Source organism: Brachionichthys hirsutus, unplaced genomic scaffold (assembly GCF_040956055.1).
Source record: "Brachionichthys hirsutus isolate HB-005 unplaced genomic scaffold, CSIRO-AGI_Bhir_v1 contig_410, whole genome shotgun sequence".
NCBI lineage: Eukaryota > Metazoa > Chordata > Actinopteri > Lophiiformes > Brachionichthyidae > Brachionichthys > Brachionichthys hirsutus.
Genome location: NW_027180489.1, coordinates 1 through 116343, shown reverse-complemented (window position 1 = coordinate 116343; position 116343 = coordinate 1). Strand labels below are relative to the sequence as shown.

Here is a 116343-nt window from a genome sequence, read left to right as displayed (position 1 = left end):
AGCTCTGTAATGTCTAAACAGACTGAAACACGGCTCTCTCCGTCTCCGGGATGTGACCCAGATCAGAGGGACGCAACTGAAGCAATGCATGCTCCAAAACTAAATCTATTAACTGCAAAGTCTTGAGCTCCACTTGGCTCCCACAGTCAGACTGAAGAGCCTTTTTATGATCTGTTTATGTTAGTCAAAGCAGCCATTTTCCAGCAACCCCCTCTTAACTTTGGTGTTCCGCAACCCCCCCTCCCATTAGATAGATCAGGAATCTCCGGATCCAGCAGTGTGGGAACGTAGAAATCAGTCAGGAGTGGCCGACTTTACACGGATATATGGGAGTACGTATACGCTCATGCAGTCAGACAAAGAATACTCGCCCCCATGTCGCCCTGCTCTGTCTTCACCTGCAGCAATAACTTTGTCACATCATAAAAAAAAAAAAACACTTGCTAAAATGAACACCATTTCCACATCCACCTTGGCCTAAGGTAGAGTGTGAGGAAAAACCTCAGCGCTTTTTGTTCGCATGGCGGCTCCAGCTTTCACCATGTCTCTCGCGCTTGGTTCTGGGGCCTGAACATCGAATCAAAAATCAGAAACAGCTTCTTTGTCCACGCTTTGCATGTATTTCTGCCACTGTGATTACACAATGCGCTTATTATTTGCATGCGCATTATGGATGGTGGAAAAATACTTTCATCTCGGGGCAGGGTTTCACAGTGGCGTTGCCCTTTCAGCCGTGGAGACGAGGGGGCTGCGTCTGAGAGAAGTCACACTCAATCTGGGCTGAGGGAAAGCAGCGGTGGCCGCAGGCACTCTGCGCTCGCAGGTTTGTTCCCAGACCTGCCACAGCTTTCCATTCATTTATTTCATGTTTCCCTTCTTGTTTTATTCCCCGCTCAAGGGTGGCCATGAGGCGAAAGGAGCTTTTGCTTACCAACCACAGCTTATTTTCATGTTATCGCTTCATTTTGATCTAATGGCACTTGCGTCTGCCTGATTAGTAGCATTTTGCCGCTCTTCAATCTTTTGGCACGCCCTTGCAGCAAATTGGTGTTATTTACATGGTAGCTGCGGAGGCCAAGGCTTAATTCAAAAGCTCAAGCTGCGTTTACGCCTGCAATTATGTGATTCATACCCCCACCTCTCTTGCCTTTTGCAATTTCTTACATTTTTCCACCTCAATTTCCAGTTACATCCTTAAACAGTAAAGGAGCTCAAATTAAGCAGCCGCAGTGGCAATCTGGTTCCTATTTTGAGACATAAAAGATTGAAAATGAAAAAGAAAAAGAACAGAGAGAGAAAGAGAGCGGGCTGCTGCCTGCCACCACTGAGATACTAACCATTTCCATGTGTGTGTCTCTTTGCTGAATCCCCCACCCGGCCTTCTCCTCTTTTTTTTTCGTGACTGCGCCCCGCTGCTTCTTCCTCTTGCTAAACAGACTATAAAAAGCATGCATGGTGGTGGGAGGGTCTTAACAAGGTGCAAGCACTCCAGGCAACCAACCGCTTGCAAGCCCTTCCTGAGCTCGCCGGCTCTTTGCGTGTCCTGATTGGCCGTGGCAGGCACACAGATGTTTCTTCTTTAATGATTTTTGTAACCATTAAGTTAATAGTTGTTTATGGCAGTGAAATGCAGGAATGTTGGAGGAGGTAGAGGAAGGGGGGGGTGATGGATTGGGAAGTAAGGGACTTCTAAGGAGGGGAGGGGGTGTGATTATGGGTTAAAAATGAGGAGGGGTAGGGCAGACTTTGGGCCAACTGTGGTGGAGACTGTGGGTTGACATTACAAGGGGGATGGAGACAGGGACTTTACATGTATTCAATCATTTAAAGACTCGTACGCACACTCACATGCAACCACATGAATGCGTGCACGGCCTTTGTCAACCATCAAAGTGAATGCAAAGACCCAGACAGGAAGACAGGGGTCGAGCAAGGGTTTCTGTCTGTCCCACTAAGACATTTCTAAATTTATAATCTGGTCATTTGCTCTGTCGTTTGATTCGGTGTTGGCGTTTCATGTGTTTTACTGGGTGTCACGAATGAAGCGCCCCAGGAGGAGTTTGTGCACCACAAGTGGTTAATATCGCTCCCACTCATTTCTGCTTGTCTCCAATAACTTAACCATCGTTACAAAGCTATCTCGTCAGCAGTGTTACTCACATGTTTCCTGGATCAACACACCAACAATAATTTTATTGATATGACGATGGGCTATGTGCCTGAGTCAAAAAAATATAAATAAAAATATAAAGCCAAAACCATTGTTTTTGCCTTATCTTAACCAAAGTGAGTCATGCAGATTTAATGTCATGATTGACTGCCAAAACAATTAATCTTCCCCAACCAGAATGAAGAGCTTTTGTTGCTTGAAACCTAACCACAGAGAAATTAATGACCCAGTGTGCAAAAACACCCGACCCAGAAGAGTGTATTTATAGCATTATTTGTTTGTTTGTGTTTTTAGTTTTTTTGTTTCTCTGTTTTTGTTCACTGTGTTTTCATAAAAATGTGTGCTGTCAAGAGATCACATTTTTTTAGATTAATTGATTATTATCTGTAATTATTATTACTTCAATCTCTTTTTTAATCTCACAAAAAAAATTCTGAGAAAAGCCCTCAACTAGATGTATTTTTATTTAAATGCATTACATTATTGTGGCAGATCAAAATATTGATTTAAAACAAAAAGTAGCTTCATAAAATAAAATAAAATAAAAATGACCAAACTTATTTTCAGGAAACGGAGGGTTGAGCATGTGGCAGGAAGAAGTGGCTTTTTTTGTAGTTGTTTTTTTCCAATCGCATGTAAACTTGTTGATTGATTGCAAGTATAGATTGAGTGGAAAAGTGGGGATCATGTCAAAGAGGAACCAATGAATTATTGAGTAGATTAAGATAAAGGGTGGACCCATTGTTTTGATTTTATTCTTATTTTTGGTTTATCTACTGTGTTTTGTTTTCTGATAACTGTAATTCAGATTGGGATTATTTCTCTAACCAACTGATGGACCCTGGGCAGAGGTACGAGTGCTACTTTATGTCCTCTAGTTAGTTTATATAGTTACATTATTGTTATATGGGGCTTTTTAACCTTTTTTTTTTGTCTTTTTAAGAATACAGTTAGGTTAATATCTATTATCAAAGATAATAGGTTAAAAACATTTTCATGTTACATAGATATATAGACATACCTCTAAATTGGAAAACATACAGCATATCCACAAACAATACAGATTATAATGCCAGTAATGTATTTTAGAGTTAAACATGCTCTGAAGAGGAACATTATACATTACAGCTTTATGTATAATTATCCGAAAGAGACTATAAAAACCTCTTGGAGCACAAAAAAAAAAGAACCACTCAGCTGCTGTGAGTATTTTTAGGGTTTCTGTTGTGTGTTTATGTGCAAATGTAGGTGTTTATGCTTTTGTATTATCAGTATACAACACACATGTCATGCGTTAGACATTATTTTCCTAGTGGTATTTGAGCTTTCCCTCAGACATCCCATTTCCTCTTCCAGTTTTCTTTTTTCCTGCATCCCAGTGGGCAAATGCATCCTTTTAAATCAAATCAGACATCTGCCCTTACTGCGGGAGCCTCCAACTAATAAACACAGGAGCCAGCATTCAATCCACAGCTTCATTAAGGGGCCTTCGCAGCACCAGCAGGGCCCCCACCGTTTGGTACAGGTACAATCCCAGTCAAGGCATGGCCTCCTGGGTCAGAATGAGTCCCAGGTGTCCTCTGAGGGATGGCAGTTGGGTCTGTGGCCGCTAACGAAGCTAACACAAACCTTCTGTCACAGCCGTATAAAATGTAGCTCCTTATTAGGAGGAGAAAAAGAAAGATGGGTTTGCTGTCGGGTTTAAGGGGGATGTATGACATGACATGATGTCGGGGGGTCTGCTGCTATATCCCTACATGTCGGCCATCGGTGTTTGTTGGGCTGATCTCCTCCACCGTGTGGTTCAACGAGACAAACTGCAGGGACATGTGTTTGTTTGCTACTTAAGGAGTGTTTGCTTTTGAATCAGGCTCCATTGAAGCAACATCTGTGCATGTCTACATTCAGCTCACGAGCTATTCTCGGCTCACACAAGTGAGCTGAGATTAGCTGCAGACCTCCAGTTTGGACTGAGACGCTCACAGACCACGATGTAATTATGACTTTGCTCCCCTGCTATTCTCATTCCAGACTAAAACAATTAACGTTTTGCTTTTTCTAGTCTAATACAACACTTTTTTCAAAATAACAGTGAAAGCTGACATCATCTGCAAATTCATTGTTTGATATCTGTACTCGATCAATTATGAAAAACAACAATGTACCGGTAATTGATATTTAATTATATTATTATCAAAGTAGTTGATGCCATTGCAACCTACAGAATGTCCTTATTGATTTTTAGCTCTTAGTTTTGGTTGAGCAATAAGCCACAGCCTGTTTCAGTTGACGCTCATCAACCTTATTGATGTCTTCAGAGGTCAAAATCAATATTCAAACCACCAGACTAGCTAGCTATTGATATTGTTTGTTGTCTGTTTGATTTTTGGATTTAGTCCAAAAAAACTACATTTCTCTTTTGACTCTTGACCTGAGAAAAGTCAGACCTTAAGTCGGCGTCACGTAGCCATAGGTAAAGACAACACAAACCATACTGTAACAGTGTTAAAGTTCTCTCAACACTTCCACACTCTCCCCGCACAACCTGAATATACTGTATTCAGCTTATACCACTGATTTACCGCTACACTTCACCTACGCGTCTCACCTCCTAAACAGCTGAGCGCTACATCGGCAGCCTAATCCCTGCTGCTAAACCTGATTCTATCTGCAAGTCGGCCGCATCCATCAGCAGGAAATTACCCCCAGCTTCCATGTAATGTGAAACAGCATTGCACACACACACGCACACGTTGTTAAAAATATACCCTGACGCCTGGGACCGGGGCGAGGATGAAGTCATCAACACACACGCAGGAGTTGTGATACGGATGCACACAAGTTTCCCACACTCACAGAATTTCACTAAGCCACACGCAGGCAGTGTTTCCACCACTAACTGGCTGCGGAGACAGCAGTGTTATGGCTTCATCAGGGGCGGACATGCAGCTGGGAATGTGCTGGAATACCTGGCAAGGCCAAGAGTCTGGGAATGGAATCCTGCATTGACAGGAAGGCATGGATAGGATGCTTTAGGTATGTGTGTGTGTGTGTGTGCGTGTGTGTGTGCGTGCGTGCGTGTGTGCGTGTGTGGTGAAAATGGAGGCTACGGTTGTCAACCCGCATTATCATTTACTGCTGAGGATTGTAGTCTGAGTCATAGGTGATGAGATAAAGGTAGACGACACAAGGCTGCAAAGAAGCTGATAAAGTAGGTCGTTTGATCTAATCAAGAATTAAATGAGACCTGATCTAAGTCCACCTCCGTTGGACAGATGGGGGGTGAAACTAATGCTGATAAGCTTCCATTAACGACGGAGTCACCGCAGGTGGAGGTCATTATTGTGTCGTCATTACATTTCATTTAGTCTCATTTGGTGACGGTGTTAATTATTCCAGGCCTGCGGCATCCGCATACTGTAGTTAGGACAAGGTTCAAGTTCAAACAACTTTATTTATCCCACCAGGGGCAATTAATTTTAAGCAGTTCGGACAGACAGACAGACTATACAAGATACAGAAAAAGTCAAATGCAGGGAGCCGAATTAAATCTATAGATGAAAGGGATACATGGGATAAAAAGCTTTAATAAATAACAAGTTAATGAACTTGGAAAGGATTTAAAGCATTAAAAGATCAGACAGGTATACATCTAAAAGGGCAATTAAAAAGGATCTATGTACCATTTAAGAGAGGGACTGCAGCAGGAATGACTGATTTAGAACAGTGGTTAGCTTCACATAGAAGTAAAACATAATGATGCCCTGAACTTCCTGTCTTGTGACCAAAACATAAAATGCATCGCTTCCTAAACACGGAGAGATTGTCTCCAGAAAAGTGTTTGCAAGTGTAAATGTCAGAACTTCGGGGGGTTTAAGATATGTGGCATGTATTCGTGCCAAAAAGGTAATTGGCAATTATTATAATTCTGAAAATGACTTCTCCATTAACTTATTTCATAATGCAAATATAGTAGATGGTCTTGATTTGGGATGTATCTCCCAATGTCAGAGAAATTGCCCAAAAGAACATTCCATTCCATGGTGAGATAGATGACCCACCCCCCCTACATGACTGTGTAATGTTCCATAAATATTGGTTATTAATCAACCGAGATACTGAGGAACACATTTTGAAGCTCCATTGACTGTAATGTTAACAAATATTTCAAAGTGATCCAGAATCCAGGACCTCTGCTTGATCGTCACCAAAATCAATCATCTGTTCCTGGTAGCATTCCCAGCATTTCCTGAAAATTGAATCAAGATCCGTCTGTAACCTTTTGAGTTACGTTGCTAACAGACGGTCAAACGACAGTGGAGGTGATTGGAAAGACATTGAATTGAATTTCCGGCATGAACAAAATCATTAAGATTCACGCTCTGAGGATATTAAATAGTACCTGAATATAAAAGGTTATTTTGCATATTTTAGTCTGAACTAAAGCAGACCATCTGGCAAACCACCAAAGGTAACCCTAAGACTCATGGCCAACAAAGATAAAAACACACGGATCTGTTGCCTGGAACTGGACAAACCATTTGTTTCCACGCACTGCAAATAGGACATTATAAAAAAACAGTGGCTAACAGCCAACTCCTCCAGCATTAGCTGATTAGGACAGGATGCAGCAGATAATAAAAGCAGTCGGTCATTTATAACAATCTGACAGAGATTACGCAGCAGGATGACGTCTTCAAGTCTGACAACCCTGAGTGGCAGTAGACCACAAAACGACTTCCCAGCTCCTGACTCGGTCTGACATTATCCAACAGGCACCAGCATCCCGAAGGCTCCCGGTGCAACGCCGACGCCATCCCGGAGCCAAAGCCTCGAGGAATAAGTCGCATGTCTTCTCTCCCCCAGAGCATTCCTTTAGGTGTTTAGACAACATAACCTCATTTTGTTTTGAAAATCTTAAACTATAGATCCTCATCCCATTTAGGCAAGCTGGAGCAAAAGTAAATATATACATGCATGGAACAGCAGTGTTTTATTAACGCCACAGATTTATGTGAAGCAGGTTTAGGCTGTTAGCCATCGTTTTAAAGCTCCGTACACTTCAAACGCGGGCGCGGAGAAGGAGCAGATGTTTCTGATGTATTAACACAACAAGGAAACTGCTAATGGCATCTCCACCGTTTGTTTTGGCTAATTACAAGGAAGCAAAGTCCTCTAAATTGACAACTGTGATAATTCAGAGAAGTAGAAGAACCGCTGGCCTGAAGGAGAAGCAGGTTTTTTTGGCTCGCAGCCCGGTGTTCCACAGCTTCACGTCAGAGTGGGCGGCACAGCCCCACACGGTCCTCCATACAGCGCTATTGTCTGTGGACAATACTCCCACAGGGCTCGCCACGGACACATAAAGTTAGACAAGACAAGCCCTGAGTTTGAAAAATGTGACCAGCTACCAGGAAAGGAGGGTCTGCGTAAAGAGGCGCTGTCATAGTTGCATTGTGGGAGGTGTGGTTTACGACTGCTGTGGATGTTTCCATCATAAACCAACCATAAGCCTGCAGACATGAAGATAGCGGAGAGATGGGCAGCCTTGCTGCACGGCACGCCGAGGAGCAGGTTTGTGAGGTTCGGTGCCTTGATCAAGGGCGCCTCGGCAGTGCTCAGCTGATGAACTTGCACCTCCCCAGCTAACAGTTCGCACTCCACACTTTGGAGTAGCTGGTCCCCTTCAAGGTTCTCCTCAGGACCGCTCAGTTTATCTGGTGAAAGTCCACGTTTACCGGAGCGAACCCACACAGGCACGGGGAGAACATGCAAACTCCACACGGAAAGGAATCAAACCCAGAACCTGACGTGGCAGTTAAATAATGAACCACTGGAATACTGTTTGAACAATTCTTCTTTATGGACTGAAAAACAATGTGATCGTATTTTAACACATAAGATACCGTCTGGTGATTTGAATTTATTTGCATTTTTATCAGAGACATCTGCATCTAATATAAACGACAAAACCCTTTAGAGTTCATTTAAAGTTCACAGAAAGCTTCCAGCCTTTGAAACAATCCACTATTCAGTGCTGATGATGGAGATGACCGTATTCATGACCATCTTTTCTTGACCACGATTTTCCCAAGGAGATGTTTCATTGCTTGGAGTATTTTTTTTTTTTTTGGAAGTGTCAAGGCGAGTTCTCCACAGCTCTTCTTCAACCAGCCACCAGCCAGCCGGTCAAAGTGGGAGTCCAATTAGAGCGGCATGCTAACCGTGGATTTAACTGCACTCACCGCTAAAGATCATTTGGTGGAAAAACCAATTCTGGCCCTCCTGGATGACAAGAGGGATGTTTTCCATTAATGGGAGGAGGAGGAGGGAATAACTCACTGACAGGCATTAAATGAACAAAAATACTTCACTGTGTGCGTGTGTGTGTGTGTGCGCGTGCACACATGTGCGTAAGAGTGTGCGTGCAAACGACATTAGGAAAGAACCTGTTTCGTGTTGCAGTAGCAAAGTGCTTTTGTTTAGCATTGTGTGTAATTGTGTTTGCAAACAAAAGTGTCTTTGCGGTATTCTTTTGTGTCTTACCTGTTTGACAAAGCTGAATCAGTAGATGGATATAGTGTTCAACCACTGTGCCCCACCCTGTGTGTGTGTGTGTGTGTGTGTGTGTGTGTGGCTGAAAGGAAGGGGAAGATTCGGTTGGAGGCCCAGGGGAGAAGGCGCGCAGCATCAAGGAGCATGGAGTGTAATTTTCATACCTGTCCGATTGGTAATGGTGCAGGGATTTTGTGGGGCCCCGATAAGACCGAAGGGATGAGACAAACCCGTTCTACTGACGAAAAAGTAAAGGAGGCACGTCAGTGTTGGTTTTCTGAGGAGCTACATTGAGCTCATGGACGCATTATTTTACCACTGCGCTAATGCTCCGATGCACCTAAAGGGTCGCCATGGAACGATTTACTCGTTTGCTATTATTTAAATCATAGCGGGCCGAACCTTTCATTCTGTGACAGAGCTAGTTGTGAGATGCTAAGGATTGATGCGGAAAATAAACTGTAAATAAATCAAAGTTTCTGCATTTGTCGCAGTGTGAAGAGTCTTGTGATCATGTCTGCGCCAAGCATTTCTATAAAACCACTTAAGCTGTTACGAATCGCCTTGGTGACAATAGGAAAACAGGCGTTCTCGTTTAGATACGACAACAATCCATTTGGTAGGAGAGGTGAGCAAAATGAGTTCATGCAGGCTCCGTGGACGAAGATGGATTCTCTGGCTGCTCTGTACGGCCTCTTTCTGTGTTTTTACTTTACATGCATACCTGTAATTTGCATACATATCATTTTGCAATCCAAAACCTTTAGCTTCTACACAACCCACACTCATATGAAATTGTGTTTATCGCTTACTTCTGGGCTCGTCAGCAGGAAAGACAGACAAAAACTCACAATTCAGGAGATGGAGCAGGAGCAGCAGCAGGAGCATGGCGAGGAGGAGCAGGGGAGTTAGCTTTCATCAACAAGACAAAGGAGCTGCCACTGACAAGTACTGCCCCCCCCCCCCCCCCCCCCCCCAAACAGCCACATTGGATGGTAGATGGAGTGCGAGGTAATGGTAGCATGTGAGAGTATGTGTGTGTATCTGCGCTTACATTCAGCATAAAAATATGCTGAATGTAATGTTAAAAACACAAAATCTACTGCCTCCTCACACACACAAACAGACACTCACACACCTAGTCACGCACACACACACACACACACACACCAAACAAAATTAGAGAGGTCTCCAGATGAGCGTTGAACAGAAGTCTCTTTTTCATGGAAGAGTGCAGGCAGACAGTCTAATTACACCCTGTACCACACAACACTGCTGCCTTACTGTAGTGCGTGTGTGTGTGTGTGTGTGTGTGTGTGTGTGTGTGTGTGTGTGTGTGTGTGTGTGTGTGTGTGTGTGTGTGTGTGGCTTTACATGTTTATGCATTGCTCACCATCCTATCAACCGCTGCCATCTCTGCCCTCTCTTCAAACCTTCATCCACATCTAGGAGGGAGGGAGACAGACGCTGCCATGTCTGGACGGCCTCAACATACATGCATGCCCTCCCCTTCACCAGTACACTCTTCTTCTGTCCCAAAATATTTCTGTTTATATTTCTATATTTGCATTTAAATACTTGACACATACACACAAACACTTTTGCAGCCAAGTGATATGAGAGTCAGCAGTGCTGAATCTGAAGGCATGGTTCTTTGAAATCGATGGATTGGGGGGTCGGGGTGAGGGAGTTTGAGTATCTCGAGTGGAGTGGAGAGAAAATGGATGTTCTTGTTCCGTAGGTTTCGTGTCACTAACATTTTTTAGTCCCCTTTAATTATCCTTAGAGCCAAGAAGAACTGCAGAATTGGGTGTCACCATAATTGTTGCGTAAAATGTCCTTCCTCATATTTATTTCTGCTATAAATAAAGTCAGGTGTTGAGTGATGTCTGTAGTAGCCAGTGGTGACTAATGTGCATTTTGATCTCTGGCATGCAAGTTAACTGTTAAACTAGTAGGCTCTGATCAGGAGCTCTGCAGGGAGCGACATTAAATATTCAAATATTCACTATCGCACGCAATGTCAAATATTAGCTGACTAAAAGACAAAAGGGCATTTTTAAATGATGACCTCAGTGGAACCCCCCCGCCCCCCCCCGTCCCCCCTCAGGCCCATTCCCTCTGTGCTGTGATGGCTCTCTGTGTTGAGAGAGCTTAGAGCTGTCTCTCAGGTATCCCTCAGCTAAGACTTTAATCTCAGCCAGAAACTAGAGCCACACACAGAACTAATGGGACATAATGGCTGACAAAAACACAGAACAACCTGCAGGGGCTCTCTGGCGTTTCACAATCTGCCAATTCCACTGTCCCAGCCTCGCTGGCCCTGGACCCGTTCTCTCTCTCTCTCTCCATTCTTCCCTTTCCCCCCTTTCCTTCAGCTTGGTAATATATTTCCAGTTTCTCTGATCTGATTCTCCGTGCCTCTGCCTCTGACTGGGCCGGTCTGTCAGCAGTAGTTGATTCCATGGTTGGCTGCATACTTGTGTCTGACTGAAGCTTTGTTATGGGACCTGCTGGACCCCCCCCCCCCCCCCCACACACACTTAACAGATTCCTCTCGTGTGTGTCGGAGGAGCCACTTAAGGTCCACGCATATATGTCTGTACGCGTCTGGATCATCAAGCCATACTGGTGTGTGCACGTAAATAATTTAGCCCACGGCGAATCTGCCTCTGATGTAATACAGCAGAGGGCCTTCTGACAACAACTCCCTTTGTCGGCCTTCCTCTTTACTCAAGAGCTTTTCTCCTTCAGTAACCTGAACAGTTTGTTATCCACAGCAGCTATTCAGCAGGACAATGCGGGTGTGGCGAGGGCTGTGCAAGTAGCAAGAAGAGAGGCGGGCGGGGGGGGGGCGGGGGGGCAGGTTCGCAAGGTGTGTTTGTTTGTTTCTGATGCTCAAAAAGGCTTGACTTCCCTTAGAATATATCACACTCAATTCGCAGTCACCCAGAGTCAGGTTTGTTTTCACGGTCAACAGGATTTGATTTAGGTGATCTCAGGTCTGTCTACTGAGATGCAGCCCCCCCCCCCCCCCCCCCCCCTCATCCCCCTCCCCCCGGGTATGAAGTAGATGAGTCAAATGACCTTGTTTGCTGCCTTTTTAAAGGCTTACGAGACATATTTTGGATTAGCCTTGTGATCAATGCTCCATTTTAGGTTTATTTGTCTTGCTTTTTTTATTATACCCACCAGGCAAAGGAAGGATCATGTGTTTGCTCATGTGTCTGCAGCTATTCCTGCATACGAGACGGACCAATCAATTAAAGTTAAACGTTCCTGCTACGTGAGTCCGCGATTATCGCAGACAACAACATGAGACGCCACATCTTGCGTCTGTTGTCAGTCGTCCGCTCCCTCTTCTGTCTTCTTTGCTCACTGTAATATTATCAGTGGTGGTGGTTAGATGACTAAGGTACTGGCTCCCTCGTCTAACCACAAAAGCTACCAGAAACTGCCACCCACCAGAATGATAGGATCCCGAAGCGCAATTAGAGTCGGGGCCGCGAGCAAAGGAGGAAACTCTAACCGCCATTGTGTTCACGGAGACGTCGATTTGCCGTAAACAATGTGAACGCTGCTTCCACAGACAAACAGGCGTCGGGCTGTCAGTCGGATGTGGTGTCGTCCAGACGCCTGCCGGTCTGCGCTGCCGGCGCGTCTTTCTGTTTGTGTTTCCACTGGGCTGACTGCACCTTTCTCCTGTTTTTTTTATCATTGAAGCTCACCTTCATCTAATTTGGCAACGCTCGCACCATGAGGTCAAAGGTCAGCCGGACAAGATTTATAGAGGAGACATTACTCCGCATGTCAGGTGCAAGCTGGTGCAGCAGCTGGATGAGCGTCAACTCTGACTGTTGTGTTTTCTTTTTATTATTATTTTTAATCATCACACTCCTAGGAACTCTGCATCTCTAGTTTTGGGTTATGAGCTTCCAGTCGTTGTTGTTGTTGTTGACAATGCATCCACATGTCAATATCACAGACGGGAGTCTTCATCTGAGTGTAATTTTGCCAAAACAGCTGAAACCAGCCAACACAACTTTGGCTAAACTCTGCAGTCACATGTGGCAATTATGCAATAATTATAAAATACTGTGTAACAGAACACGTGTTGAAAACAAGTCAATGGATCAGTGAACTGTTTCTGTCTCTGAAATACAGCAGCAGTTGTCTGCTAGAAGGAGCTTATAATTAAAACAAACCTAAATCTTTTTTTTTTTTTACTGCTTTTAAAGTGAACTTTATCTTTACATAGTACCAAAGGCTCAAATGAAATTTCCAGAACACAGAAATATGTTCTGGAAATGTGCAAAATTCAGAGTCACGCCTTGAGTTTAACAAAGTTAAGGCTAACAGTTAAACCCAGTTATATGTCTCTCTCTCTCTGGTATAAAAGCCCGAAGTTGTTTCAGAATACATTTGTCAGAACAATGGTGGGGAAAATTTATGCTTTTGACCATCTGAAAAACAAAATGCATTAGCATTCCTGTTGTGCATGTAAAGTAAATAAATATGACTTCCTTGTGCAACAATTTACCCATGCATTTTAGATTACATGCATTTCTGGACTCTGGAAGGAAGTTATCAGAGATTGATCTTGTGGCAGCATCTCCTCCATTTGTCAAAGTCTCCCCCCCACAGCTTGCTGGTGCATGCCCTCCCTGGGTCCTTCCCCCACAATTTAACTGCCAGATAAGTTCAATTAGTCACTGTCTTTCAGACAAAACCAAGCCTAAACAACACTGGACCCTCAGAGTTAAGTGGCCTTCCTGGTTTTCATCAAAGTCACTGAGAATCTCCCCTTTTTTCTCCTCCCCGTTGCAGAAATCTTGGGTAAGTCAGGGAAAGTTCTAGAGTTTCATAAATTATGTTTGCGCTCCTTGGTGAGGGGGTGGGAAGTGTGTGTGCCTGTGTCCATCCCCTTCGTGTACTTGGACTCATTAGGGGGCCGTATCAGTGTATAGTTTTCCCCCTTGAACAAAAAAATAAATAAAACACTCTCCTCTCGACCAATCACAACATGACCCAGGACAGAACTGGTTTTAATCAGTGTGTAAGTGTGTGTGTGTGTGTGTGTGTGTGTGTGTGTCTACAGGCTCTGCATTAGGAGAATTTATCATATCCTCGTGTGGGTGTTGTGTTCTCTTTTCCTTCCACTCATTCATTCAGCATACTTCGTTTTAATTGATGCAACATAGCCGTATCTGAGTCTATTTTTAGAACAGACGTGTGTAGACGGAGAGACAAAGTCTCCTCAGAAAGCTCAACATCCCTCCCTGACAGCTTTGGCTTGGCACAATATACCTTTTCATTTCAATCCAATATGGAGAAATCATTTGCGGGGAGAGTTGTTCTGCCGCCGCAGTCTGATGTGCCGCCTGTTTCGAGCTATTTCGGACTGTATACGTGGATGGAAGCAGACAAGCTCCCTCCCTGGCTCAGTGCTTCCAGCACCAGATTATCTGGATGTTTGGAGGAATCTTAGACGTCCCAAGGATGGATTCGCGTATATAGCATACCACAGCACTTCACCACAAAGACGCATGGCCGAGGGTAGTGTGTTAATGTTGTTTTAATATTTTGTAATTATCCCTGTGCTAGTTAGCATCTTATTTAGGCTAAGCATATTCCTTCAGAACAGTCCTGCTAACATGGTCTCATGTTCAATCATGGCCTCCCTCTTCCGTTTTCTTCTTCTCTACTTCTCCTCATTGAAGTTCTCTGTCCCCTCGTTCTATCTCTGTGTCACCCCAGTTCTTGCTCACTCCGTCACACTTACTCTCTGAACAGACTATAATCTTGGCCCCAGCTCCAGATATCCTACCCTTCAATCTTGCGCAACCATAATTATGGCCACACCAAGCACAGAGGCTTCTAAATCATTCAGAGATGGTTTGGCTTGCTGACTCCCCCCTCTCTTCTTCTCCTTTTTAAATAAAGTGGAAGCGAAGCTGCATTTTGGCTTACCGGTATTCTGAAGGCTAAATTATAACTGTGCAGACGTTCGCTGAGTCGTCTTTTGAAATTTTATCTTGCACTATTTCGGAGTGCATTATAAAAGAAGATGGAGGAGAATGTGGCATTCCACTGTCAAACTGACTTTTCCAAGCTCCAAGTCAATTTGTAATTTATTTAAAGCTTCTATACATGCTTGGAAAAAAATACTCTCTCGCGTTTAAACTTGGACTCTCAAGATCTGACTTTATGAAAATGAATCCTCATACGTCCCCTGACAAATGAGCTACTCCCCTCTATAAAATGTTTCCAGATATGGTGCCAGCTCATGAAATCCTTCAGCCCTCCAGTATGAAGCTGTTTTCGCTTCATATTCATTGCCATCCCAATCTTAAGCCTATAGTGCTGCAGCTCTTCGGCCTCGCAATTACGCCTGGCCTTGTAATGCCTCATCATCATCTGGATCCAAATGATGATTTGGTTCACAATGAAATATAAATGCTTGTTGATTGGCTCATTCATTATCAATCTCCCCCCCAAAAAAAGTAGAATCAAATCCAATCAAAAACGTTTTAATGGAAGGTTATTCAGTTTTGTGCTGTTTGTTTGCTTGTTGAGTAGAGCTCAGAAATCATAGTAATGAGTATGTGTCTCTTGACACAATAATAGCGTTTAAGAGAAGTGCTGAGCATTACAGAAACATAAAATCAAAAGTGACTAAGCGTTGGCCTGCTTCCATTTATCATTAGAGACGCTGTCCTGTCTCCCAGGAACAGACCAGGGCACTCAGTGGCATGCTTTTCCCTCTGACCTGATAACCTGCAGGGAGAACCACAGAGGAGGGAGGAAGGATGATAGAGGCAGCCAGATAGGAGCGGGGTTGTGTTACTGGAGGGATGAGAAGAATAAAAACATGAAAGAGAAGAAGGGAAGGCAAAGGTGGCAGTGGTGGGCGGGTGACATGAAACGAATCTTCCCTCTTTCATATCTAATGTCCATCAGTTTGTGATCCTCTGTTAAATGCATTTCATTTGAGTTTGTTTGTCCAGCATGAATCCCTGTGATGAGAGGAAAAACAATGTTCAAACGGCGCTAATGTGATTATGGCGAGATCAGAGCGCAGATCCCGTCACTCCCCTTGCTTCGAAAACAGTCGCACCACAAAATCTACAAGCAACATCTCACATATGACAGAAGAGTGGGTAGAAACCTAGAACATGCACGCAGGGAGCCAGCGAGCGCGTCACGGGGATAAAATAAATAAATAAAAGATTACACACTGCACTGGGTAAAGATTTTAAACTTGTGTCTGCAGCTGAAAGTTAATAAAAATCCATGTGACATTGAGTGGAATTTAGCTCCACCTTTAACGAACATGTTTTCCCATGATGATGATGAGTATATTTATTAGATAGAATGTTAGAGTACAAGTACAGTCACACAGTAGCATGTATTACAGTACAAATAAAGTCAAACATCCTGTCTAAGAGGAGCATTTCAAAAAAGCCCTTGCGGTCTTGTTTCCGTTGAAAGTCCTTCGTACATAAATCATCGACAATTAACAATACAAATGTAACAATACAAATAAAAATAAAACCAATATTCAATAATCAATTTCACTTCATCAATTTTCATTAATTTCACAAGCATCAAGAAAACACCAAACAGCATAATAGAATTCTTAAAACGATGCAAATAAAACCCAGGAGAGCAACAAAACGAGACAGAAAGCGGAGAAAACAAAATTAAGTAAAGATAATTGTTTATTACATCTGATGATTTGTCATCATTAGTGAGTCAACAAAATCTTCATCATTAAGACTCTTCATAGAGACTCAAGGTAATAAGAAACAGGAAGATAAATCTCCCCATGCAGTGCAGACACTGTTGATGGCGGTGGTGGTGACTGATGAATCTACTGAAACTAATGAGACAATGAAATTGATGACTCTCTGAAGACAGTGTGGTGATGAAGAGGTGGAGGGGAGTGTCTAACGGCAGTACCAATAACTAAAGGTAGAAATACTCACATTATTCATTTGTTTTTAAAAGTAGCGAAATGATCAATGGTTAGCAAAGACGGTGAGCGACTCGGATATTGGATAGATGGATATTGGATATTGTCACTGCTTCCTATCCACACAGTCTATCCTTCCATACTGTGTAATCATGCTTCTCATACTTGCCAGCCATGCATGCAGTGGATGTAATATATTTCTAATGTCGCCACGAATGTTTCATGATAGCACATTATTTAACAGCTGATCGTATATATATATGCCTCCTTCCTGCTTTACACCGCACACTCGGCCCACTGTCCCTGCACAATGACCCCCATTTACAGTGCCTCCCTGCTCAGTGAGCTTTGAGCGGAGGGGCATTAACGTCAAAACGACATCAAAGCTTCTGAGGGATCACTAAGGAGACTGGGGCTTTACGGTCTGACTCCAGCCGCCGGCGGCTCCTGCTTCGCTCCCTCACGCCCGTGTGCGTGTCAAACAGGCTCCGGGGGAGAGCCGAGCAGCGCGACACGAGGAAAGGATGGAGGTGGTTTGGAGTGATGGGAGGGGTGCTACATGGTCTTTATATTATATTACTGTTCATTCATGAGTTGGGAGGGAGGAATGTTGGCAAAAAAAACAGTTCGACTAGTTTCCATTCACACCCCACAGTCTCTCTGGAGGGGAGACAGGCTGTGGCCTCTGTTAGTGATTTAACAGGATACACGACCTTGAGGAAGCTGACGTTTGGAAATAATGCGAGGCAATATGTGAAAAATCATAGCATAACTCCGGCAGAGCAGCACTGTGGGTTGTGTAAACATGTACTGGTGTAATTTATCGACAGGCAGCTAATGGTTAAGGTCGTGTTGTAGGTGAGCACATGGTAGGACTGCAAGAGCTACATGTTCAATAGGTTGTAAATTTACTATTGCGTGAAACTTCATGCAATAACGCTGAACAGAAAAGACGTTTTAATTACAATGTACAATATAAACAGTTAGAAATGCTATAATTTGTATCCAAGCTGAAAAAATCGTACTTAACCCGGCGCAACCTGAGCCGCCTCCCAATCCAGTCACATCTGGATCTATTCACCAAAACATATTCAATGGCGTTACTGTTCACGTTGCGCACACGCACACACACACACATGCAAACAGGGCTTAATGAATGAACATGTATGAGTAAGGTTGTTTCTATCTCTTAGTGTATCTTCAGAGCTACAGGTGCTCTGGGGTCAAGGTTGAGGGGCAAATGCCATCTGGTTCGCTGAGGCTAGTGATGATAGAACAGCAGGTCTAGGTGTGTGTGTGTGTGTGTGGGGGGGGGGGGGGTGCATTAAAATAGTAACAGCTGAGTGTCTGTGTGACCCGTGCACCACCTGCTGCCAGCAGACACTTATCATCTCCCATCTGGTCCCTGGAGGACAGACAGAGGAGACACCTGACTCACCCAGACAGCTCTGCACTGGGAGCCTTTTTGCTTGAGCACAAAGACCAGAGAGGTGTGTGTGTGTGTGTGTGTGGTGGGGAGGTAGAGAGGACATTGTGGGACTGACTGGACACATGGAGCCAGTTTGCCTTGCTAAAAACTAGTGTCATGCCTGTAGCCTCTCTTCCTTGTCATTATCTATCTTAATTCCCGCTCTATGGCGCACTGGGACGCCTTTAATGATGGCAATGCAGAGAGGAGGTCTGGGTGCCATTGGAACAGGCCCCAAGGCCTGATATTAACTCACCCTCTGGGGGGGGGGGTGATGAGCACCCAATTTAGCTGGACTTTCAAATATAAAACATCAGAGGTAGAATAAGAAGTTCCACATGGTGTAAATATACAATTTAACAAGTAAACTATTGCCTCCATCTCCACCCGCCAGCCTGCAGATTCATTAGTGGTTGAGAATCATGTCTCTTCGCCTGGGGACTTGCATGCCACTCAGGGCTCTGAGGTTATGCAGTTAGATGCAGAGTGTGTGTGTGTGCAGTGTGAGGTTAAGCCTGAGTTAGTGCTGCGCACAGGGCTGATTCAAAGCTCTGCGGAACCCAGCGCCCTGCCAGGCGCTGCACTTTAATGTCAAGGGGGCAGGGGCGGAGCCTACAGTGCTCTGTGCAATTTTCAAGCATGATGGGACACGGAGAGAGGATAACATCTGGCACTGTTGGACGGGGGGGCGCAAGCTCCAGCCAGCCTCCCTCCCTCCTCTTCGCCTTCGTCTTCACAGGAGAGGCTTCCCTTTGATCTCCAGCTGGAGCTGTCTGCAGTGCCGCTACAGATCAATCACACCGACGCAAGGTTAGCTTAGCTGTCAGTGCTTTCATATTGTACTGCAGTCAGCCATGTTTTAGCCTAAACTGCATTTTAAAGAGTTGAACATAAGGTTTTCAGGCTAGAAGGAATAACAAATGGTCTGTTCTGCTACTTGTATGCCGCCCAGAATGCCGCCTGTGTTCTCCTACTGCAAGCGTACAGTCAGCAGTCATGCAATCTGTCTGCATCAATCGTTTTCCCACCGGGGGGGGGGGGCAGACTGACAGACTCCCAGGGACTGAGGACTGAAGGTTGTAGCTTAACTTGGAAGTGTCCTACACTGTAAGTTGCATTTCCTGCAAACAAACAATTTGTTTCCGAGGCTCTTCCCCTAATTAATGCAGGTCTAACAGCACAACACATGGTGTGGGGTGATTCACATTTGACTGACCTCCAATGTCCTCTGTTGAGCGGAGCTGTGAAATCAGACCAAAGACATAACCTATGAAGGACTGGACATGTGTTCAGCAGTACAGCGTGCCATCTCGTCCCGAGACCCTGTCTGTGACATCATATTCCTGACTCGCGGGCACAATGTCCTTTGTCTAATTAGGGATGTAGTGGAGTTAAGGTTATAGAAAACGGATGTGTCCTTTGAAAAGACGAAAAAAACAACAACAACAACAAAAAGAAGGGCTTAATTGGAAACTTAAGCAAAATAGTTTCATGGGCCTGTGTCCTCTTTGAAAATGTGGGGGGGGTGGAATTCAAATGAGACCAGCGCTTTATTGAATGAAAGTAAAGCGCCCAAACACCAGAGGGGGAAACTCTCTGTCTTCGATCTCTGGAGACGCCAGGAAGCTCTTCTCTCGTGTCACCGATGCCGTCTTCATGGAATACAATATAGATTTGGGGGGAAAATCCCACATTTTCAAGCGATGACTACTCATGTCTTCGTCCTTTGTTGTGAACAAATTCAATTGTAACCAATGACACAAAGAACCATCTTCCTTTTAGTCCTCTTGTGCCCGTTGGGTAGTGTTGGAAGACATTGCAAACAGATGTTCCTCAAAGATGTTTGAAGACACTTTGATCACATGGATCTCTCTAGTATATAAAAAATAATTGGATTATATATTTATTTTAAATAGATTCACTGGGAGCCTTCCAACGCATCTTTATATTTTTATTGGAGGAGAAGGAAATGGCATGTCTGTGAAATGCCAACAGCACACAGCATTTAGAAAAGCAGGTCATTTTTCTTCCGTTTTGGTTCAGTCTTCTTTCACGCAATGGATTTGTCATGAGATGCTGGATGGTTTGAATCTCTTTAAAACGCTGCTGTGTTGAAACCACCACAAACTGTCTCTTGTTTCTATTTCTTCTTTCTGTAACTGTGGCTTTTGGAGTTTCTCTGCTTTTCAACATGGAGCGAGAGGCACATTGAAAGAGCGTTTTCTCGCTATGACTCCTCACTCAGCAACACTCCGAAATCACATGCACAGGAAGTTGTGTCATTCTCCACTCCAGCAATAGAGATGTAAAATTCACTGAAGTGCTGAGTTAATTCTATTGTTTTTGCTTATTTCAAAAAGATCTACCTTTTCTGTATTCCCGAGAATTACCACACATTCCAGGACCACTTATATGGCTCCATGGTGTAACGGTTAGCACTCTGGACTTTGAATCCAGTGATCCGAGGTGGAACCCGTTTATTTGCGAAATTCTCTTGACATCAACAAAAATTCTATTCACGCAATGCAAACATTTATTCACAAAATGAAACGAAACTTCAGTGACGTCCGTGATTAAAACATTCCGGAACGGAACAACTGTTCGCAATGTTTGCTCCGAAGATAAATGTATTATGGAGGGAAGTCCAAGGCCAAAACAATTAAAGAAAGCCTGAACTACCTTTCTGTATTCCAAGAATTACCACACATTCCTGGACGACTGTTTGTGACAGCACTCGTATGGTTCCATGGTGTAATGGTTAGCACTCTGGGCTCTGAATCCAGTAATCCGAGTTCAAGTCTCGGTGGAACCTGTTTTTATTCTCAAAAGTCTCTTGACATCAACAAAAGGTCCATCATATTGAAACTTAAGTGGCGTCTGTGATCAAAAATACCAAAACTGAACAACTGAACAACTGTTGTCAATGTTTGCTCCAAAGATAAATGTGTTATTGAGGGAGGTCCAAGGCCAAAACAATTAAAGAAAGCCTGAACTACCTTTTTTATGTGCAATGTTAAATCAACCCTGAATATAAAGAAAGCAAACACAAATATATGCATAAAAAACTAACAACACATTTTGAAACAAAACAACATGAAATGGAGGTTGGGAGCAGTTTCTGCTACCCTTCATGCTAAGTGCTGACAATACAGTGGTTTCTACCTACAAAAGTTCTTGAAATTATTTGTCATTCACAAGGGGAATAGTATTCCAAGAATTACCAGACATTCCAGGATCACTGTTTGTGGCTGACAGTATATGGTTCCATGGTGTAATGGTTAGCACTCTGGGCTCTGAATCCAGTGAGTCTTGGTGGAACCTGTTTTTATTCTCAAAAGTCTCTTGACATCAACAAAAGGTCCATCATATTGAAACTTAAGTGGCGTCTGTGATCAAAAATACCAAAACTGAACAACTGAACAACTGTTGTCAATGTTTGCTCCAAAGATAAATGTGTTATTGAGGGAGGTCCAAGGCCAAAACAATTAAAGAAAGCCTGAACTACCTTTTTTATGTGCAATGTTAAATCAACCCTGAATATAAAGAAAGCAAACACAAATATATGCATAAAAAACTAACAACACATTTTGAAACAAAACAACATGAAATGGAGGTTGGGAGCAGTTTCTGCTACCCTTCATGCTAAGTGCTGACAATACAGTGGTTTCTACCTACAAAAGTTCTTGAAATTATTTGTCATTCACAAGGGAAATAGTATTCCAAGAATTACCAGACATTCCAGGATCACTGTTTGTGACAGAACTTGTATGGTTCCATGGTGTAATGGTCAGCACTCTGGACCCTGAATCCAGTAATCCGAGTTCGAGTCTCGGTGGAACCTGTTTTTATTCTCAAAAGTCTCTTGACATCAACAAAAGGTCCATCATATTGAAACTTAAGTGGCGTCTGTGATCAAAAATACCAAAACTGAACAACTGTTGTCAATGTTTGCTCCAGGGATAAATGTATTATTGAGGGAGGTCCAAGGCCAAAACAATTAAAGAAAGCCTGAACTACCTTTTTTATGTGCAATGTTAAATCAACCCTGAATATAAAGAAAGCAAACATATGCATAAAAAACTAACAACACATTTTGAAACAAAACAACATGAAATGGAGGTTGGGAGCAGTTTCTGCTACCCTTCATGCTAAGTGCTGACAATACAGTGGTTTCTACCTACAAAAGTTCTTGAAATTATTTGTCATTCACAAGGGAAATAGTATTCCAAGAATTACCACACATTCCAGGATCACTATTTGTGACTGGCAGTATATGGTTCCATGGTGTAATGGTCAGCACTCTGGACCCTGAATCCAGTAATCCGAGTTCGAGTCTCGGTGGAACCTGTTTTTATTCTCAAAAGTCTCTTGACATCAACAAAAGGTCCATCATATTGAAACTTAAGTGGCGTCTGTGATCAAAAATACCAAAACTGAACAACTGTTGTCAATGTTTGCTCCAGGGATAAATGTATTATTGAGGGAGGTCCAAGGCCAAAACAATTAAAGAAAGCCTGAACTACCTTTTTTATGTGCAATGTTAAATCAACCCTGAATATAAAGAAAGCAAACATATGCATAAAAAACTAACAACACATTTTGAAACAAAACAACATGAAATGGAGGTTGGGAGCAGTTTCTGCTACCCTTCATGCTAAGTGCTGACAATACAGTGGTTTCTACCTACAAAAGTTCTTGAAATTATTTGTCATTCACAAGGGAAATAGTATTCCAAGAATTACCACACATTCCAGGATCACTATTTGTGACTGGCAGTATATGGTTCCATGGTGTAATGGTCAGCACTCTGGACCCTGAATCCAGTAATCCGAGTTCGAGTCTCGGTGGAACCTGTTTTTATTCTCAAAAGTCTCTTGACATCAACAAAAGGTCCATCATATTGAAACTTAAGTGGCGTCTGTGATCAAAAATACCAAAACTGAACAACTGTTGTCAATGTTTGCTCCAGGGATAAATGTATTATTGAGGGAGGTCCAAGGCCAAAACAATTAAAGAAAGCCTGAACTACCTTTTTTATGTGCAATGTTGAATCAACCCTGAATATAAAGAAAGCAAACACAAACATATGCATAAAAAACTAACAACACATTTTGAAACAAAACAACATGAAATGGAGGTTGGGAGCAGTTTCTGCTACCCTTCATGCTAAGTGCTGACAATACAGTGGTTTCTACCTACAAAAGTTCTTGAAATTATTTGTCATTCACAAGGGAAATAGTATTCCAAGAATTACCACACGTTCCAGGATCACTGTTTGTGGCAGAAATTGTATGGTTCCATGGTGTAATGGTCAGCACTCTGGACTTTGAATCCAGTGATCCGAGTTCAAGTCTCGGTGGAACCTGCTTATTCTTAAAAGTCTCTTGACATCAACAAAAGTTCTATTGGACAAATGCAAACATTTATTCACAAAACGAAACTTCAGTGACGTCCGTGATTAAAAAATTCCAGGACCACTGTTTGTGACAGAAAGCGTATGGGTCCGTGGTGTAATGGTTAGCACTCTGGACTCTGAATCCAGTGATCCTGTTTATTCTCAGAAGTCTCTTGACATCAACAAAAGGTCCATCATATTGAAACTTAAGTGGCGTCTGTGATCAAAAATACCAAAACTGAACAAATGTTGTCAATGTTTGCTCCAGAGATAAATGTGTTATTGAGGGAGGTCCAAGGCCAAAACAATTAAAGAAAGCCTGAACTACCTTTTTTATGTGCAATGTTAAATCAACCCTGAATATAAAGAAAGCAAACACAAACATATGCATAAAAAACTAACAACACATTTTGAGACAAAACAACATGAAATGGAGGTTGGGAGCAGTTTCTGCTACCCTTCATGCTAAGTGCTGACAATACAGTGGTTTCTTCCTACAAAAGTTCTTGAAATTATTTGTCATTCACAAGGGAAATAGTATTCCAAGAATTACCACACATTCCAGGATCACTGTTTGTGACTGGCAGTATATGGTTCCATGGTGTAATGGTCAGCACTCTGGACTCTGAGTCCAGTAATCCGAGTTCGAGTCTCGGTGGAACCTGTTTTTATTCTCAAAAGTCTCTTGACATCAACAAAAGGTCCATCATATTGAAACTTAAGTGGCGTCTGTGATCAAAAATACCAAAACTGAACAACTGTTGTCAATGTTTGCTCCAAAGAAAAATGTGTTATTGAGGGAGGTCCAAGGCCAAAACAATTAAAGAAAGCCTGAACTACCTTTTTTATGTGCAATGTTAAATCAACCCTGAATATAAAGAAAGCAAACACAAACATATGCATAAAAAACTAACAACACATTTTGAAACAAAACAACATGAAATGGAGGTTGGGAGCAGTTTCTGCTACCCTTCATGCTAAGTGCTGACAATACAGTGGTTTCTACCTACAAAAGTTCTTGAAATTATTTTTCATTCACAAGGGAAATAGTATTCCAAGAATTACCTGACATTCCAGGATCACTGTTTGTGACAGAACTTATATGGTTCCATGGTGTAATGGTCAGCACTCTGGACCCTGAATCCAGTAATCCGAGTTCGAGTCTCGGTGGAACCTGTTTTTATTCTCAAAAGTCTCTTGACATCAACAAAAGGTCCATCATATTGAAACTTAAGTGGCGTCTGTGATCAAAAATACCAAAACTGAACAACTGTTGTCAATGTTTGCTCCAGAGATAAATGTATTATTGAGGGAGGTCCAAGGCCAAAACAATTAAAGAAAGCCTGAACTACCTTTTTTATGTGCAATGTTAAATCAACCCTGAATATAAAGAAAGCAAACATATGCATAAAAAACTAACAACACATTTTGAAACAAAACAACATGAAATGGAGGTTGGGAGCAGTTTCTGCTACCCTTCATGCTAAGTGCTGACAATACAGTGGTTTCTACCTACAAAAGTTCTTGAAATTATTTGTCATTCACAAGGGAAATAGTATTCCAAGAATTACCACACATTCCAGGATCACTGTTTGTGACAGAACTTATGTGGTTCCATGGTGTAATGGTCAGCACTCTGGACTTTGAATCCAGTGATCCGAGTTCAAGTCTCGGTGGAACCTGCTTATTCTTAAAAGTCTCTTGACATCAACAAAAGTTCTATTGGACAAATGCAAACATTTATTCACAAAACGAAACTTCAGTGACGTCCGTGATTAAAAAATTCCAGGACCACTGTTTGTGACAGAAAGCGTATGGGTCCATGGTGTAATGGTTAGCACTCTGGACTCTGAATCCAGTGATCCTGTTTATTCTCAGAAGTCTCTTGACATCAACAAAAGGTCCATCATATTGAAACTTAAGTGGCGTCTGTGATCAAAAATACCAAAACTGAACAAATGTTGTCAATGTTTGCTCCAGAGATAAATGTGTTATTGAGGGAGGTCCAAGGCCAAAACAATTAAAGAAAGCCTGAACTACCTTTTTTATGTGCAATGTTAAATCAACCCTGAATATAAAGAAAGCAAACACAAACATATGCATAAAAAACTAACAACACATTTTGAGACAAAACAACATGAAATGGAGGTTGGGAGCAGTTTCTGCTACCCTTCATGCTAAGTGCTGACAATACAGTGGTTTCTACCTACAAAAGTTCTTGAAATTATTTGTCATTCACAAGGGAAATAGTATTCCAAGAATTACCACACATTCCAGGATCACTGTTTGTGACTGGCAGTATATGGTTCCATGGTGTAATGGTCAGCACTCTGGACTCTGAATCCAGTAATCCGAGTTCGAGTCTCGGTGGAGCCTGTTTTTATTCTCAAAAGTCTCTTGACATCAACAAAAGGTCCATCATATTGAAACTTAAGTGGCGTCTGTGATCAAAAATACCAAAACTGAACAACTGAACAACTGTTGTCAATGTTTGCTCCAAAGAAAAATGTGTTATTGAGGGAGGTCCAAGGCCAAAACAATTAAAGAAAGCCTGAACTACCTTTTTTATGTGCAATGTTAAATCAACCCTGAATATAAAGAAAGCAAACACAAACATATGCATAAAAAACTAACAACACATTTTGAAACAAAACAACATGAAATGGAGGTTGGGAGCAGTTTCTGCTACCCTTCATGCTAAGTGCTGACAATACAGTGGTTTCTACCTACAAAAGTTCTTGAAATTATTTGTCATTCACAAGGGAAATAGTATTCCAAGAATTACCTGACATTCCAGGATCACTGTTTGTGACAGAACTTATATGGTTCCATGGTGTAATGGTCAGCACTCTGGACCCTGAATCCAGTAATCCGAGTTCGAGTCTCGGTGGAACCTGTTTTTATTCTCAAAAGTCTCTTGACATCAACAAAAGGTCCATCATATTGAAACTTAAGTGGCGTCTGTGATCAAAAATACCAAAACTGAACAACTGTTGTCAATGTTTGCTCCAGAGATAAATGTATTATTGAGGGAGGTCCAAGGCCAAAACAATTAAAGAAAGCCTGAACTACCTTTTTTATGTGCAATGTTAAATCAACCCTGAATATAAAGAAAGCAAACATATGCATAAAAAACTAACAACACATTTTGAAACAAAACAACATGAAATGGAGGTTGGGAGCAGTTTCTGCTACCCTTCATGCTAAGTGCTGACAATACAGTGGTTTCTACCTACAAAAGTTCTTGAAATTATTTGTCATTCACAAGGGAAATAGTATTCCAAGAATTACCACACATTCCAGGATCACTGTTTGTGACAGAACTTATGTGGTTCCATGGTGTAATGGTCAGCACTCTGGACTTTGAATCCAGTGATCCGAGTTCAAGTCTCGGTGGAACCTGCTTATTCTTAAAAGTCTCTTGACATCAACAAAAGTTCTATTGGACAAATGCAAACATTTATTCACAAAACGAAACTTCAGTGACGTCCGTGATTAAAAAATTCCAGGACCACTGTTTGTGACAGAAAGCGAATGTGTCCATGGTGTAATGGTTAGCACTCTGGACTCTGAATCCAGTGATCCTGTTTATTCTCAGAAGTCTCTTGACATCAACAAAAGGTCCATCATATTGAAACTTAAGTGGCGTCTGTGATCAAAAATACCAAAACTGAACAAATGTTGTCAATGTTTGCTCCAGAGATAAATGTGTTATTGAGGGAGGTCCAAGGCCAAAACAATTAAAGAAAGCCTGAACTACCTTTTTTATGTGCAATGTTAAATCAACCCTGAATATAAAGAAAGCAAACACAAACATATGCATAAAAAACTAACAACACATTTTGAGACAAAACAACATGAAATGGAGGTTGGGAGCAGTTTCTGCTACCCTTCATGCTAAGTGCTGACAATACAGTGGTTTCTACCTACAAAAGTTCTTGAAATTATTTGTCATTCACAAGGGAAATAGTATTCCAAGAATTACCACACATTCCAGGATCACTGTTTGTGACTGGCAGTATATGGTTCCATGGTGTAATGGTCAGCACTCTGGACTCTGAATCCAGTAATCCGAGTTCGAGTCTCGGTGGAGCCTGTTTTTATTCTCAAAAGTCTCTTGACATCAACAAAAGGTCCATCATATTGAAACTTAAGTGGCGTCTGTGATCAAAAATACCAAAACTGAACAACTGAACAACTGTTGTCAATGTTTGCTCCAAAGAAAAATGTGTTATTGAGGGAGGTCCAAGGCCAAAACAATTAAAGAAAGCCTGAACTACCTTTTTTATGTGCAATGTTAAATCAACCCTGAATATAAAGAAAGCAAACACAAACATATGCATAAAAAACTAACAACACATTTTGAAACAAAACAACATGAAATGGAGGTTGGGAGCAGTTTCTGCTACCCTTCATGCTAAGTGCTGACAATACAGTGGTTTCTACCTACAAAAGTTCTTGAAATTATTTGTCATTCACAAGGGAAATAGTATTCCAAGAATTACCTGACATTCCAGGATCACTGTTTGTGACAGAACTTGTATGGTTCCATGGTGTAATGGTCAGCACTCTGGACCCTGAATCCAGTAATCCGAGTTCGAGTCTCGGTGGAACCTGTTTTTATTCTCAAAAGTCTCTTGACATCAACAAAAGGTCCATCATATTGAAACTTAAGTGGCGTCTGTGATCAAAAATACCAAAACTGAACAACTGTTGTCAATGTTTGCTCCAGAGATAAATGTATTATTGAGGGAGGTCCAAGGCCAAAACAATTAAAGAAAGCCTGAACTACCTTTTTTATGTGCAATGTTAAATCAACCCTGAATATAAAGAAAGCAAACATATGCATAAAAAACTAACAACACATTTTGAAACAAAACAACATGAAATGGAGGTTGGGAGCAGTTTCTGCTACCCTTCATGCTAAGTGCTGACAATACAGTGGTTTCTACCTACAAAAGTTCTTGAAATTATTTGTCATTCACAAGGAAAATAGTATTCCAAGAATTACCACACATTCCAGGATCACTGTTTGTGACAGAACTTATATGGTTCCATGGTGTAATGGTCAGCACTCTGGACTTTGAATCCAGTGATCCGAGTCCAAGTCTCAGTGGAACCTGCTTATTCTTAAAAGTCTCTTGACATCAACAAAAGTTCTATTGGACAAATGCAAACATTTATTCACAAAACGAAACTTCAGTGACGTCCGTGATTAAAAAATTCCAGGACCACTGTTTGTGACAGAAAGCGTATGTGTCCATGGTGTAATGGTTAGCACTCTGGACTCTGAATCCAGTGATCCTGTTTATTCTCAGAAGTCTCTTGACATCAACAAAAGGTCCATCATATTGAAACTTAAGTGGCGTCTGTGATCAAAAATACCAAAACTGAACAAATGTTGTCAATGTTTGCTCCAGAGATAAATGTGTTATTGAGGGAGGTCCAAGGCCAAAACAATTAAAGAAAGCCTGAACTACCTTTTTTATGTGCAATGTTAAATCAACCCTGAATATAAAGAAAGCAAACACAAACATATGCATAAAAAACTAACAACACATTTTGAAACAAAACAACATGAAATGGAGGTTGGGAGCAGTTTCTGCTACCCTTCATGCTAAGTGCTGACAATACAGTGGTTTCTACCTACAAACGTTCTTGAAATTATTTGTCATTCACAAGGGAAATAGTATTCCAAGAATTACCACACATTCCAGGATCACTGTTTGTGGCAGAACTTGTATGGTTCCATGGTGTAATGGTCAGCACTCTGGACTTTGAATCCAGTGATCCGAGTTCAAGTCTCGGTGGAACCTGCTTATTCTTAAAAGTCTCTTGACATCAACAAAAGTTCTATTGGACAAATGCAAACATTTATTCACAAAACGAAACTTCAGTGACGTCCGTGATTAAAAAATTCCAGGACCACTGTTTGTGACAGAAGGCGTATGGGTCCATGGTGTAATGGTTAGCACTCTGGACTCTGAATCCAGTGATCCTGTTTATTCTCAGAAGTCTCTTGACATCAACAAAAGGTCCATCATATTGAAACTTAAGTGGCGTCTGTGATCAAAAATACCAAAACTGAACAACTGTTGTCAATGTTTGCTCCAAAGATAAATGTGTTATTGAGGGAGGTCCAAGGCCAAAACAATTAAAGAAAGCCTGAACTGCCTTTTTTATGTGCAATGTTAAATCAACCCTGAATATAAAGAAAGCAAACACAAACATATGCATAAAAAACTAACAACACATTTTGAAACAAAACAACATGAAATGGAGGTTGGGAGCAGTTTCTGCTACCCTTCATGCTAAGTGCTGACAATACAGTGGTTTCTACCTACAAAAGTTCTTGAAATTATTTGTCATTCACAAGGGAAATAGTATTCCAAGAATTACCACACATTCCAGGATCACTGTTTGTGACAGAACTTATATGGTTCCATGGTGTAATGGTCAGCACTCTGGACTCTGAATCCAGTAATCCGAGTTCAAGTCTCGGTGGAACCTGTTTTTATTCTCAAAAGTCTCTTGACATCAACAAAAGGTCCATCATATTGAAACTTAAGTGGCGTCTGTGATCAAAAATACCAAAACTGAACAACTGAACAACTGTTGTCAATGTTTGCTCCCGAGATAAATGTGTTACTGAGGGAAGTCCAAGGCCAAAGCAATTAAAGAAAGCCTGAACTACCTTTTTTATGTGCAATGTTAAATCAACCCTGAATATAAAGAAAGCAAACACAAACATATGCATAAAAAACTAACAACACATTTTGAAACAAAACAACATGAAATGGAGGTTGGGAGCAGTTTCTGCTACCCTTCATGCTAAGTGCTGACAATACAGTGGTTTCTACCTACAAAAGTTCTTGAAATTATTTGTCATTCACAAGGAAAATAGTATTCCAAGAATTACCACACATTCCAGGATCACTGTTTGTGACAGAACTTATATGGTTCCATGGTGTAGTGGTCAGCACTCTGGACCCTGAATCCAGTAATCCGAGTTCGAGTCTCGGTGGAACCTGTTTTTATTCTCAAAAGTCTCTTGACATCAACAAAAGGTCCATCATATTGAAACTTAAGTGGCGTCTGTGATCAAAAATACCAAAACTGAACAACTGTTGTCAATGTTTGCTCCAGAGATTAATGTGTTACTGAGGGAGGTCCAAGGCCAAAACAATTAAAGAAAGCCTGAACTGCCTTTTTTATGTGCAATGTTAAATCAACCCTGAATATAAAGAAAGCAAACATATGCATAAAAAACTAACAACACATTTTGAAACAAAACAACATGAAATGGAGGTTGGGAGCAGTTTCTGCTACCCTTCATGCTAAGTGCTGACAATACAGTGGTTTCTACCTACAAATGTTCTTGAAATTATTTGTCATTCACAAGGGAAAGAGTATTCCAAGAATTACCAGACATTCCAGGATCACTGTTTGTGACAGAACTTATATGGTTCCATGGTGTAATGGTCAGCACTCTGGACTCTGAATCCAGTAATCCGAGTTCAAGTCTCGGTGGAACCTGTTTTTATTCTCAAAAGTCTCTTGACATCAACAAAAGGTCCATCATATTGAAACTTAAGTGGCGTCTGTGATCAAAAATACCAAAACTGAACAACTGAACAACTGTTGTCAATGTTTGCTCCCGAGATAAATGTGTTACTGAGGGAAGTCCAAGGCCAAAGCAATTAAAGAAAGCCTGAACTACCTTTTTTATGTGCAATGTTAAATCAACCCTGAATATAAAGAAAGCAAACACAAACATATGCATAAAAAACTAACAACACATTTTGAAACAAAACAACATGAAATGGAGGTTGGGAGCAGTTTCTGCTACCCTTCATGCTAAGTGCTGACAATACAGTGGTTTCTACCTACAAAAGTTCTTGAAATTATTTGTCATTCACAAGGAAAATAGTATTCCAAGAATTACCACACATTACAGGATCACTGTTTGTGTCTGACAGTATGTGGTTCCATGGTGTAATGGTCAGCACTCTGGGCTTTGAATCCAGTGATCCGAGTTCAAGTCTCGGTGGAACCTGTTTATTCTTAAAAGTCTCTTGACATCAACAAAAGTTCTATTGGAAAAATGCAAACATTTATTCACAAAACGAAACTTCAGTGACGTCCGTGATTAAAAAATTCCAGGACCACTGTTTGTGACAGAAAGCGTATGGGTCCATGGTGTAATGGTTAGCACTCCGGACTCTGAATCCAGTGATCCTGTTTATTCTCAGAAGTCTCTTGACATCAACAAAAGGTCCATCATATTGAAACTTAAGTGGCGTCTGTGATCAAAAATACCAAAACTGAACAACTGTTGTCAATGTTTGCTCCAGAGATTAATGTGTTACTGAGGGAGGTCCAAGGCCAAAACAATTAAAGAAAGCCTGAACTGCCTTTTTTATGTGCAATGTTAAATCAACCCTGAATATAAAGAAAGCAAACATATGCATAAAAAACTAACAACACATTTTGAAACAAAACAACATGAAATGGAGGTTGGGAGCAGTTTCTGCTACCCTTCATGCTAAGTGCTGACAATACAGTGGTTTCTACCTACAAATGTTCTTGAAATTATTTGTCATTCACAAGGGAAAGAGTATTCCAAGAATTACCAGACATTCCAGGATCACTGTTTGTGACAGAACTTATATGGTTCCATGGTGTAATGGTCAGCACTCTGGACCCTGAATCCAGTAATCCGAGTTCGAGTCTCGGTGGAACCTGTTTTTATTCTCAAAAGTCTCTTGACATCAACAAAAGTTCTATTGGAAAAATGCAAACATTTATTCACAAAACGAAACTTCAGTGACGTCCGTGATTAAAAAATTCCAGGACCACTGTTTGTGACAGAAAGCGTATGGGTCCATGGTGTAATGGTTAGCACTCCGGACTCTGAATCCAGTGATCCTGTTTATTCTCAGAAGTCTCTTGACATCAACAAAAGGTCCATCATATTGAAACTTAAGTGGCGTCTGTGATCAAAAATACCAAAACTGAACAAATGTTGTCAATGTTTGCTCCAGAGATAAATGTGTTATTGAGGGAGGTCCAAGGCCAAAACAATTAAAGAAAGCCTGAACTACCTTTTTTATGTGCAATGTTGAATCAACCCTGAATATAAAGAAAGCAAACACAAACATATGCATAAAAAACTAACAACACATTTTGAAACAAAACAACATGAAATGGAGGTTGGGAGCAGTTTCTGCTACCCTTCATGCTAAGTGCTGACAATACAGTGGTTTCTACCTACAAAAGTTCTTGAAATTATTTGTCATTCACAAGGGAAATAGTATTCCAAGAATTACCAGACATTCCAGGATCACTGTTTGTGACGGAACTTATATGGTTCCATGGTGTAATGGTCAGCACTCTGGACCCTGAATCCAGTAATCCGAGTTCGAGTCTCGGTGGAACCTGTTTTTATTCTCAAAAGTCTCTTGACATCAACAAAAGGTCCATCATATTGAAACTTAAGTGGCGTCTGTGATCAAAAATACCAAAACTGAACAACTGTTGTCAATGTTTGCTCCAAAGATAAATGTGTTATTGAGGGAGGTCCAAGGCCAAAACAATTAAAGAAAGCCTGAACTGCCTTTTTTATGTGCAATGTTAAATCAACCCTGAATATAAAGAAAGCAAACATATGCATAAAAAACTAACAACACATTTTGAAACAAAACAACATGAAATGGAGGTTGGGAGCAGTTTCTGCTACCCTTCATGCTAAGTGCTGACAATACAGTGGTTTCTACCTACAAAAGTTCTTGAAATTATTTGTCATTCACAAGGGAAATAGTATTCCAAGAATTACCACACATTCCAGGATCACTGTTTGTGACAGAACTTATATGGTTCCATGGTGTAATGGTCAGCACTCTGGACTCTGAATCCAGTAATCCGAGTTCAAGTCTCGGTGGAACCTGTTTTTATTCTCAAAAGTCTCTTGACATCAACAAAAGGTCCATCATGTTGAAACTTAAGTGGCGTCTGTGATCAAAAATACCAAAACTGAACAACTGAACAACTGTTGTCAATGTTTGCTCCCGAGATAAATGTGTTACTGAGGGAAGTCCAAGGCCAAAGCAATTAAAGAAAGCCTGAACTACCTTTTTTATGTGCAATGTTAAATCAACCCTGAATATAAAGAAAGCAAACACAAACATATGCATAAAAAACTAACAACACATTTTGAAACAAAACAACATGAAATGGAGGTTGGGAGCAGTTTCTGCTACCCTTCATGCTAAGTGCTGACAATACAGTGGTTTCTACCTACAAACGTTCTTGAAATTATTTGTCATTCACAAGGAAAATAGTATTCCAAGAATTACCACACATTACAGGATCACTGTTTGTGTCTGACAGTATATGGTTCCATGGTGTAATGGTCAGCACTCTGGGCTTTGAATCCAGTGATCCGAGTTCAAGTCTCGGTGGAACCTGTTTATTCTTAAAAGTCTCTTGACATCAACAAAAGTTCTATTGGAAAAATGCAAACATTTATTCACAAAACGAAACTTCAGTGACGTCCGTGATTAAAAAATTCCAGGACCACTGTTTGTGACAGAAAGCGTATGGGTCCATGGTGTAATGGTTAGCACTCCGGACTCTGAATCCAGTGATCCTGTTTATTCTCAGAAGTCTCTTGACATCAACAAAAGGTCCATCATATTGAAACTTAAGTGGCGTCTGTGATCAAAAATACCAAAACTGAACAAATGTTGTCAATGTTTGCTCCAGAGATAAATGTGTTATTGAGGGAGGTCCAAGGCCAAAACAATTAAAGAAAGCCTGAACTACCTTTTTTATGTGCAATGTTGAATCAACCCTGAATATAAAGAAAGCAAACACAAACATATGCATAAAAAACTAACAACACATTTTGAAACAAAACAACATGAAATGGAGGTTGGGAGCAGTTTCTGCTACCCTTCATGCTAAGTGCTGACAATACAGTGGTTTCTACCTACAAAAGTTCTTGAAATTATTTGTCATTCACAAGGGAAATAGTATTCCAAGAATTACCAGACATTCCAGGATCACTGTTTGTGACAGAACTTATATGGTTCCATGGTGTAATGGTCAGCACTCTGGACCCTGAATCCAGTAATCCGAGTTCGAGTCTCGGTGGAACCTGTTTTTATTCTCAAAAGTCTCTTGACATCAACAAAAGGTCCATCATATTGAAACTTAAGTGGCGTCTGTGATCAAAAATACCAAAACTGAACAACTGTTGTCAATGTTTGCTCCAAAGATAAATGTGTTATTGAGGGAGGTCCAAGGCCAAAACAATTAAAGAAAGCCTGAACTGCCTTTTTTATGTGCAATGTTAAATCAACCCTGAATATAAAGAAAGCAAACACAAACATATGCATAAAAAACTAACAACACATTTTGAAACAAAACAACATGAAATGGAGGTTGGGAGCAGTTTCTGCTACCCTTCATGCTAAGTGCTGACAATACAGTGGTTTCTACCTACAAAAGTTCTTGAAATTATTTGTCATTCACAAGGGAAATAGTATTCCAAGAATTACCACACATTCCAGGATCACTGTTTGTGACAGAACTTATATGGTTCCATGGTGTAATGGTCAGCACTCTGGACTCTGAATCCAGTAATCCGAGTTCAAGTCTCGGTGGAACCTGTTTTTATTCTCAAAAGTCTCTTGACATCAACAAAAGGTCCATCATATTGAAACTTAAGTGGCGTCTGTGATCAAAAATACCAAAACTGAACAAATGTTGTCAATGTTTGCTCCAGAGATAAATGTGTTATTGAGGGAGGTCCAAGGCCAAAACAATTAAAGAAAGCCTGAACTACCTTTTTTATGTGCAATGTTGAATCAACCCTGAATATAAAGAAAGCAAACACAAACATATGCATAAAAAACTAACAACACATTTTGAAACAAAACAACATGAAATGGAGGTTGGGAGCAGTTTCTGCTACCCTTCATGCTAAGTGCTGACAATACAGTGGTTTCTACCTACAAAAGTTCTTGAAATTATTTGTCATTCACAAGGGAAATAGTATTCCAAGAATTACCAGACATTCCAGGATCACTGTTTGTGACAGAACTTATATGGTTCCATGGTGTAATGGTCAGCACTCTGGACCCTGAATCCAGTAATCCGAGTTCAAGTCTCAGTGGAACCTGTTTTTATTCTCAAAAGTCTCTTGACATCAACAAAAGGTCCATCATATTGAAACTTAAGTGGCGTCTGTGATCAAAAATACCAAAACTGAACAACTGTTGTCAATGTTTGCTCCAAAGATAAATGTGTTATTGAGGGAGGTCCAAGGCCAAAACAATTAAAGAAAGCCTGAACTGCCTTTTTTATGTGCAATGTTAAATCAACCCTGAATATAAAGAAAGCAAACACAAACATATGCATAAAAAACTAACAACACATTTTGAAACAAAACAACATGAAATGGAGGTTGGGAGCAGTTTCTGCTACCCTTCATGCTAAGTGCTGACAATACAGTGGTTTCTACCTACAAAAGTTCTTGAAATTATTTGTCATTCACAAGGGAAATAGTATTCCAAGAATTACCACACATTCCAGGATCACTGTTTGTGACAGAACTTATATGGTTCCATGGTGTAATGGTCAGCACTCTGGACTCTGAATCCAGTAATCCGAGTTCAAGTCTCGGTGGAACCTGTTTTTATTCTCAAAAGTCTCTTGACATCAACAAAAGGTCCATCATATTGAAACTTAAGTGGCGTCTGTGATCAAAAATACCAAAACTGAACAACTGAACAACTGTTGTCAATGTTTGCTCCCGAGATAAATGTGTTACTGAGGGAAGTCCAAGGCCAAAGCAATTAAAGAAAGCCTGAACTACCTTTTTTATGTGCAATGTTAAATCAACCCTGAATATAAAGAAAGCAAACACAAACATATGCATAAAAAACTAACAACACATTTTGAAACAAAACAACATGAAATGGAGGTTGGGAGCAGTTTCTGCTACCCTTCATGCTAAGTGCTGACAATACAGTGGTTTCTACCTACAAAAGTTCTTGAAATTATTTGTCATTCACAAGGAAAATAGTATTCCAAGAATTACCACACATTCCAGGATCACTGTTTGTGACAGAACTTATATGGTTCCATGGTGTAATGGTCAGCACTCTGGGCTTTGAATCCAGTGATCCGAGTTCAAGTCTCGGTGGAACCTGTTTATTCTTAAAAGTCTCTTGACATCAACAAAAGTTCTATTGGAAAAATGCAAACATTTATTCACAAAACGAAACTTCAGTGACGTCCGTGATTAAAAAATTCCAGGACCACTGTTTGTGACAGAAAGCGTATGGGTCCATGGTGTAATGGTTAGCACTCCGGACTCTGAATCCAGTGATCCTGTTTATTCTCAGAAGTCTCTTGACATCAACAAAAGGTCCATCATATTGAAACTTAAGTGGCGTCTGTGATCAAAAATACCAAAACTGAACAAATGTTGTCAATGTTTGCTCCAGAGATAAATGTGTTATTGAGGGAGGTCCAAGGCCAAAACAATTAAAGAAAGCCTGAACTACCTTTTTTATGTGCAATGTTGAATCAACCCTGAATATAAAGAAAGCAAACACAAACATATGCATAAAAAACTAACAACACATTTTGAAACAAAACAACATGAAATGGAGGTTGGGAGCAGTTTCTGCTACCCTTCATGCTAAGTGCTGACAATACAGTGGTTTCTACCTACAAAAGTTCTTGAAATTATTTGTCATTCACAAGGGAAATAGTATTCCAAGAATTACCAGACATTCCAGGATCACTGTTTGTGACAGAACTTATATGGTTCCATGGTGTAATGGTCAGCACTCTGGACCCTGAATCCAGTAATCCGAGTTCAAGTCTCGGTGGAACCTGTTTTTATTCTCAAAAGTCTCTTGACATCAACAAAAGGTCCATCATATTGAAACTTAAGTGGCGTCTGTGATCAAAAATACCAAAACTGAACAACTGTTGTCAATGTTTGCTCCAAAGATAAATGTGTTATTGAGGGAGGTCCAAGGCCAAAACAATTAAAGAAAGCCTGAACTGCCTTTTTTATGTGCAATGTTAAATCAACCCTGAATATAAAGAAAGCAAACACAAACATATGCATAAAAAACTAACAACACATTTTGAAACAAAACAACATGAAATGGAGGTTGGGAGCAGTTTCTGCTACCCTTCATGCTAAGTGCTGACAATACAGTGGTTTCTACCTACAAAAGTTCTTGAAATTATTTGTCATTCACAAGGGAAATAGTATTCCAAGAATTACCACACATTCCAGGATCACTGTTTGTGACAGAACTTATATGGTTCCATGGTGTAATGGTCAGCACTCTGGACTCTGAATCCAGTAATCCGAGTTCAAGTCTCGGTGGAACCTGTTTTTATTCTCAAAAGTCTCTTGACATCAACAAAAGGTCCATCATATTGAAACTTAAGTGGCGTCTGTGATCAAAAATACCAAAACTGAACAACTGAACAACTGTTGTCAATGTTTGCTCCCGAGATAAATGTGTTACTGAGGGAAGTCCAAGGCCAAAGCAATTAAAGAAAGCCTGAACTACCTTTTTTATGTGCAATGTTAAATCAACCCTGAATATAAAGAAAGCAAACACAAACATATGCATAAAAAACTAACAACACATTTTGAAACAAAACAACATGAAATGGAGGTTGGGAGCAGTTTCTGCTACCCTTCATGCTAAGTGCTGACAATACAGTGGTTTCTACCTACAAAAGTTCTTGAAATTATTTGTCATTCACAAGGAAAATAGTATTCCAAGAATTACCACACATTACAGGATCACTGTTTGTGTCTGACAGTATATGGTTCCATGGTGTAATGGTCAGCACTCTGGGCTTTGAATCCAGTGATCCGAGTTCAAGTCTCGGTGGAACCTGTTTATTCTTAAAAGTCTCTTGACATCAACAAAAGTTCTATTGGAAAAATGCAAACATTTATTCACAAAACGAAACTTCAGTGACGTCCGTGATTAAAAAATTCCAGGACCACTGTTTGTGACAGAAAGCGTATGGGTGCATGGTGTAATGGTTAGCACTCCGGACTCTGAATCCAGTGATCCTGTTTATTCTCAGAAGTCTCTTGACATCAACAAAAGGTCCATCATATTGAAACTTAAGTGGCGTCTGTGATCAAAAATACCAAAACTGAACAAATGTTGTCAATGTTTGCTCCAGAGATAAATGTGTTATTGAGGGAGGTCCAAGGCCAAAACAATTAAAGAAAGCCTGAACTACCTTTTTTATGTGCAATGTTGAATCAACCCTGAATATAAAGAAAGCAAACACAAACATATGCATAAAAAACTAACAACACATTTTGAAACAAAACAACATGAAATGGAGGTTGGGAGCAGTTTCTGCTACCCTTCATGCTAAGTGCTGACAATACAGTGGTTTCTACCTACAAAAGTTCTTGAAATTATTTGTCATTCACAAGGGAAATAGTATTCCAAGAATTACCACACATTCCAGGATCACTGTTTGTGACAGAACTTATATGGTTCCATGGTGTAATGGTCAGCACTCTGGACTCTGAATCCAGTAATCCGAGTTCAAGTCTCGGTGGAACCTGTTTTTATTCTCAAAAGTCTCTTGACATCAACAAAAGGTCCATCATATTGAAACTTAAGTGGCGTCTGTGATCAAAAATACCAAAACTGAACAACTGAACAACTGTTGTCAATGTTTGCTCCCGAGATAAATGTGTTACTGAGGGAAGTCCAAGGCCAAAGCAATTAAAGAAAGCCTGAACTACCTTTTTTATGTGCAATGTTAAATCAACCCTGAATATAAAGAAAGCAAACACAAACATATGCATAAAAAACTAACAACACATTTTGAAACAAAACAACATGAAATGGAGGTTGGGAGCAGTTTCTGCTACCCTTCATGCTAAGTGCTGACAATACAGTGGTTTCTACCTACAAAAGTTCTTGAAATTATTTGTCATTCACAAGGAAAATAGTATTCCAAGAATTACCACACATTCCAGGATCACTGTTTGTGACAGAACTTATATGGTTCCATGGTGTAGTGGTCAGCACTCTGGACCCTGAATCCGGTAATCCGAGTTCGAGTCTCGGTGGAACCTGTTTTTATTCTCAAAAGTCTCTTGACATCAACAAAAGGTCCATCATATTGAAACTTAAGTGGCGTCTGTGGTCAAAAATACCAAAACTGAACAACTGTTGTCAATGTTTGCTCCAGAGATTAATGTGTTACTGAGGGAGGTCCAAGGCCAAAACAATTAAAGAAAGCCTGAACTGCCTTTTTTATGTGCAATGTTAAATCAACCCTGAATATAAAGAAAGCAAACATATGCATAAAAAACTAACAACACATTTTGAAACAAAACAACATGAAATGGAGGTTGGGAGCAGTTTCTGCTACCCTTCATGCTAAGTGCTGACAATACAGTGGTTTCTACCTACAAAAGTTCTTGAAATTATTTGTCATTCACAAGGGAAATAGTATTCCAAGAATTACCACACATTCCAGGATCACTGTTTGTGACAGAACTTATATGGTTCCATGGTGTAATGGTCAGCACTCTGGACTCTGAATCCAGTAATCCGAGTTCAAGTCTCGGTGGAACCTGTTTTTATTCTCAAAAGTCTCTTGACATCAACAAAAGGTCCATCATATTGAAACTTAAGTGGCGTCTGTGATCAAAAATACCAAAACTGAACAACTGAACAACTGTTGTCAATGTTTGCTCCCGAGATAAATGTGTTACTGAGGGAAGTCCAAGGCCAAAGCAATTAAAGAAAGCCTGAACTACCTTTTTTATGTGCAATGTTAAATCAACCCTGAATATAAAGAAAGCAAACACAAACATATGCATAAAAAACTAACAACACATTTTGAAACAAAACAACATGAAATGGAGGTTGGGAGCAGTTTCTGCTACCCTTCATGCTAAGTGCTGACAATACAGTGGTTTCTACCTACAAAAGTTCTTGAAATTATTTGTCATTCACAAGGAAAATAGTATTCCAAGAATTACCACACATTACAGGATCACTGTTTGTGTCTGACAGTATGTGGTTCCATGGTGTAATGGTCAGCACTCTGGGCTTTGAATCCAGTGATCCGAGTTCAAGTCTCGGTGGAACCTGTTTATTCTTAAAAGTCTCTTGACATCAACAAAAGTTCTATTGGAAAAATGCAAACATTTATTCACAAAACGAAACTTCAGTGACGTCCGTGATTAAAAAATTCCAGGACCACTGTTTGTGACAGAAAGCGTATGGGTCCATGGTGTAATGGTTAGCACTCCGGACTCTGAATCCAGTGATCCTGTTTATTCTCAGAAGTCTCTTGACATCAACAAAAGGTCCATCATATTGAAACTTAAGTGGCGTCTGTGATCAAAAATACCAAAACTGAACAACTGTTGTCAATGTTTGCTCCAGAGATTAATGTGTTACTGAGGGAGGTCCAAGGCCAAAACAATTAAAGAAAGCCTGAACTGCCTTTTTTATGTGCAATGTTAAATCAACCCTGAATATAAAGAAAGCAAACATATGCATAAAAAACTAACAACACATTTTGAAACAAAACAACATGAAATGGAGGTTGGGAGCAGTTTCTGCTACCCTTCATGCTAAGTGCTGACAATACAGTGGTTTCTACCTACAAATGTTCTTGAAATTATTTGTCATTCACAAGGGAAAGAGTATTCCAAGAATTACCAGACATTCCAGGATCACTGTTTGTGACAGAACTTATATGGTTCCATGGTGTAATGGTCAGCACTCTGGACCCTGAATCCAGTAATCTGAGTTCGAGTCTCGGTGGAACCTGTTTTTATTCTCAAAAGTCTCTTGACATCAACAAAAGTTCTATTGGAAAAATGCAAACATTTATTCACAAAACGAAACTTCAGTGACGTCCGTGATTAAAAAATTCCAGGACCACTGTTTGTGACAGAAAGCGTATGGGTCCATGGTGTAATGGTTAGCACTCCGGACTCTGAATCCAGTGATCCTGTTTATTCTCAGAAGTCTCTTGACATCAACAAAAGGTCCATCATATTGAAACTTAAGTGGCGTCTGTGATCAAAAATACCAAAACTGAACAAATGTTGTCAATGTTTGCTCCAGAGATAAATGTGTTATTGAGGGAGGTCCAAGGCCAAAACAATTAAAGAAAGCCTGAACTACCTTTTTTATGTGCAATGTTGAATCAACCCTGAATATAAAGAAAGCAAACACAAACATATGCATAAAAAACTAACAACACATTTTGAAACAAAACAACATGAAATGGAGGTTGGGAGCAGTTTCTGCTACCCTTCATGCTAAGTGCTGACAATACAGTGGTTTCTACCTACAAAAGTTCTTGAAATTATTTGTCATTCACAAGGGAAATAGTATTCCAAGAATTACCAGACATTCCAGGATCACTGTTTGTGACAGAACTTATATGGTTCCATGGTGTAATGGTCAGCACTCTGGACCCTGAATCCAGTAATCCGAGTTCGAGTCTCGGTGGAACCTGTTTTTATTCTCAAAAGTCTCTTGACATCAACAAAAGGTCCATCATATTGAAACTTAAGTGGCGTCTGTGATCAAAAATACCAAAACTGAACAACTGTTGTCAATGTTTGCTCCAAAGATAAATGTGTTATTGAGGGAGGTCCAAGGCCAAAACAATTAAAGAAAGCCTGAACTGCCTTTTTTATGTGCAATGTTAAATCAACCCTGAATATAAAGAAAGCAAACACAAACATATGCATAAAAAACTAACAACACATTTTGAAACAAAACAACATGAAATGGAGGTTGGGAGCAGTTTCTGCTACCCTTCATGCTAAGTGCTGACAATACAGTGGTTTCTACCTACAAAAGTTCTTGAAATTATTTGTCATTCACAAGGGAAATAGTATTCCAATAATTACCACACATTCCAGGATCACTGTTTGTGACAGAACTTATATGGTTCCATGGTGTAATGGTCAGCACTCTGGACTCTGAATCCAGTAATCCGAGTTCAAGTCTCGGTGGAACCTGTTTTTATTCTCAAAAGTCTCTTGACATCAACAAAAGGTCCATCATATTGAAACTTAAGTGGCGTCTGTGATCAAAAATACCAAAACTGAACAACTGAACAACTGTTGTCAATGTTTGCTCCCGAGATAAATGTGTTACTGAGGGAAGTCCAAGGCCAAAGCAATTAAAGAAAGCCTGAACTACCTTTTTTATGTGCAATGTTAAATCAACCCTGAATATAAAGAAAGCAAACACAAACATATGCATAAAAAACTAACAACACATTTTGAAACAAAACAACATGAAATGGAGGTTGGGAGCAGTTTCTGCTACCCTTCATGCTAAGTGCTGACAATACAGTGGTTTCTACCTACAAAAGTTCTTGAAATTATTTGTCATTCACAAGGAAAATAGTATTCCAAGAATTACCACACATTACAGGATCACTGTTTGTGTCTGACAGTATATGGTTCCATGGTGTAATGGTCAGCACTCTGGGCTTTGAATCCAGTGATCCGAGTTCAAGTCTCGGTGGAACCTGTTTATTCTTAAAAGTCTCTTGACATCAACAAAAGTTCTATTGGAAAAATGCAAACATTTATTCACAAAACGAAACTTCAGTGACGTCCGTGATTAAAAAATTCCAGGACCACTGTTTGTGACAGAAAGCGTATGGGTCCATGGTGTAATGGTTAGCACTCCGGACTCTGAATCCAGTGATCCTGTTTATTCTCAGAAGTCTCTTGACATCAACAAAAGGTCCATCATATTGAAACTTAAGTGGCGTCTGTGATCAAAAATACCAAAACTGAACAAATGTTGTCAATGTTTGCTCCAGAGATAAATGTGTTATTGAGGGAGGTCCAAGGCCAAAACAATTAAAGAAAGCCTGAACTACCTTTTTTATGTGCAATGTTGAATCAACCCTGAATATAAAGAAAGCAAACACAAACATATGCATAAAAAACTAACAACACATTTTGAAACAAAACAACATGAAATGGAGGTTGGGAGCAGTTTCTGCTACCCTTCATGCTAAGTGCTGACAATACAGTGGTTTCTACCTACAAAAGTTCTTGAAATTATTTGTCATTCACAAGGGAAATAGTATTCCAAGAATTACCAGACATTCCAGGATCACTGTTTGTGACAGAACTTATATGGTTCCATGGTGTAATGGTCAGCACTCTGGACCCTGAATCCAGTAATCCGAGTTCGAGTCTCGGTGGAACCTGTTTTTATTCTCAAAAGTCTCTTGACATCAACAAAAGGTCCATCATATTGAAACTTAAGTGGCGTCTGTGATCAAAAATACCAAAACTGAACAACTGTTGTCAATGTTTGCTCCAAAGATAAATGTGTTATTGAGGGAGGTCCAAGGCCAAAACAATTAAAGAAAGCCTGAACTGCCTTTTTTATGTGCAATGTTAAATCAACCCTGAATATAAAGAAAGCAAACACAAACATATGCATAAAAAACTAACAACACATTTTGAAACAAAACAACATGAAATGGAGGTTGGGAGCAGTTTCTGCTACCCTTCATGCTAAGTGCTGACAATACAGTGGTTTCTACCTACAAAAGTTCTTGAAATTATTTGTCATTCACAAGGGAAATAGTATTCCAAGAATTACCACACATTCCAGGATCACTGTTTGTGACAGAACTTATATGGTTCCATGGTGTAATGGTCAGCACTCTGGACTCTGAATCCAGTAATCTGAGTTCAAGTCTCGGTGGAACCTGTTTTTATTCTCAAAAGTCTCTTGACATCAACAAAAGGTCCATCATATTGAAACTTAAGTGGCGTCTGTGATCAAAAATACCAAAACTGAACAACTGAACAACTGTTGTCAATGTTTGCTCCCGAGATAAATGTGTTACTGAGGGAAGTCCAAGGCCAAAGCAATTAAAGAAAGCCTGAACTACCTTTTTTATGTGCAATGTTAAATCAACCCTGAATATAAAGAAAGCAAACACAAACATATGCATAAAAAACTAACAACACATTTTGAAACAAAACAACATGAAATGGAGGTTGGGAGCAGTTTCTGCTACCCTTCATGCTAAGTGCTGACAATACAGTGGTTTCTACCTACAAAAGTTCTTGAAATTATTTGTCATTCACAAGGAAAATAGTATTCCAAGAATTACCACACATTACAGGATCACTGTTTGTGTCTGACAGTATATGGTTCCATGGTGTAATGGTCAGCACTCTGGGCTTTGAATCCAGTGATCCGAGTTCAAGTCTCGGTGGAACCTGTTTATTCTTAAAAGTCTCTTGACATCAACAAAAGTTCTATTGGAAAAATGCAAACATTTATTCACAAAACGAAACTTCAGTGACGTCCGTGATTAAAAAATTCCAGGACCACTGTTTGTGACAGAAAGCGTATGGGTCCATGGTGTAATGGTTAGCACTCCGGACTCTGAATCCAGTGATCCTGTTTATTCTCAGAAGTCTCTTGACATCAACAAAAGGTCCATCATATTGAAACTTAAGTGGCGTCTGTGATCAAAAATACCAAAACTGAACAAATGTTGTCAATGTTTGCTCCAGAGATAAATGTGTTATTGAGGGAGGTCCAAGGCCAAAACAATTAAAGAAAGCCTGAACTACCTTTTTTATGTGCAATGTTGAATCAACCCTGAATATAAAGAAAGCAAACACAAACATATGCATAAAAAACTAACAACACATTTTGAAACAAAACAACATGAAATGGAGGTTGGGAGCAGTTTCTGCTACCCTTCATGCTAAGTGCTGACAATACAGTGGTTTCTACCTACAAAAGTTCTTGAAATTATTTGTCATTCACAAGGGAAATAGTATTCCAAGAATTACCACACATTCCAGGATCACTGTTTGTGACAGAACTTATATGGTTCCATGGTGTAATGGTCAGCACTCTGGACTCTGAATCCAGTAATCTGAGTTCAAGTCTCGGTGGAACCTGTTTTTATTCTCAAAAGTCTCTTGACATCAACAAAAGGTCCATCATATTGAAACTTAAGTGGCGTCTGTGATCAAAAATACCAAAACTGAACAACTGAACAACTGTTGTCAATGTTTGCTCCCGAGATAAATGTGTTACTGAGGGAAGTCCAAGGCCAAAGCAATTAAAGAAAGCCTGAACTACCTTTTTTATGTGCAATGTTAAATCAACCCTGAATATAAAGAAAGCAAACACAAACATATGCATAAAAAACTAACAACACATTTTGAAACAAAACAACATGAAATGGAGGTTGGGAGCAGTTTCTGCTACCCTTCATGCTAAGTGCTGACAATACAGTGGTTTCTACGTACAAAAGTTCTTGAAATTATTTGTCATTCACAAGGAAAATAGTATTCCAAGAATTACCACACATTCCAGGATCACTGTTTGTGACAGAACTTATATGGTTCCATGGTGTAGTGGTCAGCACTCTGGACCCTGAATCCAGTAATCCGAGTTCGAGTCTCGGTGGAACCTGTTTTTATTCTCAAAAGTCTCTTGACATCAACAAAAGGTCCATCATATTGAAACTTAAGTGGCGTCTGTGGTCAAAAATACCAAAACTGAACAACTGTTGTCAATGTTTGCTCCAGAGATTAATGTGTTACTGAGGGAGGTCCAAGGCCAAAACAATTAAAGAAAGCCTGAACTGCCTTTTTTATGTGCAATGTTAAATCAACCCTGAATATAAAGAAAGCAAACATATGCATAAAAAACTAACAACACATTTTGAAACAAAACAACATGAAATGGAGGTTGGGAGCAGTTTCTGCTACCCTTCATGCTAAGTGCTGACAATACAGTGGTTTCTACCTACAAAAGTTCTTGAAATTATTTGTCATTCACAAGGGAAATAGTATTCCAAGAATTACCACACATTCCAGGATCACTGTTTGTGACAGAACTTATATGGTTCCATGGTGTAATGGTCAGCACTCTGGACTCTGAATCCAGTAATCCGAGTTCAAGTCTCGGTGGAACCTGTTTTTATTCTCAAAAGTCTCTTGACATCAACAAAAGGTCCATCATATTGAAACTTAAGTGGCGTCTGTGATCAAAAATACCAAAACTGAACAACTGAACAACTGTTGTCAATGTTTGCTCCCGAGATAAATGTGTTACTGAGGGAAGTCCAAGGCCAAAGCAATTAAAGAAAGCCTGAACTACCTTTTTTATGTGCAATGTTAAATCAACCCTGAATATAAAGAAAGCAAACACAAACATATGCATAAAAAACTAACAACACATTTTGAAACAAAACAACATGAAATGGAGGTTGGGAGCAGTTTCTGCTACCCTTCATGCTAAGTGCTGACAATACAGTGGTTTCTACCTACAAAAGTTCTTGAAATTATTTGTCATTCACAAGGAAAATAGTATTCCAAGAATTACCACACATTACAGGATCACTGTTTGTGTCTGACAGTATATGGTTCCATGGTGTAGTGGTCAGCACTCTGGGCTTTGAATCCAGTGATCCGAGTTCAAGTCTCGGTGGAACCTGTTTATTCTTAAAAGTCTCTTGACATCAACAAAAGTTCTATTGGAAAAATGCAAACATTTATTCACAAAACGAAACTTCAGTGACGTCCGTGATTAAAAAATTCCAGGACCACTGTTTGTGACAGAAAGCGTATGGGTCCATGGTGTAATGGTTAGCACTCCGGACTCTGAATCCAGTGATCCTGTTTATTCTCAGAAGTCTCTTGACATCAACAAAAGGTCCATCATATTGAAACTTAAGTGGCGTCTGTGATCAAAAATACCAAAACTGAACAACTGTTGTCAATGTTTGCTCCAGAGATTAATGTGTTACTGAGGGAGGTCCAAGGCCAAAACAATTAAAGAAAGCCTGAACTGCCTTTTTTATGTGCAATGTTAAATCAACCCTGAATATAAAGAAAGCAAACATATGCATAAAAAACTAACAACACATTTTGAAACAAAACAACATGAAATGGAGGTTGGGAGCAGTTTCTGCTACCCTTCATGCTAAGTGCTGACAATACAGTGGTTTCTACCTACAAAAGTTCTTGAAATTATTTGTCATTCACAAGGGAAATAGTATTCCAAGAATTACCACACATTCCAGGATCACTGTTTGTGACAGAACTTATATGGTTCCATGGTGTAATGGTCAGCACTCTGGACTCTGAATCCAGTAATCCGAGTTCAAGTCTCGGTGGAACCTGTTTTTATTCTCAAAAGTCTCTTGACATCAACAAAAGGTCCATCATGTTGAAACTTAAGTGGCGTCTGTGATCAAAAATACCAAAACTGAACAACTGAACAACTGTTGTCAATGTTTGCTCCCGAGATAAATGTGTTACTGAGGGAAGTCCAAGGCCAAAGCAATTAAAGAAAGCCTGAACTACCTTTTTTATGTGCAATGTTAAATCAACCCTGAATATAAAGAAAGCAAACACAAACATATGCATAAAAAACTAACAACACATTTTGAAACAAAACAACATGAAATGGAGGTTGGGAGCAGTTTCTGCTACCCTTCATGCTAAGTGCTGACAATACAGTGGTTTCTACCTACAAAAGTTCTTGAAATTATTTGTCATTCACAAGGAAAATAGTATTCCAAGAATTACCACACATTACAGGATCACTGTTTGTGTCTGACAGTATATGGTTCCATGGTGTAATGGTCAGCACTCTGGGCTTTGAATCCAGTGATCCGAGTTCAAGTCTCGGTGGAACCTGTTTATTCTTAAAAGTCTCTTGACATCAACAAAAGTTCTATTGGAAAAATGCAAACATTTATTCACAAAACGAAACTTCAGTGACGTCCGTGATTAAAAAATTCCAGGACCACTGTTTGTGACAGAAAGCGTATGGGTCCATGGTGTAATGGTTAGCACTCCGGACTCTGAATCCAGTGATCCTGTTTATTCTCAGAAGTCTCTTGACATCAACAAAAGGTCCATCATATTGAAACTTAAGTGGCGTCTGTGATCAAAAATACCAAAACTGAACAAATGTTGTCAATGTTTGCTCCAGAGATAAATGTGTTATTGAGGGAGGTCCAAGGCCAAAACAATTAAAGAAAGCCTGAACTACCTTTTTTATGTGCAATGTTGAATCAACCCTGAATATAAAGAAAGCAAACACAAACATATGCATAAAAAACTAACAACACATTTTGAAACAAAACAACATGAAATGGAGGTTGGGAGCAGTTTCTGCTACCCTTCATGCTAAGTGCTGACAATACAGTGGTTTCTACCTACAAAAGTTCTTGAAATTATTTGTCATTCACAAGGGAAATAGTATTCCAAGAATTACCACACATTCCAGGATCACTGTTTGTGACAGAACTTATATGGTTCCATGGTGTAATGGTCAGCACTCTGGACTCTGAATCCAGTAATCTGAGTTCAAGTCTCGGTGGAACCTGTTTTTATTCTCAAAAGTCTCTTGACATCAACAAAAGGTCCATCATATTGAAACTTAAGTGGCGTCTGTGATCAAAAATACCAAAACTGAACAACTGAACAACTGTTGTCAATGTTTGCTCCCGAGATAAATGTGTTACTGAGGGAAGTCCAAGGCCAAAGCAATTAAAGAAAGCCTGAACTACCTTTTTTATGTGCAATGTTAAATCAACCCTGAATATAAAGAAAGCAAACACAAACATATGCATAAAAAACTAACAACACATTTTGAAACAAAACAACATGAAATGGAGGTTGGGAGCAGTTTCTGCTACCCTTCATGCTAAGTGCTGACAATACAGTGGTTTCTACGTACAAAAGTTCTTGAAATTATTTGTCATTCACAAGGAAAATAGTATTCCAAGAATTACCACACATTCCAGGATCACTGTTTGTGACAGAACTTATATGGTTCCATGGTGTAGTGGTCAGCACTCTGGACCCTGAATCCAGTAATCCGAGTTCGAGTCTCGGTGGAACCTGTTTTTATTCTCAAAAGTCTCTTGACATCAACAAAAGGTCCATCATATTGAAACTTAAGTGGCGTCTGTGGTCAAAAATACCAAAACTGAACAACTGTTGTCAATGTTTGCTCCAGAGATTAATGTGTTACTGAGGGAGGTCCAAGGCCAAAACAATTAAAGAAAGCCTGAACTGCCTTTTTTATGTGCAATGTTAAATCAACCCTGAATATAAAGAAAGCAAACATATGCATAAAAAACTAACAACACATTTTGAAACAAAACAACATGAAATGGAGGTTGGGAGCAGTTTCTGCTACCCTTCATGCTAAGTGCTGACAATACAGTGGTTTCTACCTACAAAAGTTCTTGAAATTATTTGTCATTCACAAGGGAAATAGTATTCCAAGAATTACCACACATTCCAGGATCACTGTTTGTGACAGAACTTATATGGTTCCATGGTGTAATGGTCAGCACTCTGGACTCTGAATCCAGTAATCCGAGTTCAAGTCTCGGTGGAACCTGTTTTTATTCTCAAAAGTCTCTTGACATCAACAAAAGGTCCATCATATTGAAACTTAAGTGGCGTCTGTGATCAAAAATACCAAAACTGAACAACTGAACAACTGTTGTCAATGTTTGCTCCCGAGATAAATGTGTTACTGAGGGAAGTCCAAGGCCAAAGCAATTAAAGAAAGCCTGAACTACCTTTTTTATGTGCAATGTTAAATCAACCCTGAATATAAAGAAAGCAAACACAAACATATGCATAAAAAACTAACAACACATTTTGAAACAAAACAACATGAAATGGAGGTTGGGAGCAGTTTCTGCTACCCTTCATGCTAAGTGCTGACAATACAGTGGTTTCTACCTACAAAAGTTCTTGAAATTATTTGTCATTCACAAGGAAAATAGTATTCCAAGAATTACCACACATTACAGGATCACTGTTTGTGTCTGACAGTATATGGTTCCATGGTGTAGTGGTCAGCACTCTGGGCTTTGAATCCAGTGATCCGAGTTCAAGTCTCGGTGGAACCTGTTTATTCTTAAAAGTCTCTTGACATCAACAAAAGTTCTATTGGAAAAATGCAAACATTTATTCACAAAACGAAACTTCAGTGACGTCCGTGATTAAAAAATTCCAGGACCACTGTTTGTGACAGAAAGCGTATGGGTCCATGGTGTAATGGTTAGCACTCCGGACTCTGAATCCAGTGATCCTGTTTATTCTCAGAAGTCTCTTGACATCAACAAAAGGTCCATCATATTGAAACTTAAGTGGCGTCTGTGATCAAAAATACCAAAACTGAACAACTGTTGTCAATGTTTGCTCCAGAGATTAATGTGTTACTGAGGGAGGTCCAAGGCCAAAACAATTAAAGAAAGCCTGAACTGCCTTTTTTATGTGCAATGTTAAATCAACCCTGAATATAAAGAAAGCAAACATATGCATAAAAAACTAACAACACATTTTGAAACAAAACAACATGAAATGGAGGTTGGGAGCAGTTTCTGCTACCCTTCATGCTAAGTGCTGACAATACAGTGGTTTCTACCTACAAAAGTTCTTGAAATTATTTGTCATTCACAAGGGAAATAGTATTCCAAGAATTACCACACATTCCAGGATCACTGTTTGTGACAGAACTTATATGGTTCCATGGTGTAATGGTCAGCACTCTGGACTCTGAATCCAGTAATCCGAGTTCAAGTCTCGGTGGAACCTGTTTTTATTCTCAAAAGTCTCTTGACATCAACAAAAGGTCCATCATGTTGAAACTTAAGTGGCGTCTGTGATCAAAAATACCAAAACTGAACAACTGAACAACTGTTGTCAATGTTTGCTCCCGAGATAAATGTGTTACTGAGGGAAGTCCAAGGCCAAAGCAATTAAAGAAAGCCTGAACTACCTTTTTTATGTGCAATGTTAAATCAACCCTGAATATAAAGAAAGCAAACACAAACATATGCATAAAAAACTAACAACACATTTTGAAACAAAACAACATGAAATGGAGGTTGGGAGCAGTTTCTGCTACCCTTCATGCTAAGTGCTGACAATACAGTGGTTTCTACCTACAAACGTTCTTGAAATTATTTGTCATTCACAAGGAAAATAGTATTCCAAGAATTACCACACATTACAGGATCACTGTTTGTGTCTGACAGTATATGGTTCCATGGTGTAATGGTCAGCACTCTGGGCTTTGAATCCAGTGATCCGAGTTCAAGTCTCGGTGGAACCTGTTTATTCTTAAAAGTCTCTTGACATCAACAAAAGTTCTATTGGAAAAATGCAAACATTTATTCACAAAACGAAACTTCAGTGACGTCCGTGATTAAAAAATTCCAGGACCACTGTTTGTGACAGAAAGCGTATGGGTCCATGGTGTAATGGTTAGCACTCCGGACTCTGAATCCAGTGATCCTGTTTATTCTCAGAAGTCTCTTGACATCAACAAAAGGTCCATCATATTGAAACTTAAGTGGCGTCTGTGATCAAAAATACCAAAACTGAACAAATGTTGTCAATGTTTGCTCCAGAGATAAATGTGTTATTGAGGGAGGTCCAAGGCCAAAACAATTAAAGAAAGCCTGAACTACCTTTTTTATGTGCAATGTTGAATCAACCCTGAATATAAAGAAAGCAAACACAAACATATGCATAAAAAACTAACAACACATTTTGAAACAAAACAACATGAAATGGAGGTTGGGAGCAGTTTCTGCTACCCTTCATGCTAAGTGCTGACAATACAGTGGTTTCTACCTACAAAAGTTCTTGAAATTATTTGTCATTCACAAGGGAAATAGTATTCCAAGAATTACCAGACATTCCAGGATCACTGTTTGTGACAGAACTTATGTGGTTCCATGGTGTAATGGTCAGCACTCTGGACCCTGAATCCAGTAATCCGAGTTCGAGTCTCGGTGGAACCTGTTTTTATTCTCAAAAGTCTCTTGACATCAACAAAAGGTCCATCATATTGAAACTTAAGTGGCGTCTGTGATCAAAAATACCAAAACTGAACAACTGTTGTCAATGTTTGCTCCAAAGATAAATGTGTTATTGAGGGAGGTCCAAGGCCAAAACAATTAAAGAAAGCCTGAACTGCCTTTTTTATGTGCAATGTTAAATCAACCCTGAATATAAAGAAAGCAAACATATGCATAAAAAACTAACAACACATTTTGAAACAAAACAACATGAAATGGAGGTTGGGAGCAGTTTCTGCTACCCTTCATGCTAAGTGCTGACAATACAGTGGTTTCTACCTACAAAAGTTCTTGAAATTATTTGTCATTCACAAGGGAAATAGTATTCCAAGAATTACCACACATTCCAGGATCACTGTTTGTGACAGAACTTATATGGTTCCATGGTGTAATGGTCAGCACTCTGGACTCTGAATCCAGTAATCCGAGTTCAAGTCTCGGTGGAACCTGTTTTTATTCTCAAAAGTCTCTTGACATCAACAAAAGGTCCATCATATTGAAACTTAAGTGGCGTCTGTGATCAAAAATACCAAAACTAAACAACTGAACAACTGTTGTCAATGTTTGCTCCCGAGATAAATGTGTTACTGAGGGAAGTCCAAGGCCAAAGCAATTAAAGAAAGCCTGAACTACCTTTTTTATGTGCAATGTTAAATCAACCCTGAATATAAAGAAAGCAAACACAAACATATGCATAAAAAACTAACAACACATTTTGAAACAAAACAACATGAAATGGAGGTTGGGAGCAGTTTCTGCTACCCTTCATGCTAAGTGCTGACAATACAGTGGTTTCTACCTACAAAAGTTCTTGAAATTATTTGTCATTCACAAGGAAAATAGTATTCCAAGAATTACCACACATTACAGGATCACTGTTTGCGTCTGACGGTATATGGTTCCATGGTGTAATGGTCAGCACTCTGGGCTTTGAATCCAGTGATCCGAGTTCAAGTCTCGGTGGAACCTGCTTATTCTTAAAAGTCTCTTGACATCAACAAAAGTTCTATTGGACAAATGCAAACATTTATTCACAAAACGAAACTTCAGTGACGTCCGTGATTAAAAAATTCCAGGACCACTGTTTGTGACAGAAAGCGAATGTGTCCATGGTGTAATGGTTAGCACTCTGGACTCTGAATCCAGTGATCCTGTTTATTCTCAGAAGTCTCTTGACATCAACAAAAGGTCCATCATATTGAAACTTAAGTGGCGTCTGTGATCAAAAATACCAAAACTGAACAAATGTTGTCAATGTTTGCTCCAGAGATAAATGTGTTATTGAGGGAGGTCCAAGGCCAAAACAATTAAAGAAAGCCTGAACTACCTTTTTTATGTGCAATGTTAAATCAACCCTGAATATAAAGAAAGCAAACACAAACATATGCATAAAAAACTAACAACACATTTTGAAACAAAACAACATGAAATGGAGGTTGGGAGCAGTTTCTGCTACCCTTCATGCTAAGTGCTGACAATACAGTGGTTTCGACCTACAAATGTTCTTGAAATTATTTGTCATTCACAAGGGAAATAGTATTCCAAGAATTACCAGACATTCCAGGATCACTGTTTGTGACAGAACTTATATGGTTCCATGGTGTAATGGTCAGCACTCTGGACCCTGAATCCAGTAATCCGAGTTCGAGTCTCGGTGGAACCTGTTTTTATTCTCAAAAGTCTCTTGACATCAACAAAAGGTCCATCATATTGAAACTTAAGTGGCGTCTGTGATCAAAAATACCAAAACTGAACAACTGTTGTCAATGTTTGCTCCAAAGATAAATGTGTTATTGAGGGAGGTCCAAGGCCAAAACAATTAAAGAAAGCCTGAACTGCCTTTTTTATGTGCAATGTTAAATCAACCCTGAATATAAAGAAAGCAAACATATGCATAAAAAACTAACAACACATTTTGAAACAAAACAACATGAAATGGAGGTTGGGAGCAGTTTCTGCTACCCTTCATGCTAAGTGCTGACAATACAGTGGTTTCTACCTACAAAAGTTCTTGAAATTATTTGTCATTCACAAGGGAAATAGTATTCCAAGAATTACCACACATTCCAGGATCACTGTTTGTGGCAGAACTTATATGGTTCCATGGTGTAATGGTCAGCACTCTGGACTCTGAATCCAGTAATCCGAGTTCAAGTCTCGGTGGAACCTGTTTTTATTCTCAAAAGTCTCTTGACATCAACAAAAGGTCCATCATATTGAAACTTAAGTGGCGTCTGTGATCAAAAATACCAAAACTGAACAACTGAACAACTGTTGTCAATGTTTGCTCCCGAGATAAATGTGTTACTGAGGGAAGTCCAAGGCCAAAGCAATTAAAGAAAGCCTGAACTACCTTTTTTATGTGCAATGTTAAATCAACCCTGAATATAAAGAAAGCAAACACAAACATATGCATAAAAAACTAACAACACATTTTGAAACAAAACAACATGAAATGGAGGTTGGGAGCAGTTTCTGCTACCCTTCATGCTAAGTGCTGACAATACAGTGGTTTCTACCTACAAAAGTTCTTGAAATTATTTGTCATTCACAAGGAAAATAGTATTCCAAGAATTACCACACATTACAGGATCACTGTTTGTGTCTGACGGTATATGGTTCCATGGTGTAATGGTCAGCACTCTGGGCTTTGAATCCAGTGATCCGAGTTCAAGTCTCGGTGGAACCTGTTTATTCTTAAAAGTCTCTTGACATCAACAAAAGTTCTATTGGAAAAATGCAAACATTTATTCACAAAACGAAACTTCAGTGACGTCCGTGATTAAAAAATTCCAGGACCACTGTTTGTGACAGAAAGCGAATGTGTCCATGGTGTAATGGTTAGCACTCTGGACTCTGAATCCAGTGATCCTGTTTATTCTCAGAAGTCTCTTGACATCAACAAAAGGTCCATCATATTGAAACTTAAGTGGCGTCTGTGATCAAAAATACCAAAACTGAACAAATGTTGTCAATGTTTGCTCCAGAGATAAATGTGTTATTGAGGGAGGTCCAAGGCCAAAACAATTAAAGAAAGCCTGAACTACCTTTTTTATGTGCAATGTTAAATCAACCCTGAATATAAAGAAAGCAAACACAAACATATGCATAAAAAACTAACAACACATTTTGAAACAAAACAACATGAAATGGAGGTTGGGAGCAGTTTCTGCTACCCTTCATGCTAAGTGCTGACAATACAGTGGTTTCGACCTACAAAAGTTCTTGAAATTATTTGTCATTCACAAGGGAAATAGTATTCCAAGAATTACCAGACATTCCAGGATCACTGTTTGTGACAGAACTTATATGGTTCCATGGTGTAATGGTCAGCACTCTGGACCCTGAATCCAGTAATCCGAGTTCGAGTCTCGGTGGAACCTGTTTTTATTCTCAAAAGTCTCTTGACATCAACAAAAGGTCCATCATATTGAAACTTAAGTGGCGTCTGTGATCAAAAATACCAAAACTGAACAACTGTTGTCAATGTTTGCTCCAAAGATAAATGTGTTATTGAGGGAGGTCCAAGGCCAAAACAATTAAAGAAAGCCTGAACTGCCTTTTTTATGTGCAATGTTAAATCAACCCTGAATATAAAGAAAGCAAACATATGCATAAAAAACTAACAACACATTTTGAAACAAAACAACATGAAATGGAGGTTGGGAGCAGTTTCTGCTACCCTTCATGCTAAGTGCTGACAATACAGTGGTTTCTACCTACAAAAGTTCTTGAAATTATTTGTCATTCACAAGGGAAATAGTATTCCAAGAATTACCACACATTCCAGGATCACTGTTTGTGGCAGAACTTGTATGGTTCCATGGTGTAATGGTCAGCACTCTGGACTCTGAATCCAGTAATCCGAGTTCAAGTCTCGGTGGAACCTGTTTTTATTCTCAAAAGTCTCTTGACATCAACAAAAGGTCCATCATATTGAAACTTAAGTGGCGTCTGTGATCAAAAATACCAAAACTGAACAACTGAACAACTGTTGTCAATGTTTGCTCCCGAGATAAATGTGTTACTGAGGGAGGTCCAAGGCCAAAACAATTAAAGAAAGCCTGAACTATCTTTTTTATGTGCAATGTTAAATCAACCCTGAATATAAAGAAAGCAAACATATGCATAAAAAACTAACAACACATTTTGAAACAAAACAACATGAAATGGAGGTTGGGAGTAGTTTCTGCTACCCTTCATGCTAAGTGCTGACAATACAGTGGTTTCTACCTACAAAAGTTCTTGAAATTATTTGTCATTCACAAGGGAAATAGTATTCCAAGAATTACCACACGTTCCAGGATCACTGTTTGTGACAGGACTTATATGGTTCCATGGTGTAATGGTCAGCACTCTGGACTTTGAATCCAGTGATCCGAGTTCAAGTCTCGGTGGAACCTGCTTATTCTTAAAAGTCTCTTGACATCAACAAAAGTTCTATTGGACAAATGCAAACATTTATTCACAAAACGAAACTTCAGTGACGTCCGTGATTAAAAAATTCCAGGACCACTGTTTGTGACAGAAAGCGAATGTGTCCATGGTGTAATGGTTAGCACTCTGGACTCTGAATCCAGTGATCCTGTTTATTCTCAGAAGTCTCTTGACATCAACAAAAGGTCCATCATATTGAAACTTAAGTGGCGTCTGTGATCAAAAATACCAAAACTGAACAAATGTTGTCAATGTTTGCTCCAGAGATAAATGTGTTATTGAGGGAGGTCCAAGGCCAAAACAATTAAAGAAAGCCTGAACTACCTTTTTTATGTGCAATGTTAAATCAACCCTGAATATAAAGAAAGCAAACACAAACATATGCATAAAAAACTAACAACACATTTTGAAACAAAACAACATGAAATGGAGGTTGGGAGCAGTTTCTGCTACCCTTCATGCTAAGTGCTGACAATACAGTGGTTTCGACCTACAAAAGTTCTTGAAATTATTTGTCATTCACAAGGGAAATAGTATTCCAAGAATTACCAGACATTCCAGGATCACTGTTTGTGACAGAACTTATATGGTTCCATGGTGTAATGGTCAGCACTCTGGACCCTGAATCCAGTAATCCGAGTTCGAGTCTCGGTGGAACCTGTTTTTATTCTCAAAAGTCTCTTGACATCAACAAAAGGTCCATCATATTGAAACTTAAGTGGCGTCTGTGATCAAAAATACCAAAACTGAACAACTGTTGTCAATGTTTGCTCCAAAGATAAATGTGTTATTGAGGGAGGTCCAAGGCCAAAACAATTAAAGAAAGCCTGAACTGCCTTTTTTATGTGCAATGTTAAATCAACCCTGAATATAAAGAAAGCAAACATATGCATAAAAAACTAACAACACATTTTGAAACAAAACAACATGAAATGGAGGTTGGGAGCAGTTTCTGCTACCCTTCATGCTAAGTGCTGACAATACAGTGGTTTCTACCTACAAAAGTTCTTGAAATTATTTGTCATTCACAAGGGAAATAGTATTCCAAGAATTACCACACATTCCAGGATCACTGTTTGTGGCAGAACTTATATGGTTCCATGGTGTGATGGTCAGCACTCTGGACTCTGAATCCAGTAATCCCAGTTCAAGTCTCGGTGGAACCTGTTTTTATTCTCAAAACTCTCTTGACATCAACAAAAGGTCCATCATATTGAAACTTAAGTGGCGTCTGTGATCAAAAATACCAAAACTGAACAACTGAACAGCTGAACAACTGTTGTCAATGTTTGCTCCCGAGATAAATGTGTTACTGAGGGAGGTCCAAGGCCAAAACAATTAAAGAAAGCCTGAACTATCTTTTTTATGTGCAATGTTAAATCAACCCTGAATATAAAGAAAGCAAACATATGCATAAAAAACTAACAACACATTTTGAGACAAAACAACATGAAATGGAGGTTGGGAGCAGTTTCTGCTACCCTTCATGCCAAGTGCTGACAATACAGTGGTTTCTACCTACAAAAGTTCTTGAAATTATTTGTCATTCACAAGGGAAATAGTATTCCAAGAATTACCACACATTCCAGGATCACTGTTTGTGGCTGGCAGTATATGGTTCCATGGTGTAATGGTCAGCACTCTGGACTCTGAATCCAGTAATCTGAGTTCGAGTCTCGGTGGAACCTGTTTTTATTCTCAAAAGTCTCTTGACATCAACAAAAGGTCCATCATATTGAAACTTAAGTGGCGTCTGTGATCAAAAATACCAAAACTGAACAACTGAACAACTGTTGTCAATGTTTGCTCCAAAGAAAAATGTGTTATTGAGGGAGGTCCAAGGCCAAAACAATTAAAGAAAGCCTGAACTACCTTTTTTATGTGCAATGTTAAATCAACCCTGAATATAAAGAAAGCAAACACAAACATATGCATAAAAAACTAACAACACATTTTGAAACAAAACAACATGAAATGGACGTTGGGAGCAGTTTCTGCTACCCTTCATGCTAAGTGCTGACAATACAGTGGTTTCTACCTACAAAAGTTCTTGAAATTATTTGTCATTCACAAGGGAAATAGTATTCCAAGAATTACCAGACATTCCAGGATCACTGTTTGTGACAGAACTTGTATGGTTCCATGGTGTAATGGTCAGCACTCTGGACCCTGAATCCAGTAATCCGAGTTCGAGTCTCGGTGGAACCTGTTTTTATTCTCAAAAGTCTCTTGACATCAACAAAAGGTCCATCATATTGAAACTTAAGTGGCGTCTGTGATCAAAAATACCAAAACTGAACAAATGTTGTCAATGTTTGCTCCAGAGATAAATGTGTTATTGAGGGAGGTCCAAGGCCAAAACAATTAAAGAAAGCCTGAACTACCTTTTTTATGTGCAATGTTAAATCAACCCTGAATATAAAGAAAGCAAACATATGCATAAAAAACTAACAACACATTTTGAAACAAAACAACATGAAATGGAGGTTGGGAGCAGTTTCTGCTACCCTTCATGCTAAGTGCTGACAATACAGTGGTTTCTACCTACAAAAGTTCTTGAAATTATTTGTCATTCACAAGGGAAATAGTATTCCAAGAATTACCAGACATTCCAGGATCACTGTTTGTGACAGAACTTATATGGTTCCATGGTGTAATGGTCAGCACTCTGGACCCTGAATCCAGTAATCCGAGTTCGAGTCTCGGTGGAACCTGTTTTTATTCTCAAAAGTCTCTTGACATCAACAAAAGGTCCATCATATTGAAACTTAAGTGGCGTCTGTGATCAAAAATACCAAAACTGAACAACTGAACAACTGTTGTCAATGTTTGCTCCAGAGATAAATGTGTTACTGAGGGAAGTCCAAGGCCAAAGCAATTAAAGAAAGCCTGAACTACCTTTTTTATGTGCAATGTTAAATCAACCCTGAATATAAAGAAAGCAAACACAAACATATGCATAAAAAACTAACAACACATTTTGAAACAAAACAACATGAAATGGAGGTTGGGAGCAGTTTCTGCTACCCTTCATGCTAAGTGCTGACAATACAGTGGTTTCTACCTACAAAAGTTCTTGAAATTATTTGTCATTCACAAGGGAAATAGTATTCCAAGAATTACCAGACATTCCAGGATCACTGTTTGTGGCTGGCAGTATATGGTTCCATGGTGTAATGGTCAGCACTCTGGACTCTGAATCCAGTAATCCGAGTTCAAGTCTCGGTGGAACCTGTTTTTATTCTCAAAAGTCTCTTGACATCAACAAAAGGTCCATCATATTGAAACTTAAGTGGCGTCTGTGATCAAAAATACCAAAACTGAACAACTGTTGTCAATGTTTGCTCCAAAGATAAATGTGTTATTGAGGGAGGTCCAAGGCCAAAACAATTAAAGAAAGCCTGAACTGCCTTTTTTATGTGCAATGTTAAATCAACCCTGAATATAAAGAAAGCAAACATATGCATAAAAAACTAACAACACATTTTGAAACAAAACAACATGAAATGGAGGTTGGGAGCAGTTTCTGCTACCCTTCATGCTAAGTGCTGACAATACAGTGGTTTCTACCTACAAAAGTTCTTGAAATTATTTGTCATTCACAAGGGAAATAGTATTCCAAGAATTACCAGACATTCCAGGATCACTGTTTGTGACAGAACTTATATGGTTCCATGGTGTAATGGTCAGCACTCTGGACCCTGAATCCAGTAATCCCAGTTCGAGTCTCGGTGGAACCTGTTTTTATTCTCAAAAGTCTCTTGACATCAACAAAAGGTCCATCATATTGAAACTTAAGTGGCGTCTGTGATCAAAAATACCAAAACTGAACAACTGAACAACTGTTGTCAATGTTTGCTCCAAAGATAAATGTGTTATTGAGGGAGGTCCAAGGCCAAAACAATTAAAGAAAGCCTGAACTACCTTTTTTATGTGCAATGTTGAATCAACCCTGAATATAAAGAAAGCAAACACAAACATATGCATAAAAAACTAACAACACATTTTGAAACAAAACAACATGAAATGGAGGTTGGGAGCAGTTTCTGCTACCCTTCATGCTAAGTGCTGACAATACAGTGGTTTCTACCTACAAAAGTTCTTGAAATTATTTGTCATTCACAAGGGAAATAGTATTCCAAGAATTACCAGACATTCCAGGATCACTGTTTGTGACAGAACTTATATGGTTCCATGGTGTAATGGTCAGCACTCTGGACCCTGAATCCAGTAATCCGAGTTCGAGTCTCGGTGGAACCTGTTTTTATTCTCAAAAGTCTCTTGACATCAACAAAAGGTCCATCATATTGAAACTTAAGTGGCGTCTGTGATCAAAAATACCAAAACTGAACAACTGTTGTCAATGTTTGCTCCAAAGATAAATGTGTTATTGAGGGAGGTCCAAGGCCAAAACAATTAAAGAAAGCCTGAACTGCCTTTTTTATGTGCAATGTTAAATCAACCCTGAATATAAAGAAAGCAAACACAAACATATGCATAAAAAACTAACAACACATTTTGAAACAAAACAACATGAAATGGAGGTTGGGAGCAGTTTCTGCTACCCTTCATGCTAAGTGCTGACAATACAGTGGTTTCTACCTACAAAAGTTCTTGAAATTATTTGTCATTCGCAAGGGAAATAGTATTCCAAGAATTACCACACATTCCAGGATCACTGTTTGTGACAGAACTTATATGGTTCCATGGTGTAATGGTCAGCACTCTGGACTTTGAATCCAGTGATCCGAGTTCAAGTCTCGGTGGAACCTGTTTATTCTTAAAAGTCTCTTGACATCAACAAAAGTTCTATTGGACAAATGCAAACATTTATTCACAAAACGAAATTTCAGTGACGTCCGTGATTAAAAAATTCCAGGACCACTGTTTGTGACAGAAAGCGTATGTGTCCATGGTGTAATGGTTAGCACTCTGGACTCTGAATCCAGTGATCCTGTTTATTCTCAGAAGTCTCTTGACATCAACAAAAGGTCCATCATATTGAAACTTAAGTGGCGTCTGTGATCAAAAATACCAAAACTGAACAAATGTTGTCAATGTTTGCTCCAGAGATAAATGTGTTATTGAGGGAGGTCCAAGGCCAAAACAATTAAAGAAAGCCTGAACTACCTTTTTTATGTGCAATGTTAAATCAACCCTGAATATAAAGAAAGCAAACACAAACATATGCATAAAAAACTAACAACACATTTTGAAACAAAACAACATGAAATGGAGGTTGGGAGCAGTTTCTGCTACCCTTCATGCTAAGTGCTGACAATACAGTGGTTTCTACCTACAAAAGTTCTTGAAATTATTTGTCATTCACAAGGGAAATAGTATTCCAAGAATTACCAGACATTCCAGGATCACTGTTTGTGACAGAACTTATATGGTTCCATGGTGTAATGGTCAGCACTCTGGACTCTGAATCCAGTAATCCGAGTTCAAGTCTCGGTGGAACCTGTTTTTATTCTCAAAAGTCTCTTGACATCAACAAAAGGTCCATCATATTGAAACTTAAGTGGCGTCTGTGATCAAAAATACCAAAACTGAACAACTGTTGTCAATGTTTGCTCCAGAGATAAATGTGTTACTGAGGGAAGTCCAAGGCCAAAACAATTAAAGAAAGCCTGAACTACCTTTTTTATGTGCAATGTTAAATCAACCCTGAATATAAAGAAAGCAAACACAAACATATGCATAAAAAACTAACAACACATTTTGAAACAAAACAACATGAAATGGAGGTTGGGAGCAGTTTCTGCTACCCTTCATGCTAAGTGCTGACAATACAGTGGTTTCTACCTACAAAAGTTCTTGAAATTATTTGTCATTCACAAGGGAAATAGTATTCCAAGAATTACCACACATTCCAGGATCACTGTTTGTGACTGACAGTGTGTGGTTCCATGGTGTAATGGTCAGCACTCTGGGCTTTGAATCCAGTGATCCGAGTTCAAGTCTCGGTGGAACCTGTTTATTCTTAAAAGTCTCTTGACATCAACAAAAGTTCTATTGGAAAAATGCAAACATTTATTCACAAAACGAAACTTCAGTGACGTCCGTGATTAAAAAATTCCAGGACCACTGTTTGTGACAGAAAGCGTATGGGTCCATGGTGTAATGGTTAGCACTCCGGACTCTGAATCCAGTGATCCTGTTTATTCTCAGAAGTCTCTTGACATCAACAAAAGGTCCATCATATTGAAACTTAAGTGGCGTCTGTGATCAAAAATACCAAAACTGAACAAATGTTGTCAATGTTTGCTCCAGAGATAAATGTGTTATTGAGGGAGGTCCAAGGCCAAAACAATTAAAGAAAGCCTGAACTACCTTTTTTATGTGCAATGTTGAATCAACCCTGAATATAAAGAAAGCAAACACAAACATATGCATAAAAAACTAACAACACATTTTGAAACAAAACAACATGAAATGGAGGTTGGGAGCAGTTTCTGCTACCCTTCATGCTAAGTGCTGACAATACAGTGGTTTCTACCTACAAAAGTTCTTGAAATTATTTGTCATTCACAAGGGAAATAGTATTCCAAGAATTACCAGACATTCCAGGATCACTGTTTGTGACAGAACTTATGTGGTTCCATGGTGTAATGGTCAGCACTCTGGACCCTGAATCCAGTAATCCGAGTTCGAGTCTCGGTGGAACCTGTTTTTATTCTCAAAAGTCTCTTGACATCAACAAAAGGTCCATCATATTGAAACTTAAGTGGCGTCTGTGATCAAAAATACCAAAACTGAACAACTGTTGTCAATGTTTGCTCCAAAGATAAATGTGTTATTGAGGGAGGTCCAAGGCCAAAACAATTAAAGAAAGCCTGAACTGCCTTTTTTATGTGCAATGTTAAATCAACCCTGAATATAAAGAAAGCAAACATATGCATAAAAAACTAACAACACATTTTGAAACAAAACAACATGAAATGGAGGTTGGGAGCAGTTTCTGCTACCCTTCATGCTAAGTGCTGACAATACAGTGGTTTCTACCTACAAAAGTTCTTGAAATTATTTGTCATTCACAAGGGAAATAGTATTCCAAGAATTACCACACATTCCAGGATCACTGTTTGTGGCAGAACTTATATGGTTCCATGGTGTAATGGTCAGCACTCTGGACTCTGAATCCAGTAATCCGAGTTCAAGTCTCGGTGGAACCTGTTTTTATTCTCAAAAGTCTCTTGACATCAACAAAAGGTCCATCATATTGAAACTTAAGTGGCGTCTGTGATCAAAAATACCAAAACTGAACAACTGAACAACTGTTGTCAATGTTTGCTCCCGAGATAAATGTGTTACTGAGGGAGGTCCAAGGCCAAAACAATTAAAGAAAGCCTGAACTATCTTTTTTATGTGCAATGTTAAATCAACCCTGAATATAAAGAAAGCAAACATATGCATAAAAAACTAACAACACATTTTGAAACAAAACAACATGAAATGGAGGTTGGGAGCAGTTTCTGCTACCCTTCATGCTAAGTGCTGACAATACAGTGGTTTCTACCTACAAAAGTTCTTGAAATTATTTGTCATTCACAAGGGAAATAGTATTCCAAGAATTACCACACGTTCCAGGATCACTGTTTGTGACAGGACTTATATGGTTCCATGGTGTAATGGTCAGCACTCTGGACTTTGAATCCAGTGATCCGAGTTCAAGTCTCGGTGGAACCTGCTTATTCTTAAAAGTCTCTTGACATCAACAAAAGTTCTATTGGACAAATGCAAACATTTATTCACAAAACGAAACTTCAGTGACGTCCGTGATTAAAAAATTCCAGGACCACTGTTTGTGACAGAAAGCGAATGTGTCCATGGTGTAATGGTTAGCACTCTGGACTCTGAATCCAGTGATCCTGTTTATTCTCAGAAGTCTCTTGACATCAACAAAAGGTCCATCATATTGAAACTTAAGTGGCGTCTGTGATCAAAAATACCAAAACTGAACAAATGTTGTCAATGTTTGCTCCAGAGATAAATGTGTTATTGAGGGAGGTCCAAGGCCAAAACAATTAAAGAAAGCCTGAACTACCTTTTTTATGTGCAATGTTAAATCAACCCTGAATATAAAGAAAGCAAACACAAACATATGCATAAAAAACTAACAACACATTTTGAAACAAAACAACATGAAATGGAGGTTGGGAGCAGTTTCTGCTACCCTTCATGCTAAGTGCTGACAATACAGTGGTTTCGACCTACAAAAGTTCTTGAAATTATTTGTCATTCACAAGGGAAATAGTATTCCAAGAATTACCAGACATTCCAGGATCACTGTTTGTGACAGAACTTATATGGTTCCATGGTGTAACGGTCAGCACTCTGGACCCTGAATCCAGTAATCTGAGTTCGAGTCTCGGTGGAACCTGTTTTTATTCTCAAAAGTCTCTTGACATCAACAAAAGGTCCATCATATTGAAACTTAAGTGGCGTCTGTGATCAAAAATACCAAAACTGAACAACTGTTGTCAATGTTTGCTCCAAAGATAAATGTGTTATTGAGGGAGGTCCAAGGCCAAAACAATTAAAGAAAGCCTGAACTGCCTTTTTTATGTGCAATGTTAAATCAACCCTGAATATAAAGAAAGCAAACATATGCATAAAAAACTAACAACACATTTTGAAACAAAACAACATGAAATGGAGGTTGGGAGCAGTTTCTGCTACCCTTCATGCTAAGTGCTGACAATACAGTGGTTTCTACCTACAAAAGTTCTTGAAATTATTTGTCATTCACAAGGGAAATAGTATTCCAAGAATTACCACACATTCCAGGATCACTGTTTGTGGCAGAACTTGTATGGTTCCATGGTGTAATGGTCAGCACTCTGGACTCTGAATCCAGTAATCCGAGTTCAAGTCTCGGTGGAACCTGTTTTTATTCTCAAAAGTCTCTTGACATCAACAAAAGGTCCATCATATTGAAACTTAAGTGGCGTCTGTGATCAAAAATACCAAAACTGAACAACTGAACAACTGTTGTCAATGTTTGCTCCCGAGATAAATGTGTTACTGAGGGAGGTCCAAGGCCAAAACAATTAAAGAAAGCCTGAACTATCTTTTTTATGTGCAATGTTAAATCAACCCTGAATATAAAGAAAGCAAACATATGCATAAAAAACTAACAACACATTTTGAAACAAAACAACATGAAATGGAGGTTGGGAGCAGTTTCTGCTACCCTTCATGCTAAGTGCTGACAATACAGTGGTTTCTACCTACAAAAGTTCTTGAAATTATTTGTCATTCACAAGGGAAATAGTATTCCAAGAATTACCACACGTTCCAGGATCACTGTTTGTGACAGGACTTATATGGTTCCATGGTGTAATGGTCAGCACTCTGGACTTTGAATCCAGTAATCTGAGTTCAAGTCTCGGTGGAACCTGTTTTTATTCTCAAAAGTCTCTTGACATCAACAAAAGGTCCATCATATTGAAACTTAAGTGGCGTCTGTGATCAAAAATACCAAAACTGAACAACTGTTGTCAATGTTTGCTCCAGAGATAAATGTGTTACTGAGGGAAGTCCAAGGCCAAAACAATTAAAGAAAGCCTGAACTACCTTTTTTATGTGCAATGTTAAATCAACCCTGAATATAAAGAAAGCAAACACAAACATATGCATAAAAAACTAACAACACATTTTGAAACAAAACAACATGAAATGGAGGTTGGGAGCAGTTTCTGCTACCCTTCATGCTAAGTGCTGACAATACAGTGGTTTCTACCTACAAAAGTTCTTGAAATTATTTGTCATTCACAAGGGAAATAGTATTCCAAGAATTACCACACATTCCAGGATCACTGTTTGTGACTGACAGTGTGTGGTTCCATGGTGTAATGGTCAGCACTCTGGGCTTTGAATCCAGTGATCCGAGTTCAAGTCTCGGTGGAACCTGTTTATTCTTAAAAGTCTCTTGACATCAACAAAAGTTCTATTGGAAAAATGCAAACATTTATTCACAAAACGAAACTTCAGTGACGTCCGTGATTAAAAAATTCCAGGACCACTGTTTGTGACAGAAAGCGTATGGGTCCATGGTGTAATGGTTAGCACTCCGGACTCTGAATCCAGTGATCCTGTTTATTCTCAGAAGTCTCTTGACATCAACAAAAGGTCCATCATATTGAAACTTAAGTGGCGTCTGTGATCAAAAATACCAAAACTGAACAAATGTTGTCAATGTTTGCTCCAGAGATAAATGTGTTATTGAGGGAGGTCCAAGGCCAAAACAATTAAAGAAAGCCTGAACTACCTTTTTTATGTGCAATGTTGAATCAACCCTGAATATAAAGAAAGCAAACACAAACATATGCATAAAAAACTAACAACACATTTTGAAACAAAACAACATGAAATGGAGGTTGGGAGCAGTTTCTGCTACCCTTCATGCTAAGTGCTGACAATACAGTGGTTTCTACCTACAAAAGTTCTTGAAATTATTTGTCATTCACAAGGGAAATAGTATTCCAAGAATTACCAGACATTCCAGGATCACTGTTTGTGACAGAACTTATGTGGTTCCATGGTGTAATGGTCAGCACTCTGGACCCTGAATCCAGTAATCCGAGTTCGAGTCTCGGTGGAACCTGTTTTTATTCTCAAAAGTCTCTTGACATCAACAAAAGGTCCATCATATTGAAACTTAAGTGGCGTCTGTGATCAAAAATACCAAAACTGAACAACTGTTGTCAATGTTTGCTCCAAAGATAAATGTGTTATTGAGGGAGGTCCAAGGCCAAAACAATTAAAGAAAGCCTGAACTGCCTTTTTTATGTGCAATGTTAAATCAACCCTGAATATAAAGAAAGCAAACATATGCATAAAAAACTAACAACACATTTTGAAACAAAACAACATGAAATGGAGGTTGGGAGCAGTTTCTGCTACCCTTCATGCTAAGTGCTGACAATACAGTGGTTTCTACCTACAAAAGTTCTTGAAATTATTTGTCATTCACAAGGGAAATAGTATTCCAAGAATTACCACACATTCCAGGATCACTGTTTGTGGCAGAACTTATATGGTTCCATGGTGTAATGGTCAGCACTCTGGACTCTGAATCCAGTAATCCGAGTTCAAGTCTCGGTGGAACCTGTTTTTATTCTCAAAAGTCTCTTGACATCAACAAAAGGTCCATCATATTGAAACTTAAGTGGCGTCTGTGATCAAAAATACCAAAACTGAACAACTGAACAACTGTTGTCAATGTTTGCTCCCGAGATAAATGTGTTACTGAGGGAGGTCCAAGGCCAAAACAATTAAAGAAAGCCTGAACTATCTTTTTTATGTGCAATGTTAAATCAACCCTGAATATAAAGAAAGCAAACATATGCATAAAAAACTAACAACACATTTTGAAACAAAACAACATGAAATGGAGGTTGGGAGCAGTTTCTGCTACCCTTCATGCTAAGTGCTGACAATACAGTGGTTTCTACCTACAAAAGTTCTTGAAATTATTTGTCATTCACAAGGGAAATAGTATTCCAAGAATTACCACACGTTCCAGGATCACTGTTTGTGACAGGACTTATATGGTTCCATGGTGTAATGGTCAGCACTCTGGACTTTGAATCCAGTGATCCGAGTTCAAGTCTCGGTGGAACCTGCTTATTCTTAAAAGTCTCTTGACATCAACAAAAGTTCTATTGGACAAATGCAAACATTTATTCACAAAACGAAACTTCAGTGACGTCCGTGATTAAAAAATTCCAGGACCACTGTTTGTGACAGAAAGCGAATGTGTCCATGGTGTAATGGTTAGCACTCTGGACTCTGAATCCAGTGATCCTGTTTATTCTCAGAAGTCTCTTGACATCAACAAAAGGTCCATCATATTGAAACTTAAGTGGCGTCTGTGATCAAAAATACCAAAACTGAACAAATGTTGTCAATGTTTGCTCCAGAGATAAATGTGTTATTGAGGGAGGTCCAAGGCCAAAACAATTAAAGAAAGCCTGAACTACCTTTTTTATGTGCAATGTTAAATCAACCCTGAATATAAAGAAAGCAAACACAAACATATGCATAAAAAACTAACAACACATTTTGAAACAAAACAACATGAAATGGAGGTTGGGAGCAGTTTCTGCTACCCTTCATGCTAAGTGCTGACAATACAGTGGTTTCGACCTACAAAAGTTCTTGAAATTATTTGTCATTCACAAGGGAAATAGTATTCCAAGAATTACCAGACATTCCAGGATCACTGTTTGTGACAGAACTTATATGGTTCCATGGTGTAACGGTCAGCACTCTGGACCCTGAATCCAGTAATCTGAGTTCGAGTCTCGGTGGAACCTGTTTTTATTCTCAAAAGTCTCTTGACATCAACAAAAGGTCCATCATATTGAAACTTAAGTGGCGTCTGTGATCAAAAATACCAAAACTGAACAACTGTTGTCAATGTTTGCTCCAAAGATAAATGTGTTATTGAGGGAGGTCCAAGGCCAAAACAATTAAAGAAAGCCTGAACTGCCTTTTTTATGTGCAATGTTAAATCAACCCTGAATATAAAGAAAGCAAACATATGCATAAAAAACTAACAACACATTTTGAAACAAAACAACATGAAATGGAGGTTGGGAGCAGTTTCTGCTACCCTTCATGCTAAGTGCTGACAATACAGTGGTTTCTACCTACAAAAGTTCTTGAAATTATTTGTCATTCACAAGGGAAATAGTATTCCAAGAATTACCACACATTCCAGGATCACTGTTTGTGGCAGAACTTGTATGGTTCCATGGTGTAATGGTCAGCACTCTGGACTCTGAATCCAGTAATCCGAGTTCAAGTCTCGGTGGAACCTGTTTTTATTCTCAAAAGTCTCTTGACATCAACAAAAGGTCCATCATATTGAAACTTAAGTGGCGTCTGTGATCAAAAATACCAAAACTGAACAACTGAACAACTGTTGTCAATGTTTGCTCCCGAGATAAATGTGTTACTGAGGGAGGTCCAAGGCCAAAACAATTAAAGAAAGCCTGAACTATCTTTTTTATGTGCAATGTTAAATCAACCCTGAATATAAAGAAAGCAAACATATGCATAAAAAACTAACAACACATTTTGAAACAAAACAACATGAAATGGAGGTTGGGAGCAGTTTCTGCTACCCTTCATGCTAAGTGCTGACAATACAGTGGTTTCTACCTACAAAAGTTCTTGAAATTATTTGTCATTCACAAGGGAAATAGTATTCCAAGAATTACCACACGTTCCAGGATCACTGTTTGTGACAGGACTTATATGGTTCCATGGTGTAATGGTCAGCACTCTGGACTTTGAATCCAGTAATCTGAGTTCAAGTCTCGGTGGAACCTGTTTTTATTCTCAAAAGTCTCTTGACATCAACAAAAGGTCCATCATATTGAAACTTAAGTGGCGTCTGTGATCAAAAATACCAAAACTGAACAACTGTTGTCAATGTTTGCTCCAGAGATAAATGTGTTACTGAGGGAAGTCCAAGGCCAAAACAATTAAAGAAAGCCTGAACTACCTTTTTTATGTGCAATGTTAAATCAACCCTGAATATAAAGAAAGCAAACACAAACATATGCATAAAAAACTAACAACACATTTTGAAACAAAACAACATGAAATGGAGGTTGGGAGCAGTTTCTGCTACCCTTCATGCTAAGTGCTGACAATACAGTGGTTTCTACCTACAAAAGTTCTGTTTGCTCCAGAGATAAATGTGTTATTGAGGGAGGTCCAAGGCCAAAACAATTAAAGAAAGCCTGAACTACCTTTTTTATGTGCAATGTTGAATCAACCCTGAATATAAAGAAAGCAAACACAAACATATGCATAAAAAACTAACAACACATTTTGAAACAAAACAACATGAAATGGAGGTTGGGAGCAGTTTCTGCTACCCTTCATGCTAAGTGCTGACAATACAGTGGTTTCTACCTACAAAAGTTCTTGAAATTATTTGTCATTCACAAGGGAAATAGTATTCCAAGAATTACCAGACATTCCAGGATCACTGTTTGTGACAGAACTTATATGGTTCCATGGTGTAATGGTCAGCACTCTGGACCCTGAATCCAGTAATCCGAGTTCGAGTCTCGGTGGAACCTGTTTTTATTCTCAAAAGTCTCTTGACATCAACAAAAGGTCCATCATATTGAAACTTAAGTGGCGTCTGTGATCAAAAATACCAAAACTGAACAACTGTTGTCAATGTTTGCTCCAAAGATAAATGTGTTATTGAGGGAGGTCCAAGGCCAAAACAATTAAAGAAAGCCTGAACTGCCTTTTTTATGTGCAATGTTAAATCAACCCTGAATATAAAGAAAGCAAACATATGCATAAAAAACTAACAACACATTTTGAAACAAAACAACATGAAATGGAGGTTGGGAGCAGTTTCTGCTACCCTTCATGCTAAGTGCTGACAATACAGTGGTTTCTACCTACAAAAGTTCTTGAAATTATTTGTCATTCACAAGGGAAATAGTATTCCAAGAATTACCACACATTCCAGGATCACTGTTTGTGGCAGAGCTTATATGGTTCCATGGTGTAATGGTCAGCACTCTGGACTCTGAATCCAGTAATCCGAGTTCAAGTCTCGGTGGAACCTGTTTTTATTCTCAAAAGTCTCTTGACATCAACAAAAGGTCCATCATATTGAAACTTAAGTGGCGTCTGTGATCAAAAATACCAAAACTGAACAACTGAACAACTGTTGTCAATGTTTGCTCCCGAGATAAATGTGTTACTGAGGGAGGTCCAAGGCCAAAACAATTAAAGAAAGCCTGAACTATCTTTTTTATGTGCAATGTTAAATCAACCCTGAATATAAAGAAAGCAAACATATGCATAAAAAACTAACAACACATTTTGAAACAAAACAACATGAAATGGAGGTTGGGAGCAGTTTCTGCTACCCTTCATGCTAAGTGCTGACAATACAGTGGTTTCTACCTACAAAAGTTCTTGAAATTATTTGTCATTCACAAGGGAAATAGTATTCCAAGAATTACCACACGTTCCAGGATCACTGTTTGTGACAGGACTTATATGGTTCCATGGTGTAATGGTCAGCACTCTGGACTTTGAATCCAGTGATCCGAGTTCAAGTCTCGGTGGAACCTGCTTATTCTTAAAAGTCTCTTGACATCAACAAAAGTTCTATTGGACAAATGCAAACATTTATTCACAAAACGAAACTTCAGTGACGTCCGTGATTAAAAAATTCCAGGACCACTGTTTGTGACAGAAAGCGAATGTGTCCATGGTGTAATGGTTAGCACTCTGGACTCTGAATCCAGTGATCCTGTTTATTCTCAGAAGTCTCTTGACATCAACAAAAGGTCCATCATATTGAAACTTAAGTGGCGTCTGTGATCAAAAATACCAAAACTGAACAAATGTTGTCAATGTTTGCTCCAGAGATAAATGTGTTATTGAGGGAGGTCCAAGGCCAAAACAATTAAAGAAAGCCTGAACTACCTTTTTTATGTGCAATGTTAAATCAACCCTGAATATAAAGAAAGCAAACACAAACATATGCATAAAAAACTAACAACACATTTTGAAACAAAACAACATGAAATGGAGGTTGGGAGCAGTTTCTGCTACCCTTCATGCTAAGTGCTGACAATACAGTGGTTTCGACCTACAAAAGTTCTTGAAATTATTTGTCATTCACAAGGGAAATAGTATTCCAAGAATTACCAGACATTCCAGGATCACTGTTTGTGACAGAACTTATATGGTTCCATGGTGTAATGGTCAGCACTCTGGACCCTGAATCCAGTAATCCGAGTTCGAGTCTCGGTGGAACCTGTTTTTATTCTCAAAAGTCTCTTGACATCAACAAAAGGTCCATCATATTGAAACTTAAGTGGCGTCTGTGATCAAAAATACCAAAACTGAACAACTGTTGTCAATGTTTGCTCCAAAGATAAATGTGTTATTGAGGGAGGTCCAAGGCCAAAACAATTAAAGAAAGCCTGAACTGCCTTTTTTATGTGCAATGTTAAATCAACCCTGAATATAAAGAAAGCAAACATATGCATAAAAAACTAACAACACATTTTGAAACAAAACAACATGAAATGGAGGTTGGGAGCAGTTTCTGCTACCCTTCATGCTAAGTGCTGACAATACAGTGGTTTCTACCTACAAAAGTTCTTGAAATTATTTGTCATTCACAAGGGAAATAGTATTCCAAGAATTACCACACATTCCAGGATCACTGTTTGTGGCAGAACTTGTATGGTTCCATGGTGTAATGGTCAGCACTCTGGACTCTGAATCCAGTAATCCGAGTTCAAGTCTCGGTGGAACCTGTTTTTATTCTCAAAAGTCTCTTGACATCAACAAAAGGTCCATCATATTGAAACTTAAGTGGCGTCTGTGATCAAAAATACCAAAACTGAACAACTGAACAACTGTTGTCAATGTTTGCTCCCGAGATAAATGTGTTACTGAGGGAGGTCCAAGGCCAAAACAATTAAAGAAAGCCTGAACTATCTTTTTTATGTGCAATGTTAAATCAACCCTGAATATAAAGAAAGCAAACATATGCATAAAAAACTAACAACACATTTTGAAACAAAACAACATGAAATGGAGGTTGGGAGCAGTTTCTGCTACCCTTCATGCTAAGTGCTGACAATACAGTGGTTTCTACCTACAAAAGTTCTTGAAATTATTTGTCATTCACAAGGGAAATAGTATTCCAAGAATTACCACACGTTCCAGGATCACTGTTTGTGACAGGACTTATATGGTTCCATGGTGTAATGGTCAGCACTCTGGACTTTGAATCCAGTGATCCGAGTTCAAGTCTCGGTGGAACCTGCTTATTCTTAAAAGTCTCTTGACATCAACAAAAGTTCTATTGGACAAATGCAAACATTTATTCACAAAACGAAACTTCAGTGACGTCCGTGATTAAAAAATTCCAGGACCACTGTTTGTGACAGAAAGCGAATGTGTCCATGGTGTAATGGTTAGCACTCTGGACTCTGAATCCAGTGATCCTGTTTATTCTCAGAAGTCTCTTGACATCAACAAAAGGTCCATCATATTGAAACTTAAGTGGCGTCTGTGATCAAAAATACCAAAACTGAACAAATGTTGTCAATGTTTGCTCCAGAGATAAATGTGTTATTGAGGGAGGTCCAAGGCCAAAACAATTAAAGAAAGCCTGAACTACCTTTTTTATGTGCAATGTTAAATCAACCCTGAATATAAAGAAAGCAAACACAAACATATGCATAAAAAACTAACAACACATTTTGAAACAAAACAACATGAAATGGAGGTTGGGAGCAGTTTCTGCTACCCTTCATGCTAAGTGCTGACAATACAGTGGTTTCGACCTACAAAAGTTCTTGAAATTATTTGTCATTCACAAGGGAAATAGTATTCCAAGAATTACCAGACATTCCAGGATCACTGTTTGTGACAGAACTTATATGGTTCCATGGTGTAATGGTCAGCACTCTGGACCCTGAATCCAGTAATCCGAGTTCGAGTCTCGGTGGAACCTGTTTTTATTCTCAAAAGTCTCTTGACATCAACAAAAGGTCCATCATATTGAAACTTAAGTGGCGTCTGTGATCAAAAATACCAAAACTGAACAAATGTTGTCAATGTTTGCTCCAAAGATAAATGTGTTATTGAGGGAGGTCCAAGGCCAAAACAATTAAAGAAAGCCTGAACTGCCTTTTTTATGTGCAATGTTAAATCAACCCTGAATATAAAGAAAGCAAACATATGCATAAAAAACTAACAACACATTTTGAAACAAAACAACATGAAATGGAGGTTGGGAGCAGTTTCTGCTACCCTTCATGCTAAGTGCTGACAATACAGTGGTTTCTACCTACAAAAGTTCTTGAAATTATTTGTCATTCACAAGGGAAATAGTATTCCAAGAATTACCAGACATTCCAGGATCACTGTTTGTGGCAGAACTTATATGGTTCCATGGTGTAATGGTCAGCACTCTGGACTCTGAATCCAGTAATCCGAGTTCAAGTCTCGGTGGAACCTGTTTTTATTCTCAAAAGTCTCTTGACATCAACAAAAGGTCCATCATATTGAAACTTAAGTGGCGTCTGTGATCAAAAATACCAAAACTGAACAACTGAACAACTGTTGTCAATGTTTGCTCCCGAGATAAATGTGTTACTGAGGGAGGTCCAAGGCCAAAACAATTAAAGAAAGCCTGAACTATCTTTTTTATGTGCAATGTTAAATCAACCCTGAATATAAAGAAAGCAAACATATGCATAAAAAACTAACAACACATTTTGAAACAAAACAACATGAAATGGAGGTTGGGAGCAGTTTCTGCTACCCTTCATGCTAAGTGCTGACAATACAGTGGTTTCTACCTACAAAAGTTCTTGAAATTATTTGTCATTCACAAGGGAAATAGTATTCCAAGAATTACCACACGTTCCAGGATCACTGTTTGTGACAGGACTTATATGGTTCCATGGTGTAATGGTCAGCACTCTGGACTTTGAATCCAGTGATCCGAGTTCAAGTCTCGGTGGAACCTGCTTATTCTTAAAAGTCTCTTGACATCAACAAAAGTTCTATTGGACAAATGCAAACATTTATTCACAAAACGAAACTTCAGTGACGTCCGTGATTAAAAAATTCCAGGACCACTGTTTGTGACAGAAAGCGAATGTGTCCATGGTGTAATGGTTAGCACTCTGGACTCTGAATCCAGTGATCCTGTTTATTCTCAGAAGTCTCTTGACATCAACAAAAGGTCCATCATATTGAAACTTAAGTGGCGTCTGTGATCAAAAATACCAAAACTGAACAAATGTTGTCAATGTTTGCTCCAGAGATAAATGTGTTATTGAGGGAGGTCCAAGGCCAAAACAATTAAAGAAAGCCTGAACTACCTTTTTTATGTGCAATGTTAAATCAACCCTGAATATAAAGAAAGCAAACACAAACATATGCATAAAAAACTAACAACACATTTTGAGACAAAACAACATGAAATGGAGGTTGGGAGCAGTTTCTGCTACCCTTCATGCCAAGTGCTGACAATACAGTGGTTTCTACCTACAAAAGTTCTTGAAATTATTTGTCATTCACAAGGGAAATAGTATTCCAAGAATTACCACACATTCCAGGATCACTGTTTGTGGCTGGCAGTATATGGTTCCATGGTGTAATGGTCAGCACTCTGGACTCTGAATCCAGTAATCCGAGTTCGAGTCTCGGTGGAACCTGTTTTTATTCTCAAAAGTCTCTTGACATCAACAAAAGGTCCATCATATTGAAACTTAAGTGGCGTCTGTGATCAAAAATACCAAAACTGAACAACTGAACAACTGTTGTCAATGTTTGCTCCAAAGAAAAATGTGTTATTGAGGGAGGTCCAAGGCCAAAACAATTAAAGAAAGCCTGAACTACCTTTTTTATGTGCAATGTTAAATCAACCCTGAATATAAAGAAAGCAAACACAAACATATGCATAAAAAACTAACAACACATTTTGAAACAAAACAACATGAAATGGACGTTGGGAGCAGTTTCTGCTACCCTTCATGCTAAGTGCTGACAATACAGTGGTTTCTACCTACAAAAGTTCTTGAAATTATTTGTCATTCACAAGGGAAATAGTATTCCAAGAATTACCAGACATTCCAGGATCACTGTTTGTGACAGAACTTATATGGTTCCATGGTGTAATGGTCAGCACTCTGGACCCTGAATCCAGTAATCCGAGTTCGAGTCTCGGTGGAACCTGTTTTTATTCTCAAAAGTCTCTTGACATCAACAAAAGGTCCATCATATTGAAACTTAAGTGGCGTCTGTGATCAAAAATACCAAAACTGAACAACTGTTGTCAATGTTTGCTCCAAAGATAAATGTGTTATTGAGGGAGGTCCAAGGCCAAAACAATTAAAGAAAGCCTGAACTACCTTTTTTATGTGCAATGTTAAATCAACCCTGAATATAAAGAAAGCAAACACAAACATATGCATAAAAAACTAACAACACATTTTGAAACAAAACAACATGAAATGGAGGTTGGGAGCAGTTTCTGCTACCCTTCATGCTAAGTGCTGACAATACAGTGGTTTCTACCTACAAAAGTTCTTGAAATTATTTGTCATTCACAAGGGAAATAGTATTCCAAGAATTACCAGACATTCCAGGATCACTGTTTGTGACAGAACTTATATGGTTCCATGGTGTAATGGTCAGCACTCTGGACCCTGAATCCAGTAATCCGAGTTCGAGTCTCGGTGGAACCTGTTTTTATTCTCAAAAGTCTCTTGACATCAACAAAAGGTCCATCATATTGAAACTTAAGTGGCGTCTGTGATCAAAAATACCAAAACTGAACAACTGTTGTCAATGTTTGCTCCAAAGATAAATGTGTTATTGAGGGAGGTCCAAGGCCAAAACAATTAAAGAAAGCCTGAACTGCCTTTTTTATGTGCAATGTTAAATCAACCCTGAATATAAAGAAAGCAAACATATGCATAAAAAACTAACAACACATTTTGAAACAAAACAACATGAAATGGAGGTTGGGAGCAGTTTCTGCTACCCTTCATGCTAAGTGCTGACAATACAGTGGTTTCTACCTACAAAAGTTCTTGAAATTATTTGTCATTCACAAGGGAAATAGTATTCCAAGAATTACCACACATTCCAGGATCACTGTTTGTGGCAGGACTTATATGGTTCCATGGTGTAATGGTCAGCACTCTGGACTCTGAATCCAGTAATCCGAGTTCAAGTCTCGGTGGAACCTGTTTTTATTCTCAAAAGTCTCTTGACATCAACAAAAGGTCCATCATATTGAAACTTAAGTGGCGTCTGTGATCAAAAATACCAAAACTGAACAACTGAACAACTGTTGTCAATGTTTGCTCCCGAGATAAATGTGTTACTGAGGGAGGTCCAAGGCCAAAACAATTAAAGAAAGCCTGAACTATCTTTTTTATGTGCAATGTTAAATCAACCCTGAATATAAAGAAAGCAAACATATGCATAAAAAACTAACAACACATTTTGAAACAAAACAACATGAAATGGAGGTTGGGAGCAGTTTCTGCTACCCTTCATGCTAAGTGCTGACAATACAGTGGTTTCTACCTACAAAAGTTCTTGAAATTATTTGTCATTCACAAGGGAAATAGTATTCCAAGAATTACCACACGTTCCAGGATCACTGTTTGTGACAGGACTTATATGGTTCCATGGTGTAATGGTCAGCACTCTGGACTTTGAATCCAGTGATCCGAGTTCAAGTCTCGGTGGAACCTGCTTATTCTTAAAAGTCTCTTGACATCAACAAAAGTTCTATTGGACAAATGCAAACATTTATTCACAAAACGAAACTTCAGTGACGTCCGTGATTAAAAAATTCCAGGACCACTGTTTGTGACAGAAAGCGAATGTGTCCATGGTGTAATGGTTAGCACTCTGGACTCTGAATCCAGTGATCCTGTTTATTCTCAGAAGTCTCTTGACATCAACAAAAGGTCCATCATATTGAAACTTAAGTGGCGTCTGTGATCAAAAATACCAAAACTGAACAAATGTTGTCAATGTTTGCTCCAGAGATAAATGTGTTATTGAGGGAGGTCCAAGGCCAAAACAATTAAAGAAAGCCTGAACTACCTTTTTTATGTGCAATGTTAAATCAACCCTGAATATAAAGAAAGCAAACACAAACATATGCATAAAAAACTAACAACACATTTTGAAACAAAACAACATGAAATGGAGGTTGGGAGCAGTTTCTGCTACCCTTCATGCTAAGTGCTGACAATACAGTGGTTTCTACCTACAAAAGTTCTTGAAATTATTTGTCATTCACAAGGGAAATAGTATTCCAAGAATTACCAGACATTCCAGGATCACTGTTTGTGACAGAACTTATATGGTTCCATGGTGTAATGGTCAGCACTCTGGACTCTGAATCCAGTAATCCGAGTTCAAGTCTCGGTGGAACCTGTTTTTATTCTCAAAAGTCTCTTGACATCAACAAAAGGTCCATCATATTGAAACTTAAGTGGCGTCTGTGATCAAAAATACCAAAACTGAACAACTGTTGTCAATGTTTGCTCCAGAGATAAATGTGTTACTGAGGGAAGTCCAAGGCCAAAACAATTAAAGAAAGCCTGAACTACCTTTTTTATGTGCAATGTTAAATCAACCCTGAATAAAAGAAAGCAAACACAAACATATGCATGAAAAACTAACAACACATTTTGAAACAAAACAACATGAAATGGAGGTTGGGAGCAGTTTCTGCTACCCTTCATGCTAAGTGCTGACAATACAGTGGTTTCTACCTACAAAAGTTCTTGAAATTATTTGTCATTCACAAGGGAAATAGTATTCCAAGAATTACCAGACATTCCAGGATCACTGTTTGTGACAGAACTTATATGGTTCCATGGTTTAATGGTCAGCACTCTGGACTCTGAATCCAGTAATCTGAGTTCCAGTCTCGGTGGAACCTGTTTTTATTCTCAAAAGTCTCTTGACATCAACAAAAGGTCCATCATATTGAAACTTAAGTGGCGTCTGTGATCAAAAATACCAAAACTGAACAACTGTTGTCAATGTTTGCTCCAAAGATAAATGTGTTATTGAGGGAGGTCCAAGGCCAAAACAATTAAAGAAAGCCTGAACTACCTTTTTTATGTGCAATGTTAAATCAACCCTGAATATAAAGAAAGCAAACACAAACATATGCATAAAAAACTAACAACACATTTTGAAACAAAACAACATGAAATGGAGGTTGGGAGCAGTTTCTGCTACCCTTCATGCTAAGTGCTGACAATACAGTGGTTTCTACCTACAAAAGTTCTTGAAATTATTTGTCATTCACAAGGGAAATAGTATTCCAAGAATTACCAGACATTCCAGGATCACTGTTTGTGACAGAACTTATATGGTTCCATGGTGTAATGGTCAGCACTCTGGACCCTGAATCCAGTAATCCGAGTTCGAGTCTTGGTGGAACCTGTTTTTATTCTCAAAAGTCTCTTGACATCAACAAAAGGTCCATCATATTGAAACTTAAGTGGCGTCTGTGATCAAAAATACCAAAACTGAACAACTGTTGTCAATGTTTGCTCCAAAGATAAATGTGTTATTGAGGGAGGTCCAAGGCCAAAACAATTAAAGAAAGCCTGAACTGCCTTTTTTATGTGCAATGTTGAATCAACCCTGAATATAAAGAAAGCAAACATATGCATAAAAAACTAACAACACATTTTGAAACAAAACAACATGAAATGGAGGTTGGGAGCAGTTTCTGCTACCCTTCATGCTAAGTGCTGACAATACAGTGGTTTCTACCTACAAAAGTTCTTGAAATTATTTGTCATTCACAAGGGAAATAGTATTCCAAGAATTACCACACATTCCAGGATCACTGTTTGTGGCAGGACTTATATGGTTCCATGGTGTAATGGTCAGCACTCTGGACTCTGAATCCAGTAATCCGAGTTCAAGTCTCGGTGGAACCTGTTTTTATTCTCAAAAGTCTCTTGACATCAACAAAAGGTCCATCATATTGAAACTTAAGTGGCGTCTGTGATCAAAAATACCAAAACTGAACAACTGAACAACTGTTGTCAATGTTTGCTCCCGAGATAAATGTGTTACTGAGGGAGGTCCAAGGCCAAAACAATTAAAGAAAGCCTGAACTATCTTTTTTATGTGCAATGTTAAATCAACCCTGAATATAAAGAAAGCAAACATATGCATAAAAAACTAACAACACATTTTGAAACAAAACAACATGAAATGGAGGTTGGGAGCAGTTTCTGCTACCCTTCATGCTAAGTGCTGACAATACAGTGGTTTCTACCTACAAAAGTTCTTGAAATTATTTGTCATTCACAAGGGAAATAGTATTCCAAGAATTACCACACGTTCCAGGATCACTGTTTGTGACAGGACTTATATGGTTCCATGGTGTAATGGTCAGCACTCTGGACTTTGAATCCAGTGATCCGAGTTCAAGTCTCGGTGGAACCTGCTTATTCTTAAAAGTCTCTTGACATCAACAAAAGTTCTATTGGACAAATGCAAACATTTATTCACAAAACGAAACTTCAGTGACGTCCGTGATTAAAAAATTCCAGGACCACTGTTTGTGACAGAAAGCGAATGTGTCCATGGTGTAATGGTTAGCACTCTGGACTCTGAATCCAGTGATCCTGTTTATTCTCAGAAGTCTCTTGACATCAACAAAAGGTCCATCATATTGAAACTTAAGTGGCGTCTGTGATCAAAAATACCAAAACTGAACAACTGTTGTCAATGTTTGCTCCAGAGATAAATGTGTTATTGAGGGAGGTCCAAGGCCAAAACAATTAAAGAAAGCCTGAACTACCTTTTTTATGTGCAATGTTAAATCAACCCTGAATATAAAGAAAGCAAACACAAACATATGCATAAAAAACTAACAACACATTTTGAAACAAAACAACATGAAATGGAGGTTGGGAGCAGTTTCTGCTACCCTTCATGCTAAGTGCTGACAATACAGTGGTTTCTACCTACAAAAGTTCTTGAAATTATTTGTCATTCACAAGGGAAATAGTATTCCAAGAATTACCAGACATTCCAGGATCACTGTTTGTGACAGAACTTATATGGTTCCATGGTGTAATGGTCAGCACTCTGGACTCTGAATCCAGTAATCCGAGTTCAAGTCTCGGTGGAACCTGTTTTTATTCTCAAAAGTCTCTTGACATCAACAAAAGGTCCATCATATTGAAACTTAAGTGGCGTCTGTGATCAAAAATACCAAAACTGAACAACTGTTGTCAATGTTTGCTCCAGAGATAAATGTGTTACTGAGGGAAGTCCAAGGCCAAAACAATTAAAGAAAGCCTGAACTACCTTTTTTATGTGCAATGTTAAATCAACCCTGAATAAAAGAAAGCAAACACAAACATATGCATGAAAAACTAACAACACATTTTGAAACAAAACAACATGAAATGGAGGTTGGGAGCAGTTTCTGCTACCCTTCATGCTAAGTGCTGACAATACAGTGGTTTCTACCTACAAAAGTTCTTGAAATTATTTGTCATTCACAAGGGAAATAGTATTCCAAGAATTACCAGACATTCCAGGATCACTGTTTGTGACAGAACTTATATGGTTCCATGGTGTAATGGTCAGCACTCTGGACTCTGAATCCAGTAATCTGAGTTCCAGTCTCGGTGGAACCTGTTTTTATTCTCAAAAGTCTCTTGACATCAACAAAAGGTCCATCATATTGAAACTTAAGTGGCGTCTGTGATCAAAAATACCAAAACTGAACAACTGTTGTCAATGTTTGCTCCAAAGATAAATGTGTTATTGAGGGAGGTCCAAGGCCAAAACAATTAAAGAAAGCCTGAACTGCCTTTTTTATGTGCAATGTTAAATCAACCCTGAATATAAAGAAAGCAAACATATGCATAAAAAACTAACAACACATTTTGAAACAAAACAACATGAAATGGAGGTTGGGAGCAGTTTCTGCTACCCTTCATGCTAAGTGCTGACAATACAGTGGTTTCTACCTACAAAAGTTCTTGAAATTATTTGTCATTCACAAGGGAAATAGTATTCCAAGAATTACCACACATTCCAGGATCACTGTTTGTGACAGAACTTATATGGTTCCATGGTGTAATGGTCAGCACTCTGGACTCTGAATCCAGTAATCCGAGTCCGAGTCTCGGTGGAACCTGTTTTTATTCTCAAAAGTCTCTTGACATCAACAAAAGGTCCATCATATTGAAACTTAAGTGGCGTCTGTGATCAAAAATACCAAAACTGAACAACTGAACAACTGTTGTCAATGTTTGCTCCAAAGATAAATGTGTTATTGAGGGAGGTCCAAGGCCAAAACAATTAAAGAAAGCCTGAACTACCTTTTTTATGTGCAATGTTGAATCAACCCTGAATATAAAGAAAGCAAACATATGCATAAAAAACTAACAACACATTTTGAAACAAAACAACATGAAATGGAGGTTGGGAGCAGTTTCTGCTACCCTTCATGCTAAGTGCAGACAATACAGTGGTTTCTACCTACAAAAGTTCTTGAAATTATTTGTCATTCACAAGGGAAATAGTATTCCAAGAATTACCAGACATTCCAGGATCACTGTTTGTGACAGAACTTATATGGTTCCATGGTGTAATGGTCAGCACTCTGGACCCTGAATCCAGTAATCCGAGTTCGAGTCTCGGTGGAACCTGTTTTTATTCTCAAAAGTCTCTTGACATCAACAAAAGGTCCATCATATTGAAACTTAAGTGGCGTCTGTGATCAAAAATACCAAAACTGAACAACTGAACAACTGTTGTCAATGTTTGCTCCAGAGATAAATGTGTTACTGAGGGAAGTCCAAGGCCAAAGCAATTAAAGAAAGCCTGAACTACCTTTTTTATGTGCAATGTTAAATCAACCCTGAATATAAAGAAAGCAAACACAAACATATGCATAAAAAACTAACAACACATTTTGAAACAAAACAACATGAAATGGAGGTTGGGAGCAGTTTCTGCTACCCTTCATGCTAAGTGCTGACAATACAGTGGTTTCTACCTACAAAAGTTCTTGAAATTATTTGTCATTCACAAGGGAAATAGTATTCCAAGAATTACCAGACATTCCAGGATCACTGTTTGTGGCTGGCAGTATATGGTTCCATGGTGTAATGGTCAGCACTCTGGACTCTGAATCCAGTAATCCGAGTTCAAGTCTCGGTGGAACCTGTTTTTATTCTCAAAAGTCTCTTGACATCAACAAAAGGTCCATCATATTGAAACTTAAGTGGCGTCTGTGATCAAAAATACCAAAACTGAACAACTGTTGTCAATGTTTGCTCCAAAGATAAATGTGTTATTGAGGGAGGTCCAAGGCCAAAACAATTAAAGAAAGCCTGAACTGCCTTTTTTATGTGCAATGTTAAATCAACCCTGAATATAAAGAAAGCAAACATATGCATAAAAAACTAACAACACATTTTGAAACAAAACAACATGAAATGGAGGTTGGGAGCAGTTTCTGCTACCCTTCATGCTAAGTGCTGACAATACAGTGGTTTCTACCTACAAAAGTTCTTGAAATTATTTGTCATTCACAAGGGAAATAGTATTCCAAGAATTACCAGACATTCCAGGATCACTGTTTGTGACAGAACTTATATGGTTCCATGGTGTAATGGTCAGCACTCTGGACCCTGAATCCAGTAATCCCAGTTCGAGTCTCGGTGGAGCCTGTTTTTATTCTCAAAAGTCTCTTGACATCAACAAAAGGTCCATCATATTGAAACTTAAGTGGCGTCTGTGATCAAAAATACCAAAACTGAACAACTGAACAACTGTTGTCAATGTTTGCTCCAAAGATAAATGTGTTATTGAGGGAGGTCCAAGGCCAAAACAATTAAAGAAAGCCTGAACTACCTTTTTTATGTGCAATGTTAAATCAACCCTGAATATAAAGAAAGCAAACACAAACATATGCATAAAAAACTAACAACACATTTTGAAACAAAACAACATGAAATGGAGGTTGGGAGCAGTTTCTGCTACCCTTCATGCTAAGTGCTGACAATACAGTGGTTTCTACCTACAAAAGTTCTTGAAATTATTTGTCATTCACAAGGGAAATAGTATTCCAAGAATTACCAGACATTCCAGGATCACTGTTTGTGACAGAACTTATATGGTTCCATGGTGTAATGGTCAGCACTCTGGACTCTGAATCCAGTAATCCGAGTTCAAGTCTCGGTGGAACCTGTTTTTATTCTCAAAAGTCTCTTGACATCAACAAAAGGTCCATCATATTGAAACTTAAGTGGCGTCTGTGATCAAAAATACCAAAACTGAACAACTGTTGTCAATGTTTGCTCCAGAGATAAATGTGTTACTGAGGGAAGTCCAAGGCCAAAACAATTAAAGAAAGCCTGAACTACCTTTTTTATGTGCAATGTTAAATCAACCCTGAATATAAAGAAAGCAAACACAAACATATGCATAAAAAACTAACAACACATTTTGAAACAAAACAACATGAAATGGAGGTTGGGAGCAGTTTCTGCTACCCTTCATGCTAAGTGCTGACAATACAGTGGTTTCTACCTACAAAAGTTCTTGAAATTATTTGTCATTCACAAGGGAAATAGTATTCCAAGAATTACCACACATTCCAGGATCACTGTTTGTGACTGACAGTGTGTGGTTCCATGGTGTAATGGTCAGCACTCTGGACTCTGAATCCAGTGATCCTGTTTATTCTCAGAAGTCTCTTGACATCAACAAAAGGTCCATCATATTGAAACTTAAGTGGCGTCTGTGATCAAAAATACCAAAACTGAACAACTGAACAACTGTTGTCAATGTTTGCTCCAAAGATAAATGTGTTATTGAGGGAGGTCCAAGGCCAAAACAATTAAAGAAAGCCTGAACTACCTTTTTTATGTGCAATGTTGAATCAACCCTGAATATAAAGAAAGCAAACACAAACATATGCATAAAAAACTAACAACACATTTTGAAACAAAACAACATGAAATGGAGGTTGGGAGCAGTTTCTGCTACCCTTCATGCTAAGTGCTGACAATACAGTGGTTTCTACCTACAAAAGTTCTTGAAATTATTTGTCATTCACAAGGGAAATAGTATTCCAAGAATTACCAGACATTCCAGGATCACTGTTTGTGGCAGAACTTATATGGTTCCATGGTGTAATGGTCAGCACTCTGGACTCTGAATCCAGTAATCCGAGTTCAAGTCTCGGTGGAACCTGTTTTTATTCTCAAAAGTCTCTTGACATCAACAAAAGGTCCATCATATTGAAACTTAAGTGGCGTCTGTGATCAAAAATACCAAAACTGAACAACTGTTGTCAATGTTTGCTCCAAAGATAAATGTGTTATTGAGGGAGGTCCAAGGCCAAAACAATTAAAGAAAGCCTGAACTGCCTTTTTTATGTGCACTGTTAAATCAACCCTGAATATAAAGAAAGCAAACACAAACATATGCATAAAAAACTAACAACACATTTTGAAACAAAACAACATGAAATGGAGGTTGGGAGCAGTTTCTGCTACCCTTCATGCTAAGTGCTGACAATACAGTGGTTTCTACCTACAAAAGTTCTTGAAATTATTTGTCATTCGCAAGGGAAATAGTATTCCAAGAATTACCACACATTCCAGGATCACTGTTTGTGACAGAACTTATATGGTTCCATGGTGTAATGGTCGGCGCTCTGGACTTTGAATCCAGTGATCCGAGTTCAAGTCTCGGTGGAACCTGTTTATTCTTAAAAGTCTCTTGACATCAACAAAAGTTCTATTGGACAAATGCAAACATTTATTCACAAAACGAAACTTCAGTGACGTCCGTGATTAAAAAATTCCAGGACCACTGTTTGTGACAGAAAGCGTATGTGTCCATGGTGTAATGGTTAGCACTCTGGACTCTGAATCCAGTGATCCTGTTTATTCTCAGAAGTCTCTTGACATCAACAAAAGGTCCATCATATTGAAACTTAAGTGGCGTCTGTGATCAAAAATACCAAAACTGAACAAATGTTGTCAATGTTTGCTCCAGAGATAAATGTGTTATTGAGGGAGGTCCAAGGCCAAAACAATTAAAGAAAGCCTGAACTACCTTTTTTATGTGCAATGTTAAATCAACCCTGAATATAAAGAAAGCAAACACAAACATATGCATAAAAAACTAACAACACATTTTGAAACAAAACAACATGAAATGGAGGTTGGGAGCAGTTTCTGCTACCCTTCATGCTAAGTGCTGACAATACAGTGGTTTCTACCTACAAAAGTTCTTGAAATTATTTGTCATTCACAAGGGAAATAGTATTCCAAGAATTACCAGACATTCCAGGATCACTGTTTGTGACAGAACTTATATGGTTCCATGGTGTAATGGTCGGCACTCTGGACCCTGAATCCAGTAATCCGAGTTCAAGTCTCGGTGGAACCTGTTTTTATTCTCAAAAGTCTCTTGACATCAACAAAAGGTCCATCATATTGAAACTTAAGTGGCGTCTGTGATCAAAAATACCAAAACTGAAGAACTGTTGTCAATGTTTGCTCCAAAGATAAATGTGTTATTGAGGGAGGTCCAAGGCCAAAACAATTAAAGAAAGCCTGAACTGCCTTTTTTATGTGCAATGTTAAATCAACCCTGAATATAAAGAAAGCAAACACAAACATATGCATAAAAAACTAACAACACATTTTGAAACAAAACAACATGAAATGGAGGTTGGGAGCAGTTTCTGCTACCCTTCATGCTAAGTGCTGACAATACAGTGGTTTCTACCTACAAAAGTTCTTGAAATTATTTGTCATTCGCAAGGGAAATAGTATTCCAAGAATTACCACACATTCCAGGATCACTGTTTGTGACAGAACTTATATGGTTCCATGGTGTAATGGTCAGCACTCTGGACTTTGAATCCAGTGATCCGAGTTCAAGTCTTGGTGGAACCTGTTTATTCTTAAAAGTCTCTTGACATCAACAAAAGTTCTATTGGACAAATGCAAACATTTATTCACAAAACGAAATTTCAGTGACGTCCGTGATTAAAAAATTCCAGGACCACTGTTTGTGACAGAAAGCGTATGTGTCCATGGTGTAATGGTTAGCACTCTGGACTCTGAATCCAGTGATCCTGTTTATTCTCAGAAGTCTCTTGACATCAACAAAAGGTCCATCATATTGAAACTTAAGTGGCGTCTGTGATCAAAAATACCAAAACTGAACAAATGTTGTCAATGTTTGCTCCAGAGATAAATGTGTTATTGAGGGAGGTCCAAGGCCAAAACAATTAAAGAAAGCCTGAACTACCTTTTTTATGTGCAATGTTAAATCAACCCTGAATATAAAGAAAGCAAACACAAACATATGCATAAAAAACTAACAACACATTTTGAAACAAAACAACATGAAATGGAGGTTGGGAGCAGTTTCTGCTACCCTTCATGCTAAGTGCTGACAATACAGTGGTTTCTACCTACAAAAGTTCTTGAAATTATTTGTCATTCACAAGGGAAATAGTATTCCAAGAATTACCAGACATTCCAGGATCACTGTTTGTGACAGAACTTATATGGTTCCATGGTGTAATGGTCAGCACTCTGGACTCTGAATCCAGTAATCCGAGTTCAAGTCTCGGTGGAACCTGTTTTTATTCTCAAAAGTCTCTTGACATCAACAAAAGGTCCATCATATTGAAACTTAAGTGGCGTCTGTGATCAAAAATACCAAAACTGAACAACTGTTGTCAATGTTTGCTCCAGAGATAAATGTGTTACTGAGGGAAGTCCAAGGCCAAAACAATTAAAGAAAGCCTGAACTACCTTTTTTATGTGCAATGTTAAATCAACCCTGAATATAAAGAAAGCAAACACAAACATATGCATAAAAAACTAACAACACATTTTGAAACAAAACAACATGAAATGGAGGTTGGGAGCAGTTTCTGCTACCCTTCATGCTAAGTGCTGACAATACAGTGGTTTCTACCTACAAAAGTTCTTGAAATTATTTGTCATTCACAAGGGAAATAGTATTCCAAGAATTACCACACATTCCAGGATCACTGTTTGTGACTGACAGTGTGTGGTTCCATGGTGTAATGGTCAGCACTCTGGACTCTGAATCCAGTGATCCTGTTTATTCTCAGAAGTCTCTTGACATCAACAAAAGGTCCATCATATTGAAACTTAAGTGGCGTCTGTGATCAAAAATACCAAAACTGAACAACTGAACAACTGTTGTCAATGTTTGCTCCAAAGATAAATGTGTTATTGAGGGAGGTCCAAGGCCAAAACAATTAAAGAAAGCCTGAACTACCTTTTTTATGTGCAATGTTGAATCAACCCTGAATATAAAGAAAGCAAACACAAACATATGCATAAAAAACTAACAACACATTTTGAAACAAAACAACATGAAATGGAGGTTGGGAGCAGTTTCTGCTACCCTTCATGCTAAGTGCTGACAATACAGTGGTTTCTACCTACAAAAGTTCTTGAAATTATTTGTCATTCACAAGGGAAATAGTATTCCAAGAATTACCAGACATTCCAGGATCACTGTTTGTGGCAGAACTTATATGGTTCCATGGTGTAATGGTCAGCACTCTGGACTCTGAATCCAGTAATCCGAGTTCAAGTCTCGGTGGAACCTGTTTTTATTCTCAAAAGTCTCTTGACATCAACAAAAGGTCCATCATATTGAAACTTAAGTGGCGTCTGTGATCAAAAATACCAAAACTGAACAACTGTTGTCAATGTTTGCTCCAAAGATAAATGTGTTATTGAGGGAGGTCCAAGGCCAAAACAATTAAAGAAAGCCTGAACTGCCTTTTTTATGTGCACTGTTAAATCAACCCTGAATATAAAGAAAGCAAACACAAACATATGCATAAAAAACTAACAACACATTTTGAAACAAAACAACATGAAATGGAGGTTGGGAGCAGTTTCTGCTACCCTTCATGCTAAGTGCTGACAATACAGTGGTTTCTACCTACAAAAGTTCTTGAAATTATTTGTCATTCGCAAGGGAAATAGTATTCCAAGAATTACCACACATTCCAGGATCACTGTTTGTGACAGAACTTATATGGTTCCATGGTGTAATGGTCAGCGCTCTGGACTTTGAATCCAGTGATCCGAGTTCAAGTCTCGGTGGAACCTGTTTATTCTTAAAAGTCTCTTGACATCAACAAAAGTTCTATTGGACAAATGCAAACATTTATTCACAAAACGAAACTTCAGTGACGTCCGTGATTAAAAAATTTCAGGACCACTGTTTGTGACAGAAAGCGTATGTGTCCATGGTGTAATGGTTAGCACTCTGGACTCTGAATCCAGTGATCCTGTTTATTCTCAGAAGTCTCTTGACATCAACAAAAGGTCCATCATATTGAAACTTAAGTGGCGTCTGTGATCAAAAATACCAAAACTGAACAAATGTTGTCAATGTTTGCTCCAGAGATAAATGTGTTATTGAGGGAGGTCCAAGGCCAAAACAATTAAAGAAAGCCTGAACTACCTTTTTTATGTGCAATGTTAAATCAACCCTGAATATAAAGAAAGCAAACACAAACATATGCATAAAAAACTAACAACACATTTTGAAACAAAACAACATGAAATGGAGGTTGGGAGCAGTTTCTGCTACCCTTCATGCTAAGTGCTGACAATACAGTGGTTTCTACCTACAAAAGTTCTTGAAATTATTTGTCATTCACAAGGGAAATAGTATTCCAAGAATTACCAGACATTCCAGGATCACTGTTTGTGACAGAACTTATATGGTTCCATGGTGTAATGGTCAGCACTCTGGACTCTGAATCCAGTAATCCGAGTTCAAGTCTCGGTGGAACCTGTTTTTATTCTCAAAAGTCTCTTGACATCAACAAAAGGTCCATCATATTGAAACTTAAGTGGCGTCTGTGATCAAAAATACCAAAACTGAACAACTGAACAACTGTTGTCAATGTTTGCTCCAGAGATAAATGTGTTACTGAGGGAAGTCCAAGGCCAAAGCAATTAAAGAAAGCCTGAACTACCTTTTTTATGTGCAATGTTAAATCAACCCTGAATATAAAGAAAGCAAACACAAACATATGCATAAAAAACTAACAACACATTTTGAAACAAAACAACATGAAATGGAGGTTGGGAGCAGTTTCTGCTACCCTTCATGCTAAGTGCTGACAATACAGTGGTTTCTACCTACAAAAGTTCTTGAAATTATTTGTCATTCACAAGGGAAATAGTATTCCAAGAATTACCACACATTCCAGGATCACTGTTTGCGACTGACAGTGTGTGGTTCCATGGTGTAATGGTCAGCACTCTGGACTTTGAATCCAGTGATCTGAGTTCAAGTCTCAGTGGAACCTGTTTATTCTTAAAAGTCTCTTGACATCAACAAAAGTTCTATTGGACAAATGCAAACATTTATTCACAAAACGAAACTTCAGTGACGTCCGTGATTAAAAAATTCCAGGACCACTGTTTGTGACAGAAAGCGTATGGGTCCATGGTGTAATGGTTAGCACTCTGGACTCTGAATCCAGTGATCCTGTTTATTCTCAGAAGTCTCTTGACATCAACAAAAGGTCCATCATATTGAAACTTAAGTGGCGTCTGTGATCAAAAATACCAAAACTGAACAACTGAACAACTGTTGTCAATGTTTGCTCCAGAGATAAATGTATTATTGAGGGAAGTCCAAGGCCAAAACAATTAAAGAAAGCCTGAACTACCTTTTTTATGTGCAATGCTAAATCAACCCTGAATAAAAGAAAGCAAACACAAACATATGCATGAAAAACTAACAACACATTTTGAAACAAAACAACATGAAATGGAGGTTGGGAGCAGTTTCTGCTACCCTTCATGCTAAGTGCTGACAATACAGTGGTTTCTACCTACAAAAGTTCTTGAAATTATTTGTCATTCACAAGGGAAATAGTATTCCAAGAATTACCAGACATTCCAGGATCACTGTTTGTGACAGAACTTATATGGTTCCATGGTTTAATGGTCAGCACTCTGGACTCTGAATCCAGTAATCTGAGTTCCAGTCTCGGTGGAACCTGTTTTTATTCTCAAAAGTCTCTTGACATCAACAAAAGGTCCATCATATTGAAACTTAAGTGGCGTCTGTGATCAAAAATACCAAAACTGAACAACTGTTGTCAATGTTTGCTCCAAAGATAAATGTGTTATTGAGGGAGGTCCAAGGCCAAATCAATTAAAGAAAGCCTGAACTACCTTTTTTATGTGCAATGTTAAATCAACCCTGAATATAAAGAAAGCAAACACAAACATATGCATAAAAAACTAACAACACAGTTTGAAACAAAACAACATGAAATGGAGGTTGGGAGCAGTTTCTGCTACCCTTCATGCTAAGTGCTGACAATACAGTGGTTTCTACCTACAAAAGTTCTTGAAATTATTTGTCATTCACAAGGGAAATAGTATTCCAAGAATTACCACACATTCCAGGATCACTGTTTGTGACAGAACTTATATGGTTCCATGGTGTAATGGTCAGCACTCTGGGCTCTGAATCCAGTAATCCGAGTTCGAGTCTCGGTGGAACCTGCTTTTATTCTCAAAAGTCTCTTGACATCAACAAAAGTTCTATTGGACAAATGCAAACATTTATTCACAAAACGAAACTTCGGTGACGTCCGTGATTAAAAAATTCCAGGACCACTGTTTGTGACAGAAAGCGTATGGGTCCATGGTGTAATGGTTAGCACTCTGGACTCTGAATCCAGTGATCCTGTTTATTCTCAGAAGTCTCTTGACATCAACAAAAGGTCCATCATATTGAAACTTAAGTGGCGTCTGTGATCAAAAATACCAAAACTGAACAACTGTTGTCAATGTTTGCTCCAGAGATAAATATGTTATTGAAGGAGGTCCAAGGCCAAAACAATTAAAGAAAGCCTGAACTACCTTTTTTATGTGCAATGCTAAATCAACCCTGAATAAAAGAAAGCAAACACAAACATATGCATAAAAAACTAACAACACATTTTGAAACAAAACAACATGAAATGGAGGTTGGGAGCAGTTTCTGCTACCCTTCATGCTAAGTGCTGACAATACAGTGGTTTCTACCTACAAAAGTTCTTGAAATTATTTGTCATTCACAAGGGAAATAGTATTCCAAGAATTACCAGACATTCCAGGATCACTGTTTGTGCCTGACACTATATGGTTCCATGGTGTAATGGTCAGCACTCTGGACTTTGAATCCAGTGATCTGAGTTCGAGTCTCGGTGGAACCTGTTTTTATTCTCAAAAGTCTCTTGACATCAACAAAAGTTCTATTGGACAAATGCAAACATTTATTCACAAAACGAAACTTCAGTGACGTCCGTGATTAAAAAATTCCAGGACCACTGTTTGTGACAGAAAGCGTATGGGTCCATGGTGTAATGGTTAGCACTCTGGACTCTGAACCCAGAGTGCTGGGACCACTGTTTGTGACAGAACTGATCTACCTTTTATGTGGAATGCTCAATCAACCCTGAGAAGAAAGAAAGCAAACACAAACATATCCACAAAAAACTAACATGTAATAAATAATCTGGTCCTGTTAACACTCCCAACATTTCCTAAAAATCTCTTCAAAATCCGTCTAACTTTTTGAGTCATGTTGCTAACAGCCGAAGAGACAGATGAACATAACCTCCTTTGCGGAACCTCCTTTGCGGAGGTAACTAAGAGGCAGGTTTGAGGACTCCTCCTCTGATATAATTTATAACATACTTCAACCCCTAATCTAATGCTTGTGTAAATACACTCAAAGATTTGTACAGCACAGGCTTTGATCATAAGTCACTTCACTGCATGCGCAATAATAAAGCCCAGTTTCATTTATTTATTTATTTATTTTTATTTATTAATTTGTTTCAAGCAGAATAAAAATTAAAAACAAAACAAAATTATACCTTTTTGCGTACAAGAAACCATACATCGACAAAAGAAACAAAAACCCAACAAATATGTCCAAACGGCAATGGAGATGATCTCCGAAGGCCTCCGTCAGGACAGATGGAATCCTTTCAAGGTTGTCTCAAGGTCAACACAGACGTGCTCTGAGTGATAGAGGAAAAGACAACGGGCCATGAGGTGTCCAGGAGAGAGCCCCATTCCTGTTCCAAGGTTCTCTAGATAACAGAGGGGAGCCGCCAACTCAGTAATAAGAGTCCCTTCAATTCTGGCATGCAGCCAGATGAAGGTACAAAGAGATTTTGGAGGCCAATAGAGTCTGGAGACGTTCAGTATTTTGTGTTGCAGTATCATGTATCAACAAACGCAAGGACTTTTGCAGAATATTATGTTTTTCTTTGAGGAAGAATTTGAACATTTTAACTGTTGCTAATGATTATGATTTATTTTACATTTCTCACTTACATCTAACGTGAAATACCTTTGTATTGTATTTACGATAATTGCAGTTTAATAAGAACATTTAATCCATGTTGTTTTTTTTCAAAAACAAAAATCTGGACATTTTGGCATGACACACCAGGTAAGTGCAAGTGTAAATAAATTTAATCTGAACTGAGATTCCAAATGTTTTTATTTATATGACACACATTTCCCTGTGGTACATCAAGATTAATGGTTGGTGACATTTATCCTCCGTTCCACTGAGAATAAAAGAGCATCAAACTATGTTTGAAAGTAAGGAATAAAAGCCTTCCTGATCATTTCATTTGTATTAATTTATTCTATTTCTATTTAACATAATCACATTCTGGTTGAATCAATATAAAAAAACCTTTACATGTGTTCACTTTTACTGAATTTGTTGTTTGAATTTGAATTTTGTTACGTTATTAATCTGTTTTACCTGGCAAAATAAAAGATTTAAAAAACATTTTAATGAAGAATTTCAAGAGTCACCAGATTCCAGACCTGACCGGACCTTTGTCCAACCACAGGCTCCATTCCTCCATCACTGGGGCCGGGTTCAGCTTGACTCTGCACAGCGCCGTCCCTCTGAACCCAATGGAGCTGCCTTGGACCTCGATGTGCACACAAAGAATTCATTGAGAGGCAAAAAGAGAGGGAAGACAGTTTCTCAGGAGAAGGACAATGGGTGTTCTCCTGAGAAACTGTCCACAAGGGATGTAATTGTTTGAACACTCAGATATGGGGCAAAGCTTTAAAGGACGCATCGCTTTTAATTAACTGTTGGTAATGATCTCATTATTTGGGCAGAGTGGGTTCTCTGGGCCCAGAGCTGTTGCACAAAGGTGAGTCTGAGGTCAGCGTTTGGAAGGCCCCAAGCTAACCAACAAAACATGGAGGAAATTCTGGTGGTGCAAAAACTCAACACTGTCAATAAACCATCTCAGTGGGCATGAAGGGGAACTGAGTGCTTATGTCAGCTAATCTGTCCGGCCTTACATTGTTCACAGATTTATTTACAATGGAGTTTATGTGTGGACTCTCTACTTTGATTTGATTTTATGTAAAATGAGTAAAAAAGATGAAATAAAAAAATTGGGCACAATCTATAACTTCAACAAAATGCTTTATGTGGATTTTATTTCATATTAATTCAATTAATTTCGATTCAAATTGAATAAAGAAAATTGATACTTCCTTCACCCTCCGAGGCATTTGTATAATTCTGGCAGGGATGAACGACAGGCAAATGTAACTTACGCTTAAAGAGCACAGTGCACACACACATTCTTCGTCAGGCGCAGATTTTTAATCTGCGATCTTCGCCTGCCACTTCTGTGCTGGCAGCATCACGTCTCCCGCAACACTTGCCAGTGGTGATTTTTCAATCAAATCAAATTCTCCCCACCTTTGATGGATGAGGATCATTTGCCATCCGGGAGCCATTTTTTGGTTTGGCGATCTCTTACCAGTCACCTACCAGTCGCATCGGAGGAGGGGACGATGGCTCTGGTGAAGATGCAGCAGGTCTTCTTTGTCTTGCTGCTGGCCTCTAGGGGGATTTGTTTTTTCTGAAGATGTTTTTTTGAGGCCTTATCTCCAGACAGGTCAGAGGAATGACTGGATCCCCAGGGCCAGTCCTCAAGCAGCTCCGTCAGCCTGCCTCATGTACGCCGAGTTAAACCATCCCCGCACTAATATGTGTGCACTCACGTGATAGTTTGTAAGTATAGTCCCATGCGTCCACACAATTTGAAGAGAGAAAACTGGGGATTTCTGCAATAGTTGTTTGTGTTTTTTTGTTTTTTTGCTTATATGTTTATTTCATTGTCTTCCTCCGGGCTCTGTCCTGCTTTCCGCAGGCAGCCTTATCTGCCATCAGAACTTACACTGGAGGCTCTGTATGCGCTCAGAATATCATAATCAGAGCCTGGCTGGACGAATGTAGAACACCACTGAGGTTGTCTTTGTTTGTCTTAATGCCGGGGGGGGGATCCCACACAGAACTGCTGCGGGAGGTTTTTCGGCATTTTTGTTCTTGCTTCAAAAGAGGAGCCACACATAGAGCCAAAGACGTAATTATAGCGTAAACAACGCAGTACTGGCACCACACACCTGAAGGCTTGATGATGGGTGTGGTTAAAAACTGTAGTTCAATGGGTGGCTGCTCCCTGTAGCAGCTCTAATCATGGGATAATAGTGTGCGCTGGTTGCCTCATTATCTGCCTCCAAACTAAAGCAACTGGCAGACTACCTTTAGAATTTGCCCTTAATGTTTGGCAAGCATCTGTTTTACAATTCTTCACAAAGAGCTGGATCTCAGGAAATGTGTTCTGCTTCAGGTCCAGTCCCATATAGACCATCTTTTTTTAACCCTTGCCCCTTGCTTTTGACTTGCCCTCTATAAACAGAGTAGCAAGGGGTAGTGGTTGAAAACGAGTATCCTGGAAATGGGACGCTACTCGTCACGCCATCAGCAGTTAAGTTATTTTGCAGTTAAAATTATTCTCACAGACATTTATACATTGGCAAAGGAACAGTCTGGTCACAGCCACAGCAGTTTGGCAGCATATTTAATTTCTGCTGGAAATCGGATTCGTTGCCTGGTTTGCTCACGGCGTCCCATAAAAACAGAAAAGTATAGCACCATACGAACCTGTTGCTCTTACCATTATCAACTCGTGACAAATGGGACCTAATTTAATAGGACAGAAAAAAAATGTAGTGGAGAAAATATCACAAACCACGTGCAAAAATATATTCATTTTCCAAAGCTGCTTGAGAATAGAAGTAGTAGCAAGTCAAAAGAATCCACCAGTAAGATTATCTGAAATGCATTTCAAATGTCCTTCTGAAGAAAGAGAGAGAGCGTTACACTTGCATTTTTCTCAAATCAAAGTGTGACGCCAAAAAGGGCAAAGTAAATGCATTTGATGACTGTTTCGTGTGTTCTTTCAGTCGCTGAGGGCGACATGGCTAATTCAAATCAAAATGCTGAATTGCTCTCACACTCCTGTCTGTGACTCCGTTTAGCAGCGCTGGCCATCACGTGATGATCACACACACACACACACACACACACACACATTGTTGATTTGATTCATTATCTGGAGGTTTGCCAGCATTCCAGTTTACTGCTAATAGACCGTTCCGCAGTGTATTATAATATAAAGAGAATGTTTTACACGTCTATAAAGGCAAAATATGAATGTTCCTGTAGTGAGACTTTAACTGGATCCATGCAGGCCTCTCCAACTCTAAACCGGAGGAGGGGAGATGCTGGGAGGAATTCTCAGGCTTCTTAGGAGCTTCAAAGGAGGGGCGTTTCCTGGACGTTTTAAGACTAAACACAAGGAGAGCACGCAATATGGGATGTGTGTTTAGAGTACCTGAGGGCTGCACACTAGGATGCTGTGTGTGTGTGTGTGTGTGTGTGTGTGTGTGCGTGTGTGTGCACCGTGTGAGCGAATCAGTCTGTAGGTAAATGAGTCACTTCTCAGATGTCTTTTCTAAACATAGTATGTTAGGCATCCCATGCTAAGTGTTGCACCGGAGGAAGGAAAGAGGAAGAGCTCCTGATAAGAGCGAGATAAACACTGGCTCCAGGAGTCCCGACGGCTCTGCACAATGCAACACACAACACCAGCAGCCACAACAAGAGGAGGAGGCACCAAGCGTTTGTTAATCAGGCTCGCTGCTCCTGCCGCATCACTTCAAACACTTTCCACTCCTGAAAGGTCCAGTTTGCTTTCCCTCGACAGGTGTTGTGTCTGAGTCACGCAGCAATGTGCACAGCTGTTGTTGGTGCGTGTAAAAAAAAAAAAAAGCCTCTGAGGCGTCACGCAAGCGGCATGATTGTTGTTGATGAGCTTATATATCATCGAAAGCCTCACACGCAACCCGCCTCCACCTCGGCGCTTTGCTTCCGATTGATTGTCGGGCTACGCTCCACAGCAGATCAGGTCAAACTACCAGGTTAGACATTTGCATTTCAATTTGTATGTATACAAACGAGTTTTGGGTTTTTATTTTGGCAGCAATTTTACAAGGACAGCATCAGTATTGTATGAAGTGGACTATTAAATATGCATTTCTTTTTCTTTTTTTTTACCCGTGAAGTTCACTGTTTGCTGTAAACTGTAGCGCATCCATCGCCCACGTTTGCCACAGTTTACAACAAACAAACGTTCAGAAAATGTCAGTCGTAGAAACTCACAGAAAGTCAACAGAAGAGTGGAAAGGAATAAGGAAGTAAGTTATAATCACATGACAAAGAAGCAGGGTCACACACACAGAAGGAGCGTTTCGAGAAGTAAACTTAAAAGGGCGCATATTAAGATTTCATGAACTTTATTCATCCCCAGTCGGGAAATTCTTTCTTCACTCGATATAGGCAATTTCATCCAAACTTCTTGCACTCTTTGGAAAGTCCTGACACTCGTAATAATGACGTGTCGTCGTGACAAAACATTAGATATTTCTGTATTAATGAAATCCATACAGCTTAAAAAGTTGCTCCGCATTCCCCATCTTGATGCAGGAGATGCTTCTCCTCCAACAACAAAACATAACAATGATCAACGGTTTTTGTCCCAAGCGTTTTGAGGATGTAACTTCCTGTTCCTTTGCTTTACCCTCCTGTGACTGGCGTCCAGCTGTGTGGTTCCAGCAGAGTAACACTAATTGAATCCTGTCCTGTGCACCCGGCCCAACATGCAGCAGGTACAAAAACAAACAGGGGAACAAAAGGAGAATTCCGTCCTCTGATGTCTGAACGCGCCTCGGGGTGATTACGTGCGCCTTCAAATCTCTTTATCCCCTTTTTCCAAAACAATTGGCTCGTGCTCGCTTACTGGCTGCCAGTTCCAATCAGGAGATCCACAGCATTCATGTTGCACGTCTTGTGAGTGGAGATGTCTCCAGAGCTTCGTGTGAATGTGATTTTGATTACATTTAGGGAAATTACGAGCTGGACGCAGTGCCCGCTGAGTCGAGCGCCTGCCCTGCAGAACATGGTGACACAAGGGGAATGGTATTGTGCTTGTTGGATGGAAACCAGTTTGGTTTGCTTGCAGGATGCTGAGTTGTTATTTTCGGAGATGTGAGGTAAAGTGTTTGTGGGTTAAACACATCCCACCTTCCCCTCCAGCACAGACAAGAAAATAGGGTGTTGCCTGGAGCAGTGTGCATGCGGTCAAGAAAGAAAGAAAGAAAGAAAGAAAGAAAGTTTCTCATGGCTGCAGCGTCAGTTGGTGAAGGCCTCAGTGTAAACATCCCTCTGGGGGTTCTCAGTAGACGACATAACCACCGTTTACATAATGAAGAGCTGGACCCCCCCCCCCACACACACACACACACTCACAATAAAAGAATGTGCATGATGCTTTAATTAACGCACACAAACACACACCTCCTCCAGTGATTCAGTAGCAGAGTGTTTGTTCACAAACTCCCGCCTGCTGGTAGGAGACGCTAAATGAACGGCACCCCCCCCCTAAACACCCTCTGTCTGTAATTGAGCAGCCCCTCTGGGGAATACGCCGAGCAGCATGGTAAATAGTCGCTCCCCATCGGTCTCGATACCAGCATGCATTTCTCACCCCACCCGCTGTGTCTTCCCAGTGCCATCCATCCATCTTCACCCCTCCTTCATCGAGAAAGCAATGAAACGGAGGAGCCGGCAGCACAAAAGGGAATACTGGAATACCTGTTTACATGACAACAGCTTTGCCGAAGAAAGAAAGGTCTTTGAAAGAGATTTGTGCCCTCAACGATTCCTCGCCGACACAAATCCGTGAAACTGCTGAAGCCTTTGACCTTTTTCTGCTGTTCATCAATATTCAAGCCTCGAAAGGAAGGAATCATTTTGTGCCACCCTGAGGGGATCAATAGCTCTTGCATTACGGTACTGCTTTCAAAACAGAACGCACACTCAGGTGATGTCATCATGATGATGTCACTTCACGCACCCCTGCATCATTCTCATTGACCCTGGACATTTGCGCCTTATAGTTTATCAATAAAATTTGGATTTTGCATAATGGTCCATCCGGATCTATTTCCTCTTTATATAAATGTTAATCTTTCATAAATGCATGAATTCCCTCTGAATGCTTCTGATTCCACATGAATTCAGCTATTTATTGTGCCAATAACAGATCTCCATCCCTCTCTGTTATTGATCATGTTGGCCCCTCCGAGTAAACATCACATGTCAATAATAAACATTATGATCCAAATCTGGACCCACGTATTGGTGAATCATTATGAGCTGTCCGTAACTAGTTGTATTTATATTTATTAAGCAATTCTTTCATTCATTCATTTTCTCAACCGCTTAATCTGGACACCCTGGACAAGCCGCCACACACAGAATTACACACCTTTGGGCATTTTAGAGGAACCAATATAATTTGCATGTTTTTAGTGGTGGGAGGAAGAACCTGGAGAACCTGGAGAGAACCCACGCAGTCACGGGGAGAACATGCAAACTCGTCACAGAAAGGCCCCAAGTTGGAATCTGTGTGAAGCACCAGCACTATCCCCTGCGCCACCGTGCTGCAGCCAAGAAAATCTAGCAAGATCTATTCTAAAATATAGTCCGCTCTTTCTCTCCCTAAAATGTAAACCTCCACAAAATATCATGACAATCCATCAACAGCTTAGGAAGAAATGTTTAAATCAAAAAGACAAATCAAAGAAAACCGGTTCTTCCACTTTTCATGGAATTACATTTGGCTTTTGTTTTTCTGTCATGCTGATTATCCAATCATCTAAATGACAAGACCTGTTTGCTGCTTCGAGTGGCCAAAAACGTCACCTTTAATTAAAAAATAGTAATCAGTATCCTGACTTTGTGTTAATGAGAGTGTGTGTGTGTGTGTGTGAGAGTGTTTGAGCCGATCGCTGCCTCAGAGCATAATAGATATAATGATTGGCACATGAGGATTTGACATCATTCTGCTCTGCCCGAATGGAAACAGTGAGCGCCGTCATCACAGCCTGAAGCCTCCCCCAGCTTGAACAAGTGGCACATACAACATGCCATTCTCTAAGATACTGTTAATGCTTTCATGAATGCCAAACTGGGATCAAAACCTGAAATCAGATGGCAGACAGCGCCACCTCCATCTGACTGTTGCACCGCGTGAACAGAGACTCCTCTGTGGCTCCTACAAGGAGCCCAAATAAGGATTTATAATAAATGAAATAAGGGCTGGACAAATGCTCTCACACTTCATCTTCTTATACCTTCTCAGTCTGCACTGCGTGCAAATGGTCCTCGCCTATATGAGGGTCCTATGCTTAGTGGCATGCTCGTAATGGGTCGCCTTGGGAACAGAGCCCGGAAGGACTGAATGAATGGAGAGACTACGGGACGATGAGAGGTTTCTCTAGTTCGGAGCGGCTCCAATGACGGAGCGATGCGACCTTGAAAAGCTGTTCCAGACACCCAGAAAGGCTGTGAGTGGAGGCGGAGGATAGAAATCTGTTCACAGCTTGTGTGCAATAACTTTTAAAGTGTCACTGAGTTTGTCGTAATGAGGAATACTTGAAAGGAGGGAACTTCATCCCACTGCGATAGCAGCCACATATCCAGTATATTACTGGTGCTTGTTCCAACATGGCGTGTTTGTCCCTAAAATTGTGCGGGCACCAAGAATGGCCCGCTATATCTCCCTGTTTCCACTACGGAGACAGCTGTGTGTCCCTGTAAATCCACCAGCTAGCCATGATTCAAACACACAGACTGCTGAGGTTACTGGGGAAAGTCATTGCTCTTATTTTTGACAGTCTGCTTGTTTGCGGTCGCCACAATTTGACAGCGAGCCGACGAAACGGTTCGCGCTAACTGGAATCCCAGATCGAGTGCGAGACACGCGCTCTGCCGGACGCGTGGGAGCCGCCAATGACTCGGCAGGTGCTGAAGCAACGCAGATGGGAAAGTGGGGCACTGCGTGGGATGGATGCAACACTGGCAAGAGGGGAGACCGGCTTCTGATGTTGTTGCTGAATCGCTACTGGTAGCTAATCAGAGTCCGTGGGCCTGCTGAAACAGCGGGAGAGAACAAGTTAGATGAACTCAAGAGATTCTAAAGGCTTCTAATAGAGTAAGTAGGTTCCAGACATTCAAAGACTTGTACGATTAATAAATCAGATTGACTCTCCCCCCCCCCCCCAAAAGAAAAAAACACAGTTCTGATGAAAATGCAGAGGTTCTGCTTGAAGCCAGCGTCCCTCAGTTGTATCCCTGAACAGCCACAAAGTCCCGACAAGCTGGTTGAAACAGTTTTGGGGGTTAAATGACAGGTCTGGCTCCACTGGAATTACAGTTCAGCAAAGCTTCTGAGCTTCATGGGGGTTTTTTTTTTTGGGGGGGGGGGAGTCAATCTGATTTATTAATCGCGATGAGAACCCTTGTTCTCATCGCTGTGTGATCGCCAAAGAAGTCCATTAAAACGTTGAGAACCAGTTGCTGCTCCTCCGTCTTCCCAGACCAGTGTGAACAGAGACTTGACACCAGGGACCATCTTATGTCTTCAGCTGCTGCTGCTGCTTTCAAACACTAATTATCACAGTAAACGGTTCCCGGCCAGAGAGAGGCATGCATTGTCATTACAGTTTGTGCCTCTGGCATTGCAGCATGGAAAACAACTACAAGGTGTTTGATTAAGCTTTTTACAAGCTCATGACAGTACAGCAAGAACAATGAACAGGATGGATTCAAAATGCAGAGGCACAGACTGGCGGTAGAGCAATAGAAGGGTTTAATCCAAAAAAAAAAGAAAAAGGATTTGAAAGGTATCCAACTCGTTAGGCAAAAGGCGAGGTCAAAAATCAGGCAACGGTTCAGAGACGAGACGATGGCTATGGCATGAGAAAGAAAAAAGGCTGGAACGGGATTTGGAGGTTCAACAGACTAAAGACAGAGGGAGGGATGAGAAGGCCGGGTGACGGAGGGAATGAGGAGCAGGTGTGGCAAAGAGGGGAAAAGAGGTCAGACACAGAACACAGGAAATAATGCAACACACAAAGGCAGGGCATGTAAGCAAAAACATACCATAAATAATAAAACGCAAGCATGACAGTAATGAAAGCAGTTTCATCCATTTATGTTCTACTAGCATTATCCTCATGTATTGATTGGAAGGTGGGGGAAATCCCAGGTGAGACTAACAGCCCCAAAAAAGAAACAATGACTTGATATTTATTTATGTATTTTTACTTATTTTGTTCCTTTCATAAAAGAGGACAACATCATTTGTACATACTGCTTTTACTTTCGACTTCAATCAGCACTTTCATGATTGAAAAGAAACAGCAAGAAGAAAACGGCTCTTATATTAGCCTGGCCCGACCCCGACTTCAAGAAAATAATAAAACTCGACCTTTGACACATCCGGCAGCAGAACCTGTGTGCCTGCAACAGTTCCACGTCAGCAGCTCCAGTCTGTAGCAGCACAAACAGGGTCAGCACATGCACAGAGAGTGGATCTACATGCACCGCTAGCTCAGGCGAGATCCTCGTGATGTCAGAGCATAATGCAATCTGATCGCTGCCAGCGCCGTCCGTCCTCTGCTTGCTGACGACCTGCAAAGAAATCCATGTTTATTTACACAGAAGGGATTCTGCGATTTCATAAACTAAACCCACATCACTTGGTTAGCTGTTTGGCCTCTTTCCCTCGCTGCCTCCCCTGCTGACTCTTGGATATGGCATTAACAGGAACCCAAGTAACGACCTGATTCAATGAGGCCCTGAGCTGCTGCACGCAATTTGGTAGTAAATGAAGGAAAACGCAGACGGGGCAGGCATAATCTCGCCGCGCTCTGACGCCTCCCGCCAAACCTTCACTGAATTCATTTAACGTCTGTAGGTCTGCGGTTTGGTGTGCTTGTGCTAGAGAGGGGATGTTTGTGAAAACAAAGATCTCCATGCCATACCCATCCCCAGACACACGCACACACACACACACACACATTCATTTAGCCAAATATGGCAAATGGATCTCATAAACTTCCATGCAATTACGCTTTGGTTTGGCGTCTGTGGTAAAAAAAAATCAAGACATGGCGTTTATACGAATTCACTGAATGCACAGAGCTGCACACACACACACACACACACACACAAAACAACAACTTTCTCCTACCACTTTTCATCTCACCCAGCTTCTCACTGTGTGGTATGTGCTCTCCTGAAAACTCATAAAGTCATGAGTTCGTAAAAAAAAAAAAATGTACATTTTCCGGCCTTTCAGCACCTCTGCTAATAGCAAACATAAAATTGCAACTGTTTCTACTAGGGAGGAAGTCGCTGCCAGTTGAATGAAGAACTGAGCAAAGGGTAAAAAAAAGAGCATCGCTTTAAGAGTAAAAAAAACAATCAGGATAAAAGTGTTTTTTTGTTTTTTGTTTTTGCTGACATCTTAAAGCACACGTCATCTGGGCGGCCATGTCCTTATTTACGAGCCATGTTGTGTCTCTGCCTAAGCAACACAACACTCGCCACAAGGCAATGCATCTGTTTCAGACTTTTACTGCATTCCTATGAGCAGTCATTTTGAAGATGTGTGTCAAGTCTGGAAAACATTGGCTTTTATCATTCAGAGGAAGAACAGAAAGGAAAACATCCCCTCTCCTCGGGCTGCCTTTTTCAGCAACAGGAAGTCCAGTCACGTTTTGAAACCGTAGCCGAGCATGCAAATGAAAAGGTAGGGCAGTCTCAATGTTGGATAATTGTGTGCAATAAATAAAAAAAAAAAGCGAGGGGACGCTGCCCAGGAAGCAGACGGGGCGTTCGAACACAGACGAGCAGTTTGCTTTGGGATTAAAAAAAAGACAAAAGTGAGACGGAGGTTGAAACGAGAAAAGATCGACCTCTGGGTTGTTCTACGAGTCTACATGTTGCAGGAATATTCTGTTCCTAAAGCTGTCAACTGCAGGGAGACAGCGGGAGACAGGGGGAGATAGGGGGAGACAGAGGGAGACAGAGGGGGACAGGGGGAGACAGTGTCACGGGGGCTGGGCCGACTGGCGCTCTAAACAGGCACAACACCGGATGCAGGTTATAGCTGGTCTTTAATGATCTGCCAGAAAACAACGACTCCAGAAGGCTCGATGACGTTGGCGAGAAGGCTCTGTAGAACCGCCACGGTGACAACAGGAAACAGGCTGTGACGGGGAGCCAAGTAGACGATGAGCACGTCGAGTCAGGTGCGCTGGGAGACGCTGACACTGGCGAGGTGTGGAGCGAAGGCCCGAGTCTTTATGGTGCGAGTGAGGAGACGAGGCCCGATTGGAATCAGCTGTGCAGGGCTGCCACTCCTGCTCCAGCTCAGCCCCGCCCCCTGCTCGTCCTGCTCCAGCTCAGACAGAGAAAACTATCAGGGAGACAGAATCATGACAGGCAGAGGGAGACAGGAGGAGATAGGGGGAGACAGAGGGAGACAGAGGAAGACAGAGGGGGACATAGGGGGACAGGGGGAGACAGGGGGAGACAGAGGGAGATAGGGAGAGGCAGAGGGAGACAGAGGGGGACATAGGGGGACAGGGGGAGACAGGGGGAGACAGAGGGAGATAGGGAGAGGCAGAGGGAGACAGAGGGGGACATAGGGGGACAGGGGGAGACAGGGGGAGACAGAGGGGGACAGGGGGAGGCAGAGGGAGACAGGAGGAGATAGGGGGAGGCAGAGGGAGACAGGAGACAAAGGGGGACAGAGGGGGACAGGGGGAGACAGGGGGAGACAGAGGGGGGGGGGGGGGGGTGTAATGTCTGCTAACCTGTAGCTGTTGGGCTGCTCCGGGCTGCAACAGGATATGTTAATGAGCCGGCCCTCCCGCTGGGAATGTCTTCCTGTTTCTTCACTGCAACACAGTCTTTACCTGCAGTAAAGCTCCCTGCTGACCTTCCTTTCATTTTCTTCACATGCATTTGTGAAAACAGTTCGGCCAACTCCTTCGCTCTCTTCTATTCCTGGAATGGATTTGTAGTTCAATAAAATGTAGTTTATTTGTTTTCCAGGCAAAACTATTCTGATGTTGATTTTGTTTTATGTAATCATTATAGCTCTTATAGCTGACCCTTCCTCCTTCTCCTCCTCCTCTCCAAGATCGTTTTCGTCCTCCCAAATCCACATTTCAGCAAAATATGACTCCATAAATTGATTCAATTTTAATAATAATAATAATAATAACAATATTTTAGGAAACAATCTCCAAAATAGTTGGAGGGGGGGTGGATCCCAAGATACCTTGGATTGGGTCAGTCCACAAATTTACACAATGAACTCTGGAGATCAGCAAGTAATCCGATCGATCATACCCATCAATTACCATTTATCAGTGACTTAAGTATCATGTAAAAAAAAAAAAAATGCTTTAAAACCTGTGATTAATTTCTGGAAAAAGATGTTGTGGAGAAAAGAAGAGGGTCTGTAAGCGCTGCTTTATGGAGTGGGCTGGAGCTGTGATGCGTGTTGTAGCCAGCAGAAAGTAGTGGGCAGCTGGGCGTCGTTTGAGGGGGGGCTACCGTGGAGACAGACAAGCCGGGGAATGAGTTTCATTAGTGGAGCGCTCAGCAGGCTCCTGCCACTCATTCTTCCACTGGACCAGAACAACCCTGAGCTACTGAATTGTGAGGGACTCTAATGGACAACATGCAGCGCACGGCAAAAAGAATAATCACATCGACAATCAGGGTTTTAAGAGGAACCTCTTTAATAACGATCTTGGGTGGAGTTTGGAAACGCTTTTTATTATTATTTTTATTCCCTGTACAAACAGATATAATCTGTCCAAAGTTTTATATCAAAGGATTTCTACCTTAAACCCAAAGAGCGCTCTCTGCTGCCAATCACGTCCTCTGCGTTTGAAGCTAAATCACATTAGAGATGAGCAGATCAAGCCGCAGAGAAGTTGTGAGAACCGTTCTATTCCTGACATGCCGCTCAAATCTAATTGGGCATCGGCTGGGTTCTGTTTGCCAGCGCAGCCTGAGGCCCGGCGTCTTGGACCACGCTAGAACGCTCCTCATAGGGAGAGCGAGGCCTCGCCGCAGAAAGGCCAAGAGGAAATGCGGATCATTTTCCAGAATGTGGTCCCGAAGTCTTGTTTGTGCCGTTTACTGATGAGCGTAAATGTCTGATGAAAGGCTCTTGGACTCGCAGCGATGCGCAGAAATGAGTTACAAATTGTTCCTAGAGCCTATAATAAAGCTTGGATGCAGCAATTTCACTTCTAAAAGGGGCGCCCTTTCTCATGCCGTTAAGTCCCAAACTCCAAAACCGAATCATTTCCTCCGTAAAGTTGATTTGTGGCTATTTCACTTCGTCTTTAATCCACTTTACTGAATTATGATCCACACTCTGAAGGGATCGCATGCAAAACCTCCATCTTGCCAGAACAGGTTGAGGAGTGCGGTCAGAACAATCCTTCTCTTCCCAGCAGCCCGAGGACGCGAGAAGCCTGCATGTCAGCAATAATTTGTGACTCATCTGTTTCCTCTTTGGTACTTTTTTAAGTCAGGTTTTGCTCAAGGACACTAGAACAGGACACTGTCGTGGAGTTTCCGCCCCCCTGCAGCTCGAATGATCACACACGCACACACACACACACACACACACACACAGGACCTCCTGTGACAAAGTGGTCTGCATTGAGTTTAGATGAGATTAGATGCAACTTTAATGATCCTTGTGGTGAAGCCGGTATGTTGCAGCTTCACATAATTGGACACAGAGAGGATCAAATAAGATATAAACAAAAGGCTGGAGAAAACAAGGGGGCCCTGCAGAGCTGCTATTAGCAGCGCTAGCTAGTGGCCTCAGCATAGTCATGTGAAGGGAGATGAATGGAAGTTCAGTCCGTTTAATTCGATTTTTACAAGACGGTTACATGCAAAAAAAAAAAAAAAAATTAAAGCAGCAGAGGGGAAATCGACAGTGTTTGAAATTCACGGCGATGACATCACACGTCCATGTTCACGAAAACAGGGGAACAGACGATGAACACATTCCTGGACGCTGCTGTGAGAACGGAAAGGCCCTGCCAACAGCGGATGTGCCACACCCACACACACACACTGGAAGGGGCACAGTGCCCCCCCCCCCCTCATCCACACGCCGGAAGGCCCGCCTGAAACACACATGAACTACGGTACTCACTATTCCGACGTTACGTAAGTCCAGAGGAGGGGCCGGAGGTCAGGCGTGAGGATCTGCTGACTCGGGGCGATGTTAGTCTGTTTCCGTACGTCCGCATATCACACATGCACCTTTCAGCCCGACACTTTCCTCATGTTTATTTGTCGAAAGATAAAATCACCACACTTTAGACTCACCTCGGGAGAAAACGTCTCATGTGTGAAAGCGTTTCATGTGTGCGCGCACACACACACACACACACACACAGGAGGCATACATGAGCTTCCGTCACACACACAACGCACTGTGCTGATTTTGCAGGACTCACTGCTGCATCCCTGAAGCTGCAAGACGAGACTGTATAGCTTCTTTTGGACTCGACTTTAAATACAGCAATTTATTTTAACAGGCGGGCAATTCTCGCTGCAAGGTTTATGAGAAGCAGAGACAGTTAAACGGGCTTCGTGTTCTTTCCACTTTGCCAGACAGAGGCTCCAACACGGCACCGGCCTGCTGGTCAGTCGGCGCTCGGTGTTTACGGACTTATTAACAGCAAGGTCGGCGACGGCGTCGATCGCTCAGTGCTTCACAGAGAGGCAGCGACCGGCTCCAAGCGAGACGTGGGATGATCCTTTCCCCGCCGGCAGCACGAAGCCTCAGCTCCAGGGAACGTCATCGTGTTTGGGTCTCAGATTTGCCGGGCTGGGTTTAGAGGCGGCTCCCAGACACATCTGCAGCCGGATGAAAATCACTTTGACCTTAGAAGAGCCAGGATGGCGGGTGGATGAAGGGCTTGTTTACTTCTCAATTCATACTTCTATTATTGCCCACTGAGATTAAGCTAATTATATTAGGGCAATGTGAAAACTATTACAGATGGATTGTGGTTTATTTGTGCGTCTCTGGTTGGATGAGCTCAATAAATCTCTCTCGGTTTTTATTTTAGCTCCAAGCTAAAACCAGCCGGCTGCACTCCGACAAAAGCTGCCGACAAACGACACTTTGATGTTATTTTACTTATGAAAGCAACAAGAATCCACGTCAAACTGAGCGTAACATTCTTCTTTTAAGCTTTCAAATAAAAAGAACAACAACTCATATGTACATCAATACATATGTATAAATAATCTATTATATATTTTAGCATGTGAGTGTTGTTTGGTGCAGCTAAGGATATATCACAGGTCAAATCCAACCAGTCCCAGGCCGGGCCGTGCCCCCCCCCCCTGTCATCCAAATGGGACAGGAGTTAAGCCAGTGCTTCCTGTCTGACTGCAGGGCTCTCAGGTTCCACCTCTGGTCTAAATTACATGTGTCTGTCCCAGACTGCCACACGAACCCTCGTCTTTCCACCCTCCACCCCATGCCCACGTCCCTCTGTAACTACCCCCCCACCCCCCACCCCCCACCCCAACGCAAGGGCTGGGAAGAGTACCAGATACACTTGTCAAGTGGAGTCTTAGGAGAACGTTGCTGTTGATTCATTTCAGTGGAGGGTAAAGTAAAGCGTTAAAACTCCGCTTAAAGGACCGATTGGGCTTCGCATTGTCTGTCCTGATACTGTACGCACCAGCCACGTGAGGACGCAAGGTGTGGTCTGGCCTTCTCGCAACACCTTGGGTAACTTTGCGCAGAAAATAAGAATAATCCTTGCTTTGTACAAACTCAATATTGTCTGAAGTAAAGTTCAGATAAGATGGGATGCAAACTTTCACAGTGGGAGGTGTATAAACATAAAGTGTGCTTCTGTCTGCACCATTTTCCTCTCATATTTTTAAATGTATCGATGTGTCTGATGAAACCCGTAGCGAAACACAAACGTTTTTACAAAAGTGAAAAGCTTTTTAAATCAGCCCCATCAGGGATGTCAACCACAGGCACGATCGATTTTTAGTTATTCATATATTTAAAAAAAAAACTTCTGGATCTTTGAAAATATGTAGCTTGTTAGCTTTGCCAATAGCGTTATGCCAATCAGCGATGTCATCAGTGGCCAACCAATCAGCACTCTTCTACTACACCAGTAGTACCTCTGAAGCTTTTTTAAAATCACATCCATCCAAAAAAAACCATTTTCAGGTTTCCGAATAGACATTTATATATTTAAAAAGATTATGACTACTAAAGAAAAGGAAACACAAAACAATGGAATGGTTAATTAAATGTTAAACAACAAACGGGTGGATGTCAGACGATCTCTTGTGTGTTTGCTGTTTCCCCTTTCCTCACCCGGCCCCACCCGTCTGGCTGCAGACTGCAACGGTGTTGGGGAGACAGCCTTAATCTCACTTCTCACTCTTAATGCCCCACAGATGAGGGACACCAGCATCACATCTACCACACAAGACGCTTGTGGCTTCTGCTCTGTGCCGGGCCGGGCCGGGCCGGGCCGGGTGAGCGGCGGCGGGCTGAAACCAGAGGAGAGAAGTGGCGAGCATTGAGGAGCCAAGCAGGGAAGTAAAGCAGCAGTAAAAGCATTTTCCTGTACGCCCCCGTAGGGGAGTCAAAGGGGCAGAGGAGTGGGGGGTGTGGGGTGGGAGGAAGGGATTATCACAACGATCTCTTAAGGGGAGGGCTTTAATGTTAAAAAGGTTAGGGCGGCCACATAACCTCCCACACTGAGAAAGGAGAGCAAATTAAATCCAGAGCTTCTGCTTCCAGGCTGCTGCTTATGGAATTATAAAGAAAGGCAATGGAAATGTGTTGTTATGTTTAATTCAGCATGTCTCAAAGCAAATCAAATTACAAAATAAAATGTGATTCGCATTAACGTGGAAGAAGAGAGAGAAAAGGCCACTGGAGATGGATAAACAAGAGCGGCGGATGTCTTACCCTAATGCCCCAGACGACGGCTTTTAAATGTTCTTTTGTGGGTTGATCTCATGAATCGAGTTAGAATGGGCTTCTTTTGGCTCCGGGGCAGAGGGGGGGGGGGGGGGGGGGGGGCTGCTAGATATGATCTCCAGCATGGCCTTTGCATGCACAGGGTGCGCTTTAACAACAATGGTTCATCTGAGAGCCCATAAACATGTGCCTGGGACCTTGACCCCGGCAGTAAACAGTCTTTCCACCTGATGATAAAGCGCAGAACCGGACCCGACACACGAGAGGCCTGCTGCTTCTCCATTCATACAGACAGAGGAGTTTTATATATCCTCCGGAGACCCAGCCCGCTAGCATGTCCTCTGGAGTGGACATATGTCCATTACAGAGGACGCATGTCAGCGGGCTGGGTCTCCGGAGGATATATATTTTATATATTACAACAAATTAAAGCTGCCGCTGATCACATCCATGTTCCCTGCAGGAACGTACCATTGAACGACTCCGTGATCGCCCAACTTGAAACAAGAGAGTTAGTGTTACCCGATGCTGGTATTTCCCGTTAGTTCTCAGTCATAAAAACATGCATGAGCTACATGCACTACTGGAGTTTGGGCCGTGTTCCCTGCAGGGTGCCTCCTTATTACCGGTTTAGTGAGGAGCAGGCGGAGGAAGTTCCTGTTTGCTTTGCTTGACCTGTCCCAAAGGCCCCCAAAGACAAGCCCGCATCAATATATATCTGGAGGTCAATGCCCCCCCCCCCCCCCCCATATGTCTTGCAGGAAGGTATGTTTAAAGCCATCATGCAGGTCTGTGAGTCTCCCCAGCAGCTTCATGCTCGGAGCTTCACACCGAGAAGGACACGAGGCGACTAAATGCCGAAACCGCCGGCTTCACTGGAACGGCCTCGAAAAACGTCCAGAGCGCCACAGCGCAAAGAAACGTGTCCTGCCCCACAAGCACCCCCACCCCCCCCCCCCACCCCCCACCCCCCCTGGATTTAGGCTGACCCTGGAGGGCTTTAGGTGGCTGCCTCTACAGAAAGGCCAGATAAGCAGAGGAGCTGCTGTTTATCTCTACGCGCTCTGCTTTCCAAACAGGACACGATTAGAGCACGCACAGGCCCGGAGGCGGGCCCGGAGGCGGGCCCGGAGGCGGGCCCAGAGGCGGGCCCAGAACCAACTGATGAACTAAGTAGACCTTTGGGATGGACGAGGCTCTTTGCTGATTAAGACATCTGACTGATGACCCTCTGTGTGGGGGTAAAAAAATACACTGGTCACACTGCTTAAACTACTTTACACAAGAGTGTGCAAATCTTTCTTTGCAGAGCACCAAACATTTGGGCTGCAACAGTCATTGCACTGCAAACAGGAAGCAGCCATTCACAGTAAACGAGGTAGTTTAGGTAGTAAATGACTTCATCGTGTCACTTCAAATTTTATTGAAGGAAGAAAGGATTTGAAACTTAAATACAGACAAGAATTTTACATCTAGAAATGTGCTGCATGCTGGAAGAACTCTAAAAAAAAGATATTTTCATCCATCCATTAATTTATGCAAGTACCTGTATTTTCTTACTTTATCATGATTAATCACATCTGATTACTGCCACCACTCTTAATAATAATAAATACTTTCTTACTTTATTTAAACTCCCTCAAAAACCCATGCAAATACATGCTTTTTCTCTTCAGGCTCTATGGCTTCCTCCTACGGTCCAAGTCATGCAAACACCACACAGAATGGCCCTGCCTTTGGATTCAAACCCAGAACCTTCTTACTGTGGTGGGGAGTCCAATAGTGCACCAGATGCTCACCTCAGTAAAATAAACAGATCACATGAGCTCATAAAACGCTCACATAAAACTCTCCCGTTAGATAAGCCTGATAAGGAAATAAAGTTCTTCAAATGATCATTTAAACTGGGTTTTAATTACTTCAAATAAAGACAAATGAAAATGCACTAAATTCTGTCACTTCTTCCTGTTAAAAATGAGTAACTGATCCGGTTAAATTCGATTCAATGGGGCCAGATCATAACAGAAGGTTATCTCAAGGCACTTTACAGGTGTAGCAGGGAAAGACAGAACCCAACTTGTCCCACGAGAGCAAGCGCTTTGACAACAGAGGCAAGGAGCAACTTCCTTTTAACAGGCAGAAACCTTGAACAGAACCTAAGACCGGTTGGGTTGAGGAGGAGAGAGAGGAAGAGAGAGCACACAACTATACGGGGAATAGAGAGGAATCAGCGACAAATGTGTTTCTAAAATGTGAATAGCCGGATGGAGCCCAGCGTCTGAGAATCTGAGACGATGCCTTCCTGTGTCCGTGTGAGATTAGATTTAAAGGTTTCAGCTGGAAGGCCGGCTTCATCTCGCCACAACCGTGTGTTATTTTATAGCACTTCCTAAACTCTGACTGTGAGTTTAGCTTCGCTTACACGGAGGCATTATCAGGAAGACACAAGCTTCTCTGCTTTCCGCGCCGTAATCCCCGGGATCCACGCTCACAATGAACGCGGATCAGAGCCGGCCAGCTCGCATCGGGTCCCCGAGGCCACGCTGCCAGCTCAAGGTGCACATTTCTGTTAGGTAGACAAGCCTGGCCCACTGCCAGACCAAATTGCTTTGTGGGGGCCATTGTTCGCCGTCCTTACCACGCACGCAGCCTTGAGGGAGAACGCCACACCCCGGGATACCTTTACGCCTGCTCCAGATCCGTGTTATTAAGTGTTCATTCATGCACGTTTGGTCTGGACCACGAGTCGGTACTGATCCACGCCGACTTCCTGCAAACCCTGCAACAAGCTGACAGGTCATTTATGTCATCGTCAGGACCTGCGTGGAAAATAAAACTCTGGTGGCTGACAGATGTTTATGCAGCATTTGTATATTTATTTAGTTCTCCTGTGTCAAGCTGACATAACTCATCGTGGGAGTTATTCGACTGTAATCTGTTACATGTTACGGGAAAGAAAGGGAGTGCTCCTGTGCAGTAACGACTTTATTGGGGCTTATTATTGCGTGATTGGTCAAATAACGGCTGCAAACCTCCAGCTGGCGTACGTAATGTGTTGTGAAAGGATGTGTGGCCGAGTGCGGGATCCCACTGATGTCTTCGGGTGGGTGCTGACCCTCAGCCGAGAGACGGGGGGGGGGGGGGGGGGGGGGGGCACTGAGGAAGTGGGCCCGCACCTGACAGTCTCATCAACGCTGAGGTCTAGACTTGTGCGTGATGTGAAACATTTTGTTTGCACGTTCTTGCTGGAATCCCCTCTTTTCAGAGAATAACAAAACGTCTTTGCTATTTACAGATGTTGACTTTTAGTCTTGTCTGTCCTGCAAACATTCCCAACATTATTACTTTTTCTTTTGGGGCAGATTTATATCTAAATGCTAACAACACACTGGAGTAAATGTTTAGATGGGGAGGGGGAGGGGGGGGGGGCATGAGGACATGCACTAAAGCTGTAGTTTTATCCAGTGGAAGGAAATGAATTGCCTAAATATTTAGATCACGTCTTATCCCAGTTGATGTCCGTCATCATGAGTTACGCTGCAAGTCGTGCAGATTTTTCTATTAAAAGTCCAGAATTTCTTTTTTTTTTGTCCCCCAGGACAAAAAGTTGTGTTTATTTTCTGGAGCGTCTCTATTTGTTTGTGTTTGGGGGACATGTAAGCAACATTCAAGTATCAGTGATATGACCAACGCTGGCAACAGCAGGGAAGCGTGTCTTAGCACGCTTTCACAATAACTGTTAGATGTTTACTTTTTTTTTTTTTTAATATATAAATCAAATCTGAGCTTTCTGAAACACAATTTATGTGTAATAATCCTTTTAAATGAAGATAAGGAGGATAACACTGTGATCAGTTGCAACATAACTGCCAGTTGAATTCCCTCCGTCTCTCCCTAACTACATGAGTTGACATATTTGACATTTGGCAATTAAAAAGTTGGAAAAAGGAAGCTAGCTTGGATTTCTCTCCCTAAAATCCTACTTTTAAGCACGCAGGACCATCTACAATAATGGCACAGAGAAGAGTGCCGATTATCTGCCATTTACTCCATTAATAAAAGCATCATTAGACATTAATTCAACACATGTGTGAACATGGATTCAAACAGAAATAAAAACAGACTCCATGCGTCCCCAGCCCAACGGGGAGGTGAGTGGCTTTGAGTTTAGAGAGGCCTGTTGGTGCGTCCATCACGGAGCTCAGGTGTTAACAGGCTCCATGTGTTCACATGTTGTTGTACATGAGGCTTGCAGGCCTGTCTGCATCATTATGAGTGAAGGAAACACGGATGGAGTGGGGGGGGGGGGCACCTCATGGGTTGAAATACCTGCATGTTGTTAGCCCTCAGGAATGTCCCCCACCTGAGGATGGAGGGACGTTCCAGTCTGCATGTCGAAGGAGACAAAGTTGGAAAGGGAGCTAAAATGATAGCATGAATAGGAATCCACGATGGGGAGGGGGGGGCATCTTGGAAACAAATTGGGGCTCTGGGTCAGACAGCTCATTCAATTTGCATGTGAATACAAAAAGCTTGACCACCTAGCGCTGCACCAAACGGCTGATGCTAATGGACGCCGCCGTTTGCCCCTGGATGTTGCTGAGAAAGGAGTCCGTCCAGCCAGGGCAGCAGATGGGAGCGTGGCGTGTGCATGTGTGTGTGTGTGTGTGGTTTGGCCTACATAGTGCACAAAGCAGCTACACACAGAAGGTGTGTGTGTGTGTGTGTGTGTGTATGTGGTTTGGCCTACATAGTGCACAAAGCAGCTACACACAGAAGGTGTGTGTGTGTGTGTGTGTGTGTGTCTCCTTGCCTTTATCTAACGGGTTTCTCCTCGTATAATGATTAAAAACAAACACGGCGACGCATTTGAAGCTCGCGTGTTGTGATTTCCTCACCTGACACCCACAGGTGAGCCAGCGACGCGGAATCAGGCTAAAGGAAACAGCAGTCACATTAGGCGGGCCAAAGAGAGGACATTGTTATTATTACGAGGGTAATAGTCCTGGGGGAGGCCCCCCCAGTCCCGCTAATGCAAGCTGCTGCTAAGTGGTTAGTTGCTAATAGTGTTTTCCTGTCCTCCTAATGGAAAGAAAGGGTCAGCGCAGAGACACGCAGTCGTTCGCTGAAGTGGACCTCAACTTTAGAGGATGTCTTGCATCTGTTACCACGGCGACTGGTGGTGAAATGAACTTTTCAACCCGGTCCGGCTTTGCGTGACGCACACACGGCAAACCATTACACGCTCACTGTGACATTCGGACGTAGAAACGTAAATATTCAGCAGGAGTTTAGAAACTCTTGACAAAAGCGCTTGACGGAAATGCAACCCAAACTGAGACGAATCAAGCGCGCACCATTCCGGACTGTTGCACTT

General features: G+C 40.4%; 55 non-coding genes across 55 annotated transcripts; all 55 read left to right on the top strand.

The window, feature by feature from the left end:
- Positions 1-23461: 23461 nt before the first annotated feature.
- On the top strand, positions 23462-23533 carry trnaq-uug (transfer RNA glutamine (anticodon UUG)). The gene has a single exon. It is a non-coding gene; the product is annotated as a tRNA-Gln (tRNA).
- A 1640-nt stretch (positions 23534-25173) lies between these two features.
- Positions 25174-25245, top strand: trnaq-uug (transfer RNA glutamine (anticodon UUG)). Its single transcript has one exon. It is a non-coding gene; the product is annotated as a tRNA-Gln (tRNA).
- A 1648-nt stretch (positions 25246-26893) lies between these two features.
- Positions 26894-26965, top strand: trnaq-uug (transfer RNA glutamine (anticodon UUG)). Its single transcript has one exon. It is a non-coding gene; the product is annotated as a tRNA-Gln (tRNA).
- A 2342-nt stretch (positions 26966-29307) lies between these two features.
- On the top strand, positions 29308-29379 carry trnaq-uug (transfer RNA glutamine (anticodon UUG)). The gene has a single exon. It is a non-coding gene; the product is annotated as a tRNA-Gln (tRNA).
- Positions 29380-37913: 8534 nt separating this feature from the next.
- Positions 37914-37985, top strand: trnaq-cug (transfer RNA glutamine (anticodon CUG)). Its single transcript has one exon. It is a non-coding gene; the product is annotated as a tRNA-Gln (tRNA).
- Positions 37986-39127: 1142 nt separating this feature from the next.
- trnaq-cug (transfer RNA glutamine (anticodon CUG)) lies at positions 39128-39199 on the top strand. The gene has a single exon. It is a non-coding gene; the product is annotated as a tRNA-Gln (tRNA).
- A 954-nt stretch (positions 39200-40153) lies between these two features.
- On the top strand, positions 40154-40225 carry trnaq-cug (transfer RNA glutamine (anticodon CUG)). Its single transcript has one exon. It is a non-coding gene; the product is annotated as a tRNA-Gln (tRNA).
- A 2344-nt stretch (positions 40226-42569) lies between these two features.
- On the top strand, positions 42570-42641 carry trnaq-cug (transfer RNA glutamine (anticodon CUG)). Its single transcript has one exon. It is a non-coding gene; the product is annotated as a tRNA-Gln (tRNA).
- Positions 42642-46535: 3894 nt separating this feature from the next.
- On the top strand, positions 46536-46607 carry trnaq-cug (transfer RNA glutamine (anticodon CUG)). The gene has a single exon. It is a non-coding gene; the product is annotated as a tRNA-Gln (tRNA).
- A 448-nt stretch (positions 46608-47055) lies between these two features.
- On the top strand, positions 47056-47127 carry trnaq-uug (transfer RNA glutamine (anticodon UUG)). The gene has a single exon. It is a non-coding gene; the product is annotated as a tRNA-Gln (tRNA).
- Positions 47128-47743: 616 nt separating this feature from the next.
- On the top strand, positions 47744-47815 carry trnaq-cug (transfer RNA glutamine (anticodon CUG)). Its single transcript has one exon. It is a non-coding gene; the product is annotated as a tRNA-Gln (tRNA).
- Positions 47816-48263: 448 nt separating this feature from the next.
- On the top strand, positions 48264-48335 carry trnaq-uug (transfer RNA glutamine (anticodon UUG)). The gene has a single exon. It is a non-coding gene; the product is annotated as a tRNA-Gln (tRNA).
- Positions 48336-49983: 1648 nt separating this feature from the next.
- trnaq-cug (transfer RNA glutamine (anticodon CUG)) lies at positions 49984-50055 on the top strand. Its single transcript has one exon. It is a non-coding gene; the product is annotated as a tRNA-Gln (tRNA).
- A 448-nt stretch (positions 50056-50503) lies between these two features.
- trnaq-uug (transfer RNA glutamine (anticodon UUG)) lies at positions 50504-50575 on the top strand. The gene has a single exon. It is a non-coding gene; the product is annotated as a tRNA-Gln (tRNA).
- Positions 50576-51191: 616 nt separating this feature from the next.
- trnaq-cug (transfer RNA glutamine (anticodon CUG)) lies at positions 51192-51263 on the top strand. The gene has a single exon. It is a non-coding gene; the product is annotated as a tRNA-Gln (tRNA).
- A 448-nt stretch (positions 51264-51711) lies between these two features.
- trnaq-uug (transfer RNA glutamine (anticodon UUG)) lies at positions 51712-51783 on the top strand. The gene has a single exon. It is a non-coding gene; the product is annotated as a tRNA-Gln (tRNA).
- A 1128-nt stretch (positions 51784-52911) lies between these two features.
- On the top strand, positions 52912-52983 carry trnaq-cug (transfer RNA glutamine (anticodon CUG)). Its single transcript has one exon. It is a non-coding gene; the product is annotated as a tRNA-Gln (tRNA).
- A 448-nt stretch (positions 52984-53431) lies between these two features.
- trnaq-uug (transfer RNA glutamine (anticodon UUG)) lies at positions 53432-53503 on the top strand. The gene has a single exon. It is a non-coding gene; the product is annotated as a tRNA-Gln (tRNA).
- Positions 53504-54631: 1128 nt separating this feature from the next.
- trnaq-cug (transfer RNA glutamine (anticodon CUG)) lies at positions 54632-54703 on the top strand. Its single transcript has one exon. It is a non-coding gene; the product is annotated as a tRNA-Gln (tRNA).
- Positions 54704-55151: 448 nt separating this feature from the next.
- On the top strand, positions 55152-55223 carry trnaq-uug (transfer RNA glutamine (anticodon UUG)). Its single transcript has one exon. It is a non-coding gene; the product is annotated as a tRNA-Gln (tRNA).
- Positions 55224-56351: 1128 nt separating this feature from the next.
- On the top strand, positions 56352-56423 carry trnaq-cug (transfer RNA glutamine (anticodon CUG)). Its single transcript has one exon. It is a non-coding gene; the product is annotated as a tRNA-Gln (tRNA).
- Positions 56424-56865: 442 nt separating this feature from the next.
- On the top strand, positions 56866-56937 carry trnaq-uug (transfer RNA glutamine (anticodon UUG)). Its single transcript has one exon. It is a non-coding gene; the product is annotated as a tRNA-Gln (tRNA).
- A 3196-nt stretch (positions 56938-60133) lies between these two features.
- trnaq-cug (transfer RNA glutamine (anticodon CUG)) lies at positions 60134-60205 on the top strand. The gene has a single exon. It is a non-coding gene; the product is annotated as a tRNA-Gln (tRNA).
- A 1466-nt stretch (positions 60206-61671) lies between these two features.
- On the top strand, positions 61672-61743 carry trnaq-uug (transfer RNA glutamine (anticodon UUG)). Its single transcript has one exon. It is a non-coding gene; the product is annotated as a tRNA-Gln (tRNA).
- Positions 61744-62365: 622 nt separating this feature from the next.
- trnaq-cug (transfer RNA glutamine (anticodon CUG)) lies at positions 62366-62437 on the top strand. The gene has a single exon. It is a non-coding gene; the product is annotated as a tRNA-Gln (tRNA).
- Positions 62438-62877: 440 nt separating this feature from the next.
- Positions 62878-62949, top strand: trnaq-uug (transfer RNA glutamine (anticodon UUG)). The gene has a single exon. It is a non-coding gene; the product is annotated as a tRNA-Gln (tRNA).
- Positions 62950-64077: 1128 nt separating this feature from the next.
- Positions 64078-64149, top strand: trnaq-cug (transfer RNA glutamine (anticodon CUG)). Its single transcript has one exon. It is a non-coding gene; the product is annotated as a tRNA-Gln (tRNA).
- A 442-nt stretch (positions 64150-64591) lies between these two features.
- Positions 64592-64663, top strand: trnaq-uug (transfer RNA glutamine (anticodon UUG)). The gene has a single exon. It is a non-coding gene; the product is annotated as a tRNA-Gln (tRNA).
- Positions 64664-65791: 1128 nt separating this feature from the next.
- trnaq-cug (transfer RNA glutamine (anticodon CUG)) lies at positions 65792-65863 on the top strand. The gene has a single exon. It is a non-coding gene; the product is annotated as a tRNA-Gln (tRNA).
- A 954-nt stretch (positions 65864-66817) lies between these two features.
- Positions 66818-66889, top strand: trnaq-uug (transfer RNA glutamine (anticodon UUG)). Its single transcript has one exon. It is a non-coding gene; the product is annotated as a tRNA-Gln (tRNA).
- Positions 66890-68017: 1128 nt separating this feature from the next.
- Positions 68018-68089, top strand: trnaq-cug (transfer RNA glutamine (anticodon CUG)). Its single transcript has one exon. It is a non-coding gene; the product is annotated as a tRNA-Gln (tRNA).
- A 442-nt stretch (positions 68090-68531) lies between these two features.
- Positions 68532-68603, top strand: trnaq-uug (transfer RNA glutamine (anticodon UUG)). The gene has a single exon. It is a non-coding gene; the product is annotated as a tRNA-Gln (tRNA).
- A 1128-nt stretch (positions 68604-69731) lies between these two features.
- Positions 69732-69803, top strand: trnaq-cug (transfer RNA glutamine (anticodon CUG)). Its single transcript has one exon. It is a non-coding gene; the product is annotated as a tRNA-Gln (tRNA).
- A 1710-nt stretch (positions 69804-71513) lies between these two features.
- On the top strand, positions 71514-71585 carry trnaq-cug (transfer RNA glutamine (anticodon CUG)). The gene has a single exon. It is a non-coding gene; the product is annotated as a tRNA-Gln (tRNA).
- Positions 71586-72027: 442 nt separating this feature from the next.
- trnaq-uug (transfer RNA glutamine (anticodon UUG)) lies at positions 72028-72099 on the top strand. Its single transcript has one exon. It is a non-coding gene; the product is annotated as a tRNA-Gln (tRNA).
- A 1128-nt stretch (positions 72100-73227) lies between these two features.
- On the top strand, positions 73228-73299 carry trnaq-cug (transfer RNA glutamine (anticodon CUG)). Its single transcript has one exon. It is a non-coding gene; the product is annotated as a tRNA-Gln (tRNA).
- A 442-nt stretch (positions 73300-73741) lies between these two features.
- trnaq-uug (transfer RNA glutamine (anticodon UUG)) lies at positions 73742-73813 on the top strand. Its single transcript has one exon. It is a non-coding gene; the product is annotated as a tRNA-Gln (tRNA).
- A 1128-nt stretch (positions 73814-74941) lies between these two features.
- trnaq-cug (transfer RNA glutamine (anticodon CUG)) lies at positions 74942-75013 on the top strand. The gene has a single exon. It is a non-coding gene; the product is annotated as a tRNA-Gln (tRNA).
- A 442-nt stretch (positions 75014-75455) lies between these two features.
- On the top strand, positions 75456-75527 carry trnaq-uug (transfer RNA glutamine (anticodon UUG)). The gene has a single exon. It is a non-coding gene; the product is annotated as a tRNA-Gln (tRNA).
- Positions 75528-76149: 622 nt separating this feature from the next.
- On the top strand, positions 76150-76221 carry trnaq-cug (transfer RNA glutamine (anticodon CUG)). Its single transcript has one exon. It is a non-coding gene; the product is annotated as a tRNA-Gln (tRNA).
- Positions 76222-77687: 1466 nt separating this feature from the next.
- Positions 77688-77759, top strand: trnaq-cug (transfer RNA glutamine (anticodon CUG)). The gene has a single exon. It is a non-coding gene; the product is annotated as a tRNA-Gln (tRNA).
- Positions 77760-78201: 442 nt separating this feature from the next.
- On the top strand, positions 78202-78273 carry trnaq-uug (transfer RNA glutamine (anticodon UUG)). Its single transcript has one exon. It is a non-coding gene; the product is annotated as a tRNA-Gln (tRNA).
- A 622-nt stretch (positions 78274-78895) lies between these two features.
- trnaq-cug (transfer RNA glutamine (anticodon CUG)) lies at positions 78896-78967 on the top strand. The gene has a single exon. It is a non-coding gene; the product is annotated as a tRNA-Gln (tRNA).
- Positions 78968-80424: 1457 nt separating this feature from the next.
- On the top strand, positions 80425-80496 carry trnaq-cug (transfer RNA glutamine (anticodon CUG)). Its single transcript has one exon. It is a non-coding gene; the product is annotated as a tRNA-Gln (tRNA).
- Positions 80497-80938: 442 nt separating this feature from the next.
- Positions 80939-81010, top strand: trnaq-uug (transfer RNA glutamine (anticodon UUG)). The gene has a single exon. It is a non-coding gene; the product is annotated as a tRNA-Gln (tRNA).
- A 622-nt stretch (positions 81011-81632) lies between these two features.
- trnaq-cug (transfer RNA glutamine (anticodon CUG)) lies at positions 81633-81704 on the top strand. Its single transcript has one exon. It is a non-coding gene; the product is annotated as a tRNA-Gln (tRNA).
- A 1979-nt stretch (positions 81705-83683) lies between these two features.
- trnaq-cug (transfer RNA glutamine (anticodon CUG)) lies at positions 83684-83755 on the top strand. Its single transcript has one exon. It is a non-coding gene; the product is annotated as a tRNA-Gln (tRNA).
- Positions 83756-84709: 954 nt separating this feature from the next.
- trnaq-cug (transfer RNA glutamine (anticodon CUG)) lies at positions 84710-84781 on the top strand. The gene has a single exon. It is a non-coding gene; the product is annotated as a tRNA-Gln (tRNA).
- A 936-nt stretch (positions 84782-85717) lies between these two features.
- On the top strand, positions 85718-85789 carry trnaq-cug (transfer RNA glutamine (anticodon CUG)). The gene has a single exon. It is a non-coding gene; the product is annotated as a tRNA-Gln (tRNA).
- Positions 85790-88129: 2340 nt separating this feature from the next.
- trnaq-cug (transfer RNA glutamine (anticodon CUG)) lies at positions 88130-88201 on the top strand. Its single transcript has one exon. It is a non-coding gene; the product is annotated as a tRNA-Gln (tRNA).
- Positions 88202-89137: 936 nt separating this feature from the next.
- Positions 89138-89209, top strand: trnaq-cug (transfer RNA glutamine (anticodon CUG)). Its single transcript has one exon. It is a non-coding gene; the product is annotated as a tRNA-Gln (tRNA).
- Positions 89210-89649: 440 nt separating this feature from the next.
- On the top strand, positions 89650-89721 carry trnaq-uug (transfer RNA glutamine (anticodon UUG)). The gene has a single exon. It is a non-coding gene; the product is annotated as a tRNA-Gln (tRNA).
- Positions 89722-90343: 622 nt separating this feature from the next.
- Positions 90344-90415, top strand: trnaq-cug (transfer RNA glutamine (anticodon CUG)). The gene has a single exon. It is a non-coding gene; the product is annotated as a tRNA-Gln (tRNA).
- Positions 90416-90863: 448 nt separating this feature from the next.
- Positions 90864-90935, top strand: trnaq-uug (transfer RNA glutamine (anticodon UUG)). The gene has a single exon. It is a non-coding gene; the product is annotated as a tRNA-Gln (tRNA).
- A 1836-nt stretch (positions 90936-92771) lies between these two features.
- trnaq-uug (transfer RNA glutamine (anticodon UUG)) lies at positions 92772-92843 on the top strand. The gene has a single exon. It is a non-coding gene; the product is annotated as a tRNA-Gln (tRNA).
- The last annotated feature ends 23500 nt before the right edge of the window (positions 92844-116343 follow it).